The 117,975-nt window shown below is 48.3% G+C and overlaps 5 protein-coding genes and 1 long non-coding RNA gene across 14 annotated transcripts; 3 read left to right on the plus strand and 3 right to left on the minus strand.

Moving 5' to 3' along the window:
• Positions 1–23,750: 23,750 nt before the first annotated feature.
• On the minus strand, positions 23,751–41,675 carry MFSD11 (major facilitator superfamily domain containing 11). Of its 2 annotated transcripts, none has more exons than XM_053960020.1 (14): positions 41,516–41,675; positions 41,133–41,304; positions 39,592–39,647; positions 38,499–38,606; positions 38,003–38,082; positions 37,808–37,904; positions 35,713–35,771; positions 33,562–33,703; positions 32,719–32,759; positions 31,887–31,952; positions 29,677–29,802; positions 28,647–28,821; positions 27,533–27,668; positions 23,751–27,015 (listed from the first exon to the last, which is right to left on the minus strand). In XM_053960020.1, exons 2-14 carry the CDS (start codon positions 41,226–41,228, stop codon positions 26,848–26,850), a joined length of 1,350 nt encoding a protein of 449 aa, XP_053815995.1. In that variant the 5' UTR covers positions 41,229–41,304; positions 41,516–41,675; the 3' UTR covers positions 23,751–26,847. The 2 variants fall into 2 exon arrangements, with proteins under 2 accessions (XP_053815995.1, XP_053815996.1); XM_053960021.1 differs by having other exon boundaries at positions 41,498–41,675.
• A 3,448-nt stretch (positions 41,676–45,123) lies between these two features.
• On the plus strand, positions 45,124–49,123 carry SRSF2 (serine and arginine rich splicing factor 2). Its single transcript, XM_053960027.1, is given in 5 exon segments — positions 45,124–45,562; positions 45,695–46,103; positions 46,645–46,760; positions 46,763–46,954; positions 48,065–49,123. Coding segments are annotated over 3 exon segments (663 nt in total). The 5' UTR covers positions 45,124–45,562; positions 45,695–45,741; the 3' UTR covers positions 46,948–46,954; positions 48,065–49,123.
• An 802-nt stretch (positions 49,124–49,925) lies between these two features.
• On the minus strand, positions 49,926–51,651 carry METTL23 (methyltransferase like 23). The gene is made up of 5 exons (XM_053960026.1): positions 51,482–51,651; positions 51,298–51,402; positions 50,972–51,209; positions 50,556–50,640; positions 49,926–50,255 (listed from the first exon to the last, which is right to left on the minus strand). The coding sequence occupies exons 1-5, from the start codon at positions 51,554–51,556 to the stop codon at positions 50,054–50,056; spliced, it is 705 nt and encodes a 234-aa protein (XP_053816001.1). The 5' UTR covers positions 51,557–51,651; the 3' UTR covers positions 49,926–50,053.
• A 273-nt stretch (positions 51,652–51,924) lies between these two features.
• Positions 51,925–66,365, plus strand: JMJD6 (jumonji domain containing 6, arginine demethylase and lysine hydroxylase). Of its 5 annotated transcripts, none has more exons than XR_008434141.1 (9): positions 51,926–52,326; positions 53,061–53,449; positions 56,314–56,600; positions 57,867–58,002; positions 58,120–58,258; positions 58,909–59,036; positions 59,842–59,921; positions 60,680–61,817; positions 63,117–66,365. XR_008434141.1 is itself a non-coding variant. In XM_053960018.1 (8 exons), the coding sequence occupies exons 1-8, from the start codon at positions 52,198–52,200 to the stop codon at positions 60,721–60,723; spliced, it is 1,332 nt and encodes a 443-aa protein (XP_053815993.1). In that variant the 5' UTR covers positions 51,926–52,197; the 3' UTR covers positions 60,724–66,365. The 5 variants fall into 5 exon arrangements, 3 of the variants coding, with proteins under 3 accessions (XP_053815992.1, XP_053815993.1, XP_053815994.1); XR_008434142.1 differs by having other exon boundaries at positions 63,203–66,365; XM_053960018.1 differs by having other exon boundaries at positions 60,680–66,365.
• Positions 66,366–72,685: 6,320 nt separating this feature from the next.
• On the plus strand, positions 72,686–100,389 carry MXRA7 (matrix remodeling associated 7). Of its 4 annotated transcripts, XM_053960023.1 has the most exons (7): positions 72,686–73,298; positions 80,137–80,232; positions 82,309–82,369; positions 86,349–86,448; positions 88,362–88,412; positions 88,554–88,634; positions 95,384–97,076. In XM_053960023.1, exons 1-6 carry the CDS (start codon positions 72,789–72,791, stop codon positions 88,585–88,587), a joined length of 852 nt encoding a protein of 283 aa, XP_053815998.1. In that variant the 5' UTR covers positions 72,686–72,788; the 3' UTR covers positions 88,588–88,634; positions 95,384–97,076. The 4 variants fall into 4 exon arrangements, with proteins under 4 accessions (XP_053815998.1, XP_053815999.1, XP_053815997.1 ...); XM_053960024.1 differs by lacking the exon at positions 95,384–97,076 and having other exon boundaries at positions 88,375–88,412; XM_053960022.1 differs by lacking the exons at positions 88,362–88,412; positions 88,554–88,634; positions 95,384–97,076 and adding an exon at positions 100,072–100,389.
• A 2,473-nt stretch (positions 100,390–102,862) lies between these two features.
• LOC128797470 (uncharacterized) lies at positions 102,863–104,164 on the minus strand. Its single transcript, XR_008434146.1, has 2 exons — positions 103,287–104,164; positions 102,863–103,195 (listed from the first exon to the last, which is right to left on the minus strand). It is a non-coding gene; the product is annotated as an uncharacterized LOC128797470 (long non-coding RNA).
• Positions 104,165–117,975: the final 13,811 nt, after the last annotated feature.

Here is a 117,975-nt window from a genome sequence, read left to right on the forward strand (position 1 = left end):
CTGCTCAGCTGGGGGCCCCTCCAGAGAAGCCACAGTGACAGGATTTATCCGGGCTTTTGGTGAGCAGTGCCCATGTGCTGGGGATCCAAATGCACCCCAGGACCATCCAGAGCCTCCCCACTCCAGCCCAGGACTCTCCTTCAGTGCTTTCCAAAGCCTGGGGGCTGGATCTGCCCATGTTTCATCTTGGAGCCTCTTCTTGAGCTTCAAGCTACTGGGTCTTCATGGAAAAACAATGATCCCAGAGGGGGAGAATGACAGCAGACAGTGGAGCTGTAATGTGCTGTGACAAGCCACTTCCTTAAGTTCTCCCCGCATGCAGCCTTGCCCTTGAGATAAGAGAGATAATTTGATTGCAGGAGCTGCAAAGCCCAAATGCTTTAGGCATTAGGATCAATTAGTCACCGTAACTCCTCTGTCCCCCCAGGCGACGTTGCTGGGGACAGGGAGCTCTTTTATTGACACGAAACAACTCGGCTCCACCACTGGCTCAGCCTCAATTGCTGCATTCAGGCCTCTGCCCATCTCTGTAACAACAGGACAGAAAGGCCCCGAGGGACCTCCTGTGCCAGGAGCATCACCAGCCAGGGGCAGCAAAAAAAACCCTAAATTTGCTCCTCTGTTGGTGTTTGGGGAGAACACTGGGCAAAGAGCAAGGAGGGAATGGCAGTGCCCTAAAGCCACCTTTGCATCCCCACACACGGGATGCTCAGGAGCTCCCCGAGACTGCTGAAGGGGACCAAGAGGGAGCAGCAAAAACCCTGGGCACGGGTGGCCTTGCTGCTGCCAGAGCAGTAAATGTGAGTGCTGAAGATCCATCCACCAGATTAAAGTCCCTGTGACTGCAGCCTGCAGAAGATGCAACATTTCCCTTCAACATCTGAAATCCAGAAACACTGCTCGGCTAACAGGCAGCAGTGAGAGGGCACCTGACACTGCCCTGGGGAGATTCACCAATCATGAGGGTCCCAGAATCTGTCCTCTGGTCCATGGGGCTGCTCTCTGTTCCCCAGGGCTGTTCTCTGGGGCAGTTCTCCAGTTCACAGGGCTGTTCTCTGGCCCCTGGAGCTGTTCTTTGGTCCCTGGAGCTGTTCACTGGAGATGTTCTCTGGTTCCTGGAGCTCTTATTGATGTTTTCTGGTCCCTGGGGTTGTTCTCTGGTCTCTGGATCTGTTCTTTTGTTCCCTGGAGCTGTTCTCTGCTCCCTGGCGCTGTTTTCTGGATCTGTTCTCTGTTCCCTGGAGCTGTTCTCTGCTCCCTGGCCCTGTTTTCTGGAGTTGTTCTCTGTTCCCTGGAGCTGTGGTCTGCTCCCTGGCCCTGTTTTCTGGAGTTGTTCTCTGTTCCCTGGAGCTAGCTGCATGGCTGAGGCCTCAGTGGGGTGCACCACCAGGCAGACACTGATCTCTGTCCCCTCCTGCCCTGGGACAGCAGCCGGGAGCCCGGTGGTGATGTTCAGCACTTCGGCACTGCCTGAAGGCATCCCCGGGGGCCGATGCGGCAGGGCTGGGGCTGGCTGCAGCCCTCAGCATTCAGGATGGGCTCTCAGCCCACGGGAGCATCCACTGGGGAGCAGGAGGAGCATTCCAGCCCTTGGATCCCCAGGGATGCTGCGGTGCCCAGCGCTGGCAGCACAGCCCAGGACACGTCCTGTGCTCAGGTGCTGCTGGAGGAGCACAGCCAGGTCAGGTGTAGAACACGGGATTCTCCAGCTCCCGGCAGCACAGGGCTGTCAGCGCTGCCTTGCAGGGGAATTTGAGAAGCTCCTGCTCTTCCAGCCTGTCAGCACTGTGAATCTTTCACTTCCATTAGCTGCTAATTCGTTAATTCAGCAGAGGAAAATAATCGATGTAGGGATCACTCCTCAGCTCCCAATAGGATTATGTGTTCTGAGAGCAGCGGGGAAGCTGATTTTCCCTTTCTTCTCCTGCTTAAATAAACTCATGCATTTTTCTTACTATGTTAATTAAACCCAGCAACGACCCCGGCTTCACCGAGAAGCAAACACAAAAGGTGAAAGGAAAACCTGAACCAGCTTTATCGGTCACAAAGGGCTCCTGGCTCCCCGGCTGCAAAGGGAGACGCTCAGAGGAAACATGAGCAGCAATTAAAAATTAAAGAGAGAGAGGAAGATGTGTGCAGCAGAGAAGGCAGGTGCATTGGGATCGCTGCAGTGCATTAAGGGGCAGCTCCTGACCCCCCCGGGGAGCACAATTCCCTCATTGGGCAGCTCTGCCCAGCTTCATCCGGGCAGGGAAGAGGCAGAAGAAGGGACAGAGCCCAGGGTAATAGGGAGCAGCAGGGCCGGGTGGGAAACGCTGAACCACCTCTCCTGAAGGGCAGAGAGCATCCTTCCTCCCTTTGGGTGGGGTCATTTGAGGCTAAACATCCCAGAGAGCCCTAACCGGGAAGGGGACCAGGGGAAGAGTCAGCCCCGAGGGCTGGACCTGCCCCTTTGCCAGGCAGATTCTCAGAGCTGCCAGTTCAGGTCTGCCTTCCCCCGTGCCTCTGTCACACTCAGCTGAGCACATTTCCCAGCCCGGTGCGGTCCCAGGAGGACAATACATTGCTCAGCCGTTGGATTAGCATCGAAAGGACAAGAAAAATCCTCTGGAGGAGCCTCCCAGGCTTGTTAGCACGTTATCCTGAGCTCCTGCAGCAAGTGCTGCCTCCCCGGAGAGGGAGAATCCAGGAACTCCCCCAGCCACCCCACAGGATGAGGATGGATTTTATACCCTGGAGAACAAGCCCGGGAGAGCCCAGGAGCTCCCCCAGCATTCCACAGGATGAGGATAGATTTTATCCCCTAGGGAACAAGCCTGGGAGAATCCAAGAGCTCCCCCAGCACCCCACAGGATGAGAATGGATTTTATCCCCTGGAGAACAAGCCCAGGAGAGTCCAGGAGCTCCCTAAGCCATCCAACAGGATGAGCATGGATTTTATCCCCTGGAGAACAAGCCTGGGAGAATCCAAGAGCCCCCCCAGCATTCCACAGGATGAGGATGGATTTTATCCCCTGCCCCCTGACCTGGTGGCATCACCACACACAACATGGAGACATGGTGGAGCTCAAGGTGAAAAGTGTTCCACATGGGGCTGAAGAAAGGAAAAAGGGAGAGCTGAACCCCCCCGACAGGCTCCTGTATCCACAAGGACTTATCCAGCGACCCAGGGCTCACTTCAACACCCCAAAATGAGCCCAGCAGGGCTCACACCCCCTGCAAGGGGCTGGGGAATGCCAGAGCTGCGAGCCCCGGCAGTGAGCAGCGGGCTGCTCCAGCAGGAGGAAGGTTTAGCCAAATTAAGAGGGACAAGATACATCAAGCTTCAGCTGTAATAAAAGAAAATCAAGTCAGGGGTGAGAAGAGCAAGAGGTCTCCAGCCTTTTAATTACTGCAGGAGGGTCAAGGCTGCTGCACAGCACTCACAGCCCCGCTGCTGTGTCAGGAGGCTGAGAGGGAGAAGTCTCATTTTGCAGCCCCATCTCTGCCAAAAGACTTCAAAATTAATCCAGGAAATCCTAAACTGTCCTGAATTATTCAAATTCATGATGAAACAAATGGAAAGCCCCCAGCTATGTGCTGGGATCATGCAATTAGACTGTTAGAAAATAAACCTCTGAAACCCTCAGACATTCAAACCTGAGAGACTTCATGAAGAAAAATGTTCGCTTTTCACATACAGTGAGTGAAATAATTTTAGATTTTTATTATTATTATTATTTTAGAAAGGAAATAAGCATATTTCAATTCAGTCAAGAGTGAAATTGAGTTGAACAACAAAGCAATTTCTATTAGTGGAGACCAAGGGGGAAAAAATATGGATGAATAGGAAACTCACAAAGAAATGTGTCAGACAATGGTGGAATTAGGAATTAAGAGACTTTGCTTTACTGCTGATAATATAAGCACATAATGATTTACCTCATCGCTTATGTGCTCCCTTCCTGTAACAACACTGTAAAATCACAACAGTGGAAAAGATTGGGGTTTAATTCTGCCCTCCATCCAGCAGGGGAGGGAATGGGGTGCTGTGCTTTGTGACCCCCATTAGGGCTGGTCCCCTTTTCCTACAGAACACCTCCTCTTCCCTCCCATTCCTCTTCACCTTCTCCACTCACTGCTGGTGCTTTTGGGGACAGGCAGCATCCAGCTGTCCCCTGTCTCTCCTGAGGATCCCCATCCCAGGCCACACAGCAACACCACAGGTTCCCTCTCAAGGTGTCGCTGCTCCTCATCTCATCTCCATTGCCAAGGATCCACGTCCTTTGGTTAAAAATTTAAAGTTTGAATAGTCTTAAGCATCAAATCTTAAAGCAATTACACTGCCCTAAATCTTTATTGGCTTTAAAGATTAACTTCTCATCTCCAACAAGGCAGCTCCACTTGTTTCTGCTCAGCAGGATCACAATTTGAATATGGAGACAAAGGAATATTGGTCACGCCCTATATTGCTAAATGGAATTTTTTGTACCTCTTTCTCTCATTTTTTCTTTCTTTTCTGTAGTTCTTCTCCTACAGACAAGCCAGTGAAGGTGAACTGCTGCAGGAGCTGAGGCTGGAGCTGCCAGGTGCTCTGTCACAGAGGCAGGGAGGAATGCAAAACTCAATTTCCAGCAAGTCCTGTTCCCTTTGAAATCAATTAGGCAGCTCCCGAGGCCCTGGGTTGAAAAGAGACGGACGGAGGCAATCAAGGGGAGCAGCACTTGAGTAAAAGAGCAGCAAAAGCACAGAGCAATTCCCTAAAATGCTGCTGATCCATCAGCTAAGAGGCTCTGTGAAGGAAGCCAGGATTTGAACAGCTGGTCTTGTACCAGCTCTCCTTCCCAGGGCACGGCTGGGACACGCAGCCAAAGCCACCCCAGTGCCGTGGGACAGCTGGGACACAGCACCTGGTGGCTTTTCCCTGGGCTTGGATCTAGCCCAGATGTGTCCAGCAGGGACAAGACCTCATTCCCAAATGAAATTTGGCCCCGTCATGGGGTGGTTCCACTCCTTCAGGCACAGAAAGTGACACCACAAGGAGCACACGGTGGCATTTGTGTGACCCAGAGGGGCTCTGGCAGGGGGAAAAGCCAACAGAGGACAGGCAGTTCCTCAGGGAAGAATGGTTTGAGGTTTTTTCTCTCCATTGCCTTGCTCAGGAGGGAAGAGCACACTGCTGGCAGAGCTTGTTCCCACATTTACCCACATCAAAGCTCTCTCAGAGCCTCTGTCTTGTGAGTTTCCAAAAGGAAGAGGAGAAAATCAAAATCAGCAAACTGAGGAGCAGTTGGAGCTGCACTTGGGCTTAAAGAGGATTGATAAATCTCCTCCACACCAGTAAATAACCATTCTTTGCTCCTTGCCCAGAGGTGGGAGCAGCCCTTCTCCAAACACCTGCAATAAGACTCTTGCAATTACTGCTTTGTCTCCTGGAAACTAGTAAATAATTCAAACAACCCTGCTTTTTTTTCCCCCTTTTGTTTTTCATTTTAATTAATCCACATAGAATTTTGTCCTCCAAACACAATCACAGCAGCCCAGGAACAGCCAGCAGAGGATCTCATTACGCAGCTTCCCAGCCAGATCCTGCAGCCATTTATTAATAGAGACTTCACCGAGTGAGGAATTAATAAACCCTGATGGCAAGGGGGAAGGGAAGCACTCCTGGTGCACATCAGCCTCTCCTCTTGTCCCTGGGATGGCTGGTTAGAGGTGCCAGGGGGCTGCCATGCTTTAGGGACAGCCAAATCCTGCCTCCTGCAGCTGAGTGCCACCATCCTCTGTCAGTGCCGGTGGCCCAGGAGGAGATGCCGAGTTCAAACCCAGTGAGGGAGTCAGGGAAGCTGGCTCAGCACACACAGGTCACTGCACAGCCACTGGCAGAGTCCAAGGGTGTGTTTCCACAGAGCTGTGCTAATCCTCCCTCTCTCTGCTCGCACCAGGAGCAGACGGTGCTTGGAGCCCTGCCTTGGCACCAGGAATTGCTCTCACCTGGGGATGGCTTTATGGAGTGAAGACACAGTGGGCCCCCATGTCCCTGCCCTGAGAGGAGAGAGCAGGATTGTGCCCTCCAGCACCTCATTGTGGGGTAAAACCCCATGTCCAGCTGGTTTTGGGGGTTTGGATCCTGCCTCAATGCTCAAACCCACATGGTGCCTGTGTTCATGAGTGTCCTGTGGTGAGCATCCACCCATCCATACCTCCATATATCCATCCACCCACCCATCCATCCATCCATCATCCATCCACCCACCCATCCATCCATCCACCCACCCATCCATCCATCCACCCATCCATCCATCATCCACCCACCCATCCATCCATCCACCCATCCATCATCCATCCATCATCCATCCATCCATCCATCATCCATCCATCCATCCATCATCCATCCATCCACCCACCCATCCATCCATCCATCATCCATCCATCCATCCATCATCCATCATCCATCCATCCATCCATCCATCCATCCATCCATCATCCATCCATCCATCCATCCATCCATCATCCATCATCCATCCATCCATCCATCCATCCATCCATCCATCATCCATCCATCCATCCATCATCCATCCATCCATCATCCATCCATCCATCCATCCATCATCCATCCATCCATCCATCCATCCATCATCCATCCATCCATCATCCATCCATTCATCCATCATCCATCCATCCATCCATCCATCCATCCATCCATCCATCATCCATCCATCCATCATCCATCCATCATCCATCCATCATCCATCCATCATCCATCCATCATCCATCCATTCATCCATCATCCATCCATCCATCATCCATCCATCCATCCATCCATCCATCCATCCATCCATCCATCCATCCATCCACGCTGGATCTGCTCTGGTTGACCCCTCAGGAAGAAGAAAACACCTCCTCCATGGAGAACCCCCTGTTCCAATGGGGTTTTCCTGACACAAGGCAGTCTGGATGGGACAACACTGACTGCAGGCATGGACACAAGGGACACCCTTCTCCTGAGGGATGCTCCTGTAGGAAAATGCCAGCATTACCTGGAGTAACTTGCAGAGGGACCGGCCCAGCCACAGCAGGCTGGCACCACACCCTTGTTCCTGTCTGGATTTTGCTCTCCTCGCTCCCCAGCCCCGGGAACGCCGTGCTGGCTGTGCAGGCTGCAGGAGGGTGTGATTCACTTCAGCTCCACAGCTTCTCTGCCTTGATCAGCTGCACTTAGATAAACAGCAGTACATCAATAAGCAGCTCTAATTAGAGGTGTTAATAGCACTGGGAGCTGGGGAAAGCACATGGAGGCGGGAGGGAGAGCAGTTGGCGATGTGAGGAGAGCGAGGGGAGGAGCAGGGAGACCTGGGATGCTCAGGACTTTCCATTTCTGCCTTAGCAGGGCTTGGCACACACCCCACAGGTGGGGCAATCAAGCTCCAGGAGCCCCCATGAAATTACCAGGGAAATATCCCCCATCCTGATTACCTTGAATAATTTATGCAGACGCTGTCATGCATTCATATTCTGTGGAAGTCTTGCAAAGCCGTGGATGCTCACAGCCATTTGCTCCCTTCCAGAAGTCTCCGTCAGTGAGGGGTGCTGGGAGCTGGAGTGGAAATTACACCTCAGGGACCTCAGCTCCCTGTGGCACTGGGGACAGGGCACGGAGCTGATCAGGTCAGCCACATTCCTAGGGCTGGGTTGTACCCCTCCATCCCAGCATGCATCCCCCAGTACCTGCTGGGGACAGCCATCCCAGGGCAGAGGGGACAGGGCACACTGGCACAGCAGCAGGGCACACACCACCACACAGCCCTCCCCAGCCCTGATTCCCCAAAGCAAAGAGGCTCTGTGGTCCCATGGAGGGACTTGGGAAAGGGTCAGTTCCCACAGCACCATTCCCCGTGCCCAGGAAGCTGCCACACAGCGATGGTGAGCAGGACAGATGGGCAGGAGCCGCTCCCAGGGGTCCCTGTGTCCCCTGATGGGTGGGATGCAGCCTGGAGCAGAGGGACCCCAGGGCTGGCACTGCCTGATGGTGGGCTGGGCATTCCTGCCAGCTCCAGCCCTTCCAGTGCTTCCCCAGCAGCTGTCTCCCTGGAAACTGGAAGCAGGAAAGGGCATCACTTCCCTTTGGGAAAGGTGGGTGGACAAGCTGTGCAGCAATTCCTTCCAGGAAGGGGGCTGGATGAAAGGCTGTGGCTCCTCTGCTGCCCAGCTCCAGGTGAGTCAGGCAGGATCTTTCCTTCCAGGGATCCTCCAGGCTGTGGAGGGGCACGAGCCATTCCCACACCTCCCCAGTGCTCCACATCTCCATCTGCTTTGGGGTCAGGAGGGATCAGTGCCACATGGGAGGCTGACAGTCACTGCAGGAAAAACAAAGGACTTCGTGGAGAGCCAACAGAGCAGGAGGAAGAAGGAGCAGGAGGTGGACAGGGAGGAGGAGAACAGATGGGAGTAAGGGGAAAATTTGAGGAAACCAAGAAGAGGTGCTCAGAGAGTGCTGGAGGAGGATGTGGCCTCAGGGGAGCCTGCCAGGACCCAGCAGAGGAGAAAGTCAATGATCTTAAAGCAAAGACACCAGATATTTTCATTCCCTGAAGCTCCTGCTCCTCAGAGGAGAGCGAGGCTGTCTGAAACACAGGCAGAAATTCAGCCAGAGGCACTTCAGTCTGCTTGTTCAGCCTGTAAAACATCGTGGAGCAGAGCAGGGACACGGCTCAGAGGGGACAGAAAGGACTGGCACGTGTCCCCAGGCAGCCCCTGTGTCACACAACCCACACTCTGGTTCTGTTTGCTTTCCCTTTGGGGACACCCCAGGAAGCCTTTGCTCAATCCCAGCTGCCTCTGCCTGCAGCAGCTCCCATCCATCTCAATTAATGAATCTTCCCCAGAAATGCACCAGAGGCCTCAGCTCCTGTGAGCAGAGCGGGGGGACAAAGACAAACGTCCCCTGCCACGCACGGGGGGCTGCTCTGAGCCTGACCCATCTCACTCTGAGCACGGGCACAGCCGCCCCACACCGGGCAGGGCACGAGCAGCTCCCAGCACCAGCAGCTCCATCAGGGCTGGCCTCTGCCAGCAGCACTCCCAGCCCAGGGAAGGAGCAGGCTGCGGATCCAAAGGCAAGCAGGAGCCTGGGGGCTCACCCGGAGCCCAGTTTCCTCCAGGAGCACACATCAAGCTCAGAGCACGGGTGATTTATTAGCAGAGCTACTCCTGGGAGCAGCTGTGAGGCTGCAGAACAGGCATCCGCTGCACCAGGGAGCAGCACAGGGAGATTTTGGGGGCAAAAGCTGCTGTTTAGCTCTGGGTGTTCAGCACAGGGTCACCCTCTGGACTGCAAAGGAGGCTACAAGCCCTGCTGGTAGCAAGTTAAAAAAACAGGAGGTGGAGAGACCACAGCTCAGCTCCAAACCCAAAAATGAGGCTCTCTTTTCAATCTTTTCCAGGGAAATGGCTTCTCCAGTTTTTGTCTGGAACAGCCAATCAAACCCAAGGATTTGCATCCAACTGCGAGGGGAAAAAAGAAATCCAAGTCTATTAAAAATTATGAAAGACACCTTGACAGTGTCCCTTTAATGTAATTAAAAACCTATTTAAAGGCATGCCAAATGTTTACCAATTAAACAAGCACTTCATTCTGTAGCCATAATGAAAAAAGTAATTGGGATACTTTGAGCAAATCCCAGGTTTTTAAAGAAATAATTACTTTATAGAAAATTAGTTACTAAATTAAACCATTCTTTACCTGCTGTTACTTTGGCTCTTTTTCTCATTTTTGTGCAGTTGAATCCTGAAATTACCTGGGACAGATTTTTATCCTGGATAATGAATTTTTCAAAGGACATAGGAAAAAAGAGGAAAAGTAGGAAATGCTAGCAGGTGCCCAAATGTTAATATGGGGCTGGTGGACAAAGCATGGCTTGGTTGGCACAGACTGAAATGTGCCCTCATGGGGGAGGTGCTCTGTTGTAGATGTTGGCGAACCCAGTGGGAAGAATGCTGATGTCTAACTCCATTTCAGAAGGTTGAATGATTTCTTTATTATAATTATGTTATAATACATTGATATGCTATATAAAAGAGGATACTAAATACTACATGCTACTTTCTCTAGCTATCATATCTAACTCTTTACAGCTCATGACCCTGTTCTCCAGAGTCCAGACACAGGTGGGTTGGATTGGCCATCAGGCCCAAACAATCCACCATGATCCAACCAAGCACTCACTCTGGGTAAACAATTCTCCAAACACATTCCACAAGAGAAAAACAAGGAGCAGAAATAGAAATTGTTTTCTCTTTCATTTCTCTCTGTGCACCTCAATAAAAAATCTTGAGAGAGAGAAAAATGTGCTTGCCACTGTGCTCTGTTGGCAAATTTCCATCTCACCACCCCTCTGCTGCCCCAGCACTGCCACCGAGGCAGACCAGGGCCACCAGCTCGGGTACAAAGATGGCCCAGCCCCCTGAGCCCCTCTGCTGTGGTGTGCACAGAGTGAACCCATCCCCTGAGGGGAGACAGGTGGTGTTTGCCATCCTTGGAGGTGTCTAAAATCCAACTGGAATAGTCCTGGGACACCTGCTGGTGGTGGCCTCGCTTGAGCAGGGGGTTGGACCAGGCAACACCCAGAGGTCCTTTCCAACCTGATGCCTTGTGAAGGCTGCCCTAGAGCAGAGGTTGGACAGAGCCAAAGAATAAAGCAGGGATTTATTAAAAGGATCTCCTCCATGGATCCACCTTGGGCAGCACCAGAGCCCAGCCAGGGCAGCACCCAAGATGAACCAAAATGGTCCCAAAATGCACGAGCGCTCCCGGGGGCTCTCACTGGGATCAGCTCTGCTCCATTTGCACCTTGCAGTTCATTGTCCCATTCCAGCTCCAGCCCATGCAGTCCCATCCTGCTTGTTTTTCTCTCTTCAGCCCACGCTGTTTGTGCTCCTGGGCCTGAGATTTGGATCATTTGTCCTTGGTGCCCAGCTGGAGAAGGAATTGTTTTGTCTCCCTGCTCTGTGAAGAGAGCTCAGCATCCCATAATATGAAGCTCAGAACTGCACACTAAAGCAGCAGAGTGTGAAAAATATAAAAGCTCAAACCTGAGGCAACAACCTCAGCCCCTCTGGGGTTCTGTGATGTCCAACCTGAGGAGCAGGAGGGATGGTGTTGTAGGACCACACCACAGCCCTGCCTGCACATCTGGGCTCCACGCTCAGGTGCCATCGAGCAGTCAGGTCACACCTTTGTGCCCTCCTTGCAAAGAAGGGTCCCCAGCTTAGACCACAGATTCCTCCAAGGTGGGACTGTCCCCTTGGTGACCACCTACGGACCTGACACACATCCTGAGGTGCCAAACAGGCCTGAGGTCAATGTCCAAGCACAGATTGGATGGGGCCTTGCACAGCCTGGGCTGCTGGAAGTGTCCCTGCCCAGGGCAGGAATGAGATGATCTTTAAGGTCCCTTCAACCCAAATCATTCTGTGATTCAGAGGCAGGGGGAGGAAAACCAAGCGCTCCCACCTGTGTCCTTCATGCACATCCACCACAGGAGGTTCTTTCTGTCTCCTCCTCCTGCAGACTCTCTCCAATGCCACCCTGGCCAAGACAAGGCCCTCATTCCCACACGGGAGCACACAGCACTGAATTTAACGTGGCTCCATGAACCACCCACTGTGGGAAATACTAAAGGTAAGAAGACTTTCAGAAAGCTGTGATGGCAGGCCTCAGAAACAGAAAGAGCATAGAACTTAGAGCTAGCTGTAGCTGCAAAGTCTAAAAGTTACAATAGTACAGCAAGTAAGGACTTCTAATTATGAAATTAAACTATGAAACAATAGTTTGAGTTTTAGACTTGGCTAAGATAGACTTTAAGACTGTAGAAAAATATGTTTAGCAAGACAGTAGAAGGTTTTAAGCTTAATAATGGAGTATTGTGTATTGTTAATAGAAAGCATATAAGCAAGCATTGTGTGAAGCAGGTGTAGGTGTGTTTTTGGGGATTGGCTAGAACAATTATTGTTAGTGCAACGGGCCAGGACCAGGTAATAAATCACATAGACTCTATGCATTTACAAAAGGCTAATAATAATAATCTTTATTAGGAAGCCCATGTTTTTATACCCTACTTTGTTACAGGTTGACTTGATTGGTCCTTTAATTAAAACACCATCACCATTAGTTAATTAAGAAACCACCCTTTGGTAAACAAATCTCCATAACGCATTCCACATGTTCACAATACTAGGTGTAGCAAATTAAGATAAGAATTGCTTCTCATTTTTTTTTCTCTGATCTCCTTCCCAGCCTTTCCCAATGCCTGGGAAAGTTTTCTGTTGCTCTCTGTGACCAGAGAGCTACTACAACAAATTATCTTCAAATAATAAGCTTTAGCAGTATGTTATTGGCTAGAAAGTATTTAAGATGCTCTGTAACAAAGAAATCTTTAGCTGCTGCTGGTAACAGATGAGCTGTTGTCATCTTTCAATTGTCTCAACCATGCAATGAGGCTGATGCTGCAGTAAAGCCCAGGGAAGGTACCCCAGCAGTCCTGTCTCATTTGTGCAAACCCCTAACATCCACTTGTTTTCCAGCCAAGGTGTGCTTGCCTCAGCCTGTCAGCTTTACCTGGCTCCTCCCGAGGGCAGGCACAGGCTCTGAGCACGAGCCCACTAATCTGAGGTGACACCAGGCAGAGTCCAGAGAGAGGCAGCGAAGGCACACGGTGACCAAACATCTGTGCAGGAGGCAGCAGGGGCTGGCTCCCAGCTGTGGGGCTGCAGGGGCCTGGGATAGCAGATGGAGAGTCTGATTGCATTTGCTGATAATGGATTAGGAGGCTTTTCTTGGATCTCCACTTTCTCCTGGTTAGCCAGTTCCTTGAGGGGCTCTGCAGGGAGGCATTATAAGAGATTTATTAACAAGATGAAGTGCAATGCCAGGAAAAGCTCCTCCTGCAAAATGCACTTTCCCTCTCGTGTGCACAGGCTGAAAGCCACCCCATGTGAGAGCACTCAGCACCCTTCCTCCTCCAGCAGATCTGCTTCTTCCCTCTCAGCTGCTCTTTTACCACAGTGATGGGAAAATGCTGTTGTCCCTTCTCAGCCACCCAGCAGCCTCCAAAAAGCCCTTATGTGCCAACAACAGCAAATATAAGTGCCTTAAAAGCCAGGAAAAAGAACCTGTGGGGAGGTGCAGCTTGTCCCCAGCATCCCCAGCACTGCCACAGCTTTTCCCCAGGGCCAAACTCCTCCTGGCTGCTCTTGGCAACAGGGCACAGGCTCCCAGCTCTTCCCGGGGTTGGGGAGGAGACAGGAGCTCCAAAGGTGTCTGTGTAAGGGGAAAGATGGGGTTTAACACCCCCAGGGAGGTGTTGCAGCTGGGTCTGCCTGGCAGGCAAGGCTTTGGCACAGCTTCTGGAGAGGAATTGGATGCTCCCCACTTACCTGACAGCCTCCAAAAATAACTGAGAGCTTCCAGCAGCATCTCCTGCTCCCAGCTGTCCTTCAGGGCACACACACACAGTCCCCTCCTGGGTGCAAGGCTGATTATTTGGGCTGCCTGGAGCCAGGGGTCACATCTGGAAGCCCTACCTGGCCCCCAGTGTATCCATCTGCAGCCTAAAGCTGGGCAGTTCCTGCAGGGATCCCTCCCAGCCCAGGGAAGGTACTGAAACTGAAGAACATGTTGCTGGCCAGCAAGTCTGAGTAACCCATTTTTACCTGTTTTCCCCTGAACCTGATCCTCCAAGCACTGATCCACCTCACGCTGCCCCAGACATGAGCTGTTTCAGCAACAATCCCACCCTGCAGGTGAGGAAGCCAAAACCTGTCCTAAGCCACTTAAGGCCAGCAAAGGAGCCAGGATTAGAAATCTAAAGCTCAGCTCACCAGACTGACTCACCTGGACCACACATGGACACAGCCCAAGGTGACACTGCTGAACTGTCAGAATCCAGGACATCCCTCTGGCTGCCCTGGCTGGCTCGAGACCCTGGCAGGGGGCTCAGAGACCTTGGCACGAAGTCAAAAACACCTGTGGCTTCGATTTTAGCCCTGGAAAAAACTGCCAACTCTGTATGAGGAATTACAAGCCACAAGGGTTTGAGTAGTGTGGTAGTTGAATTAACACAGGGTGGAAAAGTAGAATTTTGGGGTTTTTTAGAATGGGGTTCAGAGGACAAGATGGAGGGATTTAGACGTGTCCTGGCCTTCTTCTCCTTCTCCTTGCCCTCCATGTCTTGCTGTGCTGGTGACACTTTTCCGTTGGTTTAAGGTAGAGACACACTGTCCAACATCAGTGACAGATATTGGCACGTTATTGTAAACATACAATATGGAGTTTTTGGTATAAAAGATAAACACTGCCTCAGAGGGCAGGCAGATTGCCATGGCCTCCTTGCTAGACGGACCTTGGCAGGTCAGAGAAAGAATGTTGTAGATAAGGAAAAATAAACAACCTTGAGAACTTGATCCTGCACATTCAGACTCCTTCTTTGGCTGCACGGGCTGGGAGAACAAGGACTTTTACAATCTTGGGGTCATTCCAGAATCGCAGACCCCGAGACTGAACCTTTGGGACAGAGGTGACCACAGCTCCCTGCCCAGCAGGAGCTACAGGGGAAGGAAGGGTGAGGGAAAGAGAGGCAAACTGAAGGAGGGAGACAAGAAGCAAGGAAAATAAAGGAGAGAGAGCAAAGCAGGTGAGCACAGGGGTGCAGGAGCAGGAGCCTCCTGGTGTATGGTTATGCTTCACTACAGGTGAAATAAATTAGCTTTTTCTGAGAGGAAGGATACAGAGCACACCATGTGTGGGAGCCTGAAGCACCTCAGAACCCATGTTCAAGGGGAGCTGAGTGACTCACCAAGTGCTAGGTCAGATCAGAGCCGTTGTGCTGCGTTTTAGCAGCTCCCTGAGAATGAACCCCTTGTCCTGTAAACTGATCTCCCTGAGGAGTGGTGTTGGACTGTCTGGGCCCTGAATGCCATTGCAAAACACCAGCACAGGTAATGCCCAGGGACAGAGCCCAACAAGCCCTGGATCTCCATCAGCTCATGGGATATCTGCAACAAATGAGGCTGCAGATGGAGGAGTTACACAGGAGCTGCACAGCTCTTCCTGTGTTGCTGTCAGACCCAAGGATGAAAAATGAATTCAGCAACTCAGCCACAATTCATCTCAGCTGGCTGAGGCTGCCTTTGCAGCCCGGATCCAGGCACAGGCACCACTTAGCCCAGCCAATTTCCTGTGCTGATGCTTCACCCCAGACCCCAGCAGGACAGAGCCATTAATTACAGAGGCTGGAATTGTCTTTCCTGTAGATAAGAGGGAACCAAATGCTGCTTCAGGAGCTCTACGTGACCGACAGGGGAATGAACTCTGCCAGCAAGTGCTGCTAAAGCCAGCCTGGCTGGGATGCCACCAGTGCTGTGTGCTCAGCCAGCCCAGCCACAGGTCTGGCTTGGCTGGAATACAATTCTTTGGGGAACAGAGGGGCTGCCACGCTCAAGGTTTAGTTGCCAGGAGTAGCCAGTGAGAAGAGGCTTCTGTCTTGGTCTGGACAGGTGTCTGCTAAGGAAGGCAGGAGCCTCCCTTGAAATGGAAAATGTAAACCCCCTCCCTCTGAATTATTATAATTTTGAAATTAAGGGGCTCTCAGGCAAAGATATGGGAATTAGAATAACAGTTCTTTACTAGGAAAATTAAAAATACAAATGCAATAGTACAAAAAAGAAAACAAGCCACTGCCACAGTCAGAGCAGGCCCTGGCAGCCTGTGGGTCAGGGTGGTGGCAGCAGTGCCATTCCATGGGGGCTCAGCCCTCCTGCAGTGCCAGCTGTGCTTCTGCTGGAGCAGGATCCTGGACAAGGCTGGAGTTTTCCTCTGAAGCTCCAGGGCTGGTGTGGATGGGCCTGGGCTTCCTCTGGGAATGCAGTGGGGCAGAAAGCTGCTCCTCTGGGAATGCAGTGGGAAAAGGCTGCTGTGCTGTTCCAAAGTCAGATTGTATCCAGGTAGGAATGCTTGGCTCCTCCCCTGGGTGCAGCATCTCCCCATGGGATGATGGAATTTTCTCAGCCATGCAGGGACACTCAGTGGCCATGAACAGAAGAGATCTCCTGGAGGGAGGGTTGGGTGTGGGAGAGATAAAGCAAACTGCCCAAAGAACAGCAGAGAGCTGCCCCAGCTCTGACAGATGGCAATAGAATACACACCCCCAGCACATCTTGCATTTCCAACCTAAGACATCCTCACATGCCCAATCACACCAATATCGTGCCCACTGATCCCCTTCCAGCTGGCCATGAACTCCTCCCCAAAGCCACAACATCTCCCCATCCTTTCTGTGTTCTTACACTTTCCCTCTCCAAACATGTCCCCCGCAGCTGGGAGGATTTGCTCCAAAATCCAGTCCTTCCCAGCAGAGAGCAGGTCGGCCCCACAGCTCTTCCAGCTCTTCCCTTGGTGTCCACCTGAGCTGACCCCAAACCCAGGACCTGCAGTCTCCACAACCATTCAGACAGGGACAGCAGCTCCTGCTGGCTCTTAGCTGGAGCAAGGAGTCACCTTCACACTCCTGGGTGCTGCTGCAGCTGCATTTGTTCCTCACAGGGCGCTCCTGTCCCAGCCCAGCAGCAATTCCTGCACTGTGTCCTGTCACAGCAGAACAGGACTGTCCACAGTTAGTGCCTCAAAGCAAACAGCATCACTTCATTCCTTTCCTTTTGCTCTCTACAAAACACACTACAGAGAACTCAATTAAAAACTAAACCCATCTTCCATCTCTGCTGTGCCACACCAAACAACGTATTAATGAAAACCAATTATAATTGTTGACACAGAGGTAACTTCAGAAATTCCACCAGAGCAGCTCGTGTTTGGGAGCTGCTGCATCCCACAAAACATCCCGTTCTGAGCACTTCAGGAGGATGCAGGACACCCTTTGCACACACCCAGGACAACCTGCCTTAACCCAAGCCTCTCCCTGGTTTCCAGTACCGAGGAATTGGCTCACATCCCTCAGCACAAGGTCTAAGAGCCCTTCTGCTATTTCTGTGGTCATTAATTATGACAACTGGGTCTCTATCAGGGTTTTACAAGCTGGAAGGTACAACAGCTAATTAACATTGTGCTCTTGGTCTCCACAGCCTCCCAGCTGAGCCACAGCTCTGCCAAAATACTTGCTGGAGAGAAGGAAGGGAGAGAGAGGAAAAAAATATATAAAGAAAGGCAGAAAATCATCTTGGCTCCCAGCCCAAACCTTTCTCTTTTTAAGATGCATTTCAAGAATCTGCTGGCTGGTAACCTCCCTGAGTTACAAGGGAGGCTGCTTGTCAAGAGCTGACCTGAGCTGGATTTAATTGGGAGCCAGTTGGAACAAGATCCAAAGGGCACCTTGGGGAGGCTCCATGGAGGGTGCCAGAGGGTGGGAACAGCCACCACGTGAGCAGAGAGCACCCTCTGCAGCCACAGGCAGAGCCCAGACCTGCAGTGGGCTCTGGGTTTGGGCAGGAGAGCCCCGGGCTGTTCACAGCTCCAGGCAGCTCCCAGGACAGCGGTGCTGACTGGGGATTTACAAACTGGAGTAGCTGGGAGCAACCAGCTGCTAATCCCAGCTCCTCCTCTGAGGCTGCTTGTTGCCTAAGGCACAACCACTGCCCTTCTGCTTCAAAATTCTCCTGTTCTGCAATATTTATTTCCCACATGAAGTTGTTTTTTTGGGGGAAGGAATATATTAATAGAGGAAAAACAAATCAAATATTCTCCAGCAGTATTTTCCAGTAGAAAATATTGACCAGTTTCCACATCTAAGTATTATCAATATCCTAAGTCTTTAATTCCACCAGAAGCAAAACAAGTCCATTTGAGAGTTTCAGTCAATGACTTGGGAACATTATAATTCTTGCTAAATGTATCCCTTCAGGAAAATATTGAGCATCAAACTGCACTTTCAGCTATTTAAAACTACCCAGGGCATTCCCACTGCTTTATTCCACAGCCTGAGCACCTGCCACCTTACAGCTTCACCACCAGCTGAAAATAAGTTTAATTTTTAATGGAGAAACATGACCTTTCTTTCCCCTCCAAATGAAGTGACACATGTTCACACAGAGGAAAACCAAACCACACCATGACACTCTGTGAGCTCAAAAGGCAGTGAAGACACAGAGAGCTTTTTCTGTGCTCTGCACAGGGCTGGCTCACAGGTTCATCCTCACAGACAGGCAGAACCCAGGCTTTGCTGATCCCTCAGTGTTGCTACCTATCAACACATCATCATTTCAGAACTCCTGGATGCCTGAACATGAAAAATAATCCTCTTGTTTTCTTCCTACATATTTTAGCACTCCCCTCTGCTTCTCACCTGGCTTGTTATCAACCTCCCCTGACCACATGTTGCTGCAACCTTTGGCTCCTTCACAAACAGAAATCTTTGGCTTTGATCCTGTAGTGAATCCAGACCCACAGTGACGGTGAGCTGGTATTGGAAAGCCAAGAAAAAACATCTATATATATATATTTTTTTTTTCTTTTCCCCCTGTAGTTCAGAGTGAGGTGTGTAAAACTGCCCAGTTTATGCCCAGTCACCAATGCTAAGCAAAACCTCCCCTGCCCAGTGAAAGAAAAAGTTCATAGTGGGTAAAAAAAGTGTCTGGTAGACCATGGCTTGTGCATGCATCCACCAGCCTGGAGCTCCATCCACAGCAGCCCCACTGGGTTCCCCAAGCACACCTGGCTACCAAGGCAGGCGGAGCTGGCCAACACCTGGCCAGCCCATTTTTACCTGTTTGTGCCACCCCCAGCAAGGGCACAGGGTAGCCAAACAAGCACCTTCACTAACAGCATTACAAACACACCAGGATGTCCCTCAGCACACAGGTGTTTTGTCCAGCAAAGAAGAAGTCTTGAACATGAACATTTCAGCCATGAAGCATTTTAAGCCATCCTCCCCTCGCAATTCCCACCACCGGTGGTTTATTTGTTTGCTGCACAACATCATAAACATATCTACCAGCTAACAAACTTAAAATCCAATTGCTTTCTGCATGAAGTAAAGCCCAGTGTGCATAATGCCCTCTCCTTCCCTTGGAATCATTTTCCTTCCTGTTGTCCTAGATTGTAAGATATGTGTGGATTTTATTTCCCACCTGTCAGAGCTGGGGCAGTTCTCTGCTGTTCCTTGGGCAGTTTGCTTTATCTCTCCCACACCCAACCCTCCCTCCAGGAGATCTCTTCTGTTCATGGCCACTGAGTGTCCCTGCATGGCTGAGAAAATTCCATCATCCCATGGGGAGATGCTGCGCCCAGGGGAGGAGCCAAGCGTTCCTACCTGGATACAATCTGACTTTGGAACAGCACAGCAGCCTTTGCCCACTGCATTCCCAGAGGAGCAGCTTTCTTCCCCACTGCATTCCCAGAGGAGCAGCTTTCTTCCCCACTGCATTCCCAGAGGAGCAGCTTTCTTCCCCACTGCATTCCCAGAGGAGCAGCTTTCTGCCCCACTGCATTCCCAGAGGAAGCCCAGGCCCATCTCCAGCAGCCCTGGAGCTCCAGAGGAAAACTCCAGCCTTGTCCAGGATCCTGCTCCAGCAGAAGCACAGCTGGCACTGCAGGAGGGCTGAGCCCCCATGGAATGGCACTGCTGCCACCACCCTGACCCACAGGCTGCCACGGCCTGCTCTCACTCTGGCAGTGGTTTGTTTTCTCTTTTGTACTATTGCATTTGTATTTTTAATTTTCCTAGTAAAGAACTGTTATTCCTATTCTCATATCTTTGCCTGAGAGCCCCTTAATTTCAAAATTATAATAATTCAGAGGGAGGGGGTTTACATTTTCCATTTCAAGGGAAGCTCCTGCCTTCCTTAGCAGACACCTGTCTGTTCAGACCAAGACCCCTGTGTCTGTGGAACTGGGAGCGTGGGCAGGGACAGTCCCACACTGATCCTGCTGAAAGCCTGTGGGTGCTCAGCCCTGTCCCTGCCTCTGCCTCTCCCTGCCAAGGGCAGCGCGTCGTGTCTCACTGACATGTCTGAGAATCAGCAGAATTAGGCTCTTATGAAGTATAATTATTATAATTATTCATAAATGTCATCAAGATGTGCCTGTGATCGCTGCTCTCTTTCACTTGCAGCAGGGTAAGGGTGGCAGATGAATGCAAGTACTGGAACATTCATTTTTCAGGCTCATTCGTGTCCTATTTTCTCCAAAACTTCCAATTACAGCACAGGTGCCTGTTGAATCCCAGCCCTGCAGGGAGGAAGAGCAGCCAGTTCCATGGCTGGGTCACCTAGACACAGAGAAAACACTGAGATGGGAGCAGCAGCTGAGCCTGTTGGATTTGCCCCCTGTCAGCCTGAGCACAGTGACACCACAGCGGTGTATTTTTTACAGATATTTTATAGGAATAGGTATAATGGGAAGAAAGGCGGTTTAAGAGGTTTGGCCTGCAAATTTTAGATGAGCATTTGGAGAAATTCCAGTGAGGGAAAAGGCTGAGCACTCTGTGCTTTCCTCCATCAGTCACACATTGGGAACAGAGCAGGAACACTCCAGCAGCTTCTGATTCTCTCCACTGCCTCTGATTTCAGCTCCCAGCACTCAGCCCAGAGGGATTTCCAGCTGAGGAAACACCTCCTCAGCACCATCACTCAGCTCTGGAGCTGTGAAACAAATGCTCTGTCAGTCACAATTTTGTGAGCACAAAACAAAGAGTGATGTATGGTGGCAAAGCTCCTTTCAACAGCTGATTACACAGATAATAACCTGTTTGGTTTTGGGTTTTTTTTTAAACACAGATTAATAATCATAAACTCAGCAGGTCAGGCATTACCACAAGATGAGTGGCTCTGACAACAAGCACTGCATTTAGAAAGGATGCTTAATTGAAGCTAATTTCACTAAGTGACCTTAAATAGCAATTTCCTTTTCATATGACAGAATGACTAATTTTTTTTTTTCATTTAAGGCACAAACCTTCTATTTTTTCCTCCCTTCATGATTAACTTTGAAGTGCAAATTCCTGAATGTCCTTTTATCCAAGACTCAAAGGGCTGTGCATAGCAAAAGTTAACCTGCAATGTTCTTTTCTATTTGCTCAGATAAAGGATTGTGCAGTCAGGTATTGAATACAGATTCTTTCCCTCAGAAATCAGAATGCCAAGGCCATTCAAAGATCACACTGGTGAAACCACAGTGGATTTTGGCCCATCTGCAAATTACTAAATCTCGAGGGAAAACTGCAGCAGGCAGAATTCATCTGTACTGGCCTCCTCCTTGTTACCCTGAGCATCTTCACCTCTGCAATTGAATTATTTCATGCATTACCCAGCCAAATGAGAGGCAGCAGAACTGTTCCCTGCTGCTCCCTCCATTCTCCTCAGTTGCAGGATGGAGCCTGCACTGAATCCTGACTTTGAGCCTGGACAAAGCTCTCCACAGCCACATTTAAATTTAGATAAACAAACACGAATCTGATCGATTTTCTGGAGTCTTTCAGACAAGACCACTTGAGTTAAAAGGAAAGTAACTGAAATCCTGGGAAAGGATACTGGGAAAGGAAACAAAAAAAAAAACCAACAAAACAAAACAGAACAAAACCAAAAAAAAAAAAACAAAAACAAACAAACAAACAAAAAAAAAACCCCAAGCCAACATTTAGACCCTTCTCCTCTCAACAACAGCATGGGTTTCCTCAAGATGGACTCTCAAACAGGCCAAGGGAACGGGCTAAGCCTGAAGCAGCCACTGATTTCCCTGAGACACTTCACTGGTGTGCTTAAACCAGAATGAAGCATTTCCAAAGGACTAGTTAGCCCTAAACCAAACACTTCGTTTCCCTAAACTGGCTCTTACAAAGCACTTCCAAGATCCATCGGTTCAGACTGTGTCTGCCTCTCCTAAAACAGTGACAAGAGCAATCCCGACTACTTAACGAGCCTATTAACAAAAACAATGTCTGTAATTCGCTTTTATTTGCATGCCTGTGACCATGAAAGGAAGAGTCAGTACACTCACTTGAAATCAGAGTTGCATTAGGGATAATCACTGTGTGAGCCTGCTCCCAATTACCACCAATTCCAACCCAAGGACACCTTTTAAAGGTAAAAAAGCTGCCGTCATTTAGACTTCTGCACAGTGTCAAAATGTAAATAAAAGAGAAAGGACAGCTTGGAGGAAGACTCCCAAGAGCTGAGATAACCAACTTAACAGAGGCAGTATGAACTAAATAGAAATCTCAATTTCTAATGCACAAACTCAATTAACAAAGCACCCCCTTCATGTGCCCACTGAGATTAATTCTCACTTCCAGATTTGCTCTTTATTGCATTTTAAGGATGTTTTCCCCACTATTATTGGTGCTACTCTGTGGTACTAACTCAACCTCTGAAAATAAATTTATCAAGGCACCATTCTGAATTTATCCAATGTTTTTATTGTTTTTAATGAATTTATTTATTTTATTGTTTTTAATGAATTTATCTAATGTTTTCCCCACTCTTACTGGTGCTTCTCTGTGGTACTAACTCAACCTCTGAACATAAATTTATCAAGGCACCATTCTGAATTTATCCATGGTAATCATGAGTCTCAATCTTGCTTTTGAACCAGCATGGTCCTATCAGAAGGGCAAGGTCCTTGTAAAGCAGCAAACTTCCCAGTTCAGCTCCATCTCTAAATGATCCCATCTTTTATTATTTCCACCTGCATGTTAGACAGGGATCCAGGAAAACATGGTATTAACTGCTGCTGCCATTCAATTAACATTTGTGGGTCTCCAAGGAAAATAGAGGTGTGGATAAAGCCTTCAAACACACATTTCACCAGGAAAATGAATGGTTGTGGTTGAAAGGTCGTGCCTTGACTAACACACTTGCACAGTTTGGGTCCAAGGTGGGTATTGTGGCTCCTGGCATGATGCTGAACATTGCATTTCCTATTTATACTGACAGCAAACAATTCATGTTTGCCCTAAAATACAGAATTTAGTGCTCTGTTCACACACCCCTCTGTGCATTAATTGCTGACACCTAGGCTGGAGTCCAGGGAACCACGTTCATCAGCTGAAGTAAACTTGTGGAATTCCAAGAAGGTCCAGAGGAACTTTGTCTGCTTCAGTGACATGTGGTCCTGAACTTTTGGCTTTCAACACTTGAATTATTTTTCCATTAAGTTCCAGCAAACCCCACCAGGAACTTCTCTCTCCAGTATATTTTAAAATGGTCACAAACATTCGAAGAACTTACCAGCACAAGATTTCTTGTTTGTCTTAACTGTACCACAGAAGGGTTTCTGCAAAGACAGGGACCTTGGTTAAGGATTTTGGGGGGTTCTGACTGTTTGGGGCTTTTTTTTTATACCCCTTTAAGAGTTTGGCAGTACCTGCAGAAAATTATAAATTTAAATTATTTTTAAAAATTATTTTATAAATGGTTCTCTTCCTTATCTCAACTTGCTAACATTGATTGTACCTAATTAAATTAACACAAAAGTAATTAAATTATACAAAAGTAAAACCACATCATTAATTAGGAAGGAAGTACAGAGTTCTGGAAATTCTCAGTCCATGCACCCATGTATCAAAATGAAAACCAACTGGCAAGACAAAATACAGGTATGTTTATATGAGATGCATTGAAGACTAATTTGTAGCAGCTTATTTGGCACTCAGCTGTCAAGAAAAGCAGTTTTCATTTCCTGTTTAGCATTTGTTTGAAAAACATGAGGCTGTGATATTCAATCAAGATATTAAACCTTAGTAACACCCTAAAAGAACGAGGGGGGGAAATGAAAGAGGACTTTTTAATAAACCAAAGCAACTTCATGTACAATTTTGCTTATAAAGATGAAATCTCTAATATAAAACAAACCCACAGAAAAAGCAAAATCCTTCTTTTCAAATCCCTCTTTATTTAACAGTGAGCTCCCAATTCAGATGAACACGAAATTGTTCAAAGGCCACTGAGGTGAAATGAAGGGGCTGCAGCCTCATGGCTGGTAATTGCTGATTAACAGATCAAGAGATGGAATCATAATGGATGTCAGTGTTACTGTTCTTTATATTGCTACACCAAAAATTTCAACCAAATGAACAGCTGTGTACATTGGAGAGGATTTTTCACCTCTTGGCATATTGAAGAAATATGAATAAGGGAAAAGCAATCATGTGTCACCAGCAGCCTGAATAACTGAGGCCTCTCTCTTCAGATCAAATGTCAAAAGCAGTATTATATAGTTAATAGTAAAAAAAGAATAGCTATCCATGATACAGCTTCGAGAGTGTCATGGTTTCTTGAAAAACTTGTCACAGAGCAATAATACTTCCCTTTAATGACCCTATAAATAGTCCTGAGCAGCCTTCTAAGATTATCTGATACTGAGTCAGACCAGAACAGAGCAAAAGAAAAAAACTAAAGCATGAGATTCACAGAGGTACTGAAAACCCACAAGTCCTTGCTCATTAGGATCCCTCTGAGTTGGTTTCAAAATGCTTTTTGAAACCACATAAATTTAGTACTTTCAATTTCTAATAAAATAGTTCATACAATTCTTATATGGCAAATGAACATCACATCATTGAAAGGGGTCAATTTAAAAAGCAACTTCATGAGAGCTGTAACCCACTCACAATTAAATGACATTGTTTAAAAAGCACTTACAAGTTACTCATCACCACAAGATCCAAGAATCATTGTTTACCCCAAATACACTGCAAGAAAAAAACTGCTCCTTGTGAACTTGTAAGTCTTTCTGCTCTCATTAATGTGATGGGGAGAACAGGGCCCCAAAAGGGTTTGGAGGAAAAAAAATTTAGCAATTCCCTATCTGGAAAAAAAAGCTCTTTATTCCTTTTGGTACTCTGGAGAAAATGCAAATGTGTAGCAACAAGAGAATTTTAATCAGTGGCAGCACTCTTTAATCCACACCTTTGTAGTGCTCAGTATATAAAAATCATATGCTTCAAATTGCAGGATAACAGGAGTGGGTGAGAGAGAGGCTTTGCAGTGCTGCTGGTCCCATTAATCACATATTGATTGAACACTGAATGCTTTTTCAGGCTGCCTGACAGATTGGAATGGCTCTGGTAACCCCTCACTCAAATCCAAGTTCTGCCTCATTCTTTTCTACATCATTCATTAAATCTCCTGGGGATACACACAAACCTCACTCTCCTGCTTGTCCTCACAGATTTCTCAGCTTGCTGGATGTTCAGGTGCCCTTTAATCCCCCCATTAACACCTTGCTGATCTCACAGCAAAAACCTGCCGTGATTTTAAAAATCCCTTTCCCTATCCCTGTGAATTTAAAAATCCCTTTCTCTCTCCCTGTGAAAAGATGCCCTTCGGCTGTTTGGCTGTGCTCCACCTGTGACACTGCTCCTGGGGAGCAAAAGTGACAGCAAATGTCACAGGAGATACCACCGTCCCTCCCCAGGGTTAACCTCTGGAGCTCCTACACAGTTACAACACGTGGGAGCTACTGACATGTGAAACAGTTTTTTTTAAACTTGTCTTTAAAGACAAGGCATTAACATTCTGACTGGGCATAAAAGAAGGTTGGTGAACGGTACTTTTCTAAAAATAGCTCCACTGAGTGTCTAAAAACACCTTCTGAGTGTTCCATGCCTGCTCTCTGCCCACCAGACAAACACAACTGCAAGTACTTCAGTTTTATGTAGGCAGATAAAGTCAAGGTGAGCTGCAGTCACTGCCTGTTACATCACCTGTAACAGTTCTGGATTAAAATTTAGTTATTATGCCAGTAACCTTGCTTTCCTATTTGGTGGAGTAAGATTACCATTTAATTTTCCCAAAACAGACTGAATAAAACAACTCGGGACAAGTGTTTCAGGTTATGCAGTAGCACAAACACTGCAGTATTATTCTGACAGTTCACATTCTGAGACTATATTTTTAAAACTTGTCTTAGTGCTCCAATTGCAAATTTTCATCATTAATGAAAATGCTATGAAACTCAAAAGAACTATTTGGGATTCTGGGAGGGAAGCTGTGGATTATGGTCCTCCATAAAGCACTACCCTGAGGAAGGTTCAGCACCTTTCCCAACACAGCTCAATTCTGAGATGCTGAACCAGAAGCTGTTTTCCACCATCAGTATTTCACAAGCCTCAGGATCCCATCCTTAAGATGGCCAAGGGTGATTTATTCAAATTCTTGTAAAATCTATCATGTCACACTATAACCTGATTGACTTCCTTACAAAAAAAAATTTAAAACACCAAACCCAAAAAAGCCCACAACAGAAAAAAACCCAACTAAACAAAAAAAAAAAAAATCCCATGGATCTGACAACTTAAGCACATGAAATAGATTAATAAACAAACGGTTGGGAAACAAGGAGCTGAGGGATACAGAATAAGGCAACATTTCCCACAGAAATATTTCCTCACATCTAATTGTTGAAAAATTCAATGCCAAATTGATTTCTCAGCTGTGCAGACATGATCTGCAATATAATCTACCTTATAAAAATATCACTCATTCAATACAGGAATTCAAATGTCTGCAGAACTAGAATATAGGAAAAATAATTTAAGGAACAAACCCCCAAACTAATTCTGTAGTGCATGGTAGAGTGAAATTAGGCAATTACATTCTGAAAGGGACATCTCAGAAGAGAATTGTTCAATACATGGGTGCCTACATTTCCTTCCATTCCCAGTACCAGATTTTTAACAACACAATACCACGCTCAGATGACCAAAGCAAGGAATAAAAGCCTTTCAAACGTGGCATTTTTCCCCCTTCTGTTTCACATTCTGTTGGACTGAAGTAGCAGCTTCCTCCATCTCATCCTCTGCAGCAACCTTCACCTTTTGACACTTCCCAAAAGCCGTGCCTGTGCTGCTCCTCCTGGCACAGGGATCAGATGCTGCTGTAGTCTGAGCCACGGGCAGCAAGGGCTGCTGCTGCTCCCCACTCCACAGTGAAGAAGGTGATTGTTCCAAAGAAGCCCACGAGCACCATGATCAGGAGCTGCCACTGCAGCAGGAAATAGTTGCTGTAGAAATAGGCAACTGCAGCACAGATGGACTGAGAGGAGAAACAAAGTGGAAAGATTATCAGTGGAGATTTGCAGGCTGGTGCTGCTACAGAAGGATTATCAAACTGACATAGACACAGTTTAATATGAAGCTCTCAGAATGCTTTTGTAGTAGACAGAGAATCTTAAGGCTTCATTACACCTCAACATATGTTTCAGCATGTCCCACAACAGATTTCATTTTTACTTGTTATTTAAACAGCGTTCAACTGTGGAAAGTGAACACCAAACTCCAAAGTGTTTGTAGCATTGCAAGCTGGTATTTCAAGTGGTAAAACCACTACCAAAATCTCTGGTATTTCAAACCACTTTGTCTAGAAACAACACAAACAAAGCTTTAACATCATAGCCCAGGAAACTGCCTCCAGCTTCACAAAAGTATTTTACACCAAAATTCAGGATAAAATAATTTGCAGAAACATTTTTCTCAGCTCATTAAGAAGCTCAACCCAGTATTTCAGTAACATCCCAACAATCCTACTTCCAAAAGGCTGTGTTAGGCAATACCTGAACAAACTTAAAGATGGCAAAGGCAGGAGCACTGTCCTCTGAATACAGGAATCCCAAAATACTGAGGAGCTGGGTGTTGAAGCAGCTGTCCCCCAGCCCCAGCAGGAAGCTGCAGAGCATGGCCACTTCTTTGCTGAAGGAGAAAGCAATTCCAATTTAAAAGCCATTCAATCAAAGAGCTCACACATTTATAAACTGTTTCTGGCAGGCTTATTTGGAAACTGCAAATGGAAGAAAGTTATCACACTTTTAATTTCCCTAGGAAAGAACTGGGAATGCCTGACTTGGCAAAAGGAGTCAGTTCATCAGCTTTAATTTCTTGAATGCCAAGACTTCTGTTACTGTTACCTGCAGTCAATTCTGCACCGAATTAGAAGCACTAAAATAAGGTTTTAGTGCTTGGAGCCACAAAACCTACACAGCAGTGATTAAAAGCTGAGGCACATGGTGAGTTCAAAAATCTGCAGCAATGTTAGAGAAATACCAATTCATTTGGCAGAAAAATACTCCAGCTAAGACCAGTCACCTGCACAGGCACAAATGCTTAGAATTGCAAGTTAGCAAGTCTGCAAAACTGACAGTACAGGATTTTCCCACAAATTGGTAAAAATACAGCCCAAAAGGAAGTTGTAATGAGGAGATAAGAAAGCTTTCTATATTCCTCCCCCAAACACTGAGTGCTGTAAGGGACAGGCTGCAGTCACACCAAGTGGAATTTGACAATAAGCACTGGAAGACTTTAAAAACCAGTGCAACAGGGCAAGGCTGGTGCTCCCTGATGTAAAACTGAGCCCAAGACTGTTTGAAAATAAACTGAATTTTTAACACCCACTACAACAGATGCTGGTCTTGCTATTGTGCTACATGTCAGAAACATCAGTTGTCAAGTGACACAACTGCTATTATTCATCCCCAGGCTTTTTATTCAAGTTCCTAAATTGGGTGCACACTGGTGGAAATCTACCTTTAATAAAAACAGAATTCCTGAAAGCTTTTTCCAGGGAGTTAGTCACTACACAGAAAAAAACTTCAAGAAATTTTCTGTAGAGGAAAAAAGCTGTTTTATGCACATCCTGAGTGACAGCAGCCAAAGGCAAAAAATCCCACATACCTTGGAATCATATAAGCAACTTGATCTGTTCCTTCCATAGAAGCAATGGGGGCATCATTTGGCATGTTGAAAAATATTAAATAAAAGGCTATGAAATGGACAAGGATGCCCAGCATCACCACTGGGTTCCTGCCAGAGCGACTCTTCTTGCTCAGCAAGCCAAAGATTCCTCCCCCTGCAGGAGCAGAAAGCAGGAGAGAATTGAATCAGAAGTGGAGATTTAAATACTGACAATTTAAATTACAAACAAAGATTGACTGCCATGCAAACAGCTCCAAGGAGTTTGCCAGGGAAATGGGGCAGGAGATTGATCAGATGGTTGCTGATAAATATATTTCACCTTTTGGCAAGTATTTAACCAGCAGCCAGTTTCCTTCAGTATTGCAACTTCACTAAGTGAAAATGGACAGCCTTGTGCTCAGCTCTTAATTGAAAAACATGCAACTCAATGGATCTGAGCTGCAATTGAACAGTGGTTTTTTGTTAAATACCTCAGTACTTGAGTCTACAGAAAAAAAAGAAATATTTACTTAATGAATATTACCTGTATCCAAATTTATTCAAATATCACACCTCATTTAACACAAGCAAACTTTTTAAAGAAAGAAATCCCTAGTGTAAGCATTCATTTGAAAATTTTAAAATTATATCACTCAAGAAGTAATAAAAATGCAAACATAATACTATTTCAAAATAGCATTTAAAATAGCAAAATGGTTTCAATTCCCTAATAACACTGCAGCCCAGTGTTTCTCACATTTGAAGTCTGTGTATTCCTCCACATTAATCCAAAGAGAATGCAGAATATTAGAATTGGTCTACATCCACTTTACACAGTGTAAGGTATAATTCACAGTGCAGTAAGGAACCACAGTGCCAATTATATTGCTTCTATTTCATTTTGTGTTCACATAATTATTGCTGGAAGCTCCAAACACACTATTGAGTAAAACACAAAAAAAACCCTATTCTGAATAACTGCACCACCTTAATCCTTTTTGTTGTCCAAAGGTAGCAAGTTTAGACTCACCCAAGATTTCTCCAACACCAATAAAAATACCAGAGAGACCAATCAGGCTTTTCTCTTCACTGCCAAACCTATTCACAGCACCAATGCACGTTCCATACACTCCAGAAAAGAATGTTAGCACCAAACCTTGGAAGGAAACCAAAGAGAACTGATACATGCACTCTCATACAAGTCATGAAAAAATCTTTATGTCTAAAGGCTGTTTTCCCCTCATAAACCATATATTTAAATGAGATGTGGGTAATAAAAGCAAAGAGGGAATTTTAAATGATGTAATTATTATATTCTTCTATACTGGTTCCTAAAAAACACATTAGGAAAGTGTCACTAATTGGTGTCACAGGCACCCAGGTTCAGTGCTGCTACTCTTGACCCAACACCTACAGTGTTTATACTAAACATGTATTAAACATATATAAAATTAAACCTATATTAAATATATAAAATATAGGTTTATATTTGTTTATAATAAACATGTATATGTTTATAATAAACCTCTATATATATTTGTTTATATTAAACAAATATAGACCTACAGTTTATATTTCTACTTCTACAAAAACTCTGGAATTTTATCAAATAAAAAAAGCCACATGAAATAACACAAAGTAACTGAAGAAATAAGGCACAATTTCATTTAAGGATTTCCCCCCCACACTTCAAGTTATGGCATTCCTAGAAGTCCCTGCAGCCCCAAATACCAATAAGGAGCTAAGAATCCTAAAATGAAGTTTTTTATACCTACATAATGAATTTAAGCTGAGAAAGAACAACTGCTATTTGTTTTAAATCCTATTTCTTTCTTTCTATTGCCATTAGTGTGAGGAAAGGTGACACCACTGACCCAGCTAACATGACCATGAGCAAACATTAGTATAAAAGTACCAACTCAATAAAAAAGTGTATTCAAAACAACACAAAATGTTATTCCTAAACAGAGAAAAACAGCTTAAAATAAACTGTCTCATTTATAATCTTTGCTTTTTGGCTACAGCCAAATGCTGGTACAGCTCACCCCCTCCCTGGATGAACTGCATGGCTTCAATAACAGGGGTGCACTTGGAGCATCTAAATTCCAGTAAGTTTGGAATAAAAGTCCTTGCTGGCCTTAGGGAATTTTCTGTTTTCCTACAGAAAGTAGCAACACCAACCTAAATCCAGAAGATGGCAGCAGATATTTTTTTCCCCAGTCTGGACTGATTTATTTTTATGCCACCTGTAACCCCAAATTTCAGGATATTCAGGCAAAACCCGACTGACTCCCTTTTCTTGTTATCTTGCTCCACATTCCGATCCCCAGAGGAATTAATGTGAATTAATTAACACAACACTGGAGATGCTGTGAAGTAATTTGTAACTCAGATTAGTGGTTGGAACAACCCAACTCCAGAGCTACTCCTGCTGTTTCTCTACCAGGAGCTGCTGTAAACTGCAATGTTTATATTTTGTTCACATAACAATAATTTTTCCTAACGGTGACTCAGAGCTGAGGTTCTGAAAATGCATGTATTTTATAAAAAAACCTAATTTGACCATGAACAGAACTACATCTGAAGCCAAATAAGGAGCAAGAAACCCCCCCAAAAAACAACTCAAGGATTTTATAGGGTTTTTTTTGGTGGAAGAATCACTTATATGGCAAAAATACATTTTTATCTTACAACTCTACATTGGTCCAAGGAGGGCAGACTAAGTTTAACTGAAAGTTGCTAAAAAGAGTGAGAACTCTTGCCACAGCAAATTCTATTGATAAAAACAATTGAAAATTACTAAGATGGTTCCAAATACAACCATCAAGAATAAAATGAAGAGCATTGGCAATCTCCCATGCCTTAATGAAGGTATGATGTACAAACATTCCTTTAATTCAAATGCAATAAAACTGCATTAAATGTATGCAATACAGCTGCATTAAACAAGCTCCAAACTATTGATAGTGCAATATCAAATCCCATAAAAGTCAGCTCTGTAAATTTTGCCTCTCACTTTGGGAGCCAAAACTTCACTGAACCAGCACCTGCAGGTTTGGATGCACCCCTCCTCCTGTACAGAAACATTCACCACGACACAGAAAGGGCACGAGTAACCCAAAATTAATTAAAATATCCAAATAATGTTTGCAGAGAAATGGGTTAAAGTTCCAGTCTGGGGTTAAAATTCCAAACAATGCCTTGCCACTGCTCCATGGTGAAACTCTGCTGGCTTCATACCTGTGTAGGCTGTGGTAACACTGAGAAGCAGCATCTCTTTGGTGAAGCTCAGTGTAATAGATTTCTCTGTTAGGAAATAATAAAGAAAATTAATAAAACTTCTGAGGATACTACTAAGATAATCTACACTTACTTTTGCTCTTTGCTTAAAGCAAAAATTGGTAATTATACAAACGGTGTATTAAAGTTTTATTTACTGTTTATTACAGCAGAGTGCCAAATAAAACAAGAGGTTTATCTGCCATCTAGAAGAAATGTGCCCTCCAAAAATTGTATTTTGTAAGAAATGCAGTAGGGGAAATATTAAAGAGGAGATACACAATTTTCAATTATCAGATAATTTTCTGCTCTCTGTATTTTTGTACTCTCAGTTCATGGCAACTGTCTCCTGAAAGGATAAATAGATTTTCAGTGAAGATCCCCACATCCTCACAACAAACTTAACAGTCTCAGGCAGAACACATCAAGCTTCAAAGGGAACTGCAGATGTTTCAGTTCTAAATTGTTAACTGGTATCAACTGGTGAAAAAAATCAAACAACCTATTTGACTTCTTTTTATCTTCATATGTTTGTTGATTTTTATTTTTCAGTCTCACTATCTTTCCCAAGTAGCAACCTGCTCCTTTTGTGCTCATCTGTACAAGGACACTGTTGTAAAGCAGTTTGGATCTGAAATCACATCAAAGGAGGAACACTCCAAATCTCTCCTGGACCACTCAGGTATGTGACTGAAGTGGTTTGTACATGATCACATCATCAGCATAAACACAGAGAGCTGGCAAAGAGATGCCAGGTTCTGCTGAAGCAACTCTCATGTGAAATTGTACTTACTGAAGGCAGCCACTGCTTTCATCATTTTGTTTCGTGCAGACCTGGGTAAACAAATTACTTGGTCAAAATGGAAGAGAAAAACCACACTTTATTGCTGTGCTGGAAGACACCTTCATTTTTCAAAACTTCTGTACATTTTCTAGCCCTGCACTACATACTGGAATATTTCAATGTATTTTTTAAAGTTTCTGAGATCTAAAGTTACCACAAAATCTATTTGCTGTCTGCACTGGTGAATGCTTGCTTAATAGAATCTTTCTTTTGAACATTTTTAGCTTTCAACATTTTTTCCACAGGCATGCTCACTGATGTTTTCCTAACATTTTCATTGTTCTTTAAATAAAGCAAAAATATTTAAGCTGATGCCTCAGGCAAAACTACACTGAATCTGTGTAACTGTGCATTTCTAATGTATTTATCAGGGTGGCATATATATTTAGAGAAGATAGGAAAAACATGTTCTAGTTTGTAAAACAACCTATAAAAAAAGGAGTATTTTCTGTTTTTTCCAGCCTTTCAAATGGGCTGATGAGAGCAAGATAAATAATAATCAGTGGAGAAGAGGTGAAGGGTATCTTTTGCAAGGCACTTGCTTATCAAAGGAAAAATTTCATGTGCAGTACTGAACTTCACCCTTGAGAATATGCCGTATCAAGAACATTATTTCTCATATATTATCATTGTAAAAGTACAGACACTTTTCTGTTAAATCTGTGAATCCACCAGATTGCTGATAACATTCATGCTCCCAGCACGGAGGGGAAGTGAATGCACAATGTTCCTCCGCGGAGCAGGAGCACAAACGAGGAGATGTGACAAGATGTTATTGCCATCAACACTTACGAGCACTCCCCCAGGATTTCATTAGTGGAATCATCATCCCCTGGAGCTTTTGTGTCCTCTTGTTTCCTAATCAGAAAGAACAGAACTGTGCCCACAAGACTGATAACAGTCAGAGCAATGAAGACAGTTCTGCGATCACTCTCTGCGGAAAAACAAACAAGAGCCATAACCAAGATGTGCAGAAAAGATTCAAACCAATCCAGCTACCTCCAAACAACTAACACACACGTGCTACAGGGTTTAACACACACTAATTTTCTAGCTTACCTTCCACATGGAGCTGCTGGCAAACTCCTGTCTCAGTTTTATGGTGCTAATAAAATATCAGCAAATTAAAGAGGTCCCTCGCATTCTCTGCCATGCAAAGGCTATGACCAAGGAGCAGCCAATTAAAGGAAGTGCATAAATTATTAGCAGAAAAAAGGACATTTTTGAAGACTTATATAATTCAGACTGGACATAAACTGCCCCAAACCCCTTCAGATTTCTAAGAGAATTTCTTGACCAACATCAGAACCATGAGCACTATGACATCATAAACTGTAGGATGGGAAACTACACAGATATTAAAACCACCAAAACCTCAGTAACTGCCATAGCAGCTGGAGGGGGCAACTCTGCTAAACAAGCTGGTTATACTGCAGCAGAGCACAGCCACATCTAATACAAAAGCCACCCCCACCTACCAGTATTAAGCAGGGAGAAAAGCCATTAACAGCAAACAATTGTGACTGAACTAATACATGACCATGAAGATATCACCTATGCTGATATTTACTTCCCCCTTAGCTCAACAGCAAAAGCAAAGTTGTCCTAAAAATAACTTGGGTATGATCACAGATCCAAAAAGAGAAGGTGTGCTTCACAGCTTGAAATGACTCTGCTATTTTTCTATAGGTAGTAAAATAAGATTTTATTTTTAAATGCTATTTGATTTTTAAATGCTGCGAGGGTTTGATATAAAATTTTCTAATAAAGAGGAATCTCAAGACATTTAAGATGGAGGGAAATGTAACAGCAGAACTGCCTCACAGTTAATTGCTCTATTCTGTGGTTAGCAGAGCAGTGAAGTTTGGAATGCACAGAATTTGAGACCCACCCCCCCCAGGTTCAAAGTGTCTCCAATATTTCCAATAACACTTAAACCTTTGTATTACAAGAATGCAGAAAACGACCTTTAAATTTAGCTAGTGTGTCATTACCAAACCTGTATCTGTGGAGAACCTGAAAAGATGGAGCTCACAGAAACAAGAAGTGAACTGTTCTCTCTGAAACCTGATAATTATCGTTTAAAAGTCAACATCTTATTCCTGATTGACCAGAGCAGAATTACATCATCTCTTAAAGGTTAAGAGAATTGACCATTCTAGTAGATATTCAACATCAGGACTAAATAAGGAAAATTACCAGTTATTATAGACAGGAAAATCAAATGTATCTGTTTAGAGCACTGCCTTCCCAGCAGTGCTCATTTTTGGTTATTAAAATCTATTTTCACCACTTTTCTTAGTGAATTCCCACCCCTCTACTTTGCCTGGCCTAAACAGTTGACAGAAATCTTTGGTTTAAAAACAGAATCTCAACACTGTCTGGCTCAAGAACATAGATAAAGTCTACTGTTCTCCAGTTCCTGCTCTTTGCCAGTCAAGCACAGCATCAAATGGAAAAAAATACAGCATTAATTACAATCCCATCAGGAAGTTATCTCATAAACTATGCCAAGAAAGGAAGAGAGTTCTTACTCCACTCTCCCAGCAGTGCTGCCTTCTCCACTGCTTTGTGCCAGCACAATTAATGCAGAATTTAAGTAAACTGAGATGGTTTTCCTTTATTTCATAGCTTTATCCATCTCTAATATGATTTAGAAGAACACTCCACACCAGGAGCTTACTTTGGAATAGGATAGTGTGTACAATATTACTCATACAGCCAGAACACCTTTCCCCCAGATAGGTGTATTTTGACACAAATGTGTCTGCACAGGGAAAATCCCAGAGCAGCTATTGTGGAAAATCTCCAAGAAGAGACTACCTACAATAAATTGGAAGGAAAAAAAAAAATCTGCTTTTGTATAAGCTTCCTGCCACTTTGGAGTCCATTATTTCATGTTACTGTATTTAAAGTTTGGCCATATAAACAAGCAGTACCCACCTGATATGTGAGTTTTTCCTTGCCAAGCCAAGTATATATACAGATTTCCAAATATCAAGCTGCAAACAAAAAGAGCAAAAGTCAACAATACATTCTATGAAAAAACTAGGGTTGTAGCACCACATTAGTACTATTTTATACAACAACAAAAAAAAAATCCCACGGCTGTGCAATCCTGAAAGAAATAAAGACATGAGTCACTCTCCATGTCAACTGCTTTTATATAAAACTCAAACAAATTTGAGGATTCTGCCCCAAAATGCTGGCTATTCATTTTTATCAATCAAGACACAAGGTGGCTGCTTCTAATTTTGGAAGGGTATAGGTTAGAAAGCTGACATATTTCTGGAGGTGATTTTGTAATACTTCCTTTGCAGGGTCATGTGTTTTGTCTGAAGTATTGTTCAACTCAAGGAAATTCTGTGTCCCTAACTACCATTTCCCAAAATACAGACATTCTGAATGAAAGATTTTAAACAGTTTTAGAGCCAATTTTCTTCTTATTAACCCATATATTTTACTCACTCACACAATCAGCTGCATTTGTGGAAATTGCTACTCTGATAACATACGGAGGGGTTAAATCTGGAACTGAAAACTTTAGAAACACAAGGTTTGACAAGTGCATGCTGGTTCAGGCTGATGTTCTCCGAGTCATGGATCCCATCCCCACAGCACCATTAGCAATGCAGGCTCAGCACCCTAAGCATTTCTGCAATTCATTCCCCTGTTATCTCCCAGATATATATTCTGGGAGAATATTCAGAACTGCTGCATTAGAGGTGGTAAAAGGATCTCTCTTCGGGAGCCATTTGTGCACCTGTCTCCCATGAATTTGTTTTACTCCTCTTCAATCCTGCTCACATCATCCAACTCTTCAGACCCCCAAGGCTGTAAGCTCCAAAATGTTTAATCACCCACTGTAAAAAGCACTTGATCTGTCTCAAACCAGTCCTCCTTATTCTCACCCAGTGACCCCAGTTCAGCACAGCAGCATTCGGTGAGTAACAGTTCTACACTCAGCTCCCTGCTGCCCACATTTTGGTATAAATCCTCCACAGCTGCTGTTCCTCCGCAGGAAGGAGTCCCAACTTTTTCAGTCTCTCCTCAAGCCATCAGTTCTATCTTCTTGTATAATTTCATTATTTTTCTCTATATCCTAATTGTATTACACTCCCATGAGAGGCATTAACTATCTCTGCACAAAACACTTAATGGCCACAACACAGCATGCCCTGCCTTGTTCTCACTGCCCTTCTTGATGCTGAGCCTTTTGTTGATTTTTCAGTTGAGCAGCACTCAAAGTTTAATATCAGAAAGCCACCAAAAACAAGATTTCTTTTCTGGCTTCTGACTGCCAGGTCCAGCTTCAGTATCTTCACCTTGGCAGTGAGAACCAGCTTCTCCCTCAATAAAGGACACAAATTGGAACAGCCCTCTATTGTAAAATGTAGGTGAATTTGGTGGGAAGAAATGATGATGTCTAACATCAGTTTAGAAGGTTGAATGATTTCTTTATTATAACTATAATACATTAATATACTATATAAAAAAGATACTAAAACTACATACCTACTTTCTCTAACTACTATATCTAACTAACAACTTGTGACTCTATTCTTGAGAGTCTAAACACAAGTAAATCAAATTAGTTATCAAGTTCAAACAATTCTTACTAGAATCTAATCAAGTAATCACTCTAAGTAAACAATTCTTTAAACACATTCCACATAAAAAAATCAAGAAGTAGAAATAGAAATTGTTTTCTCTCTGTGTACTTTTATAAAAAATCTTAAGAAAAATGTGCTTACCACAGCCCTCCACAACCAACAAGATTGCTGTTGCATCCCTCAAATGCTCCCCTAGCAGAAATGTTATCTTTTTAGCAGCTCAAGAGCTGAGATTGCAATACTCAGCTTTCTTCCATTTCTTGTTTTGTAATGCACAACACCAATAAAAACACTGCTCCCACCTTTGCTTCCCGCTGACTGCAAGGTCCCAGGGGAGTCATTTTCAATGCAGTCTCCCACTTGCAAAAAGATGTAAAAAGCATAATGTGGTCACAACCAAAAAATAATCAACAAATAAAGCTTACCTGAACTGAAGGAGTGCCCAAAATATTCCACTGTTCCTTCCAATGGTGTTTTCATCAGAATTTTCAGTCAAGCAATTTCCCTGAGCTGTCCAGAGGACTGAAACAGATAGAATATATTGCTCAGGAAATAAAAATATTTTAAAGTCATATTCAAATCTCATAAAAAAAAGTCAGCAGAGTAAGAACAATGCTTACCAGCAGCTGCAATGCCAATAAGCACAGAGGCAGTGTAGAAAGCCCATGTAGCTGGCTGGATAAAGACTGCAATGTACAGGCTAGAACAGAACAGATCAGTTCATTGAATACTGCCCTAAAGTGGAAAATGCTCTTTAACAATCAGATACCTCACTTAGGTGCTTCTAAATCAGCTACTCTCTCCTAAGGGATGCTGACAAACAAGTTGTATTTGAAAAATCTTTTTACCCTTCTAAGCACATAGATTTTTTTTTTATATTGTTATTAATCTGAGATCATAACCTCAATTCCACAGTCAGCAAAGTCTGGAAATGCTGTGGAAAAAAATGTGTTGTTTCCAGTAGGCTGAAGTACTCTGTAGTTAAACACCCGCAGTATCTCTGTGAGAGGCTTTTCTTAGCCAGTACAATTTCATGTATGGCACAGGAGCCTTAGATGTGAAAAAATTGAAGAAATATTTCCAAGGAAGCAGGCAAACCTCAAAATTAATGCTTACCTATAAAACACACCACTAACAACCATGGAGAATTGAGGTCCCACTATTGCAACCAGTGAAGGTGAGATAAGATTTGATGCAGACAATACTCCATAAATAATGGACATGCTAAAGAAATAAAAAACAAAGACTATTAAATACTTAAAATAAAATATAGGCTAAAATATGATTTAAGAGTGATCAGTGGATTTCAAAATATCCAGTTAAGTACACACATAACTTAACAGCAAAACTTCAGTGGTTCATTTCCCTGCTTTCTTCTGTTCCCTTCACCCATGGCACTCCACGTGGGAATACAGGAGTGAAGAGTATTTCCTGGATTGCTGAGTAGAGTCCCAGACTACTGCAGGCAATGACATCTTTTAATTTACAGCATGCATTTGTCAAACTGCCTGAACAGCAGTTATTGTATTTTGTACCCTGTACATCTAGAGGAGAATGTTCTAGAACCTCATTTATCTGTCAGTGAGGTTTTCATCTTCTGCCAGATACGCCACAGAAATTTTACAGACATATTTTGCGCCAGTGGCATTTTTAGTTTAAATTAAGACAGTAAACCCTTCAAAGGAGCAACGAGGTTTTCCTACAGGACAGATTAATTTGGCATGCAAAAGCTCCCTGATCGTGCCTGACGAGTTTGACTCTGCCAGTGCAACAAAGGGAATGGCTTTTTGTGGCTTTGCCTGTCTTTCTGACTGCTCCTTTCACATTTGTGTTGTATTTCCTGAGAGCTGATCCACACCACCTGTCTTACACAAACACACTGTACAAAAGCAAACAGCCAAGGCCTGAGTTAGCAGTTTTATTTATTTTTAAACTTCCACCTTCTTCACCTCCTAAGGTAAAATGCTGAGAATGTGATGACAGCAGTTTTTGTTCCTACAAAGAAAACATGCAAACCAGATATGTAGCTCAACTGGAAATAATTCAGAGCAGAACTGTGAGAAGCCTGTTTTAAACTGCTTTAAGTGTGTCAATAAATTGTGAAGTCAGCAGAACACTGCAATCTCTTGAGAGTGTCTCTCTACTGGATGAAACTGTAACTAAGTTCACCCTGCAAGGAGCAAAATAGGAAGAAAATCTGTGTAATTACCTTGTGTAGCCACTGCCATGAAAGTCTGTGTTGTTTAAATTCGTGATAACAGTTTGCTGTGAGGAGAAGATCATATATTGCAATATGTTAGAATCTATTTTGTATTTTGAGAACACCTGCATTGGTTTGAAGTCAGTATCAAACATTAGAATTATTCATTAATAGACACTACAAAGTACTTGAAATAATTCTAAATGTTAATTACAATTCACACCACCTCCACAACAAGGATGCAGGAGATACTTGGCAGGGAAACATCTATGTTTGAAGAAGAAATGAGTACTTTATTATTAAATCATAATTTCATTAGAGACCTAAATACTTCACAAAACTTTTGTTTCACTTAAGACCTCTCTTACACAGATAGGTGTGACTACCTTAATTTCAAAAGTGGGGAAAAAAGGAGAAGTTTCAGAATAATCTTTACTTGACCTAACTATGAATCTCTGGTAAGAGTTTCCATTCTTTTCAGCTTCCCATTATTTCCCTGTTCCTTTTTTTCCCCTTGACTCAGCTTTAGTGATCATGAGACCATGCAGTTAGTTGGACTGACAGACAGATCTGATTGAAAGTCACTTGCAAAGACTTTTATGACAATGGATTACATGATCACAAAGTCCAATTTGGTGAGGTGCTGAATTCATTGCAGAATTTCTGAGATTGTTGGGCTGCACTTGAGAGCTCACAGAAAGTATTACACTGCACTAGGACTTACAAAAACTACCCCAAGTAGTTATTTCTGTAATATTTCTGTATTATTCTCTAATATTCTGTCTAAATATTTCTGTAACTTTCTGCAATGCAGTGAAGGACATTTATCTGTCTGAATCCAGCAAGCTGTAAGACCTGTGGGCTCAAAGGGGATGTGGAAAACTAACTGCCCTGCAGGAGCAGAACTAGTAACACTGAAAGCAGCTCAGGAAGTTAAAGAGCTAAGCCTGGCAGTAACAGGAGTCTAAAAATGTAAAGAGTAACAGTAAATTTGGATTATGCTGTGCTCAATTTTTGCTCTGCAAAGAGATGCTAAATAGCAGCAAATAACTCCTTAACTGGAAGATGATTTGGCAGTTTAGCAATTGCAGAAATCTATTTGTCAGGTGTTATCCTCCTACTCCCCCTCAATATCTAGTTCGTTATATTATGAAAATCTAGTTAATGATAGCATGGTTAATAATAACTTGTGCAAATATTTTGAAAGGGACTATATAGAATATGCAAGGCTCAGTGTAATTCAATTGTCCAACATCACAAGGATCAAAGCAGACACTATTTTAAAGCTCAAACATTTTACAAGTTTGTTTTTCTACTTTCTAAGCAATCAGGCTCAGTTTTATATGTAGCTATGCTATCTTAAAGAGATAACCTGCCAAATTATTTGGTTAAACACATTAATCTACTTAAAACTAAAGCAAAAGAAGATAAATGTCAAAGTATCTTGCACATTAAGAAATCCCAAACAAAGCAACATTAGAGTACACAAAAGACAAGCCAGGGTAAATAACTGAGATAGAAACGTGGCACGTTTTGAAAGTCACACCTACCGCAATATTTCCACAGGATTGGAAAGCAGTGAATATAAACATAAATGAGACTCCCAAAATAATGATGTTGAAAAGCTTTTTTCCTTCTGGAGACATTTTGTGTATTTTTCCCACGTCCTCAACTTCAATCTGGAAAAACTCTTTTTTTCTTTTAAAAATTTCCTCTTAACCTCTGTTAAAAAAAAAAAAAAAAGAAAAAAGAATAAAAGAAAGCAAGCTTCAAAAATAATGATTACTTAGGGCTACTCATTAGCTGATTGAAAATATCAATTAATCAAGAGTCCTGGTAACCCTTTTAAATAATGTGCAACAAAACTTGAAAACTAAGGTCTGGTACAGAAGGTGAAGCCCAAGATTCCCTCTACCTGTTCCCATGAAGTTACCAGGGCTGCCTGCAGTGTGTTACTCCTTGGCATCCCCTTCTCCCAAAGGAGCAGCTTTCCCAATATCGAGCAGGTGAATCGGCTCAGCTTCTTTTCATTGTTGAAATCAGAACTGCGGTCCCCGGCCTCTCAATCGCCTGACGAAGGAAAGAGGAGACGCTCGCACATCTCCATGCACTGCACAGGAAATAAAGAACATTTCAGTGTCTCGATCAGCTGACCCTGCCCTGAAAGCCCTTGTGCACTATGGGAAATGCAGTTTTAGCAAAGCAACATTTTCCTATTTAAAGCGGTGAAAATCTCCCAGTCCTTAAAATAAAGTTATTTTTACGAGATTTTGAGAATTGTAGTTTCTTGCCACTAAATAACACTTGGAAAAAGAATTTAAAAAAATTTAAAACACACACACAAAAAAATTAAAATAAAAATTAAAAAAAAAAAACCACACAAACCAAACAAAACAAAAAAAAAAAACACACTCAACGACAGAATCATGGAATCACAGAATGGTGAAAATTTTGATGGAAAGGGACCTTAAATCCCATCTCATCCCACCCCTGCCATGGGCAGGGCCATCTTCCACTGGACCAGGTTGTTCCAAGCCCTCTCCAACCTGGCCTTGAACACCTCCAGGGATGGAAGTGATACCATTAATCTTTTACTTCACAATATTTCTAAATAATAAATTTAAGATCAATTGATCTTCGAGTCATGAAGATCTCTGTTACAACATCAGCAAAACTGAGAGGATCAGATGTTGACCAAATGGCTGCTCTTTCCTGTTACCATCCTTTGTCTGTTCTGCTGAGCCTCTGGGATTGGAGAATTCAGCTAAATCAGTTCTACTTTAATGCTGGCCAAAAGGACAGAGAAGGAAATGCAGAACTGATTGATGTAAATGACAAATCACCACATTTTACCTCTGCTGTCTACAGTAAAGGGTTTAAAGAAACAGAGGTCTCAAAGGAAGAAAAGGCTATTGGCCCAGGAGTTAGAAGGGCTCGTTGAGAGAGTGCAAACTAGATCTGAAGTGGGATAAGGTTTGCTTGACCAACCTGATCACCTTCTGTGATGAAACAACTGCATGGATGGATGAGGGAGGACAGTGGGTTCTGTCCATCTTGACTCCAGCAAGGTTTTCGACACTGTGTTTCACAACACCCTCCTGGGGAAATTCAGGATGGGACGAGCGGGCAGTGAGATGATTGAGCACTGGCTGAATGGAAAATCCCAGTCATAATCAGTGGCACTGGGTCTGTTTGGAGGCCTCTCACAGGTGTCCCCCAGAGTTGTTTTACCCTTTTATCAATTACTTTGATGAGGGGTCAGTGCCTCAGCAAGTTCGCTGATGGCACAAAGCTGGGAGGGGTGTCTGGGAGAGCTGTGAGCCCTTCAGAGGGACCGGGGCAGGCTGGGGAGAAGGGCAGAGAGGACCTGCCCGAAGTTCAGCACAGGCAAGCGCAGGGTCCTTCACCTGCGGAGAACAACCCAGGCACCAGCACGGGCCGGGGCTGACCGGCTGGAAAAGCAGCTCTGTGGGGAAGGAGCTGGGGGTCCTGGTGGACAAGGAGCTGTCCGTGAGCAGCGCCGTGCCCGAGGGCACGAGAAGGACGCCGGTGTCCCGGGGTGCGTCAGGAGAGCATTTCCAGCAGGTCAGGGGCGATGCTGCCCCTCTGCCCAGCCCTGGCCAGGCCTCCCCTGGAGCAGGGTCCAGCTCTGGGCTCCTCGGGATGAGGGACACGGCGCTCCTGGAGCGGGTCCTGTGGAGGGCCACCAAGATGGTCTGGGGACTGCAGCATCTCTGTCCTGGGGAAAGGCTGAGGGTGCTGGGGCTGAGGGGCCCTCGTCCCTGCGTGTCCCTGTCTGCAGGGAGGGCAGAGCAGGGCCCAGGCTCCGCTCCAGGGGGCCCAGCAACGGCACCAGAGGCCACGGACACCAAGTGGTGCCCAGGAAATTCCACCTGGACACGAGGCAGAACTTCTTCCCTGTGCAGTGCCCAAGCCCTGAACAGATTGTCCAGAGAGGGTGTGGAGTCTCCCTCCCTGGGGATATTCCAGAGCCATCTGGACAGTCATGTTCCATGCCCTCTCTAGGATGACCCTGCTGGAGCAGGGAGGTGGGAACCTGGCAACCCCACTGTGGTCCCTTCCAACCTGACCCACCCTGTAGCTCTGCAGAATAAAATCTGCACCCCAGCCACAGTAACATATATTTAATACATGCATTACATGCTCTTTTAATTCCTAAACGGTATTTTTTTAAATGACAGTGTTTTTCAAAACAGCGTGTAATTTTCATTTTTGGAGGAAAGTCAGCGTGATTATTCAGAGGCTGCTTTACAAAAATGCAATCAAAATATCAAGGTGAGGGGTCTTAACACAAGAACAGCTCTCTTCTTCCTTTTTAATATTATTATAGTGCAGAATTTTAAGATCCTCTAGGAATAGTGTCCCACTCATGTCTTTTCTCCCTTATGCCAGTACAAGTTTCCATCCTGCTGGTGAGCTGGAACAATTCCTTTGGCAACAGCAGCAACATGTGTTAAAGTGACTGAAACTGGGAGGAAGGGGCATAGGAAACTTCTGTCATTTTAGGAAAATCACTGTAAATATAAACTTCAAATTTCTCCTTTGGAAAAGGGTTTCAGCAGATGAAACACCGAATTTTTTAACCAAAATTTTCTGGTGAAAAAATAGAATAAACATGAAGCAATACAAAAGGTCAAACCAGTACCAGTTTATTTGATTTCTGAAGTAATTTGTAGCAGGAAACAAACTGTTGCTTCTGGATTTGTATTCATGGCACTGTTTATTTTTACACTTCATCAGTACAAAAAAAAAATTAAACACAAGCATAGTAAAACTAAGAATTTAAATTCTAATACTGAAATAATTGTTCATATCAATAGTGTCATTTGGATTAAATAAATCAGTAGAAAATAAGTCTAATTTCTACTCTTTTCTTATCATAGTGTTATGGAACAGCTGGGTAGAAACTTTCAACATTGTTTTGAGAATGAAAACCAGGCATTACAGTTCAGGAGTTTTGGCATTTTATCAGTGTTTGAGGTGACAGAGCAACAGCTTTTGGGGTGGGGGAGCAGCTTCCACGGAATTTCTTGGACTCCGAGAAGTTGCTTACCACCTTTACACGAGGGCTGTGCAGATCTTCTCCCACAGCGCGAACTTGCAGAGCGGCCCGGTGTGAGGATGATTTTAGTGTTTCCCTGCTCAGCTCTGACAGGCGCCGAGCAGCCGGCAGGAACGGATCCACCGCGGCACATTCAGAGCTGGCGGGGCGGAGGAGGCTTCCCCGGGCACCGCTGCCCGCGGGCACGAAGGAGAGCCCGCTCCGCGCTGCCCGGCCCCTCACAGCCGCCACAGGCACGCAGCGGAGCGCGGGCAGGAAAGGCACCGAGCTCCCACAGCAGCTGCTCCGGAAGAACCGCTCTGGCAGAAGCCGGGCCGAGCGGGGCTCCCCACGGAACCCCACTCCCCTCACGGCTCTCCCCTCCACCTCCGCCATTTTAAACCGTCCTCGCCCGCCCGCCCGCGCCACAAGCGATTCACTTCACCATCGCTATTTTTTCCCGCGGCGAGGTTTTGTCGCCCGTCTCCCTCTCCCACACACACTGCTCTGGCCTAATTTCTTTTCTTCTTATTGCTATTGCTATTTTGGGGTGTTTTTTTTACGGTTTTCAACACACATTGTTCAAAAATTTCCCCGCCTCCACCGAGCCCTTCCGGGTCACGGCGGCGGCGTTTTAACAGCCACTTTCCAACCACAGGGAGAATTATTAATTTAGAGGGGGACCTCCCGCGCTCCCTCCGGGACCACCTCGGGAAAAAGTAGGAAAAAGGGATCGGGGGTCGCTCCCGGGGAGCCGCGGGCGGGGCGGCGCCGCGTTTCCTTCCGGGGCGCCGCCGGCCATTTTGTGGCGTTAAGCCGCGCGCGCGGGCGGTTCCCTCTCATTTCCTCGTCGCGGCGGGACGGGGCGGCCGCTCCTGGCGCTTAGCTCCGGCCTCGGGCCGCCCCTCGGACCCTGAGGTGGGTGCTGCTCCCTGCGGACCCCGCGGCTTTCCCCTATGCGCTGTAGCTCTCCTTTTTGGACTCGCCCTGCGGCGTGAGGCGCCTCGCCCTCAGGGCCGCGCCGGCTGCTGACCCCCTTGAACCCCTCAGGTTTATTCTCTTCGGCCGCCGCCGCCCCTCAGGGGCTCCTGCCCACCATGAGCTACGGCCGCCCGCCGCCCGATGTGGAGGGCATGACGTCCCTCAAGGTGGACAACCTGACCTACCGCACCTCCCCGGACACCCTCCGGAGGGTCTTTGAGAAGTACGGCCGCGTGGGCGACGTCTACATCCCCCGGGACCGCTACACCAAGGAGAGCCGCGGCTTCGCCTTCGTGCGCTTCCACGACAAGCGGGACGCGGAGGACGCGATGGACGCGATGGACGGGGCGGTGCTGGACGGCCGGGAGCTCCGCGTGCAGATGGCCCGCTATGGCCGCCCGCCCGACTCGCACCACAGCCGCCGCGGGCCGCCGCCCCGCCGCTACAGCAGCAGCGGCTACGGCCGCCGCAGCCGCAGGTGAGCGCCGCGGAACGGGTAACGGAGTTTGGGCAGTAAATGAGATGAACCTTAGCTGTGCGCCTGTGCAGTGGGAGCCGTTTGTTTTCATGTTGGTTGCCTAGAGAGGTAGTGAGGTCTCCGTCACTGAAAGGGACGAGTTGAGCCATGTGCTCTAGGCCGATCCTGCTTCAGCAGGGAGGTTGGAGCGGATGACCCACTGTTGCCCCTTCCAACCGGACCGATTCTGGGATGCTGTGTCCTTTTCCCAGCGAGTTTCGCGGCGGGGCTGGGAAGAGGAAGCGGGGGCTTACTAGAGGTTTACTAGCACAGGCACGTGCGGTTCCTTCGGAGTGGAACGGTTTCTTCCTGTAGTAGGTTTAGCCCCCGGCCACTCGCTCTGAACAATGGCGCCCTGGTAACACTCATTTTCTTGCCCACGTGCGTCCTGTTCCGCCTTCCCTGTCCCGCAGCACTCGCTCCAGTCTGTGCGTCACCCGTGAGCGACTTCTAACGCGCCCCTTTTTTTTTTTTTTTTTTCTTTCCTCCTGGTATGTTTTAGCCCTAGAAGACGCCGTCGCAGCCGATCTAGAAGCAGGAGCCGCTCTAGGTCCCGCAGTCGGTCCCGCTACAGTCGATCCAAATCCCGGTCTCGCACACGCTCTCGGTCTCGCTCCACTCCAAGTCCAGGTCTGCCAGGAGATCCAAGTCAAAGTCCTCATCTGTCTCCAGATCCCGCTCCAGGTCAAGATCCCGGTCCAGATCTAGAAGCCCTCCCCCTGCCTCAAAGAGGGAATCCAACTCTAGATCCAGGTCTAAGAGCCCTCCCAAGTCTCCGGAAGAAGAAGGAGCTGTATCCTCCTAGGAGCATGGTAATGTACCTTGGGATCAGCACAGGATGCATGTTACTTTATTAGAGCACTTAGGTGGGGTGTTGGGTAGTTCTCAGAGCATTAATAGCCTGAACCAAGTGAATCCTAGTGGGGCACATTGTTAGTTGTTGGTTTTAGTTTTTTTTTCTTGAGCAGTGACTTTTTTGTTATTGATTTAGGGAAATAATTACTGAAGGGTTTTCTACGGAGAAGTTTTTTTTTTAACAGAGAAAATGTTTTATTGCAAGATTAATGCCTTGGTTTTAATAAAATATTGTATGAGACGCAACCTATGATGAAAATGACTATTTCTTACTGTATTTATCCAACATCTGCATTTTCCCCTTTAAAGCTGCGGTCTCCTGTTTGCTAAAAGAATATTGGCCAGTATTGCAGATTTTAACTGATTTGGCTGATCCTCCAGGGACCAGTTTCTGTGGGCGTGTGTTGGAGCAGGTTTGTCTTACACTGTTAAAGATACACTATCCTTTTAGAACGGAAGATCGGTTCAGTGGCCGTTGTACTGACTGGAGGTAATAACTGTCCTAGAAAAGTGGTAAATTCCTTGCAACGAGAAAACCACGGAAACTAGTTTTTCCTCAAGTCGACATCTTGAAGAGGCATCTAAGGATACACCGGGTGGGGAAAGGATAGTGTGTCTTTAACCCTTCAAACTGTTTGGTCCTGTTTTTTAAAAGGAAAGGGCCTGAGCTAGCTCTGGATATAGATAATTGTAGCAAAATTAGTCTCATTTTCAGTTTTGATGGCTAATTAGAGCTTAGTTAAGTCTTTATGAAGAAGCATTAGTTTTGTAACTTTTACAGAACTCTGAATAATGGAGTGGTGAACAGGCTGAATTGAAGTTAATGTGTGGCTTGATCTCCAGCCTGGTGCTTATTCTCCTTTGTAACTAAATATTTTGACCAAACCTTACATTTGGCCTCTGAAGTAAAGCAACACGGGGGGGAGGTGGAACACTGTGGAAATTCCTAAAACTTAATTAAATTAGTCAAAGCCAGTTGAAACACAACTAGAAGTATCCATGAAGTCATCCACACCCAAAATAGACAAGGTAGAAACCTGGCTGAACTTTTCTCTCTTCAAACCTAGATGCTTCAGCTAAATGAGAACCCAGATAAAGGACGCCTTTGGGGGGAAAAGATCGCTTGAGTCTTCAGCCCATTGGAGAGACCCTGGCCGAGCAACCAGCTGTTGAAAAGGTTATTTTGTAACATTTTGTCTAACTTTTTACTTGTTTAAGTTGCGCCTCAAGTGGCAGATTTTACATTTTATGTGCCATTTTGTTGCTGTTATTCAAATTTCTTGTAATTTAGTGAAGTGAACGACTACCGATTTCAATATTGGCTTGGATATTTGAGGTAAAACTTCATTTTTGTTTATATAGTGCTGACTTCTATTGGAAATTAAAATCGATGGTAATTTGCTGCCTCCAGTTTCATACTGAGGAATCATGCAGCCATTATATGCTGATAGCTAACTGTCAAAAAGTACTCTCAATTTTATTTTGATTCCTGAAGTAAAAGTCCACAAAACTTCAACTTGAAACTTACTGTAAATGCTTTTTTTTTTAAAAGAAAGGAATACTTTGACCTAAAATAACATCTTCAAATTCAAATTGGTAGAAATCTTTTCAGGTGACAGTTGATATTTGCAAGGATTGTTTTATCAGACTCAATTCTAATCTCTTCTCTTATGTATTTTTGTGCACTAGGCGCAGTTGTGTAGCAGTTGAGTAATGCTGGTTAGCTGTTAAGGTGGCGTGTTGCAGTGCAGAGTGCTTGGCTGTTTCCTGTTGTCTCCTGATTGCTCCTGTGTAACGATGCCTTGTCGTGCAGAAACAAATGGCTGTCCAGTTAATTAAAATGCCTGACAACTGCACTTCCAGTCACCCGGGCCTTGCGTAAAAAAAATGGAGCATACAGTGAGCACATCTAGCTGATGATATACACACCTTATTTTTTCCAGAATGGTAAAACTTACCAACCTACATATATGAACTTACATATGAGAATTGTAATGTTAAGCAAAGAAATGGTTCATTCCTTTGTAAGTACTGATTGGTGTATCTTTTGCTTAAGACATTCTGTACTATACCCACTGTCTCTGTAGTTAATATTAAACATTTTTTTCTGTGTTAACTTTTCTCAACTTAATGTCTTGGGTCAGCTTATTTTTAGCTTGAAAAGATTTCTGCAATTATACTGTCAATGTTTAACTTCTATATAGTAACTAAATGCATTATACTGCTTATAAATTTTATCCACTGGGGTTGCTTTAAAATTACTGTGGGCAGACTTTAATTAGTATTGTAACTAACCCAATGTTGTGTGGCAGGTGGTAACGCAAACAGGCCACGAACACAGACCCAGCCTGGGATGGTGTTGTGGGAGGTCCACACTGAGCAGTACTAATAATTGCATTGCTGTGTGCTTGCCCTGGTTCACCAGGCTGCTGCTTGACAGGGGCTGATCTTTACAGCGATGATTTCTCTCAATTTGGTACCAAATGACTTGTAACTTCAAACATCCTGTGTCAAGGGTTATTGTAATGCCTTGTTTTATCTTATGCATGTATGTTAAATGGGAATGGAAACATCTGAACACTGGCAGTATGGCTTTGTTGAGGATTAAAAGTACTTTTCTACAAACTGAGGAGTTTGTATGTTCTAGGTTAGTGCAGTCTCCACACATTCATTTACCAAGAGAGGGGCTGGCTTTTGTATGTGGATCTTTGGGAAGGATTCTCAGTCCTGGGAAAGAGATCTTATGGGAATGGTTTTTATTGTTTTAAAAGAGTGCAGCTACCTTTCCATAGCTGAAGCTGTGGATTTAGGTTGGATCTTGTGGATTTCCAGGTTAAACTGTTGTGTTGTGGCTCACATGATGGAATTGAGGCTCTGAACTATTTCATGGACTTGGGGGAGGAAGACAAATTTCTCAAAAGCCATAGCTGGAAAACCAAACAGCTTTATTTTTATAATGCATGTTTTAAGAATTGCTGCTTCCCCAAAATATCCATGAGGTTTGCTGTAACCAGGACTGTCCTCTGCAGCTCTGTGCTACAGTGAACAGCTGAGTATCACCTTGTACTGAAATCTAAAGTGGAATAAAGTGAAGTGCCCTCTGACTGTGCTAGTGAGATGATCATCATTTCAATTGTGTGTCTTCCTGGCATAGAGGAGCTGGCCAAGTGCTCTTTGTCTGCTCCAAAGGAATGCAGGGGAACGTGGATGCTCTTCAGGTTCCATTTGTAGAGCAGAGCCTCGATAGACCAGTCAGCACTGAGGGGAGGAAAAGGAGTGAAAATTAACCCAGGGTTATCACTGCTACAGAAACTCGAGCAGCCTCTCACCAAACTAGTACAACACACATGGGTTTGTATCAGTTTTCTACTTAACAGCAAATTGGTGGTTCTTGGATTATTTTCAGATTTTGTTACCTATAGGGTTTACTGGGCAAATAGCAGTCTGACTCAAAATAAATAGCTTTTCTGAGTCAGTGGTGCTGCCACAGAAGACTTGATGCTTGTCCACAGCTGGGACAGTAGTTGAGATTTGACTTTTAAATACATAAAAATTCACCTTCGGACTTGGTAAGTTGTCCAGAATTGAGCATGTGGGTTCTTCTCCAGCAAGAAGTAAATTGTAGTTAAAATATCTTCAAAGTCTGTGTAGTTTGGGGAGATAAAGCAGTCTGGGTTAGTCTCGATACCAGGTGTGGATAAATCTGCCTGGTTCTATGAAATGGTAATTACAAATCAATGCAAACACAGAGTATCTGTATGAGAGACCCATGGCGTGAAAGGACTCAGTTGATTTACTCAATCTCCTATTCCCACACCCTCAGCTGTATTTATGACAGCTCTAAACTGGAATTACCCCAGAGTAACAAGGTCAGTAGCACAGTGTCACCTGATCTACTGACCCTGTTCCCAGCAGTACTTGGATACGAACTCCTTGCAGTCACAAACCAAAGATACCTAAGAGCATTAACGTACCTTTGGGGTCAAAAAAGACATCTGAGCCTAAAATAATGTCTATGGGTGCAAGAGAGAGCAGCTCTGGCGACACGCGGCCCCAGGTGAGGCCGAGGACGGGCACGTGGGGCAGGCAGTTCATGAGGCAGCTGCTGCGGCAGCTCTGCAGGCACTGGAGCAGCTCCTCGCTGTCCGACAGGATCACCTGGGCGCCGCACCTGGCGGCCACCACACCGGGGAGACTCACACCGGCACCGATCTGAAACCACAGCGTGCTCGTGGAGACCGCGGGCAGAGCCTGAGCCGCGGGTCACGAGAGGAGGAACCGGGCGGGGAGCGGGCGGTACCTCCAGCACTCGCTTGCCGGGCAGGCTCCGCCTGTGCACCCACAGGTATTGGGCCAAGACCACGGCGCAGGGCCACACGTACGTGCCGTACTGCGAGTCCAGCACCTGCAAGACACGGGGCGAGGCGCTGTGCCGGGGTCCCGGGAGCTCCCGTTGTTCCCCGTGTCCCGGCTGCCCCCGGTACCTCGGGCACGTCCACGGCCAGCGCCGCCGGACCCTCCTGGAAACGGTACCGCCGCACCCGCCGCGGCTCCGCCATGGGCCAATCGCGGACAGACACGTATTGGCGCCAGGTCGCGCCGGCCAATCGCCGCCTCCTCCCGGCGTGACGTCACGCGGAGCGCCGCCGCCGGCGCTGATGGCGATGAGCCGCTCGCCCGGCCGCGGCCTCCCCCCGGGGCCGCGGTTAAGCCGGGCCGCTCCCGCCCGCGCCGCTGCTCCGGCGGGGCGGGGCGGGCGCCTCCGCGGGCTGCTTCCCGGAGAAAAGGGGAAACCGGGTGCCACGCGGTCGCCCCGCCCCTGTGCGGAGAGCAGCAAGCACGGAGCGCGGGCCCGCCGCGGGAACGGCAGCGGCGGCACTGGGCTCCCGGGGCGGCCGCGGAACTGCGCGGCCAAGGGCGCCCGGCGCCCACGCTGCCTCCGCGCTGCCCTTCCTCAACATGGCGGTGCGGGGGCGCCGCTTCCCCAGCCTCGGCCAATCAGCGCCGAGGCGTGGCGGAAGCCGGGGCGCAGCCGGCCAATGGGAGTGCGGCGAGGGCGGGGCCGCGGCGACAGCGGCGGCACGGGGTGAAATTTCTGGAAGGTGCGGCCGGAGCGGGGCTGGGATCGGGATCGGGATCCGGGTCGGGGTCGGGGTCGGGCCGGGGGCCGCGGGCGGTGACGGCCCCCAGCGCCGCCGCCATGAATCACAAGAGCAAGAAGCGGATCCGTGAGGCGAAGCGCAGCGCCCGGCCCGAGCTGAAGGACTCGCTGGACTGGACCCGTCACAACTACTGCGAGACCTTCCCCCTCAGCCCCACCGCCTGCAAGGTGCGTCGGGCGGAGGGCAAAGAGGGGGATGAGGAATGAAAGGGTGGGAATGGGGAACGGAGGAGGGGAAATTAGGACTGGAGGGGGGTGCGACTGAGCGAGTCCTGCGGGGAACGGGGAAGAGACCTGAGGGGAACGGAGGGGGCTGGGGGAAGTGGGGTGGGGGCACGGCTGGGGCTTGGGGAGCCCTGAGGAGATGGGGATGGAGGGGGAGACTGAGGGGGTTGGGAATGCCTGAGGTGAAGGGGGAGCTGCGGGATGTCTGATGGGAAGCGCGAAGGGGCCTTTTCCCGAGGCTGGGGTTGCCTCAGAGCCGGCGGGAGGGAGAGGTTTGGTGTGGGAGAGGAGTTTCTTCCCTCCACGTGGCGAGGCGTGTGGGAAGGTCAGGGCCCGCCGGGATGGAACGGGCACCCGCATAACTCCCAGGAGCGCTTCCCGGTGTCCCGAGGGAGTGAAATGCAGCAAGGGATGTGTCAGCCGAAAGGGCAGGGCGGCCTCTCCGCCCGGGGAACTGCCTCGGTGCGGAGCTGTGCCAAAGGCTTCAGGCGGCGAGTGCCACTGATGTGTGCAGGGAGCGGGCCAGGAGAAATGGGGCTGCAGCCTCGGGGAGCTTAAAATAACACAGAGGCAGCTCCATTCCCGCGTGGTGTGTGGAGCAAAGGATATGTGTGAAGCACCCCCACAAGACGTCAGTCTGTCCATATCTGCCCCGCTTTCCTCCCTTGGTTTCACAGGATAACGTGGAGAGGGCAGATGCACTCCAGTTAACAGTGGAGGAGTTTGTTGAGCGTTATGAAAAGCCTTACAAGCCCGTGGTGTTGCTGAACGCTCAGGTGGGCTGGTCTGCCCAGGAGAAGTGGACGCTGGAGCGGCTGAAACGCAAGTACAGGAACCAGAAGTTCAAATGTGGGGAGGACAATGATGGTTACTCTGTGAAGATGAAGATGAAATACTACATTGAGTACATGGAAACCACGCGTGATGACAGCCCCCTGTACATCTTTGACAGCAGCTATGGAGAGCATCCCAAGCGAAGGAAACTCCTGGAGGACTACAAGGTCCCCAAATTCTTCACTGATGATCTCTTTCAGTATGCAGGGGAGAAACGAAGGCCACCCTACAGGTAGAGTGACAGCAAGACAAAACTGGGTATTTTCCAGCTCATTTGTTGTTCCTAAATACCTGGGATTGTCTTATATAAAAAAGGGATATTTTTACATCATCTCTGAAATGAGTGTACATCTATAATCCTGTGGGAGAGAAGGGCAGATTTATATCATAATTTTTCCTTCTGCTACCAGTGTTGCTATAGGTTTATGGTTTAGGGTTTTTTTTTCCATTCTATTAAGTCAGTTTACATAACTTCTTAGATTTTTTCAAAAATTACAGTTACTGAGAGCTATAAAGGTCAGTTTCTTGCTGTGTGTGCCTTCTAGTGTTCAAATTTTAAATACCTCAGGAACAGCTCCTGGGTTTTGCACCAGTGGCTTATGTAGAGTGTGGAATTTTGTTTAATTATGAGTCACGCCTTTTAAGGTAAAGATCTTAAACTAGATTAGGATCTAATATGGGCACCAGTTCTTAGCTCCTCTTCAGGTGGTTTTGAGAGAGAACAGTATTTCACATCTATGTAGTCTTTTCAACTCTTCCTTTATTTTTGCTTCAGTTTGGAAGAGGGTGAAATGACATTTATAAATTCAAATGCAGCAACCTGGTATTTGGGCTTCTAGATAAAAAAGCCATTTTTATCTGTGTTACTGTGACACTTCATAGCACTTGAGCTTAAGTTGAACCCTCCCAAGTAATTAAAGCCTTCACAGTGACATTATAATTGTCAGACAATGCTTGTTGCCCTTTGAGTGACATCAGGCTGTGATGTGGTTTATTTAAATAAAATTGAGCAACAGCTCATCAGTAATGGCACTTTTCTCTGCACTCTCTCATGTGTCTGTAGTCCAGTTGTGCTTTTGCAGGAGTGAAGCAAGAACCTGACTCCATTTGGGATCACTGAAGGAGGTGTTTTTACAGTGCTTTTCATAATTCTCTTCTAAGAACACACAACACTGTGGTCAAACACAAAACCACACTGGGTGTAGCAGAAACTGAATGCACTTAATGAACTAGAGATCATTTACCCAAGGTAGAGGTAAATGAGAGAATCTGGTTGTGACTCATTTATTTTGCTGTCTGTGTCCCCCACATCCTCCCCACGTACAGACACATGCTGAGCTCCTTGCTCTTGATCTTGGTATCCAACTTCTTCTGTTTTGTTTTGGAAAATGTAGGTATTTTTCAGGCTGTTGAGGTTTTTTGAGAGCTGAGTGATGCACAAGAGCACAGTAATGTCTCCTGGAGTTAGAGGGTTAATCTAGGTACAGAAATGAGTGTGCAGTACTTTTAGGCCATAATTGAAAATCTGACAAGAAGTGATGCTAATTGTATGAGGAGGATACAACCTCTGCAGGTTGATCTCTGGATTGAGAGGTGTGTGATAGTGTGTAGATCTTCAAAGAAGAATTGCTGCTGTTTAGGACATTTTTACTGGCATTGCTCTTCTTTAAAATAAGGACAGTAATTTTTGGAAGCCATTTACTGAAGCAGCTATTTTAATTTGGGGAAAGGGGCTGGGATTTGCTGTCAGATTGAATTTAGGAGTTGTGAAGCTTTTAATGGTAAATTTGATGTCTTGCAGCAAATTGTGTTTTGTTTATTGTAAGTTAATAATTTGGAGGAAGGTGCTGGTAAATGACAGTGTTGCTAAATAAAGGGTTTAAAACCTGTGTGTGTAGATTGAGGTTATTGTCAGAAAAAGAGTATTGAGCAGTGCATCTCTGTGTGCTAGACAGACCTTCATATGTATAATTTCTTCTGATTTTTTAACAAAATCCTTGACTGTTCTACCTGTAGTTTAATCAGTTTTTTAAGCATAATATGAATCTAAAGAGTGACTTGGCAATAGAAATGGCAAATACCTGCTTATTTACAGCTCCTTTGTGAAGCAGGAAGAAATTACCTTGATAATCAAACTTTACTGTCCTACAATTGATCCTGGCAAATGATCCTTCAAAACCAGTTTGATTTACACCTGCACTGGAAAGGGGAGATGGAGAACTTGCTGTATTTTCTGAACCTTTGCATTCTTCTTGCTGGGCATCACCCTCCTGTCACTACACCATGGAGGGATTGTGTTGGTGCTTTAGTTTTTGCACTCTCTGCTGCCAGTTAAGCAATTATTGTCATTTTTTCCTCTTGGTGCCTGGTATGAAGTCACCTCACACTGCTTGTTCTGGTGTGGTTGGTCTTACTGCTCTGTTCCAGGGAAAATGAGCAGTTGAAGGTGCTGCTGCAGTTAAACACGTACAGTAGGTAAAGTTCTCCACTGGGAGAAATAAACCTTGTAAATGGGCAGTGGGAATATGAACCTCAAATCCTGAATGGTCACTGGAGAATAAGCTCCATGTAGTTAAGTGTTGGAATGAAAAGCCCCTTGTGAATGAACAGAAGGCGAAGAGAGAGGCCAGGGTTGTGTAACTTGCTCTGTTCCTTGTTGTTGCCTTTTGTTCCTCATTGTTCTGCAGTTCTGATCTGTTTGAGCAGCACATTTTAGAAAATCATAGGAGAATCCCCCTACCTGGGAAGAACCCCAGCACAGGCAGCTGGGACTTAAATCGTGCTCATAAACTTAAAAATCATTATTTTATTGAAGAACTGTTTAAAACAAAATACAGCTATGACATAAAAAGTCATCTTCATTTACTTGTCCCACAGTCATTCCTGTCCCAATTCATATTGGTTTTTAGGTTAAACTCCTGTTATATCCTTTTGCTGCAGTGTGAACTTAACAAAATCCAGAATGTAAATGAAGGAACTGTAGTTACTTTAATTTCTAACTGAATGTGCAATGAGCTGCTGTAATTATCTGTCTGACATGAAGAAAGGGAGCTACCTGCCTGCTCTGTGACTAAAGCACTTTCCCCCCCCATGCAGATGGTTTGTGATGGGCCCACCTCGATCTGGAACAGGAATTCACATCGACCCCTTGGGAACCAGTGCATGGAATGCCTTAGTCCAGGGACATAAGCGTTGGTGCCTGTTCCCAACCAGCACTCCCAGAGAGCTGATCAAAGTGACACGGGAAGAGGGGGGAAACCAGCAGGACGAGGCCATCACCTGGTTCAATGTCATCTATCCTCGGACACAGCTTCCCACCTGGCCCCCTGAGTTCAAACCCTTGGAAGTCTTACAGAAACCAGGAGAGACAGTCTTTGTGCCAGGTATGTGCAAATCTCTCCAGGAAGGAAATCTGAGCAAAAAAAAGCATATTTGTAACATTCCTGTGTCATAGAGATGAAGGGAACATTTCAGCTTTCTTATATGGCCCATTTCTTACAAAACAAACTGAGCTCATTTTGAGACTATTCAGTTACTTCCTGAATGTCACAAAATGTGTATGACCTGTGGCATAGGATTGCATGTGATACAGATGGCAAAACAAGTGGGATTTAAATTGCAGCATCACAGGAATGTAGTCTGAACTGAATTTCAGTAATAGAAAGCTGTCAGGGCATAAAACAATGGCATAAAATAATAGAGGTGTTTGAGCTCCAGTAACTCTTGGACAAAAATGTTTGAGGTTATACACACTGGAGCAAATTCATGGCTGAATTTTGCATATGAATTTTTCTTAGCTGTGGGAAACAAACTACTTAAAGGCTCTGACACCTTCCACCCACCTCTCTGTGGTTATGCTTCATCTTGCATTTGAAATCAAAAGCTAAATAAAGCTTTGCTAAAGATGCCCTTCCCTCTGAGTGACTGCACACTGTGTGCCCATTGTAAGTGGGGGGTGAGGTGAGTTCAGTACCAGATTCTAACCTCTGAATCTTGCATCATTTATGTGCAGCACAGCCCAGAGTTTCTGTCCACATTGCTTGTCTCTAACATCCAGCTGACTTGGTGTGTGAAGGATGCCTTGTGATTATCTTGGCACTTGTTAGTGACTCCTGAGTGTACCTTCTGTTAAGAGTTTGTAGCTGTCGGGTTCCATTAAACTGTTCCCTCAGTCTTTTCTGAGCCTCTAAGTGGGTTGTAAGAACTCCACTATTTTTATCCCGTGTGGAAAAACAATTTTGCATCTATGTTTAAATGAAAGGTTAGTCTGTAGTCATAAGAACCTTGCAAAATCAGCATGGAAATGCTCTCCAGCTGAACAGAAAGGGCTCTATGCAGTCTGGGTTACAATGGCTGCTGCTGTTAAATAAACTGTCAGCAGCCAGCTTGGTGCTGTCAGGTCACATCTTCAGTCCTGGGTGTGAGCTGGGTAATTTGGTCAGAGTGTGGAGCTGCCTTCCATAACAAGAATCTGTCAGGCACTGGGGTGAAAGCTGAAATAAGACAGGAAAGGTGATGGTTTGGAAAACTCACCTGGGTTTGGGAGATAAGGTCCAGTTCCACCTGCACTGTGGGGAAGGTGTTCTTGGCTGTCCTTGAACTTGCTCTCTGCCATGCAGCCACCAATGGTCACTGGTGTTGTGTTTTAGGTGGCTGGTGGCACGTAGTCCTCAATCTTGACACAACTATTGCCATCACACAAAACTTTGCCAGCTGTACCAACTTCCCAGTGGTGTGGCACAAGACAGTAAGAGGGAGACCTAAACTGTCACGGAAATGGTACAGGTAAGAGATTTAGTAGCTTTCTTTGTATATTCCCCATTGAAAAAAAAACCTAAAAATATTCATTAATGTGCAGTGTTAAAATTCAAAGGCTAACCCTAAAATTTCAACTGTATTTAGGATCCTAAAGCAGGAACATCCTGAACTGGCAGCCTTGGCTGATTCAGTTGACCTGCAGGAATCTACTGGTATTGCTTCTGACAGTTCTAGTGATTCTTCCAGTTCATCAAGTTCCAGCTCCTCAGACTCTGATTCAGAGGTAATGCTTTTTATTGCAATAGGTAATCCATATTGTCCATTTACATTGTTTTTCCATACCTGATCGTGTGCCTTCATCCTTACATTCATGTCCTATGGAATAAATTAATGGAAAGCACTTAAACCAATCTACATGTTGGAGGAGCCTGAGATCTTAGCAGGTTCTATTAGCTGAAGCCTCTCTTCACATTGCTAAATGGAGTCAATCTGTTTGATCCATGTCTGTAGTATATATGAATCTGTCACTCATCTAGCTTGTGAAAAATTGCTGCAAAATGAATGTTCGAAAAATTGTGACAGGGAAAAGAATCAAAACAGGTCAGTTACGACACGGAACTCTTGTCAACACCTAAATCCTTCAGAAGCCAGAGTCTTCTCCTGGAAGATCATGTCCTTCTAGGGACCAAAAGAAGCACATTCATTGTCTTGCCTCAAGTCAGCTTTAGCCAGTGATGAAATCCAAAAATGTTTCTGTTCCTGACTTTTAAATGCTTAATTTAAAATTTCCTTGATGCGTCTAGCCCAAAACAGCAGGTTCTTTGAGCTCAGGGTTGCTGAGCTCAAAGAACTCAAAGAACTTGTGGTGAATTGCACAGCACAGACAGTTGTTGAGGTTCCTGTGAAATGTGGTTTCATCTTTCCATCCTTCAGTGTGACTCTGGCTCTGAGACAGAGGGGATGATGCACCGCAGGAAGAAGCGGAGGACGTGCGGAATGATGGGGAATGGGGACACAACTTCCCAGGACGACTGCGTGAGCAAAGAGCGCAGCTCCTCCAGGTGACCCCAGGGCAGCTGTTGGTTTTAAGCAAGCACAGGACAATACAAGGGAAAGCTGGCACACTTCAGATAGGGGATTCCTCAGGAGAGAGGGATGGAGAGCAAGGGATTCCTTACAGGACATAAAGAGTTGACCAGTGGTATCTTCCCTTCATGAATTATTTTAATTGTTCCAAACAGAAAACTAAGATTATTGATGTTTTTTTTTTAAAAACAGGGGTTTTATTTAATAAACAGTCTTATTACTTTTCCTAGTTGTCTTGTTTAATAGATGAAAGGATTTGATTTTATCTTTGTTTAATGGGAGAGGTGGGATGTTTAAACTGCTCTTCAGAGAGCACAAATGAATAGTGAACAGTTAAAGATGAAGAATGATCAGGCAGCGCTCACGTTTTATTGTCTTGTTCAAACAGAAAACCTTCAAGTAGTTGCATGGTTTCTCTAACTGCTGCCTGGACTATTTCAATTTGTTCCACTGCTTTATCTGTTAAAGGCAAAATTCATCCTAAATTCCATATGTCTGTGTTTACATTTAAAATAAATAAATACATAAACATATATTTATTTGAGCAAGTTTCAGTCAGTGTGGAAGGAGTCAACATTAATATTGCAAAATCAAGGCTAGATATGCTCTAGGGTAAAGTTGCTGAGGAAAGCAATTCTCTGGACAGGCCAGGTTAAAAACAGTGGAACACTGGGAATCTGGGAGTATACTGCAGGGAAGAACTTAAACATTCTTTGCTAAATGAAGCATTTTTCTCATATAGCAGAGGCTTGCCAAAATTCTTAAGCAAATTCCTTGCAGCTTGGTTAACCAGTGCTGCTGGATTGGCTGCCTGCCTGCATCAGAGTTCTGCCCAGCTCTTGAGCTCTTGGATGCTCCAGGTTTGGCATGGATGCAAGTGCTGTGGTGGCTTAGTGTGTGGCTTGCTAAAGAAGGTGTGCAGCAGTAATTTACCTGAGGAAGTCCATATTCCAGCATGATTCCAGCCTGACTTCCTGGTGTGGGGACTGCCTTGAAGACCTGTGTGCTCCTGTAGATTGCTCTCTTGTTTCCAGCAGTTGCTCATAACTGAATACAATTGAATTACAAGTACAGAGCATCATTAAAGGTTGGGGAGAACTGTACTGACTGCTTATCTTGCCCTGGAGGTTCCCACAGTTGCTTGTTATGACATTGTCAAATCCCATTTTGGCAGCCAGTGTGACTTCAGGCAGGGAATGAGCAGCAGGAAAGAACAAACCTTTAATGCAGACCTTGGTTTAAAAAGAAAGCTGTAAAAATGCAGATCACGATGCAGATCTGTTCTTCTGAAAAACCTGTGCACTTTTAAATTATTTGCCATTCAAATTTTGAAACGAATACCCTAAATATTGAAAATTAGCACCTTGCCTAGAACATTTGCTTTCTGAGTTTCACTGTTCTTCCTCCCATATGCTGATTGTTTCACTCTGTGAGGGTGGGTGGGCGTTCTGTTCCAGCTGTGTGATGGCTTAGTTGCTAAAACGCTTCCAAACATGAAATCTTAACCCTGCTTGTACAATGCTGGAGGAAGAATAAGCCTGAGATTAATCTGCATGCTGGAATCTTGAGCCCTGATACAAGGGAAATGCTTAAAGGCAGTTGTACCTTTTTTTGACAGGATTAGGGAATCTTGTGGAGGCCGCAGCTACCCCTGAGGGATAACACCACCTACCCAGAGGCAGCTGCTGATGGAAGCTCTGTTGGCAGCCAGCCAGCTCTGTTCTACTCCCTTCTGCTTCTGTTTCTCACACTCCTTAAGTTTTTGTTACTCTTCCTCAACCCAGACATCTTCGTTACGTGCTGTCCATGGTTGGTTCCTGAATAACCTGTAGGGGGATGCCCCGACTGCGTCCTTTGTGCAATGCTTTGTCCCCTCTGCACCCTGGGTGAGTGCACTATAACCCAGCTGTGGGTAAGGACATGCCAAGTATTTAATGGGTCATGGAACTGGCAAAGAAGGCAACGGTCAGTTTTTAAAGAACTCTTTTTAAAACCAGCAGGTAAATGTAAAAACCTGCCTTGTTTTGACACTGTCGTATGTTTACATGTTGTCCTGTACACTTGAGGAAAGGAACACCAGCCCTTTTGGCCTATTGGAATGACTGGTGGATCTCACACCAGAATTTTGGGAAGAACAAGGAAGAAAAGAGCTTCTGCAAGAACTGAGCTGTGGAAAATGAGTCCTTGGGTCTTACCCTGCTGCAGGAGAAGGTTGCTGTCAGGGCTGGTGCTTCCAAGTGTGTGTCTCATGAAATCCTGGAATATGGGCACTTGGGAAGAACTTATCAGGATCATTGAGTTCAACTCCTGGCCCTGCACAGAAACCAAGAACCCCACCCTGTGCTCAAGAGCATTGTCCAAACTCCTCATGAGCTCAGACAGGCTCAGTGCTGTGACCATTGCCCCGGGGAGCCTGTTGCAGTGTCCATCCACCCTCGGGGTGAAAAACGTTTTTGTGATATCCGACCTAAACCTGCCCTCACTCAGCTGCAGGCGTTTTCTTGAGTCCTGTCACTGGTCACAAGAGTGAAGAGATCTGTACCTGCCCCTCTGCTGTCCCTCATGAGGATGCTGAAGACCCGAATGAGATCTGACCTTAGTCTCCTCCTGGCTGAACAGAACAAGTGACCTCAGCCACTCCTCATACTGCTTCTCCTCCAGACCCTTCACCATCCTCATGGCCTCCTTTGGACGCTCTCCAATGGCTTAATGTCTGTTAGATGCTGTGGTTCCCAAAACTGCCCCCAGCACTGAAGGTGAGGCCACCCCAGGACAATCCCCTCCCTTTCCTGGCTGGCGATGCTGGGCCTGATGCCCCCAGGACATGATTTGCCCTCTGGGCTCCAGGGCACTGCTGACTCAGATCCAGCTTGTCACCAACCAGGACCCCTAGGTCCTTTTCCACAGCTCTGCTCTCCAGCCTCTTGTTCCCTAGTCTGTCCACACAACCAGGAGTGCCTGGACCCCAGTGCAGAACGCAGCCCTTGCCCTTGTTAAACTCCACATGGTTGATGATTGCCCTTCTCTCTAATTTGTTGAGGCCTCTCTACCCTTGAGGGAGTTGACAGCTCCTCCCAATTTAGTGTTTTTGGCAAACTTAATATTCCTTCCAATCCCGTGTCCAAGTCATTAATGAGGATGTTGAAGAGCACAGGGATGAGGATGGAGCCCTGCAAAACCCACTAGTGACCAGTGTCACCCCAGTCACTGTCACCCTTTGTGTCCTGCCTGTGAGCCAGTTGCTCACCCATCATGTAACACGGTTAACCAGCTGTGGGCTGGACACTTTGTCCAGAAGGTCACTGGGAGAGACAATATTTGGAGTTTTGCTGAAGTCCAAAAGGGTGACATCTACTGCCTTTCCTAGATCAGTGAGGTGGGTCACCCTGTCACAGAAGGAGATCAGATTGAACAAGCAGGACTTTCCCTTTGTGAAGCTGTGCTGGCTGTGACTGCTGCCTGCATTGTCCTCCAGGTGTTTTTCAGTACTTCCCAGAATCATCTCTTCCATGATTTTGCTGGGCACTGAAGTGAGACTGACAGGCCTGTGGTTTCCAGGGTCCTTCTCCTTGATGTTGAAAACTGGGACATTTGCCAGCTTCCAGTCAGCTGGAACCCTTCCAGATTCCCAAAACTGCTCAAAAATCATTGAGAGTTTTTGCCATGACATCAGCAGCATCTTGAGGACTCTCAGATGAATGCCATGAGGCCCCATGGATTTGTAGCCATCCATGTGGAGCAGCAGATCCTGCTGCTTTGGGGTCCACTGCTTTGGGGAGTTTAACATTCTCACAGTCACAGTCCTCCAGCTCAGGGCACTGAGACCCCCTTTGTCCATCATCTGTGCTGAAGACAGGCAAAGAAATAAACACCTCTGCCATGTCCATGTCCCTGTTTTTGAGGAGACCATCCTCATCCTGGAATGGGCCAGTATTATTTCTAATTTGCTTTTTGCCATTAATAGATTTGAAAAAAACCTGTTTTTTATTTCCCTCACGGTTCTGGCCAGTTTTGTCTCCAGTTGAGCTTTGGCCATATGAATTTTCTCCCTACAGTGGCAGCAGCATTTCTGTATTCTTCCCATGTCACCTGACCTTGCTTCCACTGGGCAAACACCTTCCTTTTTCATCTTATTTCCAAGAGAAGATCCCTGTTCAGCCAAGGAAAGGAAGGTGGTGTGAATGCCCCAAGCACTGAAGCAACTTCAGGTGACCACCAACCTGAAGCACCTTTCGTGGTCTGAATCGGCGTGCTCCACGCACACACCTGAGGTGCAACACCTGAACCAGCAGCAGTCCATCTACTTGCACTCTGTGTCTGCCAGGGTGGCAGGTAACAAAGCTGCACCAGCACCTTGTAATGGGAAGCTCAGTGGAGCAGGAGAATCCTGGAGTTTCTTGCACAGCAAAAACTGTGGCAGGAAGAAGCATTTGCCAGTACTTCCAATCCTTCAGCTGCAGGTGTGATGTTTAGCACAAGGCAACTTCTGATCAAGTCTGACTCTGGCAGGATCACGTGTGCTGGGCTTGGAACACCAAACAGTTCTGGGGCCGTGGGCTCGCTCAGGCCAGTGCAGTTCACATCCCTAAATGGCTTTTCTTTGAGGTTATGTGTTCAGACCTTTCTGAAAGTTGCAGTGCCAATTTTAAAGGACTGAGGAGGGGGACATGTTGTTGTTTTATGCTTTTTAAAAATGCGGTGTGTTGTTTAAGTCTGTGTAAATGCATTTGTATTATGCCAGGTAAAGCTCTGGTCCCCAGGGGATCTTTTGGAGCTGCTGGTTTGTTATATTAGCAGGGGCTTGTGCTGGTGGTGTCTCTGTGTGGCTGAATGTGCTGCCAGGAAATCTGAATTTCCCATGGGCTGCTTCAGTGGGTGCTCTTCTGAGCCCTAGGAGGTGGGTACAGAACTCACTTCAGCCATTCTTTGGGAGAGGAAACTTGACAGCAGAAGTGCTGTGCTTGTAGTAAACACACAACAATGCCCAGGCACTGATGAAAGAGCAAATTAAAGAGAGATTAAAGCCTCAACTGTGACTTTCTTAAATGTTTTGGGTTTGGTGGAACCTGGAGTGTTGCTTTTCCTGGCTCTCTGACCCATTTTTAACCTTGTCTGTTCCTTATTTAAGCACTCCTGGGCCATATCCTTTTGTACAAAAGAATCCTAAATATGTTTGTTGGGATCTCTGTTTTTGACTCTTCTGTGCCAGTCAGTTTGTGTAAGAGCAGTGTGGTGGTGGAGAAATGGAGAGAGGTTTATTGTTACATTCTTTACCTGTCCAGACTCCCAAATTTCCTGTGATAGCCAGGCATAAGCAAGCACACTTGCTTCTGTTGCCACTGCAGATTCTTCCACAAGATCACTTAAAAAATCCTCCAACTACTCCAACTCCTGGCATTTCTGGCCAAGGCTGAACAGCTTAGGAGCCTTCACAGTCTTAAGTGTTTCCTCTCAGAGCTGTCTGCAGCTGCTGCCTTTTGGAATAATGTGGGACATGGAGAGGCGAAGGCTCACAAGACTCAGCTCTGTCATGGTGAGAGGAGTCCTTGGAGAGCTGTCCCTTTCTCTCTGGTGAGGAAGTGAGAGGCAGCTGCATTTGGCACGTGGTTCAGTTTGCACAGTCTAAAATCTAATGTGAAAGCCTGATTGCTGTGCTGGGAAAGCCACACCTCTGCCTCTAGAAGCACAGTGGGAAGATGCAGTGTGCAGAGCATTCTTCCATGCCTGTGAACTCTTCTGTAGTGTGAAATAAAGCAATTCCCGGTGAAGCCTGTGTTGGTGTGACACCCCTCACAGAAAAGCAGCGTGTTTACAATGGACAGCAGACATCATGATACCAGCAACCCTCTCCTGACTGCTCCACAGGGCACTTCCTGCTGCGAAACAGTGTCTGTGCAGTCTTACCTGGGAATCAGAACTCTGGGATCTCTAGTTCTTCCACTTCTGGCTTTTGCCTCAGCCACTTTGGTGAGTCTTTGAGCAGTGAGGAAAATCCCTACCTCGCAGGGCTGTTGTGAGGCTGAACTCTAATGGCTGTGTAAGATGCTTTGAAGTCACCCACCCACAAAACTGTTCCATTCATCCTGAGCAACCTGAGACTTCTGAGCCTGGTGGGAGCTTTTTGTAGCAGAAAACATTGGGGATGTTTTTCAACACTCTTGGCCACGTGGTGTTCTGTGGTGGTCCTTCCAGAATTGCTGTGTGGTACATAAATTGTAGCAGAACAAGACTTCCTGTTTTCACCAGGGTTGAACTGTTGCTGTTCCATAGCCTGCTCTAAACAGGGGGTCCTGCTAGAGCAGGATCTGTTTTCAAATAGGACTAGATGCAATTTTCTCATCAGGGAGTCAGCTTCTCTGGCCTTACAGGAATGGGGGGGAGCTTCCCAGGCCTTTGCTTCAGGCTGGGTGAGGGAGGAGCAGTTAAAAACTGTGCTCCCTTTGTGCCTTGCTCTGTGCTTGTGGGAAGCTGGCTGGGGAGAGTGGGCTCTGTGCTCTCATTTTTCCAGGCTTGTGCTTCTTGGGACATCCTTGTCTCTTGTTCCAGCCCTGCTGCTTTTGTACTCGACAGGCCCTGGATGCAGCTGGTCCAGCACCCTGTGGACCCCTCATTTCCTTGAGCCCCAGAGCAGCAGCACAGCTCTGCCTCACTTCTCTGGGGCTTTGGGGGCTGCTCTGTTCCCCAGGGATGGGCAGAGAGCCTCGAGCTGGGTGTCATTGTCACCAGCCTGCCTGCCCCGGGAAAGGTGATGGGATTTGGGAACTCTGCCTGTGCTTTAGAGCCTGGTGACAGACACAGGCTGTGAGAGTTCAGGAGGAAATAAATGATCCAACAGTCCATCAGAACCACAAATGAGGCACAAGTGCTGTGGCAGCAGGTGACACCAAGGAGCCTCTGGCAGAGCTTCCTCCCCTTTCAAGCTCATGTGTGCTGGCTCCGTTTTGTCTTCTCAGTTACATCAAACCTCTCCAAATGCTTCAAGGAAAGACAGCAGCCTCTTTCATAGATAACCTCTACTCTCCTCCCTGAGTCCCCAGCCATTGTGGGCTGGGAAGTGAGACTGTTGGCTGAATCTGGTCTGAAAGGCCTCTGTGGGCACATTGGAACTGGGAGGTTTTTGGCATCCCCCTTGCAAAGGGGAGAAGGAAAGTGTTACCCATTTGTGTGACAGTCCCACTGTCAGCTCCAAGCCCTGCCACTGCCCTTAGCTGCTTTTATCACCCATCCAGCAGAGCTGGGATACCTGTCTTGTTCAGATGATTGTGCTTTTGCTTTTTATTTTAAATAAAATCAATTATTTTGCATTATCCTGTCACTTTCTTTCATACTGGGATCTGAAAAAACCTTACAGGTATGCACCTCTGTTTCCCAAAGTGTTAAATGTGCTGGGAACAGCTCTGGGGATGCTTGAGGATTTGCCCATCTGTGCTGGGGCATGGTTTGGAAGCTGCTGGGGTTGCACTGGCTCTGGGAGGTGAGTTGTTGGTAGGTTTGTTACCAGACTGTCCCACCTGCTCTTTGGCCCTGCCCTGGCCTCCCCAGTCTGTCACAAGAGGTTTCTGTGTTGTGTTTCTGGTGCCACCTCGCACTGCTGAGAAGGGGTTTCATTTTCCACGTGTCGTGTGCTGCTTTGGGAGGGCCAAATGGTAATCAGAGGGTTGGAGCACTTCTCCCATGAGGAAAGGCTGAGAGAAATGGGATTGTCCAGCCTGGAGAAGAGAAACCTCCAGGGTGATCTAATTGTAGCCTTCTGCTCCCTGGAGGGAACCTACAGGAAAGATGGAGAGAGACATTTTAGAGGACAAGGGGCAATGGCTTCAAACTGACAGGGAGTATTAGTTTGGGTATTAGGATGAAATTCTTCCCTGTGAGGGTGGTGGGGCCCTGGCACAGGTTACCCAGAGAGGCTGTGGCTGCATCATTCCTGGAAATGTCCCAGGTCAGGGTGGATGGAGCTTGGAGCAGCCTGGGATCATGGAAGGTTTCTCTGCCCATGGCAGGGCTGGAACAAGATGAGCTTTAAGGTCCCTTCCAACCCAACCCATTCTGTGATTCCATGAGTAAATAAGCCCCACAGTTCAGAGAGTTTCTGTGGAAGGGCTGCACTCCAAGCAGAGGGGTTTGGGGCAGAGCTGCCTCAAGGAGCCTGGCTGTAAGGTGGAACAAGGACTGGGAAGGTGGAAAAACTTGTATATTTTGTCAGTGAGCATTGTTGAAGCCATTAACTGTAGGTAAATAAGCTGGAACAGAGTGTGGAACAGCAGCCCTGAGGCTTTTGAAATACTTACAGCAATATATTGTAAAATGAAACACCTCGAAGAGTAAATGGCTTTGTGGCAGAAGACAGGCAATTCACTCATTTCCACATAAACCTCTGTCCTCCCCAGACACTGCTGGAAACATCCTTCTTCTTTAGTGTCACCTATAAAGCCTTTTTTTTTCCTTTCCAGTTGCCCTTCAGCAGCTCTCCCCATGCCCAGCTCACCTCCCCTGCTCGATGCACAATTAGCAAATGAGCCCCTCCTCTCCTTGTGGATGGTCCATGGGTGTGTCCATGCCTGGTATTTAACAAGCCCCAATTCCAGAAAATGCTGTGAGTTAATGGTGGCTAAAAACTGTGTACAGCCACTGTAGAAATGCTTTTATAATTGATCTCTCTTGTTTTTCAGTCTGGAGAGGCAATTTAGAGACAACCTCACTATTCTTCCTCATTTGCAGGTATTGCTGGTACCTCCTGCAGTCCCTCTGTGGCCTTGCAATGAGGACTTAATTTATTTTTATTCCTCTTGATTTATCTACTCATCTTTCTTTTTGTGACAGTTGCAATTTCATTTCAACAAGGAGGATGACACACTGATACTTTAATTCCTGCTGGGGAGCCTGTGCTGCACTTTTGCCAATGTTCCTGCTCTTTTCCTCCAGTCTGATGCAGAAGCAAATAACTCCTGCTTTTTGTTTTGGAAAACAAATCATGGAGCAGGGCTGTATCCCTCCTGCAGTGCCAGACATGGCACTGAGCAGCTGCATGTTTTAAGACTGGTTTGGAGTTGAATGAACAGGCTTGCAGCACATTTTTTCCTCCAAGGCACATAAAGACTCCTCTGTGGGGCTTCACCTCCTCTGGTTCTGGAGAAGTTTGGATCAAGGCAGGTAGAACTGGTCAGGAATGTGTTCAGAGGGAAATAATCATTCCTTGTCCCTTCTGGTCTAACACCTGGTGGCTCCCACCTGTGTGTGATGCCTGTGACTGTGTCTGTCCTGTCCTTCAGCAGAGGGGCCTGGAACTGGGGCTGCTGCTGGAACAAATCCTGCAGCCTGCCCGGAGCAGGAGGAGGGGCAGGGCAGCTGGAGCAGCAGCCTGTCCTGCCTGTCCCAGCTGTGCTGACAGGGAGAGGTGGAATGGGGCTTTTCTGCTGCAGCATTGCCTTGTTTAGACCCAAGGCTGTGTCACCTCTCAGCTGCTCCACTGCAGCTGGGGCTGCAATGGCTGCCAGTATCCAGGAGCTTTTGGAATATCAGCTTGTATCAGTGTGCTGTCAAGGGCAAGGCCAGTTGTACTGGCTGACGACTTTGAAGATCCTCAACAGCAACTCAGAGCCTGCCCTGGGTCAGGGATTAGATTGTAAAATGAATTTAAGTTGTTGGAAAAGCTGTAGGGGTGAGAGCAGAGGCCTCACAAGCATAGGGGGTAGAGACAGGAGCTTAGGGAGGTCTAGAAACAAATACTTCCAGGAGAGCTCTTGGGTTGGATCATTTCTTTTAGTGGAAGCAAGGTAGAGCCATCCTCACCACCCTCTGCTATTTGTGGATTGAATGCAAATATCCCTGAGCCGGCACACAGCCAGATGTACAAAAGGCAAATGAGAAGCCAGCCAGGTAGGGCAATGACCTGCAATCCTGAAGAACAGTGAGTACAGGGGTGTTTCTTGGGATAGCTTCTCATTTCTGGCATGAAAATTGAGAGGGCTCTGTTCTTGGCAAGGAAAAAGTGGTGTCCATGACTGGGAGCGTGACTGGGGCTTGCAGAAATAATCCAAGTTTGGAGCAGCTATAAGACTGGTCTGTCCTCAAACTTTATGTGGGGGAAAATGGGTTCTGGGAGGATCTGGGAACATACAATCCCAACTTTTCCCCTTGGAAACCAGCATGTATCTGCACACCTTGCTGCACAGGGGCTTGTGGAGCCACGCTTAGGTTATAGCTGGGATGCAGAGGTGGGTATTGGAGCTCAGTGACCTCCTTGCTTTGGGTGGGTGGGACGCAGAAGACCTCAGAACAGCACCTGCCTGTACAGCTCACAGGCTGACAGACACTGAGAATGTGTGGTGTATTAGATCAGTTCTTTTCTGTGCCTGCAGAAGGCTCTCCCGACGGTCCCACACCCCATTCCTGCATCCTGGGGGCGGATGTGGTCCCGCAGTGGCCCGGGCAGCAGGAGCCTGCCCGGCTCAGTCTCTCCCGCAGGCAGATTTGCAGCGCAGCATTTCCCCTGCCGGGGCTGTTTCCCGGAGCAGTTGTCACCGCGGCTCTCCTGAATCCCCCTTTGTTGGCAAAGCTCCTCAGCTGCTGCCGCCCTTGGCTCCCGTGCTCGGCCCGGAGCTGACAGCCGTGTGAAAGCGGCTCTGTGCGGGACCGGGGCTCTGGGGACCGTCCCCTGCCCGCCCGGGGCTCTCGGGGAGCGGTTTCCAGCCATCCCTGCCCAAACTGGGCTCTGGGGAAGCCCTTCCCAGCCATCCCTCCCCTGCCATCAGCCATCCCTTCCCTGCCCGCCTGGGACTCCTGGGGACCATTCCCTGCCCGCCCGAAGCTCTCGGGGACCGTTCCCGGCCATCCCCTACCCATCCCGGGCTCTTGGGGCCTAAACCCTGCTCCGCGGGGGCTCTCGGGGACTGTCCCCAGCCATCCCCGGCTCTCCCGGGCGCTGCAGGGCGGTTCTCCTCCCGAGAGAGGGCAGCGCGCTCCAGCTGCTGCCGCTGCTCCGCTCCGGGCTCAGCCCAAGCCTGGGCTGGGGCTGGGCCGGGGGAGCCGTGCCCAGGGGACCCCTTTCCCGAGCCCCCTCTGCCAGCAGACTCTGAGCTCGTCTCTGCTGGGGCCGGCGGGCAGGCCCAGGGCGGAGGTCCCTGGCTGGGAGCCTGCCTGGCTGAGCCGGTGTGAATCCCCTCCCACCCTGCAGCGTGCATGATGAAGCTGGAGGCACCAATCGTGCCTTGGTAGGGGAACCGCAGAGATACCTCCGTGCCTCCCAGCGGGAGCTCTGGCCAGGGACCAGGCCGAATGTACTCCATCAGTTCCCTCTGGAGAGCCGTGGAGGGGACAAGTCGGCATCACACGGGACCTGCTGGGCCCGAATTCTGCCTGGGGGATCATCCCCATCAGGTGACATTCTGCAGGAGCTCTCACCCCCAGTGTGGACATGGGGAGCTGAGTTCTGTTGCTGATCCTGTCACCTCGTTACTGCATGAGTTTGGCTCAGTTAGAGCAGCTCTTCTGGCAGACACATCCTTGCTGCTCCTGTCTGTTGCTCTCAAGACCAGGAGTGTTGTTTTTCACAGACATCCAAACCCTGCAGCTCTCACAACTCCTGTGAGTGCTGCAGGTTCCAGCAACCTGAGAGGGAATTGCTGCAGGTCCAGAGCCAGGAGCTGCTGCTACTGAGCACCTCTGAAGCTCCTGTTGATTCCCTTGTCAGGGATTCCAACCTCTGGAAAAGCTGTCAGGACCAGCTTCTTTTATTTTAAGGCAGTGATAAATCCTGCTCCAGAGGGTGCTGGCTGAAGTGCTCTGTCTCTGTGCTGGGTTAATGCAAGCCACATGCTGCTGCATTCCTGAGCGGGCAAACACCCTCCAACATACTTCCAGCCAAGAGCTGTGGAAAATTTATACTGCCAGGGAGAAAGAGTCCTGGGTGTTGGCAGCAATCAAGGGCACTGTGACAGCTGGAAATGTAACACCTAAACGCCCCATGTCACCCTATTAGCAGCTCCCAGTGCCCAGTTTCTCAGTCTCACCCAGAATTCCTTTTTGTGCCCAAAAGTGACAGTTCACATGAGCACAGACCCTGGAACTTCCCCACCCTGGTTCTGTCTCTGGCCATGAGCAATTTCCAGGGCTCAGAGGAAGCCTCTGAAAGCAAGTGATGCACTGGACTCGGGATGATGCCTTCATGGCAACTGGGATTAGGGCCAGGAGGTGGAAGAAGGGACCAAAAACACATCGAAAAGCTGCTGAACCAGAGAGGTTGTGACGTCTCTGGGTGATTTGGCTGAGCTCTAGAGCAGCTCTGATGATTGAGACCCAGGAAATGCAAAGCTCTGCGGGAGAAGGGGAGGTAAGTACCGTGGTTGGTTGTTGCTCAGAATACAATTATCCATAGGCTAACGATTGCCTGCCTGATAGGATTACCAATAAAGATAAATGCAGTGAGGATCATGGCTTCACTTCCTTCCTCCCACCCGGGGATTTAATCCCGTCTTTGTTTGAGTTTAGTCTTTGGTCAGTCAATTAAAAAACTCTGCTCCGGGTGGTATCTCCGGGGCCTTTTCCCTGGAAGAAACTTTCCGGGGTGAATTCCGTGTCTGTTCCCCTCACGTGCATCCCGCTCTCTGCTGGTTTCACCGTGGCAGGAATAGTTTAGGCCTTCTAATTTCAGCCTGCTTTGTAAAAGGCTGGCTAATCCTCCCAGCAGTCTCGAGAGGCAGGAAATCCTCAGTGGCAGAGTCTAGAGGAATCTGACAACTCCTTGGCCACTCTGCCTGCCAGTTTGTGATGGCTTTTGGACACATCCTGGTTTTTGAGTCTCCTGTTTTTCAGACCTCACGGCAGCAAAATGCTTGGGGGGAGGCTCTGGCAGCCCAGCTGCTCTTGGCACCAACTTTACCTGGTGGGTATCACAGCAGTTTATGGCATTGATACCCCTGCAGCTCCTGAGGAAGGTGGAGTGATGCTCTGGAGCTTGGCATGGATGTGCTGCCCGATGCTGCTCACCCAGGGGAGTTAGGACAGCCTTCCTGGCCCTGCCAGCCCCTCCGCTACCCAGCCAAGGGCTAACAAGGTGCAAATGCTCATTAAACACTGCCCAGAGGCCAGCCGACACCCCAGCGTGTCAGAGCTCACCAAGCCCTGGGTGCCCGCGTAGGGAGCACCCCGGGAGACTGACACCTTCCCGTTGTTCCAGTGGGATCCGTTAACGAGTGACAGGACAAGAGGAAATGTCCTCAAGTTGCGCCAGGGGAGGTTTACATTGGGTATAGGAACAATTTCTTCACTGAAGGGGGTTATCATCTTTGACGTCTTTTCCAATATAAATGATTCTAGGATTTGACGATGCTCCCACTGCCGAGCAGTTTGGGAATGACTTTGTGCATATAAGGCAGTGTCTAATGAAAGATCCCCTTGTCCCAAGCTGGACTCTCGCATCAAGCAGAGCCCGGTTGCTCGCAGCCCAAGCCTTCCTCTCCCGGTCGCCCCTTCCCAAATCCCACCCCTGGGTGCGGATGGATGCGGGCGCGCATCCCCGGCGGGCGGGGAGCGGGGCCGGGTTGTGGCTGCCGGCTCGGAGGGGGAGGTGGGTGCCGGGGCCGGGGGGGCCGGGGCGGTGGGCAGGGCCGGCGGATGACGCCGGGTAAAGCCGGCCGAGAGCCGGCCCAGCCCCGCCGCCGGCCGAGCGCTGCCCGCGCACCCCCCGCGGCCGCGCAGTCGGGTCGGGCGGGCTCCGGCGGCAGGGCAGGATGGACCTGGCCGTGGACCTGTACCTGGCCGTCCCGCTGCTCTTCACCCTGCTGGCCCTCGTCCTCGCCTCCGTCTTCCTGAGGCTGCGGGGAGGCGGCGGCGAGCGGGCGGCGGAGCGGCCCCGGGAGCCCGCGGCGGAGCCGGCTCGGGAGGGCGGCCCCGGGGGAGAAGAGGCGGCAGCGGCACCGGCCACGACCAAGGGGCCGGAGGACGAGGGGAGCCGGGTGCCGGTGGAAGAGGTCGGAGTGGGCAACGAGGGGAAGGAAGCGGTCGCAGAGCAGCGGGAGGCGGCGGCGGAGCCGGGCCCCGCGGCCGAGCCCAGCCCCGCGGCGGCCGAGAGCATCCCCAGACAGCCGCCCGCAGAGCCCCGGCAGCCGTCCGAGGAGCCCCGGCAGCCGCCCGCGGAGCCCCGGCAGCCGCCCGCGGAGCCCCGGCAGCCGTCCGAGGAGCCCCGGCAGCCGTCCGAGGAGCCCCGGCAGCCCGGGCACCGGGAGGATGCGGAGAGCAAGGTAAGGCCGGCTCCCCGAGGTCCCCACAGCCGGGGTCCCCCAATCCCCCCGTGGTGTCACTTCTCCATCCCTCCGTCTCCGCGGGTGGCGGGGAGGGTTTTAGGGTTTTCCCCTAAAATAAGAGAGGTCCCGGCAAACCCCGTGTTTTTGTCTTCGGGTGGAAACAAGCCCGTTGTCCCCGGAGGAGGCAGCAGTTTGGGGGGATGTTTCTGGCTCCTTCCCTCTCCCGTCCCCTAAGGAATGCTCTTAAAAATAATCAAGAAAGTGAAGATTTAAGGGAAGAGAAGTGTGTATCAGTGTGAGCCTCTCCTGTGTGCACATCTAACCCCTGGGAGTCTTTTCCTTTCCCCATGAGCTTATCCAGGTGCTGGGGTATGTGCTTGTGTTTATTCTTGCCGTCCGCATCCCTTTTCTGTGGGTTACAGAAACTGTCCCCGTGCCAGCGCGGCTTCCTTGCGCTGTCCCTGCCTGCCCCAGGGAAGGGACCGCCCCACTCTTTCCCAGCCCCAGCTGGATGCTGGCCCCAAGCTCTGACCCCTGGCTGAACTGGGGGGGCTGGGGGCGGCAGTGATGCCTATAAACGCCCGGTAAATCCTCCTCCTCCACCGGATCTTGTTTAAAAATAAAAGAGCGACCCAGTGTCCATGGGAAGATCTTGTTCTGCTCTGCCCAGCCTGGATGGGACTCGGTGACAACCTGAGGCTCCTGAACTTCCTGCCTTGGTGGCTTTCTCCCATGTGGCCCGTTGTCCAAAGGCCGGGAAGGGAGTACTGGGGTGGCTCGGGAATGCGGGAGCGTCGCCGTGTGCCGGCAGCGTGTTTGGGCCGGGGCACAGGGCTGGGGCCCAGTCGCCTCCTGGCTATTATTAGCAGCATTTGTAATCCTCAGCAACTGTTTCCAGGCTGCCGGGCAGTGCGTAGTCAGCCCTCGCCTTGGAAAGCATCTCTACTGACTCACCGGCTAGCCTTGGGCAGGTCCCGGGGGCTTGCACACCCTGCTCTGTGCTGTGATGCTCTGCAACACCCACGGGTGACCTGCTCTCGGGCTGGGATGTGGCTCTGCCTCCCTGTGCTCCTCGCACCTCCCTTGGTGGTTTTTGAGCCTCGGAGCTCTGCCTCTCCCCTTGCCCATGGATACAGCTCTCGAGCAGTCCCATGCCTTGACACAGCATCCTGGAAACCACATCTATTTCTCTGTTGTGTGATTTATCAGTGCCTGTGAGTATCAGGATCTCTGGAGAGCTCCTGGGCCACCATTAGCCAGCTGGGTCCTGGCTGGGCCAGCTCAGCACCAAAGTTGGCCACTTGTCTGGAGCTGCCCTCTGGTCAGGTGCAGCACCCACTGGGACAGATGGATCCAGGGCTGCCAGAGCCTGCAGCTCCTCTGCTGCTAGCTCATGTCTTGGGAATGTTTTCCTCCTCTCTGGCTGCTCTTCAGCCCTGATTTTTTTGAACAGGCACTGCTGCAATGCTTATTGTCTTCAGAGAAGGGCTCAGCTCCTTTATCCCCACTCAACACAGGTGCAGTAACAGGGTTTTGTGTGCCTGGAATGAGTTCTTAGTTCAAGAAATGGGGAGTTCTGTGTCCTTCAGAAGCCTGGCTGTGCCCTGTGGGCTCCTCACTGCCCTCAGCCCCTCTTACATCAAAGGAGCAGCAAAGGGCTCCGGCCAGCTTTTCCTCCTGGGAAATTGCTCCCTCACTCTGTCAGCAAGGCAGAACAAGTCACCCTGGGCCTGAGCAGCATCCCCTTGGGAAGGTCAGGACCAGGCATGTGTGACCTGGGTGGTGGTGGGGAGCAGTGGGAGGGGGAGCGACGTTTCTCGCTGCTGAGTGAGTGTTTGGGAGCCGTGGCCCGCGCATGGTCCTGCAGCTGCCAGCGCTGCCTGGCCGGGCTGGCCGGCCCTGGGGCCGGGTGGCACAGCTGGCCGAGGGACTATGAGGGACTACGTGCACTTCCAGCAGGCACCACACACGTGTGGCAGTGCCCAGTCAGCTGATCCAAGGGTTGATGCTGTGGGCAGAGTGGGAGAGACCATCCACAGCTCTGCAGAATCTCCCTGGATTCTGGTTTTGCTCCCAATGAACATCCTCTAAGTTGCTTCATCCTTCCCCTCCTCCAGCACCACTCAGACCCAAGCCCAGAAGATGTTACAGGCAGGGATGGGACGGGCCCTGGGCAGAGTAGGGAGTGCTTTGCAGGCGGCTGCTGATGGAATCGTTCCCTTTCCAGCCTGTCTTGGCTCGGCCGAGGGCTGCGGTCCCCTGATGTGACTCAGCAGACGAGGCTGGCAGACCCTGTCCGGCTGCTGGCTCCTGCAGGCTCAGGGCTTCTCAGTACATCAGCAGGCAGAGGGCTGTGCTCGCCACTCAGAGAGCTTTCTTTCCTTATTTATTTTCTTTTCTTATTTATTTTCTTTCCTTATTTTCTTTCCCCCTTGTTTGCTCAGCACGCACTGTGCCAGGCTGGCTCGCATTGCTCGCAGCCATTAACCACTCGACCAAAATGCTGATGGATGAACCCGCCCAGGGACAGCAGCCTCGGTGTGTTAATGACGGGCTGGAGCCGTGCATCCCGCTGCCTCCTCCTTCCCTGCTCCCTGCCTGTGCAAACTGGGATCTGCTGGGGCAGCTGCGAGTCTCAGCCTCCCTCTTGTTTCCATCTCCTGCCAGGCTGATAAAATCGCTAAAATTGAAGGCTCCCTGCCCCTCTCTGCAGTGACCAGTTCATTGCAGCATCATGCTCAGGGCTACAAAATGAACCAGTGGCAGAGCAGGGAAAGGAGCCCAGGAGTCCTTGTTTCCCTTAACTGCTGGTAGTGTTTCCCCTTGTCTCTGCTGGCTCCCATCACTGAAAAAAAAAACTTAATTAGTCTGTCGTTGTCTGTTCTCATCCCCATCCCCAGCTCGTTAATGGATGAGGCAGTGCTGTCAAAGCAATCCCGTAATGAAAAGCTGCTGGGTGGGAACTGGGTGGGAACAGCAGCAACGCTGGGGCTGTGGAGCGTGGTTCTTGTGAGAAACGGTCAGAAACTTCAACTCTAATGAGCCATTCTGTCCTGGAAGTGACAGGTGGCAGGGACTGGGCAGGGTTTTCAGTGTTGGACCACAGTCACCTCTGGGATGCCATCCTGGCCAAAATGTTCTGGAGATGGGGAGGGTGAGTGGGCAGTGCCAGGGCACGGCAGCCTGGCTGGTTTGCCAAGGGTTAATTGCAGCTGAGGGCTTCAAACAGAGCAGGGGCAAGTGGGTGACAGTGGAGAGAGGGGACACACAAACCCTGCCTGAGCAGGGCAGCCGGGGGCTGTCACCTGGACAGCAGAGGCACAAAGGCTTCATCTGTCTCTTCTGCCAAGCTCCTGGTGCATTTTCCCATTCCTCCCACCCCAGGCTGTGCCTCCCTGGGGGCTCCCAGTGCCTCTGGACACACCGGGCAGCACAAACCACCCAGCTCCCACCGGGAGCCCTCTTTACATTTAAAAACTCATCATTTCCCCCTCTAATGCCTCCTGCCTGCCCTCCCTGTGCTGCAGGGGAGAGGGTGTCTAATTAAGTCTGGCTGTAATTGGCAGCTGTTCAGGCTGTGTCTGCACTGCCAGCAGGCTGGGACAGGAGCTCCAGTGTTCCCCAGGGCACTGGAGAGGGATGTGGTGATGTGCTACCCCCCATCACAGCCCTGGCAGCAGCACTGCCAGGGAATGCAGGGCTCCCCACCCAGATCCCTGACTGCTCAGCTGTGCCCAGCTCTCACCCAGAGCAGCCTGTGCCAGGGACAAATGCATCATCTCTTGTAGTGGCTGGAAACTGGGAAGTGAGACAGGATGTGTGTCACACCCCAGGAGCCTGTGACCGTGTCATGCCCGCCCTGAATCCCCCCACGGGGCTGAGCTGGGACGTGGTGAGGGGCAGGGTGGCACTGGGGTCTGCGCTGTGTTCCCTACACGGGATGAGGAGGTTGGGCTGCTGCCCTGGGAGCTGTGGGCTGCGTAAAGCCCTGGAGCTGTGCCAGAGCCAGGGCACTGCTGGAGCACAGCCCACGAGGACTCTTTGCCTCCTGAAGTGCCCACCTGTGTGAAGGGCTGCCAGGTGAGGGCCGACCAAGGATGCCATGCAGCTCACCTGGGCAGCAAGGGACGTCCTGGTGTGTGGTGTTTGCTGTAGCAAAAAGGGAATGAGCTGGCTGGATGTGATGGTGCCTGCAGAGATGGGTGCTGCTGAGCTGGGCTCCTCACCCTGCTGTGGGACACAGAGTTCTCCTCAGCAGCCCTGGCCCTGCCTGATCCTCACTAAGGGCTGGATGGTCCCAGAGCTTCAGAAATGCTCTGCTCACTCCGTGGCTTGTCCTTGCCCATAGCAGTGACAGGGGAAGTGGCAGGAGCAGATGCTCCCATGCTTTGGTGGGCTCAGACCTGCAAAATGCCATCTCCACATGAGGGACATCCTCTCCAGACACCCCAGAGCTGGCAGGACCATCACCAGGGCTGGAAAACTGCTCTTGACCTGCAGCTGCTCCTCTGGCCAGCGGGAGGATGGAGAGCCCCAGTGGTGGGTGAAGGGGAGCTGCTGACACAGCAGCTGCTTTGCTCTGCTAAACTCTGCCCAACATTGTTATTATTATTTAGTCTTTTTTTAAAGGTTTCTTCCTTCCCCTTTTCTCCTGGTTTTTCTCTTTCTGGCTGGCTCTCTCCTGTCTGCTTTCTTTCCCTCTTGCAATGTCTTGCATCAGGCTTGGAGCAGAAAGTGCAGCCATAAATGGCAACACACAGGGCCCAGGAGTTTAATCCAAGATAATTTTCTCCTCTGGCTTTGCGGCCTGGGATCTTCCCTTTTCCTGAAGCTGGAGGCTGAAGCAGGGGCACTTATTTGTCCCCAGCCTGCCCATAACAGCCAGGGCTGTCCCTGGAGAAAGGGTGAGGGACACACCACCCCCAAAGTCCCCTCTTGTCCTTTCTGAGAAAGAAGCCCGTTGCTCAGAAGGGTTTGCAGCGGTGATGGAGGAAGTGGGGAGGAAATGGCCAGAAATGAGCTGAAAACCAGCTGATGCTGCAGTGGGAAGCCTGGCTCCCATCTCCTGTAGGCTGGGAGAGGGTTCAGTGCTGGCAGAGCCTTGAGGGGGCATTTTGGGGTCACGATGCCACGCTCCTCTACCTGAGCCATCCTCCCCCAGGAGACTCAGGGTTGTCCATGGTCAGTGCTGGCTGTGTCCAGAATGTCCCTGAAGCCTTGTCCTCGCTCTGCTTTGCTCCAGACTCTGCTGCCAGAGTCAGCTTCACGCGCGGGTGTCTCGCTCGTGGCCATGGAGCTAAAGGGCAGCAGCACGTTTGTGATCATCCAAGAAATGCTTGGCTCTGCAGCCGGGAGCCGCCGGGGCAGATGGATCGCTGCCTTGTTCTTTAAGGCGGATGACTTGCTGGGTTTTAACACTGGGCTTTCCGGAGCCCCGGGCGAGCTGTGCCCAGGTACGATTCAGAGGTAGCGGGGCACGGGATGTGCTGCGGCTGGGCTGGCCCCGTGCTGCCCGCAGGCAGGAGAGGGCAGGGAGCGTTCCCAGCCCTGCGTGGCCCCGGGGCCAGGCAGCTGCCGCCCAACGACGCGTCCCCTGGCTCGGCAATGAGATCTTTGTTTGCCGCAGCAGCTGCTCGGGGCGGCCCGTGTCAAGTCTCCTCCAGATGCTCCCGGATAATGACGTGCACGGCTCCCTGCAGTGCTGCTTCTCGCCTTTTTTTTTTTTTTTTTTTTTTTTTTTTTTTTTTTTTATTCCTGCGGGGAGGTTTTCGTGGCCGGCATGCGCTGGAGAGATGCTGATTTGTGGGCTCTTGGACAGAGCACTCAGGTCCTTTCTTCTCCAGTTGTTCCTTACTCACTCCCATCTGCTTAAAACTCTCCCTGCATTCTCCCTGGGCTGTGCTTCCTACAGAAGAGCAGCACCTGAGGTGCCCTGATGTCCTCTGTGGTGTCCAAGTCTCCCAGTGTTGTCCCAACGCCTTCCCCCATCCCTGCAGGATGCCAGGACAGCAGCACCACTGGCCAGGGCAGGGCTCAGAGCTCCGAAACGCGGGGCTGCTCCAGGCACAGAGGGCTCTCTCCCCTCTCTGGCTCACAGGGGCTGTGGGCACAGCCAGGCTCGAGGTGGGGCTTTGTCCCTGCTGGCATTTCCAGCCAGCCCAGAGCTGCTCCCGGCCCGATGCTGGTATTCCACTGCAAGGTCAAGGGACGCTGTCCCTGCTCCCTGCCCACGCATATCCTCCTCCACAGCCCTGCAGGCACAGGAGGGAAACCTTCATCTGTGGAGGTTTTGGCCAGGGAAAGCTGGCTGTCAGGGAAAGCATCCACAGCTGCTGTGGGGCTGAGCAGGCCGGGAAGCCCCAGCCCCAGCACTGCAGGATGGGATGGGGAGGTTTCCAGGGGGTGTTTGCCTGTGATGGAGAAGGCAGCTGGCAGAGCATTGACAAACCGAGCATGTCCTCTCCCTTCTGCTGCATCAGCATCCCGGGCAGCTGCCTGAGCCCCGCCAGGGCGCACGGGCAGCCCAGCCTGGCACTGGCAGAGCCAGCCCCCCTCGCTGACGGCTCCCTGCACTGGTCCCATCCCTCGGGCTGGGGCTGCCACGGGGAGCAGCTGGTGAGCTCCAAACCCTGCCTGCAGGGCGGGCACTGGAGGTCTCTGGGGCTCCTCACTCCAGCAGCCATTCGTGGCTCGGCACACGGCACAGGCATGGGGCAAGGTGGGCTGTTGGCCACCTTCGGGATTTGTCCACGTGTGCTGAAGCTGCCAGGGCTGGTTGGTTGAGCACAGGGAGGGCTCGGGGGTGTTTGTGCTCAAAGCTTTTGCCCTTTTCCAGATCCCACCATTGGGTGCCTCGCCTGGACCCAGCCTCGGGCACAGAGGACAAGCAGAGGACACAAGTGGCCACGAAGCACTTTCCAGCCATGCAGAGGTGTGTGGGAGGGAGAGCCAGCCTGGGCAGGGTGGCACGGCGCACAGTGTGCCAGCGTCCCTGCAGGGGTGGGGCATTGTCCCAGGGTGGCAGTGCCCGTGGGCAGGGGGGCAGAGCTTGCCTGCTGTTCTCCCCTGGCGAGGTTGGGTGGCCTCTTAATGCCTCAGCCCATTTAAGGCAGAAAGGAATGGTGTTCCAGGGCCAGGTTTGTGGTGCCCCGGGGATGGGGGTCAGTGAGGTGGGGCCCTCTGAGGCAGCTGGACCACGATGGCTGTGGGAGGGAGGGAGCAGCCCCAGGAGGGCAGAGGGATGGGGATGTGGAGTCTGGGGCTACAGCGTGGGGGGAAGGGAGGTGCTGGCATCTGCCTCCAAGCCATCCAAGCAGAAATGTGTGTGTAGGGAGCTCCTGGCTGCCACGAACCCAGATGGCCCCGGCACGCTGTGGCCTGCCAGCCTGGCATCCCTGCCTGTCCCCTCTCTACTCCTGTCAAGTGTCTCTTCCTCTGTGTTGGTGCAGATCTATTTTTTTTCCTTGGAGGTTTGCCACCCAAATTTCCTGCTTGCTCTCATTGTTTAATGCTGAGCTCCTAATGCCCAGGCAAGGAAGAGGCTGAAATCTCCCTCCTTGTGTCTGCTCCTGAGAGCTGGGTCTCCCAGGGGATGTCCCAGCTCACAGGGAGAGATGGATGTGATGGGGAACTGCTGCCCTGGGCTTGTGGCCCAGTCACCAGAGCTGTGTCCCCTCCCTGTGCCCTCCCTGAGGCCACTCCTTTGGGTGCCTCCCCAGCCATCCTCAGGGGAAGCCCGGGTGTCCAGCGGGAAGTGCCCATGTTTGGAAGCGTGGCCCAAAATAGCCGTGGCTGCAGCGGGCAGGGGTCCCAGTGGCATCTCCTTCTGGGGAACAGAGTGGCCAGAGGAAGCCAAGTGGCTGTGAATAATGCACATTCCTCCCCCATGACAAATGAACCCAGTTCTGGGCCGGGGCTGTGCTCCAGCAGCTCCTGCAAAGCTCTGCACTGCACAGCTGGCACTTGACTGTGCGTGGTCCTTCTTGGGTCAGTGTCACTCTCCTTGGGTCTCCTTCACCCCAGCTTTTGTGTCCCTTGATAATGAGGGTCCTGGCAGCCTCCCCCCATGCTGCTCCCCCCTCTGCAGGTGCTTTCCCCTTTTGCCATCCCATGGGGTGCACGGGGCCAGGAGGCTGCAGGAGACATCCCGGGGTGCTGCTGACCCCATGGCTCGGCTCACAGGGGTTTGCAGCTGGAGCACAGGGCTGTGCAGGAGGAAATCTCTCTTGCAGGGGCTCTGCCATGTGTCCTTGTCGTATCTCCAGAGCTGGGGTGCTCCCCCGTCTCCCTGCTTGGAGTTTCTGCACAGGACAAGGAATCTCGGCTTTATGAAGTTTGTTGTATCTTGTAGAAGGGAACCCCAAGACTTCCAAAATTGCTTTACCTTAAAAAAAACCCAAAATGTGCTGTTGCGGCTCTCACCTGTGCTCCAGACACCAGCAGTGGATGGCTCCTGGAGGGGTCCCAGCACAACCCCCCAGTGCTGCCTTCGACCCCTGGGCCTGACTGGTGAATGTCCCTGTGCTTCAGAGCAGCTCCTCGGCCCGTGGCTGCAAGGTGGCTTTGGCTGGGGATCTGCCTTTTCCTACTGCCAGGACAGCCTGCCAAGCCTGGCCTGGGGGCACACAGAAGTCCCTCTGGCTCTTGGCTCAGTCCCCTGCCTGTCCCTGGGCAGCAGGGGTGGCAGGGTGCAGCTGGGAGGAAGGTGCTCAAGCACAAGGCTCTTCTTAAAAACCTTAATATCTCTTTGATTATGGGGAGGTACTTGCATTTCACAGCCTTTGGGTGGGCCAGATCACTGCAACTGACTAGTGAGAGGAAAGCAGACTAATGAACCTCACTCATTAGCGAGCATCCTTTTGTCCTCTTCCTTGGAGGAAGCAGGGAAGGGGTGTGCAGCCCTGTCACTGGAGCTCCAGGCTCTGCATCCCAGCCCTGCCACAACCAAACGTGGGTTATTCAGCACAGCACCTTCTCCTCATGGCTGTTCTGTTTTTCACTCCTCCAGGAGGAAGAGGTGGACTCAGAAAACGAGAAGCTGGTGGTGAGAGAGCCGGAGGATGAGGATGGTGAGTGCCAAGCAAGCCAGAACTCTGCAGGGAGATTATGGATGGGTCTGGAGCCCTGAGTGCTTGGGGATGGTCTCCTTCCTCCAGGAAATTCCTACCCCTTCCCCCGATGCCCTTGGGCTGTTTGCCATGGGGTAGCTTTGTGATGCAGCTGCTCCAAAAGCTCCTTGCTGCATCCAGGACAATCTCCAGGGGCTTTAGTCAGGGCCATGTTTAACTGATTAGCCAATTAGTTGATTGGAAAATGATTAATTGACTAACTGGTGTGACAACTGCTGCAGTCCTAAGAAAATGAAACAGATGGTGCCTGAATGTCTGTCTGACAGGGACTCTGCTCTCCTGAGCAGCCCTGGAGGTGCTGGGATGTCCCCAGGAGTCCTGGCTTGGGGTGGCTGGGGACAGCTGGGGCAGCAGGAGGCCTTGGGGTGTTCCCCCTTCCCTGCCCCACTTTCTGCCTGGCTCTTTGAAGGTGCTGTGTGGCAATCCCCCAGCTCAGGAGGATTATGCCTAATGCCACAGAGAATCGAATTTTAATCCTGGTGCCATTCCTGCAAGGCGGGGGAAGCTCCTTTGGAGACAGGGTTCCCAAAATACACTCATTCCACCCTGCTGGGCTTTTTCGCAGCACTGGTGGCTGGGGATGTCACCGTGGGGGGCTGTGGGAGGTCTGCTTTGAGGGTTGATGGGTGTATCCTGCCAAATGGATGCTCAGCAACGCTGCTCTGCCAGGGTCTGCTTCTGTGGGTCCAGCTGTTTCAGGGCTGCCCTGGCACCGCGGGGCATCGTTAGGAATGGGATGGGGGAAGGTGATGTCCCCTGGCTGTGGGACCTGGCTAGCACTGTGTCCTCCCTAAGCACCTCCTGCAGGCAGCCCCTGGCTCCTCTCCTGAATTATTCCCACTGTTTCTGAAGCATTTTTTAAGGGGGCTGGGCAAAGCGATGGCCCGGGCTGATGAGGAGACAGCTGGGAACACCAGCAGTGCCCTGAGACCAGCCCTGCTCCCTCCTTCACTGTCTCCTGTGTGTCCTGGCCCCACTCAACCTGCGAGCAAAGATTCCCCTGGGGCATGTGGGGATCGTGCAGGCATCTGTCACCAGCCTGGGATGCTGCCCTGTGACCAAAACCACCAGAGCAGCCTTCCCTCCACTTTGGGCAGGGAGCTGGCAGGGATAACGTGTGCATCATGCCAGAGCAAGCATATTCAGGAGAGAGGTGCTCTCCTAGGGCTGCTCTCACCCTGCCAGCTCAGGGTCACAGCACTGGCAAGGCAAGGGCAGAGAGATGAAAGACAAATGTTTTCTTTAATATGAACTCATGGAGGCTCTCAGTAAGTAGGTCACCTCCTATTCCTGTAGTGTTTTCCCTGTCTACATGAAAACCCAGCCTCCCCTTTTCTGTTTCCTGAAGTTTGTTTTTCGATCTGCAGAGAAAGTTCCTGAGCTCAAAAACCAGCCAGAGGTTTGCAAAGCCACACACTGTCTCCTTTTTTTAATCACACCATGTGGGCAGGGAGATGGGGACTTGCCTCCCTTCTCCCTTATTATTTGCTGGGGAAGTGGCAACTAAACTGCTCTTTTTGGGCCAGTCTAAATCCTAAATCTCACTTGATTTGGCAGAAAAAACACGTGAGGGAAACAATCTTAATTGTCCTTGAAATCAGTCAAGCTTTACAAAGGTAATGAACAGCTCCTGCTCTGCACCAGCATAAGGAACAGGATGTTACACCCTCTTTTTTTTTTTTTCCTTTCTCCTAATATCTCCCAAAGCAGCAGCCAGCTGAATTTTCTTTCCATGCACTTTTATGGTCACCCAAAGTGCTGATAAGCTGCAGCATTACTGCTTGTTTCCAGCTAGCCAGGTTTGTTTGTTTGTTTGCCCATGGGGAGGGTTTCCCACTGGGGGAAGTGGAATATGGCCAAGCTGAATGTTTGGGGCTGCACATCAGAGCCTTGGGCTGCTTGTGTGCAGATATTTTTGACAAAGCTGGATAAAGGGTCTGCATCCCCTGGGAGCCCCAATGGCATTTGGGGATTAGAGAAACACTCCAGATCAGTAATTGAGCAGTAATCCACCAGGACTTCCCAGGGAAGCTCCCCAAGATCAGGAACCTGGAGATGTAAAGAAGTGAGGAAATGTGGGCATTAGCAGGGGGGAGGTCTCTGGGAAATTCCCATCCCACTCCTGTTACTCCAGGCATGGTGTCCTGGTTTAGGGCAAATTTGGGAGAGAATATTTGAAGGGGTTCTTCTAGAAAATAGATTTAAGTGGCTTAGGTTTTTTGTTGTTTTTTTTTTTTTTTTTTTTTTTGGCTCTTTTTAACAACAACTCACCAAATTTTATTAGTAAATTACAGTTTTGGCATGGAAATTGGTAAAAGTTATTGTGGTTAACTCCAGTGAAGCCCTGCACTCCTTATTTCTGAGATCTCTGATTTCCCCACCTACAATACCAGGCTCTGACTTACCTTTTACAAGGAGGTCCCCAAGGTCTGGCAGCAGCTGAATGTGGGCACGAGCTTGGGGTTGGAGAAATCCCAAAATCAAGGTATTGGACACAAGGAGAAAAATCCTTAAGGGCAGTATTGACTGGAAAATAGAGGAAGCTGGTGCTGAATCCTGCGTGTGAGGAAGGCAGGGGAGGGGCTGTGAGGGGTTTTTCATTTGGGCAGCTGGAGGAGAAGAGACAATCATGAATATGGCCACAATTGCAGTGGAGAGTATGGGAAGGGGCTTCCTGTGCTGCTGGGAGCAGAGGATCCATGTGTTATGTACAAGTTGAGGTTTTCTCTCCTGCCAGGGGAGTTTCACCCCTTTAGGGGTCCTGTTGATGTCATCCTGTATACTGGTTTGGAGATAATGTGCAATCTTTCAGGGCCACGCGTCCTTTTGTGCACCCCTGGGAAGCATCCCCAGGGCTCTGAGGGTCGGGGGAAGCAGCAGATGTTGCTGGGAATGTGGAAACTGCAGTGCTGGGTGGTTGGACATGAAGCAGCCAAGTCCTGCGGTCCTTGGGAGATAAAGGCTCTCAGATAAGCAGCCCACGGATAACATATATCCACTGCAGCAGCTCCTCCTGGGCCCCCTCTTGGATTGACCTCCCCTCCTGTTGTTTTCTCCTATCTGGAGGAAGATAAAGCACGGGAGAGGTTTTTAAAAGCAAATAGTGCTCGAACAAAATCCGATTGGAAAAGGATCGGCTTTGGCTCAGAGTCTGAGCTTTGGTGCTCTAATTAGCACGGGGCTGAGGCTGGAGAGCTGGGTGGGAGAGCACCCAGGAGAAGAAGATCTTGGCTTCCTCCTCAGGGCTGGCGACAGAGGGATTTGTACCTGGCTGTGTTGGTGCTCCTGGGGCTGCCTTGGCTCGGTGCTGTTTGCAGCCCTGGGATTTGCCATGTGGCAACTTCTTTTCACAAGCTTTGTCAAGGGCTGCAGGAAAGCTGGGACAGCTCTGCTTGTGGCACCATCCATGAGCCCCCAGCTGGGGAAAGGGCCCCTGGATGAGGAGAGGGAGGGAGGAGGAATGCAAGTCTGGAGAGGAGAAGCGGAAAATGCTGCGAGTTAATCAGGGCAGGATTAGCATGTCTTGATAAGCCAAGATGGGCCTGCAAGGCTTTGAATCCAGGGAGAACAATGGCATATGGTTCCTGGGCTGTAGGATTTCCTTGGATCTGCTTCCAGCAGGCTGCTCGCTCACAGCAGTCCTCGCTGTTTGCAGTGCTGGCTGTGGCCGAGCTCCTGCCATCCTCTGGCCAGCAGCACCTCGGCTCTGCTCTGGGATCCACACTGCCTCCCTGACAGTGCCCACCTTTCTGCAGATTGGAGCTGACTCAGGAAGTGTGCTGGGGTGGCCAGAGCATTTGGGGTGCAGGAGCAGATGTCAGAAAGCACCCAAAGGAACAACCCCACTGCTGTGGGTTGTGACTCTTGGGAGGTCTCTGGTTCACCGATTTCTTGCTCTTTTTTTGTCTCCCCTCTCCAGCTGCAGATGAGAAGTTTTCTTTTAAATACAGTCCTGGAAAGCTAAGGGGAAACCAGTACAAGTCAATGATGTCCAAAGAAGAACTAGAGGAAGAACAAAGGTAAGTTGAGCTTCTTTTTTCTTCTTGCCCAAGCCCACCTGGCTGACGTGCCCTTGGAGCAAGCTGGGTGTGCTCAGACCTCTCTCTCCCCACACTGCCCTCAGAGTCTCACTGCTCTGGAGTTCCAGACCTCTCCCACCCAGGAAGATATGAGAACAAACAAAGTCACACTGATTGAGGAGGTGGAGGCACTGTGACCCTAAATACCTTTGGAGCTCCTCTGGATGTTAGACCAAATTTTCCAGCTGATGCAGCTGGTTTATTTGCCCTGATCCCATTAGTTCTGTGCTGATAGGTTTCTCCTGAGGACCTGATCTTTGGTTACTTCCCCTCCCTTGGCCCTGTGGATGGCATGGGCATAGCTCAGACACACTGGGGCAAAGTGAGGGAGCACAAGGTTCTAGAGCTCACTGAGGTGGGGCTGACACTACAAGTGTCCATTCCCAGGGCTGTCTCTTCAGCTGGATGTGGTGGGGATTTACCAAGTAGTGGGCCTGGTAGAGATGGAGAATTGTCCATCTTGCACTTTTTGCTGAAGTATCCCCCTGAGCCCTGCATGAAGAAAGGTGAAACCTGTCCTGTCACTTCTGGCTCGAGATTCCCCAGCCTATAGAAGGAATAACCCCACAGCTGAGGGCTCTGTGGCAGGCTGCTCCCTTACAGGTATCTGCAGCTCATACCCCCTCCCTGAGGGTGAGCTCCAAGGAACTGATTTCCCCATGGTGGTTCAACAAGCCTGGGAGATGGTGTTCTCTCCACTGCTGTCCCAAGGGCTGTGGGACCCACAGCCAGAGGTTTGCAGAGAGTGATTTAGGGGCGTTTGTCACCCCTTGCCTGTCAAATTGTGGTCTAAGTACCACCACAGCTGGCCTGGTGTAAAGAACCAAGCAGAAACTTGAGCACAGCAAGGAAGGCAGGGATGGGGGGGATCACAGTTCACCCCCAGCTCAGGCAAATCCTGCTGGCAAACCTTGCCTCGAGGATCTTGGGCAGCATCTTTGTGATGCCACCAGATGGGTTGGCTGAGGTTTATCTGTGTGAGGGGCACTGTGGTAGGCAGAGTAAATCCAGAGACCTGCCCTGCTCTGGGGTCAGCAACAGAAATGAGCTCTGGTTTCCTCTGGCATGGATTCTGCATTGGTGGCATCAGGAAAAAATGATTGCTTTCTGCTTTTCCATGTGTCTGTTGTGCCTGAAGCCCCCACCCTGTAAACTGCTGAGCAGGGCTGTGAGTGTCACTGTATTTTTCACCTGGGGAGGGTGGTGGGGGGATGAGCCAAGTGAATGTCAGGGACACCCATGGGGCTAGATGGGATTTGCTTCTCAGGATCCTGCTAAACACCAGTGCAAAAATCTACCTGCAGCTGGCAAATTCAAACCCTTTGCACCAGTAGCTCCATCCAAACCAGGTGAGCAACCAAACCTGGCTCCATCCAACCAGGTCAGCGCTGCTCAGGTTTTCAGGGCCAGGAGTCCTGCAGGGCCTTGGGCTGGTTCCTGTGCGGCAAAAAAATGCCCTTGTTGTCACCTGGGGACACTGAGGGGACATTGCCTAAGGACAGCAGTGGGATGGGGGTTTTGTACTCAGGACTGTAGAACAGGCTCCAGGGGGTGATGGACCTGTCTGGGCACATGGCACTGCTCAGGCACCGCTGCTCTTGTCTGTGTGGAGCAGTCCCAGGGCAGGACAGTGCACCTAGAACCGGTGGGCTCCGTGTCCCTTGGAGGCTCTGAGCAGCCTTCCCCACTGAGGGCCACTGGCAGACGTGTTTTTCCTACTGCTCCTTTATTTTCTTCTCTTCCGTATTTGTGTTGTTCATTTCTTTAAGGCAGCTTGGTGAATTTTTTTTTTTGTCTTGCTTTGTTGCTGGCTTACTTTTCCCCCCCTCAAATCTTCACTGCGGCATCAGCAGCTTTTCATTGCAGGCCTCGCAGGTGGTGCAAGGGGGCAGGGCTGCTGCCAGGTAAGCTGGGCGAGCTGAGCACAGCAGCTCAGCCTTGTCCTGCATCCTTCTCCTTGCCCTTCCATCCCTCTCCCCCTCTCCATGAGCCCTGACCGTGCTGCTGACCTGCTGTGACCCGGGTTTGCCACCTTTATGTTGCAGGATTGAGCTGACCTCTGATCTCACATCTCTGTAGCAAGTACCTTAGGTCCTCGGCCACAAACATTCTTGCAAATCTTTTTGGTAAGGACATGCTGCTGCTTAGAGGTAGTGGTAGCACTGATAACACCCGCTCGTGTCTTGGGTTATTTTGCTTTTGGGTTGTTTTCCAGGGGAGGGGTTGTTTTGAGCCGCAGTTGGTTGCCTGTCCCACCTCCCTCCACACCTCCCTCCCCTTCCCTCCTCATAAGAGATTAATGAGTCCACTCCCCTCTGCCTCCATCTCACTTTCCATGAGCACTCCAGGGCAAATGGGGGCTCTCACATTTGGATGCTCACCTCTTCTGAAGCTGGACATCCCACAGCCACTTCTTTGTACCGATTTGGGCTGCTGCAGACTGGGTGGTTAGTCCTAATGTTTGTTATTAAAACTGAGACAGGTTTAGTGTTCACTTTTAGCCCTGTCACTCCTCCAGCTTTCCTGTGGACCAACAGGTTCCCATGTGAAGCAGCAGATGTAAGAAACATCTCAAAAATGCAAGTGGGTCCTCAGAGGCTGCTTGTTGTGTAGTTCACAAGCTTGAATTTTGGGACTCCTTAATCTTGGAGATGCCATTGAAAATATTCCTTGCCTGTTCCAGGAGGAGCTGTAGGACTTCAGACAGGAGAGTACAGGCATGCAATAGATTTGGTTATTTAAGAAAAAAAAACACCTCTGTTTTAACCTGCATCCCCGCAGAAGCTGTGGTTGTCCTGCCTACAATTCACTTAAGTCTTGTGGCTTTCAACTGGTGCTAAATCTGGACTAAAAGGGGAAGGAATGTGACCTTCACTGAGTGATGCAGCTTCCTGCTTTTGGTGACTTCAGCCTTAAAAATTAGAGTGCTCACTGGGGGAGGAGGACAGTAAATCCTTTTGACAAATTCTTCTGCTGGGGTGGTGGCTGTGCTTGATCACACCTGGTGGGTCACCAGTCCTCCTGGAACAGAAGCACGTAGCCTTTGCCCCCCTGGGGGAGAAAAACAGTCTGGGCAGGAAGGGGAAGAGTACAGGGGAAGGATGCAGCCTTTGCTCCAGCCAGCACAGCTTATTCCCAAATCCTTGCCTTCTGCACCTGAGGCTTTTGGCCATCTGTTGCCAGCTGTAGCTGCCACGGTGCAAAGCTGGAGCTCAGGAAATGTGAGTCCTGGTGGTGCTGCTGCCCCTGCTCAGACAGGGCTGAGGTGTGTGAGTGTGAGACACAACCAGGCTGCCTGAGAGGTGATGCTGTGCTGGCTGGGCAGCTCCTGTGGAGGAGAGAGGAAGAACTCCCCAGTGTGCCTGCAGGGCCCAGCTGTCATGGATGGCTTGGAGTGGTCTCTGCCAGATGTTCTTCAAACCTCCCTTAAGCTTGAAAGAGGTTAGTGGGGATTTTTGCTGTTAGAAATTAGTATGGTCTGGACTCTGCTAAGTGTTGACAGCTGCAGCAAGGCTCCACTCCTTATAAAAGAGAAAACAATGGGAGAAATGGCCCCCTTGGGTCTCTGCTTTCAGTTCTCTCTTTCCATGAGGCAAAGCAGGTCCCAGCCAAGCCTTGGTTGGCCTCAATGCTGTCAAGGGGTTGAGCTGTCTGTGCTCTCTCCTTGTCATTCTTGGCTAGGAGTGTTGGTGGGAGAAAAGAGAGCAGATCCCATCTGACAGGCTCTAGAAAGGTCTTTCCTCTCTGTCCTCTCTCTGGGATTGAGGAGGAGGTGGGGGTGAAGAGCCAGAAGCTGCCCCATGGCAGACCCATTGAACAGGGTCTGATGAATGGCACCAAACTGCTCTTTGCAGGGCACTCCTGGATGGAGCAGGAGATCCCCCAGACCACTGCCAGCCTCTGGAAGAGTGCAGGGAAGATGGGGATAGCTGCCCAGTTTCCCTGGGTAATGGACTCAGTTCCCACATCCAGGTGACCCATTCAAGGAGCAAACTCTCCTCCTGCCTCTCAATCCTCTCCTCTCACTTCCTGGCCAACCACAGATGGGCCGAGGTGACACTGAATACAGACTGGGTTTAAGCCTAGGGCTCAACTGCAAATTGGAATTCATGCAAGGGGAATTGGATGCTGTAAATAACAAGCTCAGCCCTTTTCTTAGTGGTAATTAAGCAATGGAAACCTGCCTGCTCCCCAGCTGGGTTCAGAGTGCCTCTTGGTTATGGGACACTGAAAAAAAACTGGGCTTGGACCCAGCAAGGCAGGGTAGACCCTGGTTCTAGGGAATGTCAGAGAGGAGAGACCTTTCCCTGCTCTACAAGGCATCCTGAATGAAAGTGGGATGCAGCTGTGGCTTGAGGGACAACTGTGCTGAAGTTTGAACTTTGAATGAAACAATGTTGGTGATGACAACCCTGGAGCACACAAGGGCAGGAAGCAGCTGCAGAGGTTTAATGACTGTGTTGACAGACCTTGACCTATTTCAAACATCTCCACTAGTAGCCCTCCAAAAATAGGTGGGTGGACAGGGCCAGGGGAGGTTGCATTTTGGGAGAGCTGTCCATTGGCATCTGTCCCTGTCCACCCCCTGCATTGCCATCACATAACCCTGGCCTGCCTGCTCGCTCCCCTCTCCGTACAGCTTGGGAACTGGGCCTCTTTCTCCTCCCTCTCTTTTGCTAACCTTCCCCCCACCCAGTGCTTTGCTGTCCTGTCCTGTCCTGTCCTGTCCTGTCCAGCATGGTGCTTCTTTTGGATGAGGGAAGCTGGTAAGTTGGGGCTTTTTTGGGGGGTGAGGGTTATTATTTGTTTGCTTCTCATCTTCTGCAGCACGATAGTCGTCCTGGGCTGAGGGAGGAGGAGGAGCAGCAAGGGGTGCAGGGCCCAGGGCCATGGCACTCTGCAGGGCAGGGTGGCCACTGCTTTACTGCAGCCACCAGCCACGGGGATGGCACCAGCCATGGGCAAGGTTGCTTTCAGCTGCCAAACACCCAGGGCATGAGGTGTGTTTGCTTCCCACCTGCCTCTTGGAGTAAAGGGCACTGTATGTTTGGGGATCCCTGCTGAGCTCCTCCTCATGCTCACTCTGTAGGTGCCCAAGTTCACTTGGATGAGGAGGAAGTCTGCTGGTGGCCTGGTGCTGTTCCCTGCCTCTACAACCCTGGGGAAAATGTCCTCTGATCTATGAGATGTCAGTGGACTGGAGCCCTGGCCCTATTTATAGTCATGACTGAGTCATGAATCCCCAAAAGCTTTAAAAACAGAGTAACTCAGGATGCCTCCCTCAGAAAGCCAGGGAAGGGGAGGCCAGGAAGCCCCTTCCCATCTCCTCCTCTCCCATCCCAGAGAGGAAACCCTTGCAAACTCCCCCGTAGCCTTTGCAGGGTGTGAGTCTCTGACCCTGCCTTGGCATGAGATTTTAGTTCTGACAGCAACTCTGCTTAAGCTCCTGGTTTTTTTTTTGGCTCAGGTCCTGAATTGTCCTGGCTTGTGGCTGCTTCTCCGTGTCTCCCTCACCCAGCGCTCATGACTTGTCTTCATCTGCTTCTGCTTAACCTTGTGCAACATGGGCAGCTGGCTGTTCTCTGCCTGCTAACTCCCTGGGAGCTCTGCTCTGCCTGTCCTGGTCTCCCCTGCAGCTGGGACAGACCCAGGGATGCAGGGAATTGGGGCAGCTTGCCAGGCTGGGAGCAAACTGGTGTTCAGTGAGCTGGAGAACAAACATGGAGTGATGGAGGAAAGCACAGCCCAGCCTGTCCATGGCTTTTCCCACTGCTGTGGTGCTGGCTGGGGTGGTCAGGAGTGTTGCAAGGGAATGGGCACACGAGTGATGGATGAGCTGGTCAGGAGCCCAAGCCACCTCCCTGGCTGTGCTCTGGCCTTTTCAGCTGTTGCTGCTCTGGCTGGGCAATGTGGGAAGCTTCTGCCTCAAAACAGTTGTGGGCAAGGTCTGCTGGGGGTGATACAGCCCCCAGTGCCACTGGCTCCTCACCAGCCCCTGTCCTAAAGCCAGTGAGACTTGTGCTCCCTGGTCACACTGGTTCTGGCAGCCTCGAGGCACAGCAGGTATTTCCCAAAGCCCAGAGCACCTTTCAGCTTCTCTGTCCCAGTGGAGGAATTTCAGATTTGTGTTGATGAAGCTCCTTTTGGTACCTCTCACTCAATCCCTTCTCTCTTTTCTAAGCACTGTCTCCCTGTTCTGCATTTAAGTCCTCTCTCTGTTTTGCTGAATGGCTGAAGCAACTGGCTCACACTTTTGGGGCCACTAGGAAAGCTTAGATTTAGTGTGTCATTCCATATTCTTCCTGCAATACCTCAAGACTGGGTTATAGTCACCACCAGAAATGAGATGGTGGCTGCCCCCATGGTAAAAAATAGGGGACAGTGGTGATGGGACCATGCCCAGCAGTGAGATGGGATGGAACTTCTTGGAGAGATCTCAACCACCCATTGCCAGGACTGCCCAGCACTAAGGGCTTTTATTCCCTGCTCTTCATCCTCAAGGGTTAATCCTAGGTTGGAGTGAGAAGACTCTGGAGCCTGGTTGCCGTTCACCTTCCTTGACAGGATTTCAGAGCAAAGGACTGATGGTCCTGACAAGGTCCTGAGCCAGGGAAAGGAGCTGGGAATGCTCCGTGCTTCTGAAAATAATCTTTTTGAATGAAACTATTCCTTAAAAGGGCACAAGCAATTACCAGACATGGTTACAGTAGGGCTCTCCTTAGAGTGAGTCAGGACTCCTTTGGAAAGCTGAAGTTTATGAATGGGCTACAGATTTCCTGACCTGCTGTGGATTTTTGCACACATGAGAGATAGATGCACATGGGAATGCCACCAGTAACCCCTGTTTTGCAGAGCTGAGTTGCTGTCTTCTCTCAAAAGCAAGAAGCCTTGTGTCAGTGCTGTGGGTGAGCAGGAATGCTCCTGAGGTGTATGACATGCAGTTTCCATGCTTCTTTGAGACCTTCAGTCCCTGAGCTGCCCTCATATTCCAGGACCTGCTTTTGTCTGCCCTCATATTTCAGACCCTGCTTTTTGTCTAGGCTCCTCCAGCTTTTCCTTGCACAGAGTCATGTCCAGCTGACAAACCACGTGATTCAGTGACTTGGCCATTGGCTTGGGCAAGAACACAGATACCTGGATAATCTTTATCTGAAGAAAGGATACAGCTTCTGGCAAAAGATGACCCTAACCTGGTTTGATTGATGAGCTGCTGGGGGCAAGCATGCTGATCCAAGGAGAATGGAAAGGAGGGAAGAGCCAAGGATGAGCAGTGGCTCAAATCTCTGGGCCTCCATCCCAAGCTAATTAACATTTTTAGATTCCGTGGCTGAAATGCCAGAGCTTCTCAGCCTGGGAGGTTATATGGCCCCAGTGTCCCAGAGAAGGACTGCCTAATGCTCTTTAGTCCAGTTCCCCTCACAGCTTTCTCCAGGACCAGGAAGGAGTATCCCTGTTGTGCAGATGGAAATTCCTGGCTCTGATGTACATCCTCCGTTAGGGTCATACTGGTTTTGAGATCTTCTCACCCCAGCTGTCACCCTGGCCCTGTGGAGATGAGTATCCCTGTGAGGGACTCATCCACCCTCTCTGATGTCCCCCATCCCTCCCTGCTCCACCTGTGGCACTCTGGAGGGGACCTCCCCTCCTGGGCCCCCATGGCAACGAGCTTATGCCCTGACACGTGAAATCTGATTATGCTTGCGTGACTTGAGCGGGATGATCCGCTCCTCAGCGCCGCGAATCCCGCAGAGTGATTATCCACTCCGGAAAACTTCCTTCCTTTGTCCTAACGAGACGGCCACTGAGCCTCGGCAACGTCGCTCCAGTAACCCCGGTGCCACGTGATGATCTCCCATCCGGGATCCGGCTCACCGGCCGCGCTCAGAAGGCTGCTGGAGAAGGCAGGATTTTGCAGAGGAGCAAGAGATGCTGTTCCTCACCCTCATGCCGTGGCTGGCTGGAGTAGGGGGCTTCCAAACGTGGCTCAGGTGTTATGGACCACGAACCCTGTTGGATCCAGGAGGAATGAGGCTGGGGTGTGTCTGAATGCGTTTGTAGGGTAGGTGAGGTGTGTTGTAGCTTCCCTCTACCCCAGTGCAGGTCTCTGTGTCCATGGGCAGCTGTCCAGCCTTGTGCCAGCTGTTTCCTGATGTGGAGGGTTCACCCAGCATGAGAGATGCTGGGGCAGTAAGGGCAGAGTGTCTGGAAGATTCCAGCTGAGAACAAAGGACCACATTTTTTAGACCCTGGCTCTGCTACATGGAGGGAGTACCTGGATGTCCCCATACATGAAACACATCTCACCCTCCTTCCCTGGGACACTGAGAGGGCTTCCCATCAAAAGGAAGTGACCTGCAGGGAGTCCGGGGATTTTACCTCCTTCCCTTGAACAGACTCATCTGTAGAAAGATTGAGAAAGGTGGAGCAGTTCAGGCACACCGCCCTGTGAAATCAGCACTTGTTCCTGGCTCATCTGGCTACAGGTGGGAAGAGGAATCTGGGCTGGTCAAGGGCACCAGCAGCCCCAGGAGGCTCTGCACAGGACAGTGAGGCAGTAACCCCTGGCGTTCATTAGTTTGGCTTCTCCAGTTCTTATTAGTAACTCAGAAGGGTTGTAACTTAGCTTGGTGCCAGACAAGAGGATTTGCACTTCCGATTGGGTTTTGACTATCCTGCTGCAGTTGATGAAGCAAAGTCCTTCTTAGAGGCATGAGGTTTGCAAACAGCAGCTTGTCCTGCCCTGAGGGGGAAGCTGCCTTGCCTTCCCCCCAACACATACACCGAGGGCTCTCCCTGCTCGTTTATGTGAATAGTAATGAACCAACCTGAGGAGTGAAATGACTGAAATGATTTCTCTCCCTGTTTCTCTTTGCAGACCTGAAGACTATATGAAGTTGTCCCTAGCCTCCTCCTAAAGGCATCCCTTGGCATCATTAAAGGCTTGAGAGAAATACCAAAACCAACCAAACACACCCATAAGAGAAATCCATAAACCCTCAAAACTTGGGATCCCATCTTGGTCTGAAGTTGAGTTCTTCAAAAACTCCTGTCAAGTTTGAGGATATCCTATTGTGTGGCTCCACGGACTAGGGCTGGGCCCAAGCAGTGACCTGAGTTATGTTTGGGGGATTGGGAAGAGCCTTCCTCCCTCTCCCCCAAACAAAACCCAAAGTGAACACTAAATATGCAACAAGTCAATTAGTTGTGTTTGCTGCATATATTAGGCCATGAAATCCATGTTGTTCCTTTCCTGGGGTGGGCAAACCATAGCTCTGCTCTCAGACCAGCTGGGACCTTGTACCAGAATCTCAAGTTGTTTTGTCCTGGGGTCAAACTCCTCTGTATTGCTGGGGGCTGGTAACTGCCTGTGATTGCCAGTGTTGTACAAAGCTGCTTTACTCTGAAGGGTGGAGGGACAAAGTGGGGTCCATGTGAGGCATGGCAGATGATGGCTGAGCTGACCCAAATCTTGCTTCTGTAGTTATTTTAGCAGAGAGCTGATTCTGTAGGTACACAGGATACTCAAGAAGTGATGAAGTTTGATAGTTTAGCTGTTCTGCTTGCGGTGGAGAGACTACACTTTGGCTGCTGTTATTTTCTGCATCCTCACTTTTCCCTACTCCACTTCCCAAGAGGAGAGACCCAAGGAGACAGCTATGGCATCAGGGGTTCCCTCTGGCTCAAGATGAGATAGTGGAGGTCCCGGGAGAGGCACACTCCCCATTCCTCTGCCTGCTTGCTGTTCCAGTGCCCTCCTCTCTTGCTGGTCCATGGGAGCCAGAGCTCAGCGTTGCCCCTCAGCTCTGTCACACAGAGCAGATGAATTTGGCTGGGCACATACTCTGTTTTAAATCAAAGCCAGCTGGTTTTTGAGAGAGAGAAGAGAGTCCAAGTCCTTTAGTGATGTTGTAGAAACACCAGGCTGGGTGGGGATGTGTCCTCCAAAGCTTCTCTGTCACTGCCTCTTGGCTAACACTGCAAACATATCAGGAACCCAACAGGCTGTTTTTTTTTCCCCCTTTGAATTCCTGTGCAGACAATACTTGAAACCTTGTACACAGTTGTCCTTTCCAGCGCCTGGGGTTGGCAAACTCTTCCTAAATGGGCTTGTTTAAAGAGCAGCAGGAGGCTTCAGCTTTAGAAGAGGCTGGGCTGCCCCCTCCCAGCCGACAACTGCAAGCGTGTTCAGTGGTTTGCATATGAATTTAGGCACATCTGGACCCTCTGCTTCAACATCCTGCTGGTACAGCCGCTGTCTCTCCTCGGTACTGGCTGGCTGACTGTGTCCCAAGCACCCAACTATGCAAAGAATGCCTTATATCCGTTGTGTTTAAGTTACATGGCAATATGTACATCCAGCAAAGTTGGTAGTTAAGTCCAGATTTTTGCTAATGGCAGCAAGTCAAACTCTTTCTTCAACTCAAATGTCTGTCTGGTTATTTTTTACTTTTGTTTGGTTTTGTTTGTTTTGTATCTGACGGTGGCTCTTATACAAAGGACTGTAATTCTAGTGGCTTGAATCTGTAAAAATTGCCTTTGTTTGGTCCAATAAACCTTTGAATAGTTTATTTGGTTTGTGCTTGTCCTCCCTACCTCCAGCAGCTTGTAACTTCTTCCTCAAGAGATTTGTGTTGAAAATCTGGATTTTAGGTTAGAAGTATACTCTGCCCTACTATTACGTTTATCCCATAAATGACTACATTTCCATAAATGATGAGAGGGAAAATCAGGGATATTCCCCTTTTTCTGCTGAAGCAATGCAGTATTGCATTCGTGGTCTTGTTTGGCTGCAGAGCAATTAACAACATTCCCAATGCAGAGCTCTGCCCAGGATTTCAGCTGCTGTGGACATGGGTGCTTAGCAGTTTCTAAACCCCAGATCTCTAACATACCTATGGCTCACTGCCCCAAACCTCCAGCTAACTGTAAAAGTCTTGGACTGAAATGACTAAAAAGAGCCTAAGGGAGCTAAGTATGCAAATGTAATTGCCTATGAAGAAGAATTAGGCTGCTTCAAAAATACTTAATTAATCTATTTTGTTAACAACAAGTAAAATCCCGTTTGACCTCCTGAATCCAAATAGTTTTAAGGACAGCATTTATGAGAAGAGAGAATGATTTTATTTGTGAATGGGGTATGTTTGATCTGAACTCATCCAAAAAAATACTCAAAAACCAAACCAAGCTGGATCACAACAAGGTTGTTTTGCAAGGTCGCCTCTGATAGGAAGAAGCTCCTCTTCAAAGACAGTTTCATGTTTGTGGTGACTTACTCTTCCTTCCCAGGCTCTTTTCTCTCTTTATCTTTGTTTTGCTTTCCCTTTGTAGTAGATTGTATAGTGCAGAGCAGTAACAGCCGTAACAGCTCTTTTTTCTGTTCTCCAAATGCACAGTCATGATACTTAAAGTTGAGAGGAGAGCCAAAATACATTGATGTTGTGCTTCAAAAAAAGAGAGGGAATATTGTCTGTGATCCTGATTTTGGAGACACAGAAATGGGCCTTTGGAGAGGTTTCAGCAGTGCTGATGTCTGTGAAATACCGAGTGAGGGATGCAGACCTGTGTGAGCACTCCCAGCTGGGATGCACTGCAGACAGAGGAGGCCAAGCTGTGTATTGAATTTCTCCACACCAGACTGGCAACGTGCCCTCTGGTGCCCAGTGGTGATCTAAAATAAAATATTGATCACTCATGACCCTGCTTCCCTTCCTCTCATCTGGAAAGGGCAGCTGGATGCTCTTCCTGTGAGCACAAAACATTACAGAAGAGGCAAACAAATCCAGGCTTCCATAAACAAAAGATCCCACATCATTATCAGGATTTGTTTGGCTGCAGGACCGTTGCATTTTAATTGCAATAGAAAAGAACTGGCAAATGAGCTTGCTTTAGTCAGGATCTGCTTTTTTCCTGCCCTGTTTGCTTCAGTGGGGCTGAGAGGACAGGCTGCTGTTCCTGCTTCTGCTGGGGCTTAGCCCAGGAGAGGGGAAAATGCAGAGCTGGAGCTCAGGAGCATGGGTAGAAGGTTCCTCTGTTCATTCCTGACTGTCTTCTTCTGATCTTGTTCGTGGAGTGGTGGCTGCTGGTGCGTTGACGCTGTCCTTTCTTTCAAGCAAAGATTGTGCCCTGGTTTTGCCTGTCAGTAGTTATTATTGCCCCTCCTGCTAGTGGAACAGCTGATAGCTTGTCCACACAGGCCTTGCAGGAAGACTACCCCGGGTTATCCAGTGGCGTGCATTTAAATGGATTAATTAAATGGTTTAAAGTCCTGTGTGGGAAGCTGGTTGTGGCAGGAAAGAGGACTCTTGACAGGGTGACCACGTGGGAGTAAAAGCCAGATTCTGTGTTTTTAGCCCATGGGAGGTGCTGAGCAAGCGAGAGGAGCTGGGATTGTGGCAGGTCTGTGCTCTGAGCTGTCACTGAGTTCTGGCCTCACGCTCATGCAGGGACAAAACGAGCCTTGAAGTAACAGGAACTATATCTGCCCTGTCACAGCCATAAAGCACCATATCCCCATTAGTTCTTCCTATCTCCCACAGGAGAGTTAGGAATGAGATGTGCTAGGCAATAGAGCAGCCTGATCCCCATCTGGTAGGAGTCTGGCAGTGGGAACATTCCATCCCTCAGCCAGCCCTGTCCAGAGCCATGTGCACATTCATCTTGCCCCAAAAGGGAATTTTGTGCAGTTATATCAGTTCATGAGCTACCTGCCAACAAATGGCACTCCTGTGCTTCCCACCCCCCAGTGATGAGCAGTATAAATCCTCCTACAAATAAATCCTGTCACAGATACCAATCTTCATGGGATGTACAATGGTTAACTGGTTCAGAGTAGGGAAAAATCAAGATATCTTCTGTTACACGGAGAAGGGGGTTAATTATCTACTATGGGACTGCCTGGGGATTAAAAATCTGAGCTAGGTGATCCACTGGTCAGCCTCTGCCTACACAAGAACCACCTCACTGCTGGACTGGCTACCTGGCTCCATCTCACCATTGGACATTGGCAAATAAACTTGAATCCAAGCAAATTCCTACCCGTGATCTTATCTTTTAGTGGCTGATTAAAATCATGTCCACACTGGGAGGTAATCTGCTCTCTAGTTTTAAGTTAGGATATGCATCTAAAATTTGATAGCTATTCCTGAATTATTCTGTATCTACGTCCTCTCATTACAGAAGGAAAGGACACTGGGCTGTTGAATCTTAATCCAGGTTTGTTATGGAGTCTGCTAAATTGGCACATGTTGGTCTTATAAAATTCCACGTCACGTTATCTTGAAAGTTTGAGCATAGATGAGCCCTAAGGAACTCCAAAGCCAGTGTTAAAGCAGGCTGGTTTATCTCCACGTTTAGGGAGCTGCAGAGAGACGTGCAGGGTGATGGGATAGATGGGAAGGGGGAGGAAGGAGAACCAGAGGCTATCTCTGCCTTATCTCACACGGACAGATTTCCTGCAGCCAGTGAGGTTTGCACAGTGACCTGCCTTTGGCTCCGTGTTTCATTTAACAGTGATGTTCTTGCTCCTGGACTGGCTATTCCTACTTCTCCTTTTCTTCTCGACAGGGTTCAGAGAGAGCAGCTGGCTGCCATCTTCAGACTGATGAAGGAAAAAAGTGACACGTTTGGAGAGATGTCTGAAGGGGACATGAAGGAGCAGCTCAGACTGTACGATATATAACCCTGCAGCCAGGGGAGGTTGTGCCCAAAAGCCATCTTGGCCCTTGCTCTGCAGGACACTGGAGGCTGTAGTGCTTTAAAAGTGTCTCAGTAGTTATTTCGCAGTTCCAGATTGTTTTGCAAACACATATAGGCCTGTGATATGTATTTCAAAGGACTTGTAATTCCTCAGCCTTTTAATAATTTTTCTTTGTAGAACTATAATCTCGTACAGCAATTTTTTACCTCTTTCTGGCTGGGTCATATGTCTCAGTCCTACAAAGCAGTTAAACTCACTTTTTTCTGGCTATGCTTTATGCAAATGAACTTTCAAGCCTAGTCTTTCTCAGTTTGACATCTGAAGAAAGCCAAAGATGATGGGTGTAAAATGTAATAGAATAACTCAGGTTGAAGGGTCCTGTAGTCCAACCTCCTGCTAAAAGTTGTGAGACCAAGGTGGGTTACTCAGGGCTTTATCCTGTTGGGTCTTGAAAAGCTCCAAAGATGGAGACTGCACAACCTCTCTTGGCAGGGAGGCTTCCAACCCTACAGTTAGAAAACAAACAGCCAAAAGCAAGGCATCAGTGCTCTGATCAGGGCGCATTGCCCCTCATCTCCCTGGAAGGAACACTTCATCCTCCTTCAGGCTGGCTTTTGAAACCAACCCAAGCTGGGTCTGGCTGACCTCACTGAGATCATCCTCACGCCTGAGGAAGCAGCAGCAAATCCAACCTGGAAACACAAATATCTCCTGACACTGGTGAAAGGACCACAGAAAGGCTGCTGGGTTTATCACAGGGATGGTTGTGTCCACCTCAGATCCTGCTCTTCTCATACAAAATTATGTAGGAAACTACATACTTAGGAAATCTCTGTGATTTTTATCAAGTATTTTGAACAGCCCTTGGTGGTTTGAATAGAGTAAATCAATGAGCATTCCTAATTATAACTAAATGACTTCTGGTGTGCTTATCTCTCCTGTGAAATCCTGTTAAATACTTTGTTATCAGGAAGGATTTTTTTTTTTTTTGTTTTAGTAACTGCTCACAAAGGGAGGCAACATTTTTTGACCCAGTTTTAGGGAATGATCTCTTAAAAACTTAGTTTTGCTTTATTTTGTGTAACCCTCTTCAGTCCAAGAAACCTAATACCTGGTTATCTGGTTGCCGTCTCCCAGTACAGTGTGTTCTAGCACATCAGACACCTAGACTTCTAAGAATCATTCTATCTTCTAATTGTTTTCACTTAGGTCAAGGCATATTTATAATGAGTTCAAGCTGCTTTTACTACCAAGCATGACTTAATTTAAATGTAATGTCTGAAAATTACTTCTTCGTATTCAACATGAACAAATTAAGGGGAAAAAGTAGTCCCATGATGTGAAATATCACTCTAGCTTGCTGTGTCCCTAGGACACAATTTCCTTTGTCAAGCTGTGCAAAGAGAGAAATGTAGGAAAATTGTATATGGGGCTTGTCCCTAGCTCAAAACTGAAATCAGGATCTTTTCCAAAACTCTTCATGAAAGCAAGCAAAGGAGAGATAAGGTGCAGTTGATTTTTAGTCTTTGTATTGCAGACTTCACAGTTTATTTCCAAAATATTTTTATATTTCTTATGTTATGGTTGATTCTCCTCTGAATAGGAACATTTCTGGGGCAGAAAAAAAAAAAATAATCCTCAAACCCTTCAGCTTCAGAGAATGCCAGCAATGATAACACGGTACAAGGGACAGCAGCTGGAATTAACCCTGTCCTGTCCACACCTGCTCCCAGCACCGTCACCAAAATGTTCAGATGCTGCTGATAACAGGAAAAACCTGTTATCTACTAGGCTCAAATTTAAGAAAGAAATGAAGATAAATAGAAAAAGATAAATTGAAAAAGATAAATAAAAAACCCTCTCTTTGCCCAAGACGTGAAACAAAGGAGTGCCAAGATGTAAACCCCATGGGTTTTGAGCGGTGCGTTGGCAAGGCTGTCATGAAGAGCATCCCGCTGGACACATCCTTGTGGACCTGTGGAGGTGGTGGGGAGGGACCTGCAGCCATGGGGTGTGTCCTGATTTGGCCAGGCAGCTTCTGAGGTGCTTCTCCTGCTGGACCCATCACTATTTATACAGGAAATGTCACCAGCTGCTGCAGCAGCATCTCCCCTTCTGGGATCGTCCTCTAAATAACTGCAGAATCACAGAACCCGTTACAGACTCATTTGTGTTGAAGTGACCTCGAGGTCACCTAATTCCACCCCCACCCCAAAAGGGGATGGTGGCACTGGGGGATCCCTGTCAGGTGCAAAGGCAATCGGGGTCCCCAGGAGAGGATGGCAGCACTGGGGGTCCCTCGTGAGGGGATGGCAGTACTAGGGGGTCCCCATGACAGGATAATGACAGTGAGGGGTCTTCATGAGGGGACAGTGACACTGAGGGTCTCTCATGAGGAGATGGCAGGTACTGGGGGTCCCTCATGAGGGGATGGAAGCACTGGGGGTCCCTCATGAGGGGACAGCGACACTGGGGGTCTCCATGACAGGATAATGGCAGTGAGGGGTCCTCATGAGGGGACAGCGACACTGGGGGTCCCTCATGAGGGGATGGAAGCACTGGGGGTCCCTCATGACGCAATGGCTGCACTCAGGGTCCCATGAGGGGATGGTGGCACTGTCATGGAAGCTGCAGGAAAAACAAAAACCCTCCAACAGCTTTTTTAAAGTTGGACAGTCGAGGCATTGCTTTATTATCTGGCCAGGATGTTGTTCTGGCCAGGATGTACCACAGAAATCATCTCATCTGCACACAGCCCGGGTGTGCAGAGAGTCATTTCGTGACACAGGATTTAACTAGATTTTAACTAGATTTTTCAGATATTTTATACAGTCAAAATCCAGAGGAGCGAATTGGGTCAGTGTTCATTGGTCCCAAGCAGTTTTTAGTATTTGGTCTCCTATTGGATCTGGATTTCTTCCCTTCTGATGTTAATGAGATCTTCAGTCCTTGATTTTCTCATCAGTCTTTTCAGAGGAGAGGTCTCCAACCCTGCCGGAGGCAGAGCCTGGGGTAGGTGTTGTAGGTGGCCCTGAGGGCCCTTTATCTTTTGGGCTACTCCCAGTCTGTTCATCAGACCCACCTGGTGGAACAATGGCCTAGAAAGAGACTTAAATTCCTTTTTCCCGGGGCAAAGGCAAACAAAACCCCTTGACTAAAGTTACACAAAAACTTTAAAACTGTTATGTTTTCCAACGGTCCTGGGAGGTCTCCTTGAGAGGATAACGGCACTGAGGGGTCCCCGTGAGGGGACGGCGACACTGGGGGCTCCCCACGGCCGCGGGCCCCGCTGCCATGGCAACAAGCGACGATCGCCATTAGACTGACATGTCCCCACTGGGCTCCCGTACGGCAACGCATAACGGGCTCGGATTGTCCCTGTGCGCTCTCCGTATCCCGCCGCGGCGGGAGCGGGGCTGGCTGGAGACGCGCCGGGACGGCCGTTACCGGCAGCGCGCGTGCGCGGTGCGTGACGTCGGGCGCTGCGGATGACGTTGGTCGCTGCGGATGACGTCACGCGGGTGCTGGCTGAGGCGAGGCCGGCCCCGCCCTCACAGCGATGGCGGCGCTGCGCGGTGGGGTCGGAGCGCGGGGACCTCGCGGGCCTTTGGGCCTGTGAGCCAGAGCTTGGAGTTGAGAGCAATGAGGGCTTTGTCCCCACAAACCAGCTGTGCGTCTGCTGGCAGATAAAACCAGCACGGAGAGGTAAAAGAACCAGTGGGGAGGATTCCAGTGGGTGATAATGGAAAAAAGATATTTGGCTTTACAAGCAAACTGTAGGTTTGCTGATAAATGGGATTGGCTAAGGGAAAAGCCTAAATTCCATAATAATTAAAAATGAAAAGGGAGGGTTGTACATTAGAGGGAAATCTTTTCATCAGGTGTTCTGGGAAGTCTGAACCTCTCAAGTACCTCAGGCAATGGGGAAAGAGAGAAGGAAACTGGAATAAAAAAGAGGCTGCGTCCTCCAAAAATTGGAGAGACCCCAGGGGAATGCCCCATGGCCTCTCCCTTTATTTGAATAAAGTAAAAGGACTTCTCTGTCTCCTTTTTGCACATAAACCTCTGATGTTTGTGGGTTAATTTTCCTGACAGAATTAAACACAGGATTGGATTGGAGAGCTTGGAGAAGGCTCCCAAGCTCAGGTGCTGCAAGCGAGGATGTGGATTTGTAGCTTAAAACAGAGACACGTTAAGTGGAAGAAAGTTTGGAGTTTTAGAATTTAAGGTATAAAAGTAGTTACAGCAGTAAACAAGGAGTTTAGTATGTAGCGCTGTGGGTTTGTGTGCCATAACATGACTGGCTAAGAAAGCTTACACTGCAGTATGAGTCCATAAGAGGAAATATTGAAGGATTGGGTCAAAACCAGAACTATCCTTGTTGGCAGTGTTTTATTGATGAATAACTCCTTAAAAGGTCTTGTAACTGAGGGTCCTGTGACATTCTGAAGCATGCTGTAACAATGTGAGCCAAACTCACCCTTCCTGCCTGTGTAGAAGATAAGAAAATAAACTGCTTCATCAAAAACAATTCAGAGGTCCTGTCTTGAACTTTTTCAAAACTCCTTCAAAAATCCCCAGAACTCTGGGTCTTGTGAGGGCTCTGATCTTCAGAGCTCTCTTGATGCCTCAGGTCTTGGCTTTTATGTTTTTCACATTCTGTGCTGCTTTAGTGTGTGGGTCTGAGCTTCATATTATGGGATGGTGAGCTCTCTGCACAGAGCAGGGAGACAAAACAATTCCTTCTCCAGCTGGGCACCAAGGACAAATGATCCAAATCTCAGGCCCAAGAGCACAAACAGCGTGGGCTGAAGAGAGAAAAACAAGCAGGATGGGAGTGCATGGGCTGGAGCTGGAATGGGACAATGAACTGCAAGGTGCAAATGGAGCAGAGCTGATCCCAGTGAGAGCCCCCGGGAGCGCTCGTGCATTTTGGGACCATTTTGGTTCATCTTGGGTGCAGCCCTGGCTGGGCTCTGGTGCTGCCCAAGGAGGATCCATGGAGGAGATCCTTTGAATAAATCCCTGCTTTATTCTTTAGCTCTGTCTGACCTCTGCTCTAGGGCAGCCTTCACAAGGCATCACTGATCACAGGCACAGAGTCTGCCTGAGTAGGGACACGTTGTTTATTCTGCATTGTTTATTCTGTGCACAGGCATGGGGGAGGTTTCCACAAATCAAACTGCCCAACAAAAAAAAGTCATCTCCCCTATATAGTAACATTCACATGAATTCACCTGTCTAATACATATTTAACAGCAAGGATGTGCTGGGACAAGCCCAACTCCCTGAACTGACACCAGCTCCAGAGGGGGAAACACCTGCAGTCACATCATGGAGCACAAGGGTCACCAATTCCAGCAGCAACCCCTGCAAAAAGCTCATTTTAACAATCTGTAAAGAAATCTCAGATCCCTATAATTCAGATAATTCAGCTTGAAGACATCATCCACATCCATCAGAGATCCAGGTTTTTAAAAAAAATCTGGAATGAGTTGATAAAGGAACTTTAATAGGTGAGGGAGGCAAAGGCAGGGGAAGATAAAAATGAGAATTCCCTTCTGGCCGTGCAGGTAGCTCTGATAGGGATCTGAGATTCCTTTACAGATTGTTAAAATGAGCTTTTTGCAGGGGTTGCTGCTGGAATTGGTGACCTTGTGCTCCATGATGTGACAGCAGGTGTTTCCCCCTCTGGAGCTGGTGTCAGTTCAGGGAGTTGGGCTTGTCCCAGCACATCCTTGCTGTTAAAGTCTCTGAATGAGAAGAAGTGGGTTTGCACTGTCCTTTTCTTGGAAAAAATTGAGAATGCTTACAGATGGGAAAGAGTGTGGCCCCTCACACACCATGAACGCTCTGCGTTTTGCACCTACAAGGTTATTTTCCACTTTGTATCGCCTCCTGTGCTGTTCAGGGGCATTCTGGGATTTTTTGCAAACTATGTCAAATATTTCAAATAAATTCCTCAGGGGTATTTCTCAGAATGAACCAAAGGTAAAATTCTTCACTAATACCTGCCAGAGGAAAGCAAGCAGGAGTTTCCAGAGTTCTAACTTTGAAGTTAGAACACTAAAAAACACCCCATTATTTCCTTCCTGCCTCACCCTTCCAGTCCCTCATGTCTCTTAACTGTTGCCAGGTAGGGAATTAATTTAAAATAGTTGGGATTTATCCCCATAAGAACAAAGGAACAAAGTTCAAAAAATCACAAGGGTAACAATCTGTTTTAGATATATCATTTCCCCTGGAAGGTGAAATAAGTTGTTCTGAAAGTTCTTTTACCTGGTGCCTATGGGGAATTTGGGCAGTAATTAACAGTGAGTGTGGGGCACAAGCAGCTCCTATTTTAAGAAAGCAGCTTCACCTTTACTGCCTTTGCTTTTGTTGGTGAATCACATTTTGATATAAGGACTGTATAAAAAGTAACCCCCTCAGCACTGCAGCCTTTTCTGCCTGCATTTCTCTGGAAGTTTTCTGACCAACACAACCTCAGAGGTGGTGAAAAATGTACAGTGGTGTCTTCTACCTTCTGGTTGTGGCAGCTGAGTGGTATTTTGGTTTTTTAATTCTTTCTCCATAATATGACTAAAGTTTTTCTCACAAAAGTGATTGTTCATAGGGATTTTGACATGTCCTAGGAGTCATTTTTCTTGTGAGTCCTCTCTAAATATCAAATGAAGCAGCAGAGGTTACAAGTTCTGGGAGCAGCAATAGATGATAAAAATTCCCAAAAATAGGCTCAGGAGATGGGGATGCAGTGCCAGTGCCATGGATTTGAATCTGACTTTGTGCTAGGACAGGGGCAGAGCAAAAAATGGAAGACTCTATAGTTTGTTTTGTTGTTTCTTTTATTTAAAAATTTGAATAGATCTTATTCAGCTCATCCAGTCACTGGCTCCCAGCCAATACTTCTGGAATAGCTGTAAGACACCTTTTTTTTTTTTTTTTTTTTTTTTTTTTTTTTTTTTTAACCTAAAGGGGAAATTCTCCTGTCTGAAATTCTTTCTTAATTCCCAAAGTAGGTCAGGAATGCAGCCATTGAGGTTTGTGCTGTCCTGAGTCACGGTGTGCTCAGCTGTTGGGAATGCTAAATTGCACTGGGAACAATAAACACAAAGTGGAAATATTTCATAGTTTGTTTCATCTTAATTTGTCTCAAAGGAAGGGGATAATTGATTTTGTTTTCCATGAAAAGCTGCTGCCAAAGCTGCTGTGGGGATTGTGACTCTTCAGGCGTTGAAGCAAGTCGTTAGGGATGCTGCTGCAGGGAGAGATGAGCCAGGCAGCTGAGTCACCCTGGGGAAGCACAAACAGCCCCAGCACATGTCCAAAATCGGCAGTGGGACTGGGCCAGGCGTGGCAGGGAGGCTGTGAGCCTCCCCCAGTGCCCCCTGGGGACACATAAATGTGCACTCTGCCACATTTATGGGATCAAACCCAAATAATCTTTGGATTCTGGTGGATGCATGGGAACAGTGGGTTCCTCACCTTCCCGAGGCATCTTCTGAACCTCAAGAATTAGAGATCCTTGGCTCTGTGTACATGACCTATTGTGTCTAATTTAATTACACAGGGAAATTCACCTGGGGACTCACTGCACCACCAAGGGCTGTGCCTGTGAGAAATCAAGGGCAGGGATGATGAGTCTTCACAGGGCAGTCAGTTTTTCCTCCTCTGCACTGGTGAAGGGATTGCAGCCCTGCAGGAAGGAGCACTTGGAGAGAGACGGTGCTGCCTGGCAGTGGAAAGTGGGATTCTTTCTGGAGATCTTTATTACTGCCCTCCTGCAGTGGAGGAGGTTTTCTTTTTGCTTACCCAAGGGTAACTTGAACGCAGCCCTGCAGTGCTCCCAGTTGGAATAAAGCTCATATCCTGCACATGTGGGGAAAGGGAACGTGGAGCCTGCAAGTGTTTATCCTCTGGATGGTGCTGTTGTGTTGTACAAACAGCAGAGAGGGCCCGCAGAGCTCCGACGGAACATTTCAGGTGCTGTTTGCTCCGGGACGGTTAAGGATGTGCTCAGTCCTTTTCTATTGGTAAATCTCTCACAAATCCCGTATGTTGTGATCCAACTGTTCTCCAGCATTCCTGAGACTGGCTAAACTTAGCTAATGACTACTGATGAGAAAACTCATATTTTCTGAGCAATTCCTCCTGGTCAGGACCAGGAGGTTTTTTTAGCATCTTATTTAAAACTTCCCTCGACCCCCCAGCCACCAAGAGTTAAGCTCTGTTTCACCTGTGGGATGAGGATTTGTTGGCTCCAGGGAGTGTACTGAGCTGGCCTGGAGTCACAGGGGAAAAAAAAGGTTTCAGTCTTGATTAAACTTCACTGTGGGGGAAGAGAAGGCACATGCCTCTGAGGAAGCCAAAGTTCCAGAGGCCAGGACTCTGATGTTTGAATGTTGTTTGTCTTCATAGCTCCAGATAAGATCTGAAATAGGTATTTCCTACTGTAATGTGTGTGACCTTTTCCTAATGGTCTTAGAACTTTATTGTTTTGTTTTATAACTCTGTCATAAAGATATAACTACAATCCTTACAGAGGAGAGGACGTTGTGGATCATTGCCTCTGTCATTTGTCTTCCTTGGCAATGCCCCTATAACCCTTTTATCAGAGAGAAAACCAGCAGCCTGTGTGGTGTAAGATACTGTTTTGTGACTGCCTGTGACTCGGTTCTACTCCTCCTAATTGATGGAGGTACAAATTAACTCAAAATGCTTTTTTCATGGAAATGGGAAGGTGGTAAAGGAGTGGTGGAAGTGTTTGGTTTGTAGTAAGTAAGGAAGGCCTCACTGGCTCAGTAACTCTCCTGAAAGGTGGTGCTTTGACATCATAGTGCCTTCCAGCATCAGAGAACTGGCTGTCAGCTTCTTCCTTTGCAGATACCCCAAATTTTGGTAGCAGAGCATTGCAGAGAAAGCAGCAGCCTGCTGGCTGTAGCTGTTTCTGATGACCGCTGCAAGTCCATGGGGTACAGGTAGAACCCCCTGTGTGACAGCTCAGAGCTGTGTCTGGTGTCCCTGGCCAGCCTGGCGTCCGTGCCGGGGCCCTGCAGCAGCTGTGGTGAGCTAAGCAAGAGCTGGTGTCCAGGATGTGTGCAGGGTGTGCCTAACCAGAGACTGGCAGCTCCCAGCGTGGGGCAAAGCAGAGGTCAGCAGAGGGAGTGTCTGACTCCGAGATGCCAATGGTTCATACGTGAAGCAAGTCCTGACTTCAGATGAAAAACAGCATCAGATTCATGCTTTAAATTCTCATCTTACTGTAACCTGCTGGAACACAGTAGTGGCTCCCCACTGAAGCACAGGATCTTTTTAATCCTTCCTGTCACCCTGAATTCCCTTTAGCTGCTACTCTGTTTATGTGGAGCGTGTCCTTTCATGTCAGCAAGGACCACTGAGAAACCCAGCTGCTTAACTTTGGAGGAGAAACAGCCCAGCAGCTAATGGAGATGACTGTGACCTTTGGTGGGAAGAGGCACGTAGTGAAGATGGGACAGGAGGGATAAACCAGACTGCCGGGGAAAAGAGATTTGCAAGGAGATGGAATGACTGACTGCTCAGGCTTGTCCCAGCATCTGACTCTTTACTAAAAGAGCTAAAATGGAAGACTTACAGTTTCTGGATACTTCCAAGATGTGGTCAGAATAGCTGGGAGGGAGACTCACACCTGCTGATTTCTGAATTTTCTGTTTGTTTTGGCTTTTTGTCAGAAGCTCTCCTCTCTGTGTGCTTACGAACTTCAGTTCTGAAGGGTCTGACCAGATATTGTCCACTCCTCTTCCATGCTCTTTGTTCTGTTTGTTTTTCCACTGTGATATGAAGCCTGTGGATGAGTTACTGCATGGCAGCAGTAGAAACACCAGAAGAAACCAAATGGAGAAAATAGAAACCCCAGCTTTCCTCTGTACACACTACGCTGAAATTTTCACACCCACACACTTAAATCAACTTTGTAGTGGTGAAGTTTGACTTCTGGCATGAGCAAGAAGACTTCTATTTCAGGCAGCACAACATGAAAACTTTAGGTTGGGTTTGCCAATTCTTTCTCCTCTGTGGGCTGTGTTTTTGTCCTGTAGTAAAGGATTCTTGTGCCTCATCTCCTGTCCTTGTGGCTGTATGACCTTAGTGAAGAAGGGGAGTGCCACTGTGTCTGAACCCAGTGACCTTGAGATAGGAGCAGAGGCATTCTGAAAACTTGTTTTTAGGGGGAAGGTTATCTTCTCCCTGTTTTCAAGCTGCCCACGAACAGCCAAGAGTGTTGGGCCTCATTTTGTTTGTAAGACCTTTGTTTGTAAGTTTCAATAGCCCCACAGAGGCTGTTAAATTGGCAGTGCTTTGATTGGGTTGATGGGATGGTTCCCTAAATTTCCTGAGGAACTGGCACTCTATCCTACACACCTCCTTTGCTTTTTAAAAACTGCTGGCAGCACATCTGAGGTGGGAAATGGCTCCTCAGGGAAGTGCTCACAGCCCCAAGGCTGCCAGAGCTCAAGCAGTGTTTGGACAATGATTTCAGGCACAGGGTGGGATTTCTGGAGCTGTCCTGTCCAGTTGCACTTGATGATTCTTGTGGGTTGTATTGGGTTTGCATGGCCAGGTTTTGGTAGCAGGGTGGCTACAGGGGTGGCTTCTGTGAGAAGCTGCCAGAAGTTTCTTCCATGTCCAGCAGAGCCAGCACCAGCTGGCTGCAGGGTGGACCTGCCGCTGCCCAGTGCCAACCAATCAGTGATGGCATAACACCTCTCTGATGACATATTTAAGGAATAAAACATTATTGCACAGAGGTAATTTCACTCAGAGAAGAGAGGGGTCAGAATATGTGAGAGAAACAAGCCTGCAGACAGCAAGGTCAGTGGAGAAGGAGGGGGAGGACACGCTCCAGGCACCAGAGTGAGGTTCCCCTGCAGCCTGTGGTGCAGAGCATGGTGAAGCAGCTGTGCCTCTACAGCCCATGGAGGTTCATGTGGGTGCAGATCCACCTGCAGCTCCTGCAGGAGCCCACACTGGAGCAGGGGGATGCCTGAAAGAAGGCTGTGAACTCCTGGGAAACCTGAGCTGGAGCAGCGTCCTGGCAGGGACCTGTGGACCTGTGGTGAGAGGAGCCCATGTGGGAGCATGTGACCTTGTGGGGGATCCACACTAGAGCAGCCTGTTCATAAAATGTTTGAGTGCCCAGGCAGAGATGATGTTGAACCTGCATCCAGTACCTGGATTCTTTATGTAGGTGTCCAGCAGCAGTGCTGTCTTGGATGGCCCCTCCATTCTCAGGCTGCTTCATAACAGAAGTCTGTCTTTGCCAGCCAGCCAGCTCCTCCTGTGACCTTTTGTGGCAACTGGTTTCTTCCTAAACACTGGATTATCCTTGTTTGTACATGGATATACTGCACCCAGGAGTGATCTCCATCGGGCATGACAGTTAGGTGATATTTGTACTGACAAGCCTGTGATGGTGGGGCTGGTGTCCCCACTCACCTTTCTGCAACAAGAAATGAGGCAGAGAGCCTCAAAATGGTGTGGGCTTTATCCTGCTCTCTGCACTCACAGTGGCTGACTCAGCTGAGGAAAAGTGATTGTTGCAGTGTCTTTGGGGGCACAGACATGGAGACCCTTGGGGTTGGGATGTGGGGGCCCAGGACTCAGCCACCATGTTGTTGTGAGGTAGCGTGAGAAACGGATTTGTAAAGAATTCTCAAAATCTGACAGAAAGCTCACACAGTCTTGTACATCTGTGTGCAAACACTGAGATAAGGTGTGCTGACTTAGGAAGGCTATGGAATAGAAATGACATTGTTGAGGGAGAGAATGTTCCAAAATATGGCTTTGCAAAAAGACCAGATATTTTAGAGAATTAGAACTGTGAAAGATGCGTTGTAGCAGGAACACATGGGGTAAAAATATAGGTGATTGGTGTTAGAAGTAACAGCAGCCTTGTGGGGCAGAAGCCAATAGGCTGAAAAACATTTCTAAGGTATTGTAACCAGGAAATAGGTTGGCTTCTGATGGAATGGCGTTGAGTTTTACATCTCTTATGTCTCAGCCTTTATTGAGACTGATAATGGAATAAAATCTTTTAAAATGCCTCTCACTTGCCCCGTCTCTGTAAAAGCTAGGAAAACCAACAAGGTAGGAGGGCATGTGGTGATGGGAATGGCAGGGCTCTGTCCCAGCAACCCTGGGGTCATCAGCAGGTGGCATTATCCAAGACCCCTTGTACAAACCTTCTTTCTTTAAACAAACCTTCCAGAGGACAGGAGATCTTTTTCTTTCTTTGTGAGCGCAAAATAAGACAAAATTATCCATATGTACCTACTTTTGGAGAAAAAGTTGGCTGGGGTACTGAGTGTCCACAGTCACTTACTGGTTATTTACAGTCACGTTTGGGTGCATGTAGGAAGGGATGGTGTAAGGGTGATCTGCTCATCTCTTCTCCAGGTATGAATTCCACCTGCCAGTTGCAGTGTTGAAACAAAATTTTATCACCTTGGCTCTGCTCCGAGTCAAACCAGGTTAATAAAACTGGTGACCAAGTGTCTGCAGGCATGAATGTGTCTCAGTTTGGCCTGCAGGAAGCCCTGGCAGTGTTGGTGACCACCAAGTCCTTTTTCATGAAGCATGCACTGGTAAATGGAACTGCAGGCTTCTGGTTTACTTGAAGTTGTAAGGCCAGATCTTATCAAATTCTGGTATTAACAGAAGCACAAAGCTGGCTTGAATGCAGTATTGTACAGGGAATAGTAAACAACTCAAGGAAGTGGGCTTCTAGGAAAACTGACCTTCAATTCAGCTGCAATCCCTAGACAATAAATTGTTTCATAGGATAACACAAAACCCAAAGACTAACCACGTGACAAGACAGGAAGTTTTTATTCCTAGTTAGATGAGATAGCAAACCACGTGAAATTCCACAAGAAAGATGCCAACTATTTATCTTTAAAGAGGAAGAGACAAATGTGCATTTTGTAGATGTCAGGTAAAGCTAATTCTCAAATAAAATTGTATATGAACTTCCTTCCATCAAACACTGCAGTTATTTTAATGTGTTTGTAGGGTACTTGACACTTCAATGTTTTTTTAATAGATTGGTCTCCTGAACAATGGTGAAATGTTTTGACTGTGGCAAAATAAATAACCCACGTTTGACCTGTGGGCTGCTGGAGCCTGGTGGCTTCAGCCATCAGGGCTCCGAGGATGTTACGGTAGAGCCAACAAAAGATAAAAGCTGACTGATAAAGCTGAAAGCAAAAAGATACCCATGTAGTTTTGGGCAAAAGCAGAACTGTTGGCACCGTCCTGGTTAAATTCTCACGTGATTAACTGCCTTTACTGCTCTGTCTCCTTTCTATTTTTTTTCAGAGATCTCCTGTCTGGAAAAGTGTGTGGTGCTGTAGGATGGCTCCTCATCCTCCTGGCAGCCAGGACTTTCAACATCAACTGAAAGACCCACAGTAAGGTAATTTGCAAGTGCTTTAGGATAAATTACACAAAGTTTGTCAAACCAAGGGCTTGTTATTTCTCAGTGATTCTCAGAGCACTTTACCATATGGTTTCACAGATAGCATACACAGTTGAACAACCAGCAGAGTAACTTTTCATAGTTCTCATTTTAATACAGAGCAATGTGTCTTCTTGCTCTTGATTGTTTTATGAATTTAAGATGTTATTTTAGTTAACTGAGCTTGTTTTTACTTATGGTTACAATATCAGGGGGTAAATATGAACTTGGATACTGAGCAAGCTTCCATGTGGGGTGGAGCAAAGGGGATCAGCAGAGTGTGAAGCAGTGGTGGAGATTAGGGAGAGGGAGGGAAAGCCCAGGCACTGAAGGATAGACAGGACCTAGCTGACATCTGCTTGGAATCATGGGGTTGGTAATGGCAGGTTAACAGAGATTAATACAAGGGCTGGACAGCACCCACATTTGACATGGTGTGTGAGTAGTGTTTCTGTTGTAGGCCTGATCATCCTCAGATGATAACTGCAAATGGAGACCCAAGGCTTGAGGTGCAAGCTGCAGAGCTGGGAAGAACCCCACTCAGTGTTTGTTCTGCCTGACTTCTCCATGGCACATGTTTTGGAAGTACAGCTCATGGAGGAGACGATGAATGTCATTGCACATCATTCGTAGAAACAGGCTGGCTCATCTCTTGGCTCTGGCTGAGACTGCAACAGAAGTGTCCTTCCTGGAATCTTTGAGACAAACCTGGATTGAACAGATACTAAAGAGCTCCCAGGGAATCAGGAGAGAATGTGTGGCCCTTCCTGAGCACCAGGATCTCAATTTCCACTACAACAGTATAGTGCTGCTCTCCTGCCCAGCAATTACTTTGCCCGGGCTTTTCCAAGTAGGAGGTTGATAGGTGTGTATCTGCTATGGCAAAGGTTTCCCTTTTCTCCATGGCTAACAAGAGGCTCTGTCAAGTTAACAGGAGAAGGCTGGAGATAAGTAGCACCAGGTATGTATCTAAATAAAGCAGGAGAAAAACTGTTACAGAGAAGACAATACACAAAAGGGAGAGAAGGGAAGAGAAGCATCTGATTTTCAGCAGCTCCTCACTGGACCCTGTAGCTGTCCCACTCTTGCAGCTAAAAATGTGCTTGCACTTCTCTGATGCTCCTGTCAGTTGAGAACAGAGAGGAAAGCACTATGAGGCCACATTTTCCCAAGTGTAAGACAGGAACAGGATGATTTATACCACTCAAGAAGCAGGCTTACATCTTGCATTCCCTGCAGCACTTTTCACCCCAAGGGATGCCAAATGGCATATTTGTCCTGCCAGAGATGTCAAGAGCAATGGTTTCTGATGTTAAGACAGTGGGAAGAGTATGGGAAAGACCTTTACCAAGAAATATTTCACTTCTGGCTCTAAAATTAGTGGATCCCCATGGAGATGTGATTCTGTAATTCTTATATCTGCATGGCCTGAGTTTTGCTGCCAGATGTGACGTGCTGAGATAATATGCCTACATTTTTTTCTTTTTGCCAGGGGTATGGAGAGGAATTTGGGCTTTGTGATTCTTGTGTTTCTTTCTCTGGAGCAGTGGAGAGTCTTGGAATGCTCTTATTCCTGGCAGCTGTCAGGGATAGGAGCTGGAGAAGCTTCTTTTCTGGTGGGAGGCCAACTAGCCGTGAGTTTAATAAATTACCTCTTCACCTGTCTGCAGTGCTGCCCTGCTCCTTGGAAGACCAGCTCTGTGAGATATTCCCAGTCAAGGAACAGAATTTTTTCTTTCTTTCCATCAAACTGATTTTAAAAGGGGAGATAAAACTCCACAACCCATCTTAGCCCAGAAATGGTGTCAGTTTGTCTGTCTGTCAGCTCTGGGGCAATGTGCTAGGCTTCCTGCTGGGATGGCACAGACAAAAGGCTGCTGAGGGAGGCATTTGGATAAAGGATCCCTGGTTCTTTCCAGCCTGTGTAACTCCAGATGATCTTTCCAGTCATTGTTGCTGGGAGTGTATTTTTCTGTGTTTTTTTAAATTCTCACCAATGAGGAGGCTCACCAGTCTTCTCAGCATTGTGTGTCTGAGGAAGGAATGTTGGGAGCAGAGCATTTCAGTGGGATGGGGTGAATGTCAAGATCTCAAGGAGCAGAAAAGTTGTGTGATGGCAGACTTGGTCTGCTCCACTCTGTTCAGGGAGGTTAATTATCACCCAGAGCTGTGGCCATAGGGAACAGCTCAAAAGCCAAGACCTCACTATGCTTACAGAAAGAACTAAAACAAGTTCCAGCAACCAGAGCCTGTAATAAGGCCAGATTCAGAGCACTTACTCCCCATCTCCCAGAGATTGCTCCAGGCAAGGACATTCCATGGGCTGTGGGCACTGGCTGGAGGAACCTGCCCATAATCCCAATAATACCAAGTGGGAGAGGGGGAAATCATCTAGGTTGGACCCATGTCATCTGCTGGCCCTACACAGATCCAAGGCAGTTTCTTTATAGGGGCATGAGCTGGCTGGGCTGGACACCAAGTACACAAATCAGCACTAATGAAAACCTGACAGGGTTTGCAGTCTCTGCAGCTCTGCTCTGTGGATACTGAGCAGCCACTTGCTTATTCCACCATCAAAACCACTGTGTCTTTCCCTTCTGGAACATTTCAGCCCATGGAGAACAGAGACCAGTTGGCTCACAAAGCTTTCCCTCACTCCTGGCACAGTTTACTGGGGCTTTGCTCTGTGACAGAACTCTGGGCATTCTTGAAAGCGACACTGTATAAGATGTGGGGGCTTTGCTTCAACAAATACTGTTGTCTCTGGGTGCTTGTTTAGTTTTTGAGAGAAGGTTTGGTGCAGAAGGGAAGGAACTAGCTGGAAAATGGCCAGTGAGTGTGGAATTATGGCAAGCTTGGGAGTTTCTGGGCTATTAGTTTCATTTGGTAAAAGCAAGACAAACAGCTGTGCAGAGTTTGCTCTTGTAATTTCTTCCCCTCCAGATTCCCAGCATGAAAGCATTTGCTTCTGAAGATGACTGCTGAAAGGGAGGGGAAAACAAGAACCTAAGGTTGCCAAGCCAAGCCTTTGCTAGCCCCGAGGCATGACCACTGAGTAGCTGCATGCTGCAGACAATGTAATTCTTTTTCTCCCCCACTTATAACTCAGTTCTTACATCATCAAATAATACTGTGAACATGTCCAAACACCCCCAGCTTCTTTAGCAGCTTTATTCCACTGGCTTCCAGCCAAACATTGGTTTTGGTAGGTTGTAGACATCACTGAAAGACAAATTTATCCTGCAGCTAAGACGGATTGATCTGTAGAACAGTTCTGTTCTTGAGCACATCTTGTGATGTTCTGTTCTGTAGACCAGAGACATGGGAGAGTGGAAAGCACACAAGGCACAGGCAAGTAAACAAGATTTGTTACACAGCCCGGTGAAGAACGTGCACACAGATAAGTTTATGGCACAATTCAAATGCCAGCTTGCCAGCTGACACCCTCAACACACACAGTATAGGATTTAATGGCAATCAAGTTTGTTTATGAATAAAAAAAACCCAAACAAACAAAAAAAAAAAAAAAAAAAACACCACCACCAAAAAAAAACCCTCAAACACCACTCCAGGCAAATCTGCCTTTTATATGTCCAGGATGTAACTAAGGATTAGTGAAGTGGACATGGAATTAAATGGATATTGGAGATCAAAAAGGGCTGACAGAAAACCATCTTCACTCAATGATCCCAGGAGCAGTTTGCTTAAATTAAAAAGTCATCTTGTTTTTACAGCACTGAAGAATGGAAGAACTTCTGCTGTGAGCATTGATGCTGAGACTGGACACACCAGCAGCACTGGGCTTGGAGTCTACACCACAAATGAAACAGCATCTCCTGGGATTGCAGGTGGGGTTGCAGGTAGGGCTGCAGAGAAACATTTATTTGGAAAAGGATGCTGTTGCCCCTGAGAGGCCAGGCCCTGTGCATTGTGCAGTCTTTGTTTTGTACCTTCCTGCCCATGGGCTGGGAGCCCTGTGGATCCCATGAATCTTACTTCTTATAGAGCTGTTAAAGAGACCAGCTCTGCTCTTGACCTCAGTTTTTACCAGGTCATCCCTGGAGGGTTCCAATACATCCCCATTTCCCAATCTGACCTCATGTTTGAGCAAACCAGCCTGGTGCCTCAGTTCTGACAGACGGAGATCAGCAGTGGGGGTGGGTGCTGAGGAAATGATGCTCCAAGGAAAGTCCATTCTCTGATGGCGGGGGGGGGGTAGGTTTTCTTTTCTTACACCAAGGTGAAAAGCCCTGTTTTGCATATACCAAGCCTGCTTTTG

Source organism: Vidua chalybeata, chromosome 19, assembly GCF_026979565.1.
Source record: "Vidua chalybeata isolate OUT-0048 chromosome 19, bVidCha1 merged haplotype, whole genome shotgun sequence".
Taxonomy (NCBI): domain Eukaryota; kingdom Metazoa; phylum Chordata; class Aves; order Passeriformes; family Viduidae; genus Vidua; species Vidua chalybeata.

Excerpts from the sequence above, each read along its gene's own strand:
- MFSD11 (XM_053960020.1), bottom strand. The coding sequence starts at position 41,228 with ATGTCTCCAGAAGGAAAAAAGCTTTTCAACATCATTATTTTGGGAGTC. Across the intron at positions 32,760-33,561 it reads GAAATCCTGGGGGAGTGCTC|GTCTGCACGAAACAAAATGA; the intron begins GTAAGTGTTGAT and ends TTGTTTACCCAG. Across the intron at positions 28,822-29,676 it reads TGGTGTTGGAGAAATCTTGG|GGGGAGGAATCTTTGGCTTG; the intron begins GTGAGTCTAAAC and ends CTGCTCCTGCAG.
- JMJD6 (XM_053960017.1), top strand. The coding sequence starts at position 52,198 with ATGAATCACAAGAGCAAGAAGCGGATCCGTGAGGCGAAGCGCAGCGCC. Across the intron at positions 52,327-53,060 it reads TCAGCCCCACCGCCTGCAAG|GATAACGTGGAGAGGGCAGA; the intron begins GTGCGTCGGGCG and ends TTGGTTTCACAG. Across the intron at positions 53,450-56,313 it reads AAACGAAGGCCACCCTACAG|ATGGTTTGTGATGGGCCCAC; the intron begins GTAGAGTGACAG and ends CCCCCCATGCAG.
- MXRA7 (XM_053960022.1), top strand. The coding sequence starts at position 72,789 with ATGGACCTGGCCGTGGACCTGTACCTGGCCGTCCCGCTGCTCTTCACC. Across the intron at positions 73,299-80,136 it reads GGGAGGATGCGGAGAGCAAG|ATCCCACCATTGGGTGCCTC; the intron begins GTAAGGCCGGCT and ends GCCCTTTTCCAG. Across the intron at positions 80,233-82,308 it reads CACTTTCCAGCCATGCAGAG|GAGGAAGAGGTGGACTCAGA; the intron begins GTGTGTGGGAGG and ends TCACTCCTCCAG.
- METTL23 (XM_053960026.1), bottom strand. The coding sequence starts at position 51,556 with ATGGCGGAGCCGCGGCGGGTGCGGCGGTACCGTTTCCAGGAGGGTCCG. Across the intron at positions 51,210-51,297 it reads CCGGCAAGCGAGTGCTGGAG|ATCGGTGCCGGTGTGAGTCT; the intron begins GTACCGCCCGCT and ends CTGTGGTTTCAG. Across the intron at positions 50,641-50,971 it reads TGTCTTTTTTGACCCCAAAG|ACTTTGAAGATATTTTAACT; the intron begins GTACGTTAATGC and ends CAAACTACACAG.